General features: G+C 42.7%; 1 protein-coding gene across 1 annotated transcript; it reads right to left on the bottom strand.

The window, feature by feature from the left end:
- Window positions 1-3672: 3672 nt before the first annotated feature.
- spred1 (sprouty related EVH1 domain containing 1) lies at window positions 3673-77996 on the bottom strand. Its single transcript, XM_014193659.2, has 6 exons — window positions 77166-77996; window positions 33391-33586; window positions 19593-19761; window positions 15659-15702; window positions 8283-8447; window positions 3673-8031 (listed from the first exon to the last, which is right to left on the bottom strand). The coding sequence occupies exons 1-6, from the start codon at window positions 77195-77197 to the stop codon at window positions 7336-7338; spliced, it is 1302 nt and encodes a 433-aa protein (XP_014049134.1). The 5' UTR covers window positions 77198-77996; the 3' UTR covers window positions 3673-7335.
- Window positions 77997-121896: the final 43900 nt, after the last annotated feature.

Here is a 121896-nt window from a genome sequence, read left to right as displayed (position 1 = left end):
CGAATTTCAATACTGAAACAATTTTACAGAATCTCCATACAAATCTCCACTACTGAAAACTCATTGCTAGTCTAAAATAAATATTAGATAATGTCTAGATGCTTTTTACAGTGGAAATCAAGTTTATAAATTGTCTGGCTGGGTTGATGAGACAGTGGATTGCGCTGTGAGATGGAACAGAGTCAAATGGCATTTCAATGTCATAGCGTTCGCCGGTGGTAAATTGTGGAATAGACATCGACTGGAATGCGGTTTTAACGAATCAGCGTCCAGGATTAACCCATCCGTTGAATAGATCAAAATACAATAAACACATTAAACTACACAATAAAATACACGTTATTATACACTATAATATTCGAAAAGCAAAGCACAATCATAAAAAACAGACACATTACTCAGTAAAAAGTTTCCCTTACAACCATCTAAAATGTCCTAGAGGCACCAATTCCTCCAATTTTAAAGTAGATCATTCCACAGGTAAAGTGCAAGGAAATTAAAGACTGAAATTAAAGGCTGACAGTAGACTATAGTTCTGTCTGTCAAACAGATAGGCCTATCTTTTATTGCTTGAATAGGAAGAAATAGGCTCCAACACAAAGCACTCTTGTTGTTAGTAGCCTAAAGTCAAATTAAAACGACGTCTGTTTAAATGAATTAGGCCTTCTGGAATTAGCCTACTTTCAGCACCCATGCGCTGTCCATCTCCATGTTTGCTGTGTCATAGTAATGCAAGTTATGTAAATTACTCGAGTATGGCTTATTGTGAGGTCAATAACTCTGACAAATAGCTTCATTATGGGCAACGAAACATATTGTTTTTATTAAAAGTAATTATAGCAGTAGGAAGCTTAGAACCCCAGGAAGAACTAATGGGGATCCGGAATAAAATACCATCTTCATGCTTTCCTTTTTAAACTGAACAAGACATCAGTAGCCCAGTCCATGCACATAGATATAGCATTTTTGAACAAATCGACTTGCCTCGTGAAGTGCCACCGTATACAGCAGTGTCATTGGTTAGGCAGTACAAAGGGGTATATTTACATCAGCAAGAGCAGGGCAGGCTGGGGCTCATGATTGGGAACGCCTATCCATTGCGCTGTGTAATGCAGTTTAGCCTAGTTTAAATACACCATCCCACCAGCGCAAAAACTCTGAAAGTACATTTTCTTAGAAATATAACTTTGCCCTGTGCTTCTCTGAGCATGCTCATGCTCTTCATATAGCCTAGGCCTATAGCCTACAGGGTAATTTTATTGAGACTACACTAGGCGCATTATACTGCGAGCCCAGCAGAGAATCAGGGATGAGGGGTATCATCGGGAACACATGAAATACTATAATAAGCAACTCATTCTTAAACCCTGAGGAATATGACATTTAATCGGTTACAAATTACATGACCCTCCCCTGGACGAAAAAATATATATAATACTACTCTCCCCATGCCTGAAATTGAGAAAGCATGACCCTCTCTGGGTTACAGTTGTGTACATTTCTCTCCCTAAGGAAGAATCACATGATTCCATCCGGGTTATCAAGAAGGATCAGCAGATGAATTATACTGGTGAGCAAACATTCCATAACTGCAGGTGGCAGTAAATTGCCAACCGTGGCTTTATACCTGTTCAAACAACACTACCATTGTTAATAATGGCAGCTATTTTAGATTTAGTTTTAGTCCTCCTCACATTTAAGTAATTTCATCCTCAGTTAGTTAATTATCAGTCCACTAAAACTCTGGACAGGTTTTGTCTAGTTTTAGTCCCAGACATTTTAGTGACATAATAGTCAGTGCATTTTTTTCTATGAAATAATTCATATTTAGGCTACCTCTTACTTCCATCATGTGCACATTCAGATAGCTTTGTCCAACTAGGCCTACTAACCCCTCGTATACCTTAGCTGGCAACATTGATATTGTGGCAAATTGTAACCAATGCCAGCCAAAATTAACCATACAGGCTATAAAGCCTTGGCCACAGGTTGAACAATTTACAGCTCTGATTTTCTCCCGATCATAACCATCAATGGGGGTAAATAAGTGGTTTCTTTGAAAAGGGGAGAATTTGAGCTTAACAAAAAATGCCAGAAGTATCAATTTACTCATAATGTGCAACAAATAGCATACGTTTTTCACATAGGAAAAAAGCAACTTCAACTCGCATTTGCGAACTGCAGTGCGAGAGCAGCAACACAGCGCATATGGGAAAATAGAGCTTCTGATGTGATCAAAGCAAAAATAGCCTATACATGAAAGTAAGAGAGAGAGTATTATTATTATTTCTAGTTGAGGTTACTTAGGCTTACAAGTGAAGCGGCCTGGCTTAGCATCAGTTCAAAAGATTGTCGAGTGACTGAAGTGACCGCCTGGGAGCTGTGTGGGAGAGCCAGGCAGATCAATCCATAGAGATAGATAGAGGACTCATCTTTTTGTCTGTGCCATTATAACATCTGTGACAGCATGGGCAGTGCCCTTGAGGCTACAACCCATAGGAATCCCCACCCAGTTGACTACTTTAAAAAGGTGGAAGGATGGTGGAAGCCCCCTAGAGGCCTTTATCATTACCTATGGTTCAATCAGACCTTGCAACTGAAATATGTCAATTCTGCCAATGAGAGGATTGCATGCGATATTCTGCATGCATTCATTCTTATGATTAGGAAAAAAACTGGTGAAAAGAAGCTTCATGTCAAATTAAATGTCCATTAGTCTTGTGAAATTATCACCTCACATTTTCATAGACTAAAATGAAAAGTAAATTGTAATGGTTATTTTTTTCCAGGGCTTCTCGTCTCATTATCGTCATAGTTTTAAATAGGTTGTTGACGAGTATTTTGTCATAGTTATTGATGAAATTTAGTAGAACATTTTAGAAAATTGCCTACTTCAAAATGGAGATGCCTCAATGGCGTTGCTCATGTCCTCAGACGCCATGACGAAAAATATATAATGATGTGATGTCTAAGTATGGTTCCCGCTAATAACCTCCCGGCACAGGTTGGTGGCGCCTTAACTGGGGAGGACGGCTAGTGGTATTGGCTGGAGCGGAATGGTATCAAATACATGGTTTCCATGTGTTTGATGCCATTCCATTTACTCTGTTCCGGCCATTATTATGAGCTGTCTTCCCCTCAGGAGCCTCCACTGCCTCCCGGGTTATATTCATATCTTCCGTGGACTGAAAAAGCATAATAAAAACCCCATTCTGAAATGTTATTCTTTACCATTCAAGTATGTGAATGAAATGTGTAATTTGTGTACAGCCATGACCTACGGATAATGTTATTAATCTTCTATATAGTCTAACCATAATTATATGTCAAGTGATTCAACAGAATACTATTATAGTATATGTGACATTCACATGGGGAAAACATTCTGGGATGAATTTCACTTGGTCCTGGAGAACCTCAAATGGAAGGTGCTGTAATAAAGTCATCCTGCTGATGAGCGTCTTGATATTTGCTCAATGAAAAAATAACATTAGCACTAGATACCACTAGCTAGAGATAATACGTGAGAAATATTCCTGGAAAGTTTTTGCAACGTTACGTAGAATTTGGATGTAGATATGCAAGGTGGCGTCTCCACCATAGAAATATAATTACATTACCTGAGGTGGCAAGATAATAATAGTCTTTAAAAGAATCCCACAAGACAACAACAAGATTAAAACTCACCATTTTATTATGATAATGTTATTTGATATGTCAAATTACAAGTGTATGATGTAACATAAAAACAGTTACAAACATATGTATGCATATTTACATTATATATTTATGAAAAGTAACAAGCTACATCTGTATGAAGAAAATACAACTATGACATGAGTTATTGAACTATACATTTTACATCATATACTTGGAATTTTCAAACCATGATAGAAATACCTAGACATATATAAACCAATATAACCAGAACAAGAGCTGTTAAGTTTAAGATGGAAACTATGATGGACGTGAGGCACTTTTTCAAGGTTGTCAGGGTGTGACGCCAATGGCACTAAGAAACTGAAAGAAAAGATGCACGAGAAAGAAAATAAACAGGCAGTGTTTACAGAAGAATTAGAGTACCATTTTTACTGCAATTTTCAAAACACAAATGTTTTCCACTATTTAGAACTAATCACATAAATGTTACATCATCAAGCGCCGTAAGAAGAAAAAAGCCTACATACATCAGTGCACCAAAGCATTGGAAAATGTAAAAGTAACCACTCAACTGCTGTGAAAAGTAACCTTTTTAAGCAATACACTGAAGAAACAAGTTTATATAGGCATTTCATTTTAACCTAGACAAAGTCGAGAATGTACATTTGTATGCATTCCAAAGATATCCAAACTTTAAGATTGAAAGAAAGAATAATAAGACTAGCAGCAGTGGTTAAAAACTGAAGTCTTACATATGCAAAGTTAACCGACAGCTAAAAAAATATATTAAAGCAGACAGACATGTTGCATATATAATACAGTACATGATAGCGAGTTGCACTGTGCTGGTTAATGCAGAATGAAACAGGTTATTTCAGTATCTCTCAGCTAAACTTGTATAAATGTACATCCTACATTTTGCTTCTCAGCCAGCAAGTTTTTAAATCAGGTTCATCAAACCTTGGTTCAGCTTGCAATATGCAGGGCAATCCAAATTACAATATGGGATGAGAAAAAAAAATATTCAAAAAAATGGACAAACAAACCAAAACGGGTGAACACACGCACACACATACACCTAACAAACACTCGTGGTCATGGTTATATGCTGTCAGAGAACTAGATATTGTTTTAACAGTCTTTCAGAGCAGATTTTTCTCTCCCTCCCAACACAATAAAATTAGTGATTGTATCTAGCAGCTTTATATATAAACTTTTTAAAAATAAGTGGACTGTCACTACTTTGACATGTTAGCACTCTAGCCTTCCTTCCTCGGTACAAAACTAGAAAGAAACTCTATTCAACGCGCAATAGTCATTTCAATCATCAACGCCCTCTACTTTTCAATGTGAAATAATACTAAAAAGGTGACCTATGTACATAATGCTGTCAATTGAAGCTACAATATATGCTGACAGCAGTGATAAATACAGCTCTTCATTTCCAAAAAACTAAATGGGATTATTATCAGGTATTTAAATATAGTGTTACTTATTTACAGGCATTTGGATTTTGGTACCTGGGTAACATCTATATAGCATTATTAAAGTGTCCTGTCACTGACTCAGTGTGGAGAGAGGTCTATATGTTTCCCATGGTCAAGAGTTTGCATAGAAAGTAAAGAGTGCCCAGCATGGGGCATAAGGGTGGGATTTGGAAGAAGTTGACTGCCCCCGTCCAGTCTGGAGACAAGACCGAGTTGCCACTTCCTTTTCTCGAGGAGTGGCGGGCCGAGGGATGGGGTTCATATCTACTGGCCAAGGTACAGGGCTGTAATGACAAGCTTTTCAAATTGGGAAGGGCGATTTTCTATCAGTTTGATAGTTTTGTCTAAATGATCAAAGAAGACTCTGTTCTCACACATTATTCAGGTGCACAGGCACAAAGTCTAAAATCAACAGTTGATGCTGTTGTGAGGAATTAGCAATAACATACTGTCTTTTTGAGATGCAGTATCAAATTAATACAACTGGGGGTCTGTCTACAGTCATTCATTGGTTGTTATCGTGGCCATTGTTCTTCTGTGTGAAATATGGATTTGAACAAGGACCTTCATATCTACCAATCAGGCTTCAACAAAGTCTGTTTTGTTACAACTAGTAACTTCTACGATCACTGTGCTTGTGCAACAATCATACTCATATGCTATAATAACCTATAGCCAAACGTACTTTCTTTCTGTGACCTTTAAAACGATGCATCCATTAATTCACGACTGGGCAAATGTTAAATTATGTATTCTAGGAGTTACCGTGGACAAGCTGCAAAATGACCTAATAACAGCAGTACATTTGACTCATTCTTACAAATGCTTCAATCACAAGGGGACAGACATACAGTACTTTTGAAACGTGGAGATGGTGCTGGAACCAAAGCTTGGAGACCAGTGCTTTCAAGGTGGGTTTTTCTCACACAAAAGTTTAGTTTTAAATTGGTGATTTCTTGTTGCCGACTAATTCAAAACTTTTAGTTTTCCCCAAACTAGCCTAATGTAAGTAACTTGTTCAACAAAGGGGCACTCACTACCCCTTAGTCACCAAAATTACATGTAAAAACTTGCTGGTTGAGTAAAATTTCAACTTTATAAATTCAAAACATAAAATGAGCAAGACACAAAGACAAACACCAGTTTCACCATGAAGCAAACATTTGATTGAGTCCAAATTGAAAATCTGGTAAAGTACATGGAATTGTGAAGTATTGGTCTCATTCGTGTAAGGTGATTCAAGGAGTGTTAACATTAACTCTTGACTTAGAAGAAACGTTTTGGGGGGGATGGAGGATGGCAAAATACATTACCATGTTTTCCCTTCTGCTCATGGAATCGATCCCTTTATGTTGGAATGCAAATAAGTGGTCCAAATCGCCTTACCAAAACAAGGAAATAATTCTAACATTATCTATGGTGAATGTCAAAAGCTATGTCATACTGTACCCGTCAAAAGATAAAGGTGTTACGTTCTTTTTTTGTTCAACATTCGACTAATAGGAAAAATAAGGAAAGACGTACACATCCACCACAGCAACATCTCTGAACTGTTAAATGACTCTAAGAATGGTCGTAAGGTTAATGTACCATTAGAATTGTGTGAAGGTTACCTTTAAGGGGGGGATAAAACATTTCTAGTGCACTTTCTCTGTCTAATAATTACACTGTCGGCCAATGCTCGAGCCAAAGGGAAGGCCACTGTTAACCAATCGCAAATTCACAAAAAAGCAAGAAAATATCCCTTTTAGCATACTGGAACACTAAGTATGTTTTCTTTCCGCACAATTGTTGTTTTCTTTTTGTTGTTCTTTGTTATTCCTTCATAAAGTTACACATTACTTCTAGAGAGAGTCTGACATGGTGGCCTGCCTGTCTGTATTATGTACGAGTGTGAGTGTGTGTTTAGTAATATCACCATGTCTGTTAATCACAACGCCTTCTCCACGCGTTCAGCTCCTGAACTTAACTTCACACTCAGAGCCCGTAAAGCACGAGGTTGGTCTTCCGTTGCCCTCTGCGTCGGAGGACACAAACATCTCCAAAAGACATCCAGAGCCAGGGGTCTATAACAACATGTCACCCCCCTTTGAGAGGTGAATGGAAAAACAAGCTTCCGCTTTCCTGTGTTAGCTAGCTGTGTTGTGGGTAGGTCGTCCCGGGTGAGGGGGGTCAGAGTTCAGTCAGGTCACCCGGCGGCCTTGTGCTTGCCCCCGCAGCATCGGCAGGCCTCCCCACAGTGGTGGCAGGCTCTCAGCGGCAGGTAGCAGCACATACAGGGAGCGATGAAGGACAGCGCCACCAGGGCCAGCCAGCGCAGGCAGAACTGCTCGTCTGCCGTGTCACACGAGCACGGGTCCGAGAAGTCTCCCTCAGAGTCGGACATGCAGTGGTAGAGCATGCTCTCGGCACACAGCATGCAGCTGACTTTATAGATGCACTGCTTGATGGGGTCTGGAGCGTCCTGGCACTGCCCCCGCCGGTTGTCCTCATGGTTAAACATTTCCCGGCAGTAGATACAGCGTGAACGCTCACCATCCTCCCGCCGCCGCCGCCCTTTTTTGGACTTGAGCAGCGGCGAGGGCTGGGTCTTGATGGAGGAGTCTTTACCCAGCCCTAGGCCTGTGCCCATACCCATACTCCCAGGGCCCGAGTGGGACTCCATGCCCGGCCCCTCGGGGAAGAGGTACTCACACTTCTTGGTGTCCAGTTTGTGGAAGGAGGCGGGGAAGTCAGGGTCCTCTCGCTCCACATCATGCTTCCACATGACGGGGTGGCGGTAGTCCTCATAACCGCGGATCAGAACGTCCTTACGAGGGTTGATCCTAACGATCTCCTCTTCGTCCATGTGAAAGCGCACGTGGCGCGTTGACTTGAAGGAGACCTAGTTGAGACAGTTATTATAGTATTGTTTATTCAGTTCAGGAGGGCGCACAACAGACATTTTAGCATGTTGTCAGCATAGATTTAAGTTTAGTTTAGTATGCATCTTGACTGATCTTTACTGTTCTTCCATGTCATGTAATAAGAAATTCTTCAGAATTAGTATACTTGACTAGGTTTAATCTCCAACCGCGATAAAGGGCTAATGATACACAATAATATAGAGTGGGTCTAGAGATGTTTGATACTGACCTGAGGAGGCAGGTAGCGTCGGTTGCTGGAGGGGAACTGGTCAAAAGGCTGAGCGCGGACATAGCAGCCTCGGCAGGGCTCAGTGGACACCACACTGTGGACATTCAGGGGGGAGAAGGGCTCCTTCATTGGTGTACAGATGGAGGGTGGCTCCTCACACAGGGGCTGCAACACAACCACACACAAATGTCAGAAATTGGCCACATCTATCAACTTCTAAACTCAGCAAAAAAAGAAACGGCCCCTTTTCAGGACCCTGTCTTTCAAAAATAATTCGTAAAAATCCAAATAACTTCACAGATCTTCATTGTAATGGGTTTAAACACTGATTCCCATGCTTGTTCAATGAATCATAAACAATTCATGAACATGTAGCTGTGGAATGGTCGTTAAGACACTAACAGCTTACAGACAGTAGGCAATTAAGGTCACAGTTATGAAAACTTGGGACACTGGAGAAGCCTTTCTACTGACTCTGAAAAACACCAAAAGAAGGATGCCCAGGGTTCCTGCTCATCTGTGTGAACGTGCCTTAGGCATGCTGCAAGGAGGCATGAGGACTGCAGATGTGGCCAGGGCAATAAATTGCAATGTCCGTACTGTGAGACGCCTAAGACAGTGCTACAGGGAGACAGGACGGACAGCTGATCGTCCTCGCAGTGGCAGACCACGTGTAACAACACCTATACAGGATCGGTACATCCGAACATTACACCTGTGGGACAGGTACAGGATGGCAACAACTGCCCGAGTTACACCAGGAACGCACAATCCCTTCATCAGTGCTCAAACTGTCCGCAATAGGGCTTGTAGGCCTGTTGTAAGGCAGGTCCTCACCAGACATCACCGGCAACAATGATGCCTATGGGCACAACCCCACCGTCCCTGGACCAGACAGGACTGGCAAAAAGTGCTCTTCACTGACGAGTCGCGGTTTTGTCTCACCGGGGTGATGGTCGGATTCGCGTTTATCATCGAAGGAATGAGCATTACACCGAGGCCTGTACTCTGGAGCGGGATCGATTTGGAGGTGGATGGTCCGTCATGGTCTGGGGCGGTGTGTCACAGCATCATGGGACTGAGCTTGTTGTCATTGCAGGCAATCTCAACGCTGTGCGTTCCAGGGAAGACATCCTCCTCCCTCATGTGGTACCCTCCCTGCAGGCTCATCCTGACATGACCCACCAGCATGACAATGCCACCAGCCATACTGCTCATTCTGTGCGTGATTTCCTGCAAGACAGGAATGTGTTCTGCCATGACCAGCAAAGAGCCCGGATCTCAAACCTATTGAGCACGTCTGGGACCTGTTGGATCGGAGGGTGAGGGCTTGAGCCATTCCTCCCAGAAATGTCTGGGAACTTGCAGGTGCCATGGTGGAAGAGTGGGGTAACATCTCACAGCAAGAACTGGCAAATCTGGTGCAGTCCATGAGGAGGAGATGCACTGCAGTACTTAATGCAGCTGGTGGCCACACCAGATACTGACTGTTACTTTTGATTTTGACCCCCCCTTTGTTCAGGGACACATTATTCAATTTCTGTTAGTCACATGTCTGTGGAACTTGTTCAGTTTATGTCTCAGTTGTTGAATCTTATGTTCATACAAATATTTACACATGTTAAGTTGGCTGAAAATAAACAGTTGACAGTGAGAGGACGTTTCTTTTTTTGCTGAGTTTTTATTCAACACATCATACATTCTAACTTATACAAGGCGTCTTTATTATACTTCCAACTAAGAAGCATAACACTGACTCACATTAGCTACAGATGCCACTGATGTCCTAACTTTATGAATTCCACATGTGTCCACCAGGTGGCAGCCAGAGCTCACATTTCTCCCTGTGCTTCTGCCTGAGATGACTCAAGCCCCGTCTGTTGAGAACTCCGAGTTCCTATCAGCCTCCCATGTGTTCCCACAGGCATTTTTATTGCTGTGAGATCTACAAACATGGGCCTGATAAACACATAGCCACTTCTAACCCTGTAGCCAGTTTCGCAGTCCCGTGTGGCTCAGTAGGTAGAGCATGGCGCTTGCAACGCCAGGGATATGGGTTCAACTTCCACCGGGGACCAGTACCAAAATATATGCACTCACTACTGTAAGTCACAGTGGATAAGTGCGTCTGCTAAATTAAAATGTAAAACATTCCCTCCTCTTTAAGGCTAAATGTGTCCTCAAAGGAGTCGTTTTATTTTTATTTAAAAAACATTGTTTCAAGGTATTAACGGCATCATCCACAGACAACTCCTAGTCAACTGAAGATGACAAATACTGTTAATAACTATGTAACACACAGACCAAATACATTCATACATATATAGACCAAATACATTCATACATATAGAGAGCAAATACATTGACACACACTTGTTAGGTGACAGAGTATGAGCCCAACCCCAGCAGGAGAGGAAGAAAGGTATGGAGGAGGAGATAGGCAGCCATGACTGAGAGAGGCCTTATGGCCAGCACATTTCAGCACTCACACAAGCATGGTGCTCCCATCTGTGCACATGCCAGTACACGCACGCACACACAAATTCTCACACACATATAGTACGCAACCTTACACGCAGTCACACAAAGATACATATTCTCACACACATAAGCATACACTCCCTGGCTTCATCTCTCCCTCCCTCTTTCTCTCTCTCTCTGCGTGTGGAGGAGGCTGCTGGTTAGTCAGTGCACTGTGTAAAGTAGCCCACGCCAGTGTTTTAACGCACAGCGGAAATCTGGTTTGCGCCCAGCTGCTGTTACAGTAATTACTGTCCTGTGGTTGCTAAGAGATGCCTCTCTCTCTCAACAAAGTGTGTGCGTCTTGTTTCCTCTCTGAATGCTAAAACACTGTCACACACCCAGTGTGTTAGCCGTCTGAGCAGGAAGGACAGACTAAGAAGAGGAGTGGAAAGAATAGAAAAAACAGAACAGGATAAAATAAGTGTGTGTACGAGAGCATATGTATACGTATGTGTGTGTGTGTGTGTGTGTGCGCATGCATGCGTGTGAGACAGAGAGCACGGCCAACAAGTCTGCCGAGAGAATGTCATAAACCAGCTCCAGCTGGAGAAATGCAGCCCATAACTTAAAAAGACAGATGACAGCTGTGTGTGTGTGTGTGTGTGTGTGTGTGTGTGTGTGTGTTAGGGGAGTGAAATGGGAACCAGATTTGGGCTTCCTTTTAAAGCACTGGGCTGAGCCCCACCATTCAAAGGCATGCGTGGGGGGCAATCTGGTTCTGATCTGACCCCAGAGATGTCGAGGGGGAGATGGCGGGGAGCAACCTGGCGCAGGACCAACATCAGAGCTTCAAGCGCTTCCACCCTCCCAGGCACAAACGGGGGAAGGGGCTGGGCTGCTCCGCATTCTGGAAACCCCATAAGGCACAGGTGTGTGTAGCCCATGTTGTGGGTGTGTTGAACCAGCGACTCATAAGGAGTCACAGGTCCAGGCATCTGCATGACGACCTCTGAAATATCTGGGTCCTCTGTTCACAGTATTTCATTGTGAAACATCCCGAGCAAAAAGCATTCAGATGTGTGTTAGAGAGAGAAGCAGAGGGGGAGAGAGTGGGATTGTGTATGACGAGTTCTTCAGTGTCACAGACCATGACTCATTCCTAGTATGAATCCTCGTAAACGCTGCTCAGCCCTGCTCTACACTGATTCGACAGGGGCTTCTCTTCAGTACGCTTTCTCCTCAACCAAACTACCTTACTTGACTAAAACATGCACCGTTTGACCACCCACCACTGGGGTTTGCTTCTTTAATCTCTCTTGAACTATATCACCCCACCTCCTCTCAAATACTTGGCTGCATCAAAATCTCTGCAAACACAAACTACATCTCCCACAAGTCCTCTCTTCTACATCCATTTGAGATAAGGAAAGGCTCATCCATCCCCCTCAGCTGAGGTCATGCAGTAGATGTGGTTTTTCTTTTTCATAAATCTGTCAAATGTTGCATCTAAACAAGGTTCTGCAAAGGCTAAGTCAAGGACAGCAGCATCTTTTCAATGAAGTGTGTGAATGGCTATGAGAGTGTGTGTGGGCAGGGGGGGGGGCATTTTCACAGTATGTCAGCTTTTGACAGTGTTGACTGCGTATGTGTGTGTGTGAGAGAGAGACTGGCGGTGTGTGTGAGGTGTCGGGGTGAGGGAGGGCAGGATGTGGGCTGATGAGGGCCCTACACCACACACACAGGCACACACAAGATACAGAGCCGCGCATTACACACACACACACACACACACACACACACACACACATCTGGACCGGGGGTTAAGAGGTTCCAGATACAAAGAGACCTGGTTGGCCATTGATGTCTGCATATGCTCAGAGTTTCAGAGTATCAGGGGAAATCCAGACATCCTAAAACACTCTACATGGCAGACATGTTACAAGTCCAGTCAAGCTCATACAGAGAGTGACTAGGCTAAATCCAATAAAAGGCCAAACAAGCCTCCAAAGTGCCCTGCCTCCCGTGTCAAAGTGCCCTGCCTCCCGTGTCAAAGTGCCCTGCCTCCCGTGTCAAAGTGCCCTGCCTCCCGTGTCAAAGTGCCCTGCCTCCCGTGTCAAAGTGCCCTGCCTCCCGTGTCAAAGTGCCCTGCCTCCCGTGTCAAAGTGCCCTACCTCCCGTGTCAAAGTGCCCTACCTCCCGTGTCAAAGTGCCCTACCTCCCGTGTCAAAGTGCCCTACCTCCCGTGTCAAAGTGCCCTACCTCCCGTGTCAAAGCGCCCTACCTCCCGTGTCAAAGCGCCCCTACCTCCCGTGTCAAAGCGCCCTACCTCCCGTGTCAAAGCGCCCTACCTCCCGTGTCAAAGCGCCCTACCTCCCGTGTCAAAGCGCCCTACCTCCCGTGTCAAAGCGCCCTACCTCCCGTGTCAAAGCGCCCTACCTCCCGTGTCAAAGCGCCCTACCTCCCGTGTCAAAGTGCCCTACCTCCCGTGTCAAAGTGCCCTACCTCCCGTGTCAAAGTGCCCTACCTCCCGTGTCAAAGTGCCCTACCTCCCGTGTCAAAGCGCCCTACCTCCCGTGTCAAAGTGCCCTACCTCCCGTGTCAAAGTGCCCTACCTCCCGTGTCAAAGTGACTCATCTCATGGATCTTGGCTGGGCTACAGCACAAGGTCACTTTCAGCTAAATCAATTCATGTCAGAGTTTCGACGAAGAAATGAAACTGAACAAAACCCAACTTATTTCTATGGCCTTTTTAGTCTGCGTACACACAGTTCTCGCCGTCCGAGTTAAATTCTGGGATGGAGCACAGCACATAGTGATGGCTGAAACGTGTCCAGTTATGAAGAGGTGCAGGCTAATATCACACAATAGATATGTTTCCATTAACTAGTCCAGTGATTTATTTTCAAATTTTAAAAAGTTTGCGTAGAAAATAGATGTGACAATTGCCTGCTAGGGTGCGTTTCCATTCAACCATCTTGTGTCGATGAAAACAGCTGGACGTCATGACATCACACCTACAAAAAAAACATTTTAGGGAAAAAAATGATGACAAAACTAGTGGCAAATAAAAATGTAGTGGTTGAAGTGTTTCCATTATCCATTTAGGCAAATTGCGCATTAATAAATTGTTGAGAGCCTGTATATGCCCTCCCACCTATCTGTTTCACGTCTCAGGTAGCCCGCGAAAGCCAGCATGGATAGAATGCAATAATTGACTAATATTTGACATATTCTAATAATTCTAATGTGCCAATGTGTCGCCACGGCCGATGTCATGGTGGAACTTGCACTCCTGTAGAGCTGAAATAATTGGATGGTGAAACTTTATAGCCAACCAGAAAAGCAAGGAGAAGCAATTCAAGCATTCTTGAAAGTCAGGACAATCCTTGTCCTGCAAAGAAACTTTATTTTTATTCAAAAAAATGTTATTGCAAGCAGTAACGTGGAGTGGAGCTTTATAGTTACGCGGTGACATCTCGTGCGTACCTTCAAAATGATTCGGCAAGGATAAAAATGTTGTAGATCTTTCGAACGTTTCTCCTGTATCTGCCGTTTCCATTACACATACTGCAAAACTATTTTATTTTTTACATTGCTTTTGTCAAATAAACCTGGGTTAATGGAAACTTGCCTAGTGTGTGGTGGCATTTGAGTCGAGCGTTAGTTAGCTCCATCTCTTTGGCTGCGTGGCTTGGTGTGAGAGTGTGACTAGCCTCACAGTTTCTCGCCCGTGTAGCCCACTCCCAGGTCTCAGACCGCAACACTCTGATGCCAAATTACCATGGCGACACCCTTGGTTGCTCACTTACTGAACCCCCCCTGCTCCTCCCACCCACCCACCCACCGGCCGCCCGCCGGCTCCTTTGCTGCCTGGCAACAGCTGTCATTGGACTTCCTGTACGGCTGATTTCTTAAAGAGGAAGCTGCTCTCCACAGGAACAGATCCTCTTGTTCCTCTCACGCCCTCTGACCTTCTCTACTCCACTCTGTGAATCAGGTCAGATACTGTGGGCTCAAAGGTGATTGCAGCCCATCCACCAGGTCACTGGTGGACACAAACCCCCCCCCAGATCCTGGGAATTAAAGAGCAGCAGGGGATACTAAATCATTAGTTTAGCAGGTCATCTGAAACAATGCCTTTAGTAAAGAGGTTCAGTTTGCCATGTAATACTTTCACAAATACAACGCATTGGCCCTTCGTGTCAATCTGATAGGTTTGTCTACTTGTGGTGTTTCATAAGCAAAACTTGAGCAAGGAGCAGTGTTGTGTTTCTACAGCACACTCCATATCTAAAGCAAAACCAGCTTGGGTGTGCAGGCCTTTACCTTCACTCCCTGTTGATGAGATTGAGAAAACTTTGCTATATACACTGCCGAACAGTACCAGTAGCTTGTAAAAGTTCATACTAAGGAGGACAAAGAGAACCAACTCCTTTATCAACACACTACACCTGAGCACAGTTCAATCTATCAATAGATGAGGAAATACGAGTGGTTTCAGATAACACACAAAGACAAATTGGAGAAATGTACCATGTTGACTTTTTTTTAACGAAACTTGGTTCCCAGGTATCAGTTTTGACCGGGTGACAGATATGCACACCTAAGCCGTGGGCACACTCGACAACTCCCCAGCAATGAAAGGTAAGGCAAGACCCAGGCTGCTACAACAGACCCATATCCTAAAGACAACTGTCAGAGGAGAAGACAAAGGGCCTGAAGCAGTACTTGGATAGAGTGTTGTGTTGAGCCACTGCTCAGCTTTACCTCGGCCCTGCGTCCTTGATTCAAGCACAGGAAACATAACTGAATTAAACTAGACTGGTGAGAAGTCAGGTTAGTGCGACAGAAAACCGTAGTGCCACCAAATAAAGACATGGAGAATATACGGGGACCCTAGTCCCTGGACTCACCTGTAACCCATCCAGGGAGTCCGAGTCACCAAATGCAGGAGAGCCTGAAAAAGAGAAGATTGATTAAAGTCAGAAATTCAATAAGAATTCCAGCATGTAGCTACACAGACACAGATATGACAGACAGTTCACATAACATACATCCCCACATCACCAAGTCCCTTTAATATCAAAAGTCCCTAAAATGTTACAAGTGCCCAGACGTCACACATCCCCCACAAGCATGCCACTGGTGATAGATGGGAAGAGGGAAGCCATTGAGGGAAGTATGGTAGGCCCAGACTTACATTCACCATCACAGCTAAATGGGGAAATGAAAAGCTACTCTGTGTTAGTAAGGCACATGGCCTAATGAAATCTGCTCTCTGCTTGTATAAGTACAACTCGGGTCGGGGATAAAAATCCATGACGAGTTTGAAGAAAGTAGACTTATGATAAGAATACTACATTAAACAAAAATATAAATTGCAACATGCAACAATTTCAATTGAAATAAACTCATTCATAATCTATGGATTTCACGACTGGGAATACAGATATGCATCTGTTGGTCACAGATCCCTTCAAAAAAGGTAGGGGCGTAGATCAGAAAACCAGTCAGTATCTGGTGTGACCACCATCTGCCTCATGCAGCGCAACACATCTCCTTCACATAGAGTTGATCAGGCTGTTGATTGTGGAATGTTGTCCCACTCCTCTTCAATGGCTGTGCAAAGTTTCTGGATATTGGCGGGAACTGGAACGCTGTCGAACACGTCGACCTAGAACATCCCAAACATGCTCAACGGGTGACATGTCTGGTGACTATGCAGGCCATGGAAGAACTGGGACATTTTCAGCTTCCAGGAATTGTGTACAGATCCTTGTGACATGGGGCCGTGCATTATCATGCTGAAACATGAGGTGATGGTGGTGGATGAATGGCACAACAATGGGCCTCAGGATCTCGTCACTGTCTCTCTGTGCATTCAAATTGCCATCGATAAGATGCAATTGTTTTATGCATGCCCATACCATACCCCACCGCCATCATGGGCACTTGGTTCACAATGTTGACATCAGAAAACCACTCGCCCACACAACGCCATACACATGGTCTGCCATCTGCCCGGTACAGATGATACCGGGATTCATCCGTGAAGAGTACACTTCTACAGCGTGCCAGTGGCCATCGAAGGTGAGAATTTGTCCACTGAAGTCAGTTACAACACCTAACTGCAGTCAGGTCAAGACCCTGGTGAGGACACTGAGCATGCAGATGAGCTTCCCTGAGACAGTTTGACAGTTTGTGCAGAAATTACTTGGTTGTGCAAGCCCCACAGTTTCATCAGCTGTCAGGTTGACTGGTCTCACAAGATCCTGCAGGTGAAGAAGCCGAATGTGGAGGTCCTGGGCTGGCTTGGTTATATGTGGTCTGCAGTTTTGATGCCAGTTGGACGTACTGCCAAATTCTCTAAAGTGATGTTGGAGGCGGCTTATGGTAGAGAAATTATCATTCAATTCTCAGGCAACAGTTCTGGTGGACATACCTGCAGTCAGCATGTCAATTGCACACTCGAAACTTAAGACATTTGTGGCATTGTGTTGTGAAAAAACTGCACATTTTAGAGTGGCCTTTTATTGTCCCCAGCACAAGATACACCTGTGTAATGATCATGCTGTTTAATCAGCTTCTTGATATGCCACACCTTTCAGGTGGATGAATTATCTTGGCAAAAGATAAATGTTCAATAACAGGGATGTAAACAAATGTGTGCACAACATTTGAGGGAAATAAGCTTTTTGTGTGTACGGAACATTTCTGGGATCTTTTATTTTAGCTCATGAAACACTTTACTTGTTGCGTTTATAGATTTATTCAGTGTAAGTAATAGTACTGTTGAACTTGTACCCAACTCTTAACAACATGTCTAAAAACAAGCTTTTATTGAAATGTTGGGGGAAAGAACATTTGTCCAAAGTTAAATGTTGGCAGTAGTGTAGAAAACAGAGATTAGCTCCTTTCCACTGGGACGGACGAAGAGGAAACTGTTTGTACCTACGGCATCAAGAGGCTCTTTTAAGACTCCCAGTTCACTTAATTAGGATCACCAAGACCTCATTTAAAACAAGCCAGGCAAGCAGCAGGAGAAACCAGGCATCTGTCTGTCTCGGTCTGTCTCTCCGTCTCTAGTTTAGAGAAGAAGACTGTCGGGTGGAAACGTTGCAGAATAAAACTGCGGGAGCATTCAACAGTGTGCCTGTATCTTTCTGTGTCAGTCTCTGTGTTCATTGATAATGTTATTTTTTTCCTAACCTTTATTTTTCCAGGCACGTCTATGAGGAACAAATTCTTATTTACATTGATGGCTTGGCCAAACGTCTGTCTGTAGCACGTTGAGACAGAGACTTTCTGCAGCACGACTCTGCCAGTGCTGGGCCATGGAGCTGCCTGAACCATGTGCCCACCGTTGCCATGGCAACAGAGGACTGCAAGGTTGCCACACACACACTCAAACACACACTAAGAACACACACACACACACACACACACACACACACTAAGAACGCACACACACACAGACTTCGAAGCACACACACTGCAGTCCGGCAGCAGAGCGATGCAACAGGAATACAGAGGAACCTGCCTGTGTGGAGGAGAGGCATTACACAACACTGGAGGAATACAGAGGAAGAAAGAACACAACAGAGGATACAGGGAGGAGAGGAGCAGAGTAGAACAGGCACTGGGAGGCAGGCAGCACTCTTATTACACAGCCATTCCTGACAAGGCCAAAGGCATAGGCATGTGTGCTAATTTACAGCAATGATAATTCTGCTAATACGCTAGTATTGACTGTTACTTCTACTGGTTTATCAGTACCTAAGACATTCTGAGCTAGAGTTACATACACATTTTGGTATAGGCTAGTGCCCCCTTTTCATGTTGTTAGACCCCATCAGTTTCCTCCCCAGGTCTACAGGGCCAGGAGGTGGAGGAGGTATCCATAGCGCCCAAGCCAGGTTTTAATCTTGAGTAACACAGGCCAGGAGGCTGGATGGCAGATTGCTGAGCTGGCGCTTCTCCTGCTAATTGGATGCCTTTGCTACCTCTGGCACTACCTCTGCTGGAAACTCTTATCAGAGCCCCAAGCTGCTGTATTAACCTCAGCCCATCTCCAAACACTTAGCCCGGCCTACACTAGCCTTAGCCCATCTGTAACCAGGTTAGCCTAGCCCAGCTTCTGCCCACCAACAACCAGGTTAGCCTAGTCCAGCTCCTGCCCATTAACAACCAGGTTAATCTAGCCTAGCCCAGGTTCAGCACATCAACAACCATGGTAACCTAGCCTATCCTCAGCCCATCTCTAACAATGCAAGCCTGACTCTCAGCGGAGTCGGTAGAAAGTGGATGTTACCATTTTTTAGGGATACAGTATTTTCAACCTAACTTCTGGAAGTGGGGACTCCACTAGCCCAAACTCCACCTAGCCTATTCCAAACTCCACCTATCTTAAAGCCTAAACTCCAAATTTCACCAGACACAGACTGCCCCTATTTTGACAAATGCGTCCCTGAGCCCCTATCCTCCAACTCAACTGTCTAGGCTGCCAGTCTGTACAGGAAGTGGTACCCTTATCTCCTCCACAGCTGGCAAAGATAAGATAGGAGGGCCAATCATGGGTGAGTGAGCAGGGAGCAGGGGAAGTTGTCAGAGCTAATCACTTCTATGCATCAACCACCTGGAGAACATGTCAACCATTACACGCCACAGATATAAACCAACATACAATCACACGCAGAAATGTACGCTTGCACACACAGACACACACAAATTCATACAAACAGACATGCATAATGTCAGAGGAAAGGAGTCTACAAAAGCACGAGTTCTGTGAGGTATAACTGTACTGAACTGAGGTGAACAAAAGCTCAGGGGTTCTTCCTAACCCACCTTGGTTGATGTCCTCGATGGCCCTGCGGATCCCTCTATCAAAGGCCCTGGCATCGGCAGGACTCTGGAAGGTCAGGCCAAACTTCTTGTCGTTGATCCTCCAATGGTGGAATATGGGGTTGACCTTGTTGTAGACCAGGTCCTTCTTTAGAATACACTCCAGAACAACCTGACCAAACAGACACAGAGCGAGAGATGAAAATCTTCGTTAGTGACTTGAAGTTCCCAGATACTAAAACGTTGGTCCCACTACTTTAATGCAAAATAATATGATACAGAAACACACAGATCACAATCTAGTCTAGCTCTCTCCAGAAGCAGAAGAAAACCCCCCAAAAATGTATTCACCCAATAAGCAAAGCCATTCATGGTTAAAGGGATACTGCGAGATTCTAAGGTTTTATGCTACTGTACGGGTAGGTACATGTAGACTTTGTCATTGCGCTAACGCTAATTAGCATTGGCTCACAAAACTACCTCTACCATCACACTGCACACATAGGCAAAGAAAACAGTATCCACAAGTTCACCTGACTCTGGGTTAGTAGAAAAATATCTGAATTGCCTGAATCTTGCAGTATCTCTTCAAGTAGAAATCCATCTTGAGATGAGTGTAAAATCACTAAGTGGAAACTTCGTTATTTATCCCTGTCCGAGGGAGCCTTAGAGGAACAGACATCTATCCTCCATCTTACTCCTCACCCTAAGATGTTTAATTGTCTCGTTCAAATACAACACCGAAAAACAAAACGAGTGGAGAAAGAAAAGCCCCAACCCTGGATATGAAACCTCGGAAAAATATAAACAAGTCCAACACAATCATTTTAGCTATTTTTCCCCCCCTCCTCATAAATGTGTAAAACACATAACATAGTGGGGTTTAATTACAAATTATGATAAAGCAGTAGAGGGGGGTAAGTTTTGGAGGCAGCCACAGAAACTACAGAGCCTTCAGAAAGTATTCACAAATCTTGACATTTTTGTTTAACTTTTTTTTATGACTACCTCATCTCTGTATCCCACACATACAGATAGTTGTAAGGTCCCTCAGTCGAGCATTGAATTTCAAACACAGATTCAACCACAAAGATCAGGGAGGTTTTCCAACGCCTCACAAAGGGCGGCACCTATTGTAGATGGGTAAAAATAAAAAAGCAGACATTGAATACTCCTTTGAGCATGGTGCAGTTACTAATTACACTTCGGATGGTGTATCAATACACCCAGTCACTGCAAAGATGTAGGCGTCCTTCCTAACTCAGTTGCTAGAGAGGAAGGAAACCGCTCAGGGATTTCACCATGAGGCCAATGTTGACTTGAAAGCAGTTACAGAGTTTAATGTGATAGGAGAAAACTGAAGATGGATCAACATTGTAGTTACTCCACAATACTAACCTAAATGACAGAGTGAAAAGAAGCCTGTACAGAATAAAACATACATCCTGTTTACAATAAGTCACTAAAGTACAAAAATGTGTGAAAGAAATGTACTTTATGTCCTGAATACAAAATGTTTTTTGGGGGGCCAAATCCAACACATCACTGAGTACCACTCCTCATATTTTCAAGCATAGTGGTGGCTGCAGCATGGTATGCGTATACTTGTCATCCGGAAGTCTAGGGAGTTACATTTTTAATTTATTTCAGAATAGAGCTAAGCAGAGGCAAAATCGTAGAGCAAAACCTGGTTCAGTCTGCTTTCCAACAGACACTGGGAGACAAATTCACCTTCCAGCAGGACAATAACCAGTGTTGTAGTACTTGAGACGTGTCTCAGTCTTGTCTCTGTGTCAGATACACTTGTACTCTGTTTCAGACAGTGAGGACTCGTCATTTCTTCCAGAGACCAGAGGAGTAAAAAAAACAAATGATCAGCTTCCATTCAGAAAGCACATAAAATCACTTTGCGAGGCCAAATATATACACTCCTTTCTTGAAACATTAATAAAGTATTCTTAACAGCCTTCATATCTATTGTAAACATGTTTGCACAGTGGTGAACCTATTGGCCTTCAGTGTGTGACAGGTTAGTACAGTGGCGTACCTATGACCTTCAGTATGTGACAGGTTGGTGATTCTGAAAGGACAGCAACCATAATACCAGCACACTCATGTAGGAGAATGCACTTTTTGTAAAACACAAAGGGCCAGTGGTGTAGTGGAGGGTATATACGCAGGTATAGGCACTATACTCACTTGTTTTTCAGTGGGTATTGTGTATTTTCACTTCTTAATTCCTACTGGTGCGTATCAAAGTAGTTTAGTGGAGGTATACCACTTATTAATGATGTAGTACAAGAGAGAAATCTTACACAAAGTAGCCTACACAATCCCAAAGCATGTGAAATATATTCACGAGTGCCGCACAAATGGCCTACATTCAGCGGAATATCATCTGCTCGCAGCAAAAGTGTGCAGTTCAACTGGTTCTGGCATGGCGCGATTCACAGAAGAATGACATCGGTAGCCAGTAGGGTAGGAAAGACGTTTCAACTTATCTACCAGTAAATGATAACTAAGGCAATAATGGGTATGCAAACCAGGGACTGAAAAAGTTTAGTCTGAAGTGTTGGTTAGTAGGCTATTTGTGATGTGCAATTGTTTTTAGTTTTTTTTACATTTATTTCACCTTTATTTAACCAGGTAGTCTAGTTGAGAACAAGTTCTCATTTGCAACTGCGACCTGGCCAAGATAAACGCATAGCAATTCGACACATACAGAGTTAAACATGGAATAAACAAAACATAGTCAATAATACAGTAGAACAAAAGAAAACAAAAAGTCTATATACAGTGAGTGCAAATGAGGTAAGATAAGGGAGTTAAGGCAATAAATAGGCCATTGTGGCGAAGTAATTGCAATATAGCAATTAAACACTGGAATGGTAGAAGTGCAGAAGATGAATGTGCAAGTAGGGATACTGGGGTGCAAAGGAGCAAGATAAATAAATACAGTATGGGGATGAGGTAGGTAGATAGATGGGCTGTTTACAGATGGGCTATGTACAGGTGCAGTGATCTGTGAGCTGCTCGGACAGCTGGTGCTTAAAGCTAGTGAGGGAGACATAAGTCTCCAATTTCAGAGATTATTGCAGTTCGTTCCAGTCATTGGCAGCAGAGAACTAGAAGGAAAGACGACCAAATGAGGAATTGGCTTTTGGGGTGACCAGTGAGATATACCTGCTGGAGCGCGTGCTGCTATGGTGACCAGTGAGCTGAGAAGGCGGGGCTTTACCTAGCAGAGACTTGTAGATAACCTGTAGCCAGTGGGTTTGGCGGCGAGCATGAAGCGAGGGCCAACCAACGAGAGCGTACAGGTCGCAATGGTGGGTAGTGTATGGGGCTTTGGTGACAAAACAGATGGCACTGTGATAGACTGCATCCAATTTGTTGAGTAGAGTGTTTGAGGCTATTTTATAGATGACATCACCGAAGTCGAGGATCGGTAGGATGGTCAGTTTTACGAGGGTATGTTTGGCAGCATGAGTGAAAGATGCTTTGTTGCGATATAGGAAGCCGATTCTAGATTTAATTTTGGATTGGAGATGCTTAATGTGAGTCTGGAAGGAGAGTTTACAGTCTAACCAGACACCTAGGTATTTGTAGTTGTCCACGTATTCTAAGTCAGAGCCGTCCAGAGTAGTGATGCTGGACGGGCGAGCAGGTGCGGGCAATGATCGATTCAATAGCATACATTTCGTTTTACTTGCGTTTAAGAGCAGTTGGAGGCCACAGAAGGAGAGTTGTATGGCATTGAAGCTCGTCTGCAGGTTAGTTAACACAGTGTCCAAAGAGGGGCCAGAAGTATACAGAATGGTGTCGTCTGCGTAGAGGTGGATCAGAGAATCACCAGCAGCAAGAGCAACATCATTGATGTATACAGAGAAGAGAGTCGGCCCGAGAATTGAACCCTGTGGCACCCCCATAGAGACTGCCAGAGGTCTGGACAACAGGCCCTCCCATTTGACACACTGAACTCTATCAGAGAAGGAGTTGGTAAACCACGCGAGGCAATCATTTGAGAAACCAAGGCTGTCGAATCTGCCAATAAGAATGTGGTGATTGACAAGTCGAAAGCCTTGGCCAGGTCGTTGAATATGGCTGCACAGTAATGTCTCTTATTGATGGCGGTTATGATGTCGTTTAGGACCTTCTGCGTGGCTGAGGTGCACCCATGACCAGCTCTGAAAACAGATTGCATAGCGGAGAAGGTACGGTGGGATTCGAAATGGTCGGTAATCTGTTTGTTAACTTGGCTTTCGAAGACCTTAGAAAGACAGGTAAAGATAGATAAAGGTCTGTAGCAGTTTGGGTCTAGAGTGTCACCCCCTTTGAAGAGGAGGATGACCGCGGCAGCTTTCCAATCTTTGGGAATCTCAGACGATGCGAAAGAGGTTGAACAGGCTATTAATAGGGATTGCAACAATTTCGGCAGATAATTTTAGAAAGAGAGGGTCCAGATTGTCTAGCCTGGCTAATTTGTAGGGATCCAGATTTTGCAGCTCTTTCAGAACATCAGCTATCTGGATTTGGGCGAAGGAGAAATGGTGGGGGCTTTGGCGGGTTGCTGTGGAGGGTGCCGGGCAGTTGACCGGGGTAGGGGTAACCAGGTGGAAAGCATGACCAGCCATAGAGAAATGCTTATTGAAATTCTCAATTATAGTGGATTTATCGGTGGTAACAGTGTTTCCTAGCCTCAGAGCAATGGGCAGCTGGGAGGAGGTGCTCTTATTCTCCATGGACTTTAGTGTCCCAGAACCTTTTTGAGTTAGTGCTACAGGATGCCTGTGTATATTTGTTCCTAACTTCCCTGAAAAGTTGCATATCACGGGGGCTATTCGATGCTAATGCAGAACGCCACAGGATGTTTTTGTGCTGGTCAAAGGCAGACAGGTCTGGAGTGAACCAAGGACTATATCTATTCCTAGTTCTATTTTTTTTTAAATGGGGCATGCTTATTTAAGATGGTGAGGAAGGCACTTTTAAAGAATAGCCAGGCATCATCTACTGACCGGATGAGGTCAATGTCTTTCCAGGATACGCCGGCCAGGTCGATTAGAAAGGCCTGCACGCAGAAGTGTTTTAGAGAGCGTTTGACAGTGATGAGGGGTGGTCGTTGTCATCATGTGCTGTTTGCATCAGATGCGTAGACATGGAGAGAGGCCCATCCATTGGGGGGCCAGGCCCACCCAATCAGATGTATGTTGTTTAAGCATTGTTGTGGACTTCAAATGTTTGTCTTTTTTTGAGAGTAAAAATCTGAAACATCTATAGGAAAACTAATTTTTAAAAACATAGGAAACATAGGATTTTTCACACAGGCTGCCTTTCCTGGGCGGGCGGTTAGGGAAACCTTTTGGAAATATTTGAGTATAACCACTTCTCCAGGCATCACTACATAAGGCCAATGGAAAGACAGCAGTCTCACACAGCATGATGTTAAAGGATAAGCATTCCATGAACTCAGACATAATAAGCCAGTAGGTCCAAATCATAAGAATAAAAACACAACCATTAAGCATTTCCTAATCGAAATGTACAACTATTACTTCCCAATGCAAAAAACATTTCATGTTTAGCACACAAAGTAACCAGTGATGTAAAGTTTAAAGTGGAACTGACAGAGTTTGGACTACTTTGCAGATATGAAACAAACAGACAATCATAATATCAGTAAAAAAAATATAAAATCCCCAGTTTCCGCTACAATACCAACTTTATAAGGTTTTAAAAATGGGTTCTATTTGACTCAAAGTTCCATGACGTACACTAAGGCATTGTTGGCAGAATAGATGGATCTAGTTCAATTCATGATTAATATAATTCACCAATACATTTCTTGGTAGTCCAACACATATTGCTATCAGGTTGTAAATCACAGCTGGCATTGTTTGCTGCCTCCATTCGGGATGCGATGCACTGTTTTTAGTGACTCAATATGCTGGACAAAAACGGAAGAATATAACTAAGTCTGGGAATGCCAATACAATCTAACTAGCAAGGGCAATGATCACACGTCAGTCATAACGTGGCTAATAGGCTAGCGTTTCTATTTATGTAGCAAGCTAAAAACACAGAGCCAACTGTTATTCATTTAGCATCTCCTGCGTTCGCTAATTCACTCTGGCTATCTACTCCGATTTCAGAGCACTCTCGTCTGAGTGTGCCAGAGCGGAAAACAATTGATGAATTTACAAACGCGCAACACTTGCTGAATATGACCAGTGTCAGTAAACGTAGACAAAAAAATAATATATATAGTTAGTAAAAAACGCTCATTTGCGTCTGGAAGTAGCTAGCTAGCAAGCTAGCCAACTTTAGCCAGTTCGCTTGGTTGGGACAAGCATGCATTGGCAGGCATGCTGCAGAAGAATGAGGAGGCTACAATTCCCCATTGTTTATCAGTGCAATTTTGACGGCCAACTATCTGAAAAAGCTTGAGGGTTTATATAATGTTCCTTCGTTAGATTTTAGCTTGCTCTGGCTAGCATTAGTTGTTGATCTTGTTGTTGTTTATTTGCATAACTGAGGGAGAGAGCCTACCTTTTCATGCTTGTTAGATCAATAGGACTCTAAAGTTCCAAAATGTAAGAGGACTCTGGTGGTGTTTACATATATTGTGTTTTGTGGTTTCAAGTGATCTAAAGTCACACTGTTGCAACTGCCTGTAAACACACAGTCCAGTTCAAAGTGAATGATGGCAGGCCCATGAGGCAAATGGCTTGTTGTACAAAAGGTCTACTGTAGCTCTGATTGGCTAGACCTTGGGAAGACTACTGCTCGTCTTTGGAGCAGTGACTATGTTGGCCTTCAAGAAGGCAGAAGTTTCCATAAGTTTTTGTAAAAATGGTCCCATCCATTAAGTCAAAATGTGATTGGTTGATTCAACTGTCACTCCAAAATGTTGCCCTAATACAGTTGAACGGCAGATGCCTTTATCTAACTTCTGATGGCCTAGCCAATGGCTGACTTCACTAGCTAGATTTATCTCCCCAGAGACCAGCAAAGAAAAATCTTAAAATCTGATATTTTTTTCTCCTCTTCAGTGTTAACCATTTCCTTTCCAATAAAAACTTAAGAGACTAATTCAGAACATAATTGAAAATAATATAATTATCATTGCTATAGTATTATAATTATTATTTTATAAATTCTTAGCCCTTCTCTGAAGGTGTCGAAGGCCCATTGGTTCCCCACTGTGTTTGGGTTAGTAATAATTTGTAGAGTGGCTCTATTTTCTCTGCATTTTTTGCTGTTCTGAAATATGAGCACAGAACTAGTGGACATTTTTAACTCTTATTATGGTGGTGATTTGACAAAATTACAATCATAGTCTTGAATTGGACTCGCATTTTTCTGGTCTCGGTCTTGACTTTTCTCTGACCACTTGTCCCCCTCCCGGTCTCGACTTGGTCTCGCGCCCCCCCCTCCGGTCTTGGTCTTGACTCGGACTCGATTTGCTCCAGTCTCGGTCTTGAGTCGGTCCCGCTTTAGGTGGTCTCGAACACAACACTGACAATAACCTAAAACACAAGGCCAAATATATACTGGAGTTGCGTACCAAGACAACATTGCCTAGTTGCAGTTTTGACATAAATTGTCTGGAAAATCTATGGCAAGACTTGAAAATGGCTGTCTAGCAATGATCAACAACCAACTTGACAGAAGTTGAAGAATTTTAAAAAGACTAATGTGCAATATTGTACAATCCAGGCGTGCAAAGATCTTAGAGACTTACCCAGAAAAACTCACAGCTGGAATCACTGCCAAAGGTGATTCTAGCATGTGTTGACTCAGGGGTGTGAATACAGGGGTGTAAATGAGATATTTCTGTATTTAATTTTTCAATACAACATTTCTAAACATGTTTTCACTGTCATTATCGGGTAAGAGATAAAAATAATAAAAATAAAAAAATCCATTCAGAATTCAGTCTACCACAACATAATTTGGAATAAGTCAAGGGGTATGAAAACTTTCTGAAGGCACTGCAATTGTGTTGCAGAAAGTCGGGTGCTTCCAAAAGCCCATTATTAATCAAGCGTGCTGGACGGCCTCCAGCCCTTCCCCTAGGTCAGTTGTCGCCAATCGACTGGTCGATCTTGAAGGCATTCCTAGTCGATCACCAAACATTTCTGTAGAAACACGAACGATAAAGGCTTGCTCTGTTGGCGGTAGGTGCATTTGATTCAGAAGTCCTGCGCACCGGGTAAGAAAGGTGTTCCCATTTTTAACCATTTAATTTGTCTGAATATACAAACTCCGCCTACCCGGCGAACTGGGATATCTGTGGCTAAAACGAGTGCGCCTACTGCGCTGGCCAAATCGGATAGCTCAAATCTCCATGCATACAGAGCTTCCACAACCTGGCCACAGCAAAGTTTGATACTAGCCTATGTAAGATTGAATTAATTTTAAAACCATGATCACAGAGAGACTGACAAAGAATACAGAAAAGAGCTGCTGTTTTTACAAGTTACTTTAAGTTTTAATTCAACACTATTACAAAGCATAAAACAAGTAGCCAAGTGTAGATAGCCCTGCGTTATTATTATTAGCAGTTTGTCGTGTCTATTTTAATATCGAGGAATATTTCACTTTCTCTGGTCATAGGAACAACTTGAATTTGTGCATGAGGCAGATGCGGTGCGACTCGAGATTCGCCATCAGGTGAAAGACGGTGTTCCTTCTCTCTGGTCAGTCTCACCGGAGGAAAGGAAGTCGAGTGCAGGGACCGTGACAGACTCTGTTGCTCACTCCCTCCCTGCGTTGAGACTAATGCAGTGTTCAAAACAAACTGGAAACTCTGAAATCTCCGACAACTGGGAACTCGTAAAAAGAAACGAGATCAGACTGCACATTTTTCTTTGAACAATCATCCAACTTGGAATTTCACGTAGGAAACTCGGTCATCTTTCTAGAGCTCCAACTTTCAGACCTGAAGATCACTGACGTCATGATTAGACCTAGTCCCCCCCCAAGTTCCCAGTTGTCTTGAAAGCCCCATGTGGCATCAGATGAAGGTACCATCAGTACAGTAAAATAAGAACGCTAATTATTTACATTTATGCTCCACAGTGCCTCGCAAGTGCTACACCAACTGATTTTTATATATAATCTGGTCTGAGAAGAACAATATTGGCAGGCCAGGCATACAGCCAATATCCTGTGATAATGTATTAGGCCTACTGCACAAACCTCATTCCTACAGAAATGTTTTTATTAGGTTAATGTAACATATCTCTTAAGTATTGTTCAAAAGAAATAATCTGAGCGGTTGATCTCGGCTTGCTGGGAAAGTGATCTTGACACAGAAAAGGTTGGTGACCGCTACCCTAGGCAGATTAAATGAAATGAGAGGTAGCCATTAGTCTGAGGTTGTGCGTGAGCGTGCACAACGAAGAGGGCCGAGTGAGTGAGACGGGGCGCGCGCACCTGGGGTTGGATCAGGGAGGGAAGGACGACACTTGGTAACTTGTGCATTCTGTTTGATGTGCATGTTTGAATCCCTTATTTGGGGAATGTCTATAACATGGTAATCTGTGTTGATGGTATTTAGTAAATGAGATTAATCATTAAAACAAAAAGGTCAAATTAAATGTTCTTACCAATGCAAGAACAATACAAAAGAACCCCCTAAAACAAATCAACATTCAAAGAAAGTCAAGCCCCAATTGCACCATGACAGTCGCCATCTAAATCACTGTCAACGTGTGCACCTTTGTCTATGTTTGATCAGAGTGCATACGTGGCAGCTGTATGTGAGGGCGTGTGGATATGTAATATACCTGGTGTGTGACTGTGGTCACATGAGAAGGCTAGGAAACATATTTGGTTTGTGAGTGAGGGAGTATGACATTAGTGCATGAACACATTCACAACAGGCCTAGCAGGTGTGTTAACAGACAAGGTGTGTGTGTCTCTCTCCCAGAGAAAAAGAGGAGTAAGAAAGACAGGGGTAAGGGTTAAGCCCTTGTGTTCACAGAGCCTGCTGAGGGATAGAGGGAGGGAGAGAGAGAAGAGGGGGGCAGGGGTGTCTGCCTCTGGGGCTGATTGTGGGAGGCGAGACTGAGCGGAGCCGGAGTGGGTAAGGTGAGCGGTGGGCCCGGGAGGAGGAGGAAGCATCTCCGCTAGGAGGAAGGACGACAACGCATTCTACACAGGGAGGTAGAGCGAGAGCTAGAGAGAGAAAAAAAAATAGGAGACAGGAAGCGAGAGAGAGCGGGATCAGGAAAGACAGAGAGATAGGTAAGGAGAGAGAAGATTAATGGAATTAAGATAGTCTAAACAGATTTGGGGAGTTTAGAGTTGCACTCTGGCTTTTGTGACAGGAGGAGGGGGACTGATTCCACTCTGGGATGTTATCAAAAGGACAGGACTGTTTCTCTGTGTGAGAGCAGAGGACAAACAGACACCAAACAGCAGAGACACACCACACAGAGATGGATAGATACCACATCCATCCATTCAGTTATCCCTTTGGTAATCTACCAAGCAGCAATGCTATCTAAAATCCAATTCCAAAAACAACTTCCGATGCACAGAGTACCTGGGGCTGAGTCCTCTTAGCTCGTATGATCTATTATTTTTATTCATTTATCAGTTAAAGCTAGAGTCCTTAATTGAAACAATAATAAAGCAGTGAGTGATGGTTGCTGATAATGGACCTCTGTACGCCTATGTATATATTCCATAAAAAAAATGATTAAAAAAAATATTCATAATCAGCCGTTTCCAGCTACACTAGTCATTTACAACATTAACAATGTCTACACTGTATTTCTGATCAATTGTATGTTATTTTAAACGGACCCAAAAAAATGTGCTTTTCTTTCAAAAACAAGGACATTTCTAAGTGACCACAAATTTTTGAACGGTAGTGTATATATGGGGGCAGTGGTGTATATGTATACCCATTGATTCTTGGAGAATATAACTATACACCCAATAACATTCATTTAGAAGTCTAAGTATTAACTAAGTATTCTAGCTTTAAGAAATACGTTGGTTAAGGAAGATTGACTTTTTTTCTTTCTTAAAACACTCCAATACAAAAGTAGCCTATTAGGCAGGCTACACAAATAGTAGACAGAAATAGGAAGTTAGGTTAAATCTAGCAGTGGAGAAAGAAACGCTGTATTAAGAGTCAAAAAGCTTAAAACCCTTTACATTCGTGGGAATTGGCCTACATGGGTAGGGCTAAATTGAAATATTTCTTACAGAAGAAATATGAAAAGCATATGCATAACCATTGTAGCAAGTGAAAGGGAACAGTTTGGAGATAATGGGAAAATTATTAGACCAAAAGTTGAGTACGCAACAGTTCACTTGAATCAAAACATTACTCTGTTGATTTTAGTTATTGTACTTCTTGCAACATTTGTTGATAACGAAATCTGAAAATACTCTGGATAACATGATAAGACTATTCATGGAAAATGTGGGGTAGGTGCAACATAACATTTACAAAGGTTTGAGTGAGAGGGCTAACTGGAGTCTCCAAGTGGCACACACCTCTCCAAAATGTGCAGTTCCTAAGCAATTACACTGCACTTATGACTCACAAGAAGTCTTCAACTATAAGGTACTTTTTTGAGCTCTCCTAGCTGTGCCGCTGAGGAAGCAGAGCAAGTACACTTGTAATTGTTTCATTTAAAAACACATCCCTGCATCACCGAATTACTTTTGTAGTTTACGCAATCCAGAAATGGTCAAGTAAAAATGTCAATCTGGGTGAGGTGGGCATGATTTCACAGCTTTTAGGCTTGCACAAGGCAGTTCAGAGAAACAGACCGTAATGTTGGTGCGTATATAGAAAGGGGTCATGAGTGTATTCAGGTGCGTGTGCCGCGCCAAATTTTCTTCACAATAAACAAACATAGGCTCACTCTGTTCAGAACAACCCAGGGTTTGACAACACGTCATCTTGTAACTGTACAAACATAGTGATCATAAAGGTTGACACTGTATATGACATGGGTTTTATGATTTGGAAATGTGAAGAGCCCATTTGGACTCACGGGAGTTTGGCTTGCTCGTATGACATCAAAACGGTATTTATTATAATCCACAGCGTCTCATCTTTCAAAACCACATGGTCCTCTTATTCACAGTATTCCCCGAAAGTTGCCCAATTACAGGGAGGGAAGGTGACAACTTCTTGTCGCACATGGTCCTCAAGTTCAGAACCCATACAGCACTGAGAAGCGCACAGCCAGAGCTCTGACGCCATGCATATCATGTTACTTTACAGCCACTTTGTTCCAATTTAGGCACTTATTAGTAGCCAAATCTGCCATTTTCAACCCGTATATGGCTCAGAATGTAAAGAGTTAAAAAGAGAGAGCTGTTATAATCTGAGACCTGGTAATTCAGCAGCCAATTAAAGCTGTGTTCTTTAACACACACACAAAGAGAGAGAGAACAGAGAGAGAAGGCCCATTGGTGGCTATATCAGGAGCCAGCTGAGTCATCAGTACACTCTGTGCCGCATCACTGCACTGATAGCCAGATCCCCCTCCAACATTGCAGTCACCACCTCGTCTCCCTCTTTCCCACTCCCTCTCTTTCCGTCAAATGTTTTGTCCCACTACCTCTTCCAATTTGACTGGACATTTCGCTCTCTCATCCGTCTCTCTTTTCCCCTCCTCTCCATCTCTTTCACTGCTCCCTTCTTTCTCTTGTTCTCTGGCTCTGTCTCCAACTCTTCCCATGTTTCACCCTCTTCCTTCCCTCGATGCGTTTCTCTGTGCCCCTCTCTCTCTCTGGTGTCCTCAATCTGCTGGTGGCACAGTGGGTAATGCCAGCTGACACCCTGGCACTGGGTGGGATGCCCCAAACAGCCTACATATGGCGGGGTGTTTGTTGTGGTAGCCGGGGAAGCCATGTTTTACTACATGAGCCACCCAAACATCTGAACTGAAGACGTGCTGTAGGTCTGACTGTACAACACTCCGAGAGCACGCCCTGTCCCACCGCGTAAACACACACGGTGTGGGAACTATGAGTGTCAAGTCTGAGGCGGAAGGATTGTCTCTAGTAAAACGGCGGTTTGGACCTCCCGCTTTAACAAGCCACTGGGATGGGTGGCCACCAGAATCACTCTCCATGGTGCACAGTGGCCCAGGCTCAGAATAGACAGTTACGCGGCAGGGAGGAGCCACGTATCCACAACACTGAATTAATACAGTCATCTCTTAATTCTTGCCAAGGGAAATATATTTGTTTAACATGAAAAAAGAGACAGGAAGGGTATCAGAGTTTTAGGACAAGAGCATGAATTGAAGCAGTGCTCAGAGCATGACTATCCATCCATTCATTTCTTTCCTTCATTCCCTTCCGATATAGTTTATAGTTTTATTTCCTACATCCCTCATTCTCTTCTCCTGAGCAGTGTGTCCTTCTCTTCTCTCTGATGATGTCAGCATGCATCACACACTCAGTCAGCCCTGCTCCTATTTACAGATACCTGCCTTGCACAGTGGAAGAAAGCCAAACAACCACTTCCTCTGAGTGTGTGTGTTGATCTCATCCCACGACCCCCTCAGTGGTTGTTGCGTCAGAGGCTGAGTCGGTGCATAGTACATAGCAAACATACTTGCACTCCATTGTGAGCGGCGAGTGTTAGGTGTGAGTGAGAGTTGGAAGGTGAGGAGTGTGAGGTGTGTATAAAGAGTGCGTAACCCCTTGAGTGGAAGGTTGGTATAGTTTTATATGAATCGTAGGCTACATGTCATATATCTTAAATGGGGAGAATTGTGCTCGTTGTGTGTGTTTAGAAAGCCAGTTGGACCTTTACCGATTTGTCTTTCAGCCGCTCCCCCTTGATGAGGAAGTCTGCTGTGGTGCTGGTGTTTGGGTCTGTGGTGGTGCCCGCTGTCTGGCTGACTTTGTAGACGGTAACGCAGCTGAGGCCCCCGCCTCCCAGAGGCAGCCACCCACCGCTGGAGTCATCCCGAGTCATGACCACTGCTCTCACACGCGCATAACTGTCACTGGAGAGAGAGAGAGAGAGAGAGAGACATAGTTAGGGTGGGACTGCAACAAGACCATGGCATCAACTACCTCCGCATATAGAGAGAAATTGAACACCACAACCATGTTGCGTCATGAATATGGGGTGCCATTGCACACAGACAGAACATGGTTAGACATGATGACTGCAACACATTCCATGACCACTGCTTGAACACACACTTTATAACCGACCGCGATGTGACTCTTTCACAACTGTCAGTAAGTTAGAGGGAGAGAAAGAGAGAGAACCAGAGAGAGGAAGACAGAGAGAGAGTTTGAGGTGTCAGAGAAAGACGGGTCATAAAAACAAACGTTTGAACATCTTGGCCATGTACTGTTATAATCTCGACCCGGCACAGCCAGAAGAGGACTGGCCACGCCTCAGAACCTGGTTCCACCTCTAGGTTTCATCCTAGCTTCATGCCTTTCTAGGGAGTTTTTCCTAGCCCCTGTGCTTCTACATCTGCATTGCTTGCTGTTTGGGGTTTTAGGCTGGGTTTCTGTTTAGCACTTTGTGACAGGGCTTTATAAATACATTTGATTGATAAAAGACAACGGCAGGAGGGCCTGGGAACCCAACACACCCCAAAATCAACAGGATATTAAACTCTTGAATAACCATTTACAACCTCCGTATCCCATGAGCTTCACTGACAGATGATTTTGACAGGACTTATCCTACTGGTTAGAGTTGAACAAATGGTAATATCCAAGGATACCCAACCACTATCAATAGGTATTGGAGCCTGGACAGAAGCATAAAATGCAAATCTGTTAGAGTCTATAAAGATTCCAACTGAAAACTCAATCCCAGGTTACCATAAACTAAAACGCACTATTGCTATAACTAACTAGCACCACATTAAAAAGGCCCCTACATATGACAGAGGCAGAAAGTCAGTCTTTTGTGTGTGGTGTGCGGTATGTGTGTGTGGGGGGGGGGGTCAGTCAGTGCATATGATGTGTCCTGCCTCTTTCAGGTCAAACAGTGGGTGAGTGACCACGTGGCCAGGCTACAGTACCAGGCTCATGCTGTGGCCTCACCTTTCCCCTACAGCAGGCCAGGCAGGTAGCTACTGTAGGGACTGTTACGGCTACTGTAGTGTAGTAAATGTATCCAGCCCTCTCCCTGTGCTCTGCTCTGGCTGCAGTCTGATGGCTCTCTGATTAGATAAGAACATTCCACTGGGCCACCGGAAATGACAAAGGTCAAAGTGTGCTGAGGGTAGCACTTTACAGATCCTACTAGTAACATATTAAAGGCTGGGAGGAAGAGAGAAAGGAGGGAGTTTGACCGCGAGACGTCTTTCTCAGTGGCACGTCGCACCCTCACAGGGGTGAGTTTATTAACCAAATGATGACGCGGCCAGTATGGAGGACCAAACCTGCCATAATAAGAAATAAACAAATAATGAAAAAATGGACACAAAGAGCAAGGAAATACGAAAACTGACCAAAATTAAATGTATTTCTCTACATACCTGTATGTATTCAATTATTGATCTATTATCTAATTATTTACACTTTTCATTTCTGTATGATAATGACGGGGTGTCAAATGTCTGTGGGTGGTATCGAACACACCATTGGTTGTCACGGCGTGTTGCTAGATTGCATTTGCCTGGCTCTGATGGTCCAAAAAGTAAAACTACACATACTTGAGAGACTAACCAGTAGATAGCTACAGTAGCCCAGTTCTTCTGGCATGTAGTATGGCTGCAATAATACGAGCGGTAGCCAGAGACTTGGCGGTGCTGGCTAACGCTGCTGAAAACATTGCCTCTCCAGATTAACTGCTTTTCAGTGTGGAGGCATGCATTAAAAAAAATTGGGTCAGCTAGCTGCTACAACAGACACAAAAGTGAACACGTTAGTTCTTAACAACTTGAAGGAAGTTGCCCGAGGACTTCAGATTGTGGCTGAATGAAAGTAAATCCCTGCAGCAATGTTCCAACATCTAGTGGAAAGCCTTACCAGAAGAGTGAAGGCTGTTAGCAACAAAGAGGGGACCAACTCCATGTTAACGCCCATGATTTTTAAATGAGCTGGCCAACAAGCAGGTGCCCACACACTTTTGGTCATGTAGTCTGTTTTCTTGACAGCCTCTTATTATCATATTGGAAGAAGAAATACAGCAACAAATCATATCAATTAATACAATTAATTAGTGGGACGAATTTAAAACATTTTTTTATTGATCTATTGCTGTGCATTTACTCATCCACGTATTTATCTATTTGTGTGCATTTATTTATTTATAATTATGGCAGGTTTGATCCTCCATAGGCCAGCGCCACTGGGTTTGGTTGCAAACATGTATTTACCACCTGCTGTTAACTGTGATCAATTGTAATAGTCAGTGAGCTAGGAATGAGAGAGGAAATGCCAAATGACGCTTGATGACTGAACATTTACAAAACGTTTACAACGAGATTGCCTATTCAAGTGGTGTCAAATAGGCTAATGGTCTCCGTCACAAGACAGTTCCTGTCAGTTCCGTTTTCTCCACTCATACCAGTGTAAAGTCTCTCCACTGCAGCAACAACTCAAACAGGTGCCCTTTGCTCTGCAGCCACACTCTTGGAAAACCTTTATGCCAAGGTTATTAGTTATCAATTAATCCATTTTAGCAATCGAGCTTAAACATATTTTTTCCTCGCATCCAAACTTAGGTAGACCAACATACAAATGCTAGCCAGCCCTGGTAATAGTTGACCAAAGTTCCTTCCAGGATCGATGACCAAAGTTAATAACTCCAAAATAAATTAACTAACAAAGTAGGAAAGTTGGTTTAAGCAGCCTTGACGCCACACAGTCAATTCTGGTCCCGGTGGGGGTGGAAGGAGGGATGAGGGACGGGAGAAGGCCTACTGTATTACATCCCTTGTGCACATAATGTCATAACACACTCCTGGTCATGCTAATCAAAAGTAGCCTTCCTTCCTAGGAAGATGGATTCATACAAACATTAGGGCTTGAAACACAAACAGGAGAGATGTGAGCTAAGATTTTTTCCTGTGCGAGCATTTGGCTTGAAGAGACAATTCTATTTACATTCTTTACATGCTCGGAGAGGGTTCAAATCTAGGGGTAGAGTCGTACACTACCTACGGAGGTAGTGTACGTGACGTGAGATATGAATCAAGATTTGCTTCTTTACAATACAGTAATATTTGTATACCAGTGTTTCCATTAGCTGGTAATAAAATTGCCCCCGGCCAATTGTCCGGGAGAAGAACAAAAGACGTGCGATATATGGCACTTTAGCCTGTTCATTGACTGAAATATTTCGACGTAGCACGAGAGCTGCTGATACAGCTCAAAACAGCTGTTAGTTACTGCTGGAGTAAAATGTGCTTTAATAAGCCCAATCATTAAGTAAAACCATTCTAAAAGGCAATTGCGCATGTAAAACAATAAAATAAAAAAAAACTAATGGCCACGATTAAAAGGAGGTACTATTTTTATTTTTTTTAACTGGTAATTGAAGCCCGCTTCCCATTCGCCATTCAAGTGCATAGACAACTAGGCAGGCTTCAGCGTGTCGCACACTGCTTTGCAATGAGCTGGAGGCAGTATGCATTTTGAAAACATATACGTAATTGTTTAAAACCTGAATGTTTTACTATATATTATGATGCATGTCTTACCTTGCTTCAAAGTAGCCAAGCCAAAATCTAACCGAACGTGCAGGCAATTATTTTATAAAAATATTGAAACAAGTAGTCCCCCCCTTTATGCTGCTGCTACTCTCTGTTAGTATCTATGCATAGTCACTTTAATAACTCCACCTATATATTACCTCGACTAACCGGTGCCCCTACACATTGACTGTACTGGTACCCCCTGTATATAGCCTCGCTATTGTTATTTCACGCCTGCTCTTTAATTATTTGTTACTTCTAAATCTTTTTTTGATAGTATTTTTCTTAAAACTGCATAAGGGCATGTAAGTAAGCATTTCACTGTAAGGTGTTGTATTCGGCACGTGACAAATAAAATGTGATTTGATGTTGCAGGTTACTACTTCACAGGAGAGCCATTTGAACGTTAACTTTTTTTTGCTGTTGATCAAAATGCGTTTTTGGGCAGAAATGCCTTCTGGAACATGTGAACTTTCATGTGCCTTAACAAACATGTATGCCATTACTAGAATCGTTTTTTTATATTGACACTTTCTATTCTTGATATTGCTAGTAACCATTTCACTGTACCATTTAAACCTTCTGTAGTGACCCATTTCCCTGAACAAGATGTGGCTGGGGGTTACATAATTTCTTTCACATGACCCATCAATTTAGACAAGTGTGTCTGGGTAAGCGTCATCTAATATCTATAAAATATTTTCCTCTGGACACTTTTTGATATTGCTACTATGCAAATATGCAAGTAACCATTCAACTGTACAGTTGACACTTTCTGTATCCTGTGCATGTGACAAATACTTTGATTTGTGCTTCTTTTTTAAATACCAGAGACAGTCATGTGAACCACAACATGACCAGCACCAAAGTTAGATTAGGATATAGGCCAAGTACTAGATAGTATATTTTTACCTGGAGTTTTTCCTTTTTGCAGGCTACTACTTTTACCACTTTTAGTCTTAATCTTTGGTTGTTTACTACACTTTTCTCTCTGTTTAGCACATGGCCTCACATGTGAATCCTTAAAGAGATGGGTGGGGCTAAGGCTTAAGAGGGTGTGAATGATGCTGAATGGGTGTAGACAAAGAAAAGCTCTCCAGTAGGTGTTCCATTTTCTCAAAAGTGGGGTTACAAGTTTATCAACTATGAAAGCAGAATTACTTTCCCATTGTTCCTCAACTGCAGTCTATGATGTACCATTTTGTAGCTGAGTCTTTACTTCTATCCAATGTAAAAAACAAAAAATTGTCCAGTCACATTTTTGCAGCTCACAAATTACCTTTTGAGTTACGCCAGAAACCTGGTAACTCAATATCATTGAATAATGCAGACGGTTTCATAAACCGAAGAACGTCCATATTTCTGGAGGTATCACAATCAGGTGCTACACATGCACTCGCTCTGCCCTTCAACAGCTTACTAAAGTGTCGTTCCATTTAATTTCAATCACTTTTTGACCGCAGCCCTTTTGATTTGAACGAAACTTGCCGTACATATTTGCCCTTGGTAGAAGTAGTCAGAAAGTTACTGTTTGGACATGAATGCCAAAACATTTTAGGAGATTGAGTAGGGCTAGACGATATGGACAAAACATATCACTGCATTTTTCAAATTTTTGACAGTATTTTATGTTTTGGAATAAATTTGCTTTGATTAGTGCGTGACCCTAGGGTGGAAACAAAGTGATTTCAATGGGTCTTTCTCCATTCTGATTGGTTCATGTTGAATTGAACAGTATAAAACAAAAATATACATTTCTGCATTTCCTGCACTCATTTGAAATCATTTACACACTGGCATTGTATTTCCAAACCAATGTAATGCACTTTTGATGAAATCTTCAGCGCTCATTGACAATGCATCGAGTAGAATGCTCAGTTGGGCATCAATTAGGAATGCACAATATATCGGTGAACATATCGGAATAGGCTGATATTAGCTAAAAATGCCAACGCCGTCCTGATGTCTAGTTTAACGCCGATGTGGAAAACCGACGTCAAAGCTGACGTGCATACCTATATAACGTAGGTACATGACGTAATAACGCAACGTAAAATTTTGCACTACATAGCATTCCTAACTTAGCCCACAATGTCTGCTGTGTGGTTCGAGCAGTCAACTAGTCGAGCAGTCATTTGAAGAAGAGTAAGAAAGTTTCAGCGAGACAACTGAAAGGCGAAATCCATTAAAGCCAATCAAATGGAATTCATTGCCCTTGACAACCGTTCTGTCGTGGGTGATGTTGGCTTTCCCCGACTGGTCGAGCAACAGTACACACTACCAAGTGCGCTACTTTTCAGATGTTGCCCTACCGGAGTTACACAGTAATCGTGTCACTGCTATTAGCGTCACGACATACATACTATGGAACGCCGTTTGGGTTTTTGCGTGTCAAAAAAGATACAGTAGCACTGTCAAAGCTGTACAAAAAAGTCGGCAAACAAGCAAACACCGGCCACGAACGTTGTGTTTTCAATACCGCGTTGATAATAAAGCATCATTTGTTTGACCGCAACTTCTGGGGTAGCTAGCTTTAGCTTGGTACCTAGCTAACACCAATACAATCAACCTGAAAACAATGACCAGTATTAACTGCAGTCATTTTCATTATTCTTAGCAATGATTTAGGAATTCTTGTGAGTATTACCTTGGTTGCCACTTCTTGTTTGCCTATTGAAATTGAACTACAGTTCATGAAAATAAATATCTAGCTAGCTACTTAACCCTGTTGCCCAAAACTAACGTTATAAGCAGCCAGCTAGCTTCATGTGGCTAGTGAGGCTCAACCGGACCGGGATATGTGTTGTGAAGCTAGCCACAGTAAGGATTAGGCACAATAGTGGAATTCGCGGGTTTGCCTTCAAAATAAAGGTATGTCATTGACAGTGATGCAAATGAATACAAATAGTAGAATTATTATTTTGAAGACTAACCACAAATTCCACTATTGTGGCTAGCTTCACAGATGGGTCGGACCACCATTAATCAAATAAGAACTGTCCTATAAATTAAGGTTATTTTAGATGATGACACCAAGTGTCATTCTAAAACTGTTTGAATGGTGTCTGTGAGTATAACAGAACTCATATGGCAGGCCAAAACCTGAGAAGATTCTATTCAGGAAGTGCCCTGTCTGACAATTTGTTCTCCTACTAGGGCATCTCTATCAAAAATACAGCATCTCTGCTGTAACGAGACATTTTCTAAGGCTTCCATTGGCTCTAGGAAGGCGCCAGAAAGTGGAATGATAGCTCTCCAGTCTCTGGGCGAAAAACAGCAGGGGTTTTTGTGAGTGGTCCTTCTGAGGACAATGACACTGGTGCGCGCGTGCACGAGACGACTCCATTTTTTTCTTTCACTGTTTGAACGAATACAACGTCTCCCGGTTGGAATATTATCACTATTTTACGAGAAAAATCGCATAAAAATTTATTTTAAACAGCGTTTGACATGCTTCGAAGTACGGTAATGGAATATTTTGACATTTTTTGTCACGAAACGCGCCGGCGCGTCACCCTTCGGATAGTTACCTGAACGCATGAACAAAACGGAGCTATTGGAATATAACCATGGATTATTTCGAACCAAAACAACATTTGTTGTGTAAGTAGAAGTCCTGGGAGTGCATTCTGACAAAGAACAGCAAAGGTAATCCAATTTTTCTTATAGTAAATCTGAGTTTGGTGAGTGCCAAACTTGGTGGGTGTCAAAATAGCTAGCCGTGATATGTACTCAGAATATTGCAAAATGTGCTTTCGCCGAAAAGCTATTTTAAAATCGGACACCGCGATTGCATAAAGGAGTTCTGTATCTATAATTCTTAAAATAATTATGTATTTTGTGAACGTTAATTGTGAGTAATTTAGTAAATTCACCGGAAGTTTGCGGTGGGTATGCTAGTTCTGAGCATCACATGCTAATGTAAAAAGCTGGTTTTTGATATAAATATGAACTTGATTGAACAAAACATGCATGTATTGTATAACATAATGTCCTAGGAGTGTCATCTGATGAAGATCAAAGGTTAGTGCTGTATTTGGCTGTGGTTTTGGTTTTTGTGACATATATGCTTGCTTTGAAAATGGCTGTGTGATTATTTTTGGGAGGGTACTCTGACAATCTAATGTTTTGCTTTCGCTGTGAAGCCTTTTTGAAATCGGACAGTGTGGTTAGATTAATGAGAGTCTTATCTTTAAAATGGTGTAAAATAGTCATATGTTTGAGAAATTGAAGTTATAGCATTTTTTAGGTGTTTGTATTTCGCGCCACGCTATACTATTGGATATTGGTGAGGCGTTCCGCTAGCGGAACATCTGTCCCTAACAGGTTAACCTGTTAGGGCTAGGGGACAGTATTGACACGGCTGGATAAAAAACATACCCGATTTAATCTGGTTACCACTCCTATCCAGTAACTAGAATATGCATATACTTATTACATATGGATAGAAAACACCCTAAATTTTCTAAAACTGTTTGAATGGTGTCTGTGAGTATAACAGAACTCAAATGGCAGGTCAAAACCTGAGAGATTCCTTTACAGGAAGTGGCCTGTCTGACCATTTCTTGAACTTCTTTTCCATCTCTATCATTTACTAAGGATCTCTGCTCTAACGTGACACTTCCCACGTCGTCCATAGGCGCTCAGAGCCCGGGAAAAAACAGAATGTCGTCATTCCAGCCCCAGGCTGAAACACATTATCGCCTTTCTCAAGTGGCCGATCAAGGGACACTGGCTTATGCGCGTGACCCCGACCGCCCCCGCCTTTGGGATTTTTTCCTCTGTTTGCCGAAAAGGAGATTCCCTGTCGGAATATTATCGCTTTTCTACGAGAAAAATGTCGTAAAAATTGATTTTAAACAGCAGTTGACATGCTTCGAAGTACGGTAATGGAATATTTAGAATTTTATTGTCACGAATTGCGCCAACTTGGTGGGTGTCAAAATAGCTAGCCATGATGGCCGGGCTATCTACTCAGAATATTGCAAAATGTGCTTTCACCGAAAAGCTATTTTAAAATCGGACACCGCGATTGCATAAAGGAGTTCTGTATCTATAATTCTTAAAATAATTGTTGTGTTTTTTGTGAACGTTTATCGTGAGTAATTTAGTAAATTCACCGGAAGTGTTCGGTGGGAATGCTAGTTCTGAACGTCACATGCTAATGTAAAAAGCTGGTTTTTGATATAAATATGAACTTGATTGAACAAAACATGCATGTATTGTATAACATAATGTCCTAGGGTTGTCATCTGATGAAGATCATCAAAGGTGAGTGCTGCATTTAGCTGTCTTCTGGGTTTTGGTGACATTATATGCTGGCTTGAAAAATGGGTGTCTGATTATTTCTGGCTTGGTACTCTGCTGACATAATCTAATGTTTTGCTTTCGTTGTAAAGCCTTTTTGAAATCGGACAGTGTGGTTAGATTAACGAGAGTCTTGTCTTTAAATGGCTGTAAAATAGTCATATGTTTGAGAAATTGAAGTAATAGGATTTTTAAGGTTTTGAAAATCGCGCCACAGGCTGGCAGTGGCTGTTACGTAGGTGGGACGTCCCACCTAGCCCATAGAGCCCTACCGATTAGCATTAGCGGCTAACACGATTTAGCTAAAACTTGCTAAGAAAAGACAAACTAGCAGATTGTAGAGGCAAGAAACACAAATTAAGTGTAATTATAGAATGCTTGTGGATTTATATTAATAAGAAGCAAAGTGGAAACAGCATCATTGTTATCAACATTGTTGCATCGGCTGCATTGACCATGCAGACTGAACGCAAGTGTCTCGTAGTCAAGCAAGAACAAATGCACTTCTTGAGTGACAGGGAGCGGGGCAAAATCAATCATTTTACTTTAAACATCAATTCACTAAAAACACATCAACTCTGTTTTTCACATTGTAAGTTAGACCCTATTTGACATCTGAGGTGTGTGTGTTGTGCCTGCCATCAGTTGAGACACAGCATACTCTTGAATAAAGGTAGGTGTCATTTCAAACATTTAAATAGAATGGACATACAGTGCATTCGGAAAGTATTCAGACCCCTTCCCCCTTTCCATATTTTGTTACCTTACAGCCTTATTCTAAAATTGATTAAATAAATGTTTCCTTAATCTACACACAATACCACATAATGAAAAAGCAAAAACAGGTTTTTAGACATCTTCGCAAATTTTTATCAAAATAAAACAGAAATACCTCATTTACATAAGTATTCAGACCTTTTGCTAAGAGACGCAAATTGAGCTCAAGTGCATCCTGTTTCCATTGATCATCCTTGAGATGTTTATACAACCTGATTGGAGTCCATCTGTGGTAAATTCAATTTATTGGACATGATTTGGAAAGGCACACATTATATAAGGTCCCACAGTTGACAGTGCATGTCAGAGCAAAAACCATGCCATGAGGTTGAAGGAAAGGCCGTAGAGCTCCGAGACAGGATTGTGTCAAGGAACAGATCTGGGGAAGGGTACCAAAACATTTCTGCAGCACGGAAGGTCCCCAAGAACACATCGGCCTCCATCATTCTTAAATGGAAGAAGTTTGGAACCATCAAGAAGCATCCTAGAGCTGGCCGCCTGGCCGAACTGAGCAATCGGTGACCAAGAACCCGATGGTCACTCTGACAGAGCTCCAGAGTTCCTCTGTGGAGATGGGAGAGCCTTCCAGAAGCACAAACATCTCAGCAGCACTCCACCAATCAGGCCTTTATGGTAGAGTGGCCAGACGGAAGCCACTCCTCAGTAAAAGGCACGACAGCCCGTTTGGAGTTTGCCAAAAGGCACCTAAAGGACTCTCAGACCATGAGAAACAAGAGTCTCTGGTCTGATGAAACCAAGAGTTAACTATTTGGCTTAAATGCCAAGCTTCACGCCTGGAGGAAACCTGGCACCTTCCCTACTGTGAATCATGCTGGTGGCAGCATCATGCTGTGGGGTTGTTTTTCAGTGGCAGGGACTGGGAAACTAGTCAGGTTTGGAGGGAAAGATGAACAGAGCAAAGTACAGAGATCCTTGATAAAAATCTGCTCCAGAGCACTCAGGATCTCGGACTGGGGCAACGGTTCACCTTCCAACAGGACAACAACCCTAGCACACAGCCAAGACAATGCAGGAGTGGCTTCTCTGAATGTCCTTGAGTGGCCCAGCCAGAGCCCAGAGTTGAACCCGATCGAACATCTCTGGAGAGACCTGAAAATGTGACACATTTTTCTAAAAACCTGTTTTTGATTTGTCATTATGGGGTATTGTGTGTAGATTGATGATGGAACACATGTATTTGATCCATTTTAGAATAAGGTTGTAATTAGAGGATAACCGATTATGATTTAACGCCGATAGCGATTACTGGAGGACCAAAACAAAACCGATTAAATCGGCCAATTTTTATATATATTTTTGTAATAATGACAATTCAACAATACTGAATGAACTTTTATTTTAACTTAATATGATACATCAATAAAATCTATTTAGTCTCAAATAAGTAATGAAACATGTTGAATTTGGTTTAAAGAATGCAAAAACACAGTGTTGGAGAAGTAAAAGTGCAATATGTGCCATGTAATGAAGCTAACGTTTAAGTTCCTTGCTCAGAACATGAGAACATATGAAAGCTGGTGGTTCCTTTTAACATGAGTCTTCAATATTTCCAGTTAAGAAGTTTTAGGTTGTAGTTATTATAGGAATTATAGGACTATTTCTCTATACCATTTGTATTTCATTTACCTTTGACTATTGGATGTTCTTATAGGCACTATAGTATTGCCAGCCTAATCTCGGGAGTTGATTTGAAGTCATAAACAGCGCTGTGCTTCAAACATTGCGAAAGAGCTGCTGGCAAACGCAGGAAAGTGCTGTTTGAATGAATGCTTACGAGCCTGCTGCTGCCTACCACCGCTCAGTCAGACTGCTTTATCAAATCATAGACTTAATTATAATAAACACAGAGAAATACGAGCCGTAGGTCATTAATATGGTCAAATCCGGAAACTATCATTTCGAAAACAAAACGTTTATTCTTTCAGTGAAATAAGGAACCATTCCGTATTTTATCGAACGGGTGGCATCCCTAAGTCTAAATATTGCTGTTACATTGCACAACCTTCAATGTCATAATTATGTCAAATTAATTACGGTCTTTGTTAGGAAGAAATGTTCTTCACACAGTTCGCAACGAGCCAGGTGTCCCAAACTGCTGCATATACCCCGACTCTGCTTGCACAGAACGCAAGAGCAGTGACGCAATTTCCCTAGTTAATATTGTCTGCTAACAATTTCTTTTAACTAAATATGCAGCTTTAAAAACAATATACTTGTGTATTGGTTTTAAGAAAGGCATTTTTGTTTATGGTTAGGTACATTGGTGCAACGACAGTGCTTTTTTCGCAAATGCGCTAGTTAAATCATCACCTGTTTGGCAAAGTAGGCTGTGATTCAATGATAAATTAACAGGCACCGCATCGATTATATGCAACACAGGACAAGCTAGTTAAACTAGTAATATCATCAGCCATGTGTAGTTAACTCGTGATTATGTTAAGATTTGTTTTTTATAAGATAAGTTTAAGCTAGCTAGCAACTTACCTTGGCTCCTTGCTGCACTTCGCGTAACAGTCTCCTCGTGGAGTGCAATGTAATCGGTGACCAAAAATGCCGATTACCGATTGTTATGAAAACTTGAAATCGGCCCTAATTAAAATCAGCCATGCCGATTAATCGGTCGACCTCTAGTTGTAATGTAAGAAAATGTGGAAAAAGTCAAGGGGTTTGCATAATTTCCGAATGCACTGCATCTGAGCAAGTGCCTGTATTAACCCTTTGACGTGTAGAATAACCACACCAATTTGTTGGTACGGTTATTCTACAATGGTCCCTGCAGCGTACGCTCAAACCAATGTGATTAGAATGCTTATTCAGAACTTCCAGTTTCGATTGACCCAACAGTCAGCATTTGAGTTGGTCACCCTGTTTTTTCACAGAAACATTTTGCACAAACACAGTCTTTACAACGCTATGTCCTGAATGTGACCAGTTTATTTTTGGATGCAATGTTCAGACATTCACAGAAGTAGCGACAGCATAACACAATCCTCCAAACCGGAAAATGTAGGTTACATTAGACCTAGCGGTAATTGAGGAGAGATTGATGTAACACAAGCGATCATATTTAGCTAACTCTCAGCTGACAGAAAGCATAACCTCAATTTGTTATAAACACCTTTGGTCTGACAGACATTTACGTGACACCCAGAATACATTGTATAATGTCAACAAACATGGCGCCACACATAGCTGGCAAATATGTCCAAAGTTATTATTTGTAAGGAAAACAACAATGAAGGCAATGCGAGCGCTGGCCAGAAAATGTGCCGTGTAAAAAGTTTGTACAAGACTGAGCAAATATCTGCATACTTGATCTGGGGAAACACCGGTGAAGTGCTTGGGCTCTCATTGAAGAGATACGTTTGTCCGGCTCAGTAAAGCCTCAAACATAAAATATATATTTTTTTTGGTGCCCCCTTGTGTACTAAGCCAATAATACTGTAAATCCCAGGATGTGAGAAGGACTGTATTACAATATGAAAATCAGGATAGCGCCCAACTCTACTTCAGACCACTGCAATTTAGCTGGTACATCATTGAAATGTGCATTGAATTGAAATGTTTACTTCCAATTACTACCACAAAGATGGCCGCCAGTCCACCTACCGTCAAATGTCAACTTAAAAGGGGAATGCCTATTCTATTATATATTTTTCTATGACTTCAATAGGCTTCCTATGGAAGATTGACATGATAATTTAAAACAGCTGATATTCTCATCCAAGTCAACATTCTCTGATGTGTGGACCTCCAACCACCTTTATGCTACCATTTGAAAGTTGACATTTCAAATTGTATTTATCAGCCAAAACATGACACCCACCCTGTATTTAAGAGCATGCTGTGTCTCAACTGATGGCCGGCATAATGCAAACACCTCAGATGATGTTAAACAGGCTCTAAGCTACAACATATGCGAAAATGACGTTTTTCTTGATAATTGATGTTAAAGGTTTAAAAATGATATTATTTTGAATCCCCTTATTTTTTATTTAATTTTTAAATAGTTTTACAACACTGTTGGTCGATGATATCAAACTGAACTGTTTATCTTTTACAGCAGGGATGGGCAACTTTGATGGGGGTGGGGGCCACAAAATCTGAAATGATCATGGAGGGGACGCAGTGGCTCACGGATCTGCGTACCCACATCAATACCCACACATGCAGTCAGAGCCGGCTCTAGCATTCTGGGGGCCCTAGGCAAAAATGTGTTGCCACCCCTCTCATACCTTGTGAGCAAAACATTTAGCGGACCTTGACAGCTGAGAGAAAGTTTTAGAATTCATTTCCTGCAATTCTACACATTTTGCCATAGGGTGGAGAGAAATATTTGCAGTTTTTAATATGAGATCTGAGTCAGACTGGCTAACAAAATCAATGGGGGCCCCCTCGACAATGATTACTAAACGTTTAAATAGCTGGACGCTAGACTAACTTTTTTTTGCTGGCATGGGCTAATTGAGTGAATGTCAGTGACTGATATTAGAGAACAACTGCTGATACACAACCACATTTCAAAATTTCACCTTCTATATTCTACAACAGTAAGTTGAGACTGACTGACTCGTGGGCCTGCAAAAGTGGGTCCTGTTTTACAAGTGATGGTAGGGTATGTAAAAATGGGTAATGGGCACCTCTCCCCTTTAAATGTTTGGGCATTCAGGTCCAAAAAGTGACTCTGACCACTTCTATCATGGGCAAATATGTATAGAAAGTTTTGTTCAAAGCAAAAGGGGTGTGATCAAAAAGTGATTGAAATCAAATGGAACGGCCCTAAAGTAACCCACATCAACATCACAATGAGCAGCATTTGCCTGGAAAAATAGGCCTTGCACTATCCAGACATTAAAAGATCTACAAATGGATTAACTTCCTTTCATTCCAATTCAATTCATATTTCTCCTCTCATGCAACAACTCCTCCACCAAAAGAGAAACCCACAATCTGCTAAAAAGCGCGTGCTAAGCCTAGACACCAACTGCTCCACTGTCCTCACACACACACACACACACACACACACCCACCCCCCTCCTGTCCAGAGCGGGACGGTCTGTGGAGACAAAGGTTGGGCTCCGTGCTCCTCGCTGGGTGCACACAGTCCACTGGACATACAATGAGAGCGGAAGCAGATCAGCTGGCTCAGGCCCGCAAGGAGAGAGAGAGAGAGGAGCCCCCCATTCCAAATTTTCTGCTGGATGACTGACTTCATTTCCGACAAAAAGGAGAAGAACAAAACAGAGGGAGTGAGTGAGAAAGAGGGTGTGGATAGGGAGAGAGTCTTCAGCTCTCTTCCGGAGTTAAAACCCCTCAAGTTCATCACCAAACTAGGACATGGGACTCCTCTTCTCATGTGAGGGCATACATGTGCATTTCAGGATTATATCATCTTCCTCAATATAGGCCAGCCAAACAGGTTTGTGGAGTCAGGTCATTGAGAACGTCCGCTCAAACACCTCTCTCAAAACAATCTTGTTGGATGTGAGATTTGAAATCCAAAATAAGGTTATTTTACACCAAGGCTTGGAAACTATGTATTTGTCAACAAAAAAATGTATAACTTCAAAATATGCTGATCTCATGTACTGTCAGTAAGGCCTTACATCCATAGGTCAATTTATGAATTTAAGTGGTTACATTTCTTGAGTCTCTCAGCCAATGTTCTCTCTATTCTATTGACAGGCACAAGTGGTCAGGAGTGTTTGCACTAGGATTTTTTTTAGCAGTGGTGGCAAAGATAGCGCGGGGGGGTGGTAGCCAATGACTCAGTATCAGAAGCCACAGAGACCATTTGCTTTAAAGATTATTTTCTGCAATTCTTCGCATTTTGCCATCGGTCTAAGAGAACATTTTAAAGCTAATTTCCTGAAATTCTACACATTTTGCCATGTGGCTGAGAGCATATTTGCAGATTTAAAACCAGTTTCCTGCAATTCTACATGTTTTGCCATGGCTTATGCTGTGTTCTTATGCGATCTGAGTGACTCAAACATAAAATAAATGGTATGACATTTTCTGAATTTTTCTCCCCAATTTTGTGATATCCAAATTGGTAGTTACAGTCTGCAACTCCCGTACGGACTCGGGAGAGGCGAAGGTCAAGAGCCATGCGTCCTCCACTAACGTGTCGGAGGAAACACCGCATAATTGGCGACCGAAGTCTGAGTACATGTCCCCGGCCCACCACAAGGAGTCGCTAGAGTGCGATGGGACAAGAACATCCCAGACGGAAAACCCTCCTCTAACCCAGACGATGCTGTGCCAATTGTGCTCTGCCTCATTGGTCTCCCGGTCGCGACCGGCTGCGACACAGCCTGGGATCTCTCCCCGGGTCTGTAGTGACGCCTCTAGCACCGATTGCAGTGCCTTAGACCACTGCGCCACTCGGTAGGCCTCAAAGATGTTTTTATGTACAAATATATTGCTCCATTATATTTCTATATATTTTCTTAAATATTTGGTTTTAGTCATTTACGTTTACACTGACACCGTTAAGTCTTTTTTTATACTTTTTTTTGCATTGGTAGCCACAATTGAGCAGTTGGTGAGATCTTAGCGCAAAAGCCAGATGCAGCCGCGTGTGCTCAATTCTTCATATTCTTTGCTAGTTAATGAGTCATTAGCCCAATAATTTCTGTTCAGTAACGAGGGAATGATTGCCTCCTACAAGAGCACAATTTTTCTTCTTTTTCTAGCCATCTTTGAAAAGCGAATCAGGAAAATAGCTTTATTGGTTTTAAAGGCAGTGTTGCATTTTGAGACGGGCTTGAATAAAGTAAGAGGCCAATAGGCTGAGGTTAACATAGTTGTCTGATTCTGTTATAATCAGTCCCTTCAGGATTTCGCAGGGATTCTTTGTGATATTTGTGGCTAAAAATGCTTGATTTTGCTCCAGCAAATCTGACATTTTGCATGGGGAATATGCAATGATTTTGTTAAATATGTGGGGAAAATGCACTGACGAGGGATTTTTCTTTTTGTGTGGGTTGATTTAACCATAGTGGTAAATGTGCATTGATTTGTAGAAATTGAAAACCCTCTTTTTGTACTGCGGTGATGGGTCAGTTTTATGCAATAATTTTGCTTTGATTTGCCTGTTTTATGTGGAAATAGTGAAGTGATTGGTGAAATTTGCAAGCACTCAAATAACACAGGGAATTGTTGATTTTACTAAACAAATTGCGATCGCAGAATCCTGGAGGGACTGAATAATGGTATGGGAATAATAATTAATGTAATTTTGTAAAGTGGTTTCTTGCATCAAACAACATTTTCAGTCACCTCCATGTCTGAAGGACAAGTGGCTAAACAGGTTAATGTCAAGACCTGCATGTTTCCAGACATCTCATGGAACGTAGGCCCACATTGAACACCACACATTGGCTGCTACTGTAGGCTGTATCATAGAACAGCCATTTCAATAGCTATTTCCATGTTAAAAAGTTATGGTATGCATTTTCTCCATTGTTTTTGGTGGTAGGCCACTCAGGTAGGCCTACATTATGATAAAATAGCCACCTTGGCCACTGTTAAAATTGTAACTTAAAGCGGGTACAGCCAGTGTTCACAGTAAATGTGTGCCAGAAGTTGCACTGAATTTTCACAATGTAAAAGTGTGCTCAGCAGACCTGAAATTTGCTCAGGGCTGAAAGAAATTTGAGGGAACATTGCTTTCAGCATCTCTCATTTTTATAGTAAAGTGGTGGGACTACACTTTGGCTAAAAACTGAATTAAGGACTGTGTCTAACTAAGCAAGTAGACAACATACAGCATTACTGGAGAAGCAACAGAAAAATATTTATAAATAACTAAATTATAGAACTGTCTAAATGACCTAATAAGTTTTGGTGAAATAAACAGAATAAAAGACTTTCAATCACATACATTTTGATACCACAACTGCTTGACTGTGATTTCATACCTAAACCAGCACAATTTCCCCAAACTAGGCTATACATATACCATCACAGTGCAAGCCATCCAAAACACACAGCCAGCACACAGCAGCACCAGCAACATGAAGGTCTGTAGGCTAGGGCTGTACTTGAAAGCACGTGCTGGCCAGGCCTGCGCCCAGAGGGCCTGGCTGCTTCAGTGTGTGGTGGAGAAGGGGGATCCTGGGACAGCCATTTCCTGGCCTGACAAAGTGTCCGTTTGTCTGTGGCCCCGGCCCGTGGCTCACAGAGCTCCAGCATGCCATCATGCTTTGCTTCTGCCTCAGCCCTCTGGCTTCCCAGCCCCTGAGGGGAGGGGGGGGGTGAAAGAAAGACAGGAGAGGGAGAGTGGCGGAAGAGTGGGGGAGGAGGAGAGGGACGATGTGGCCTGAGCCCTGGGTGCTCGCCAAGTCACCATCCCCTCCCACCCCTATCCATCACCCTCCCCGGCTGCCTCGCTCTACACAATGGCCGCTTCTCTGCTGAAATTTCACGTTATTGGATCCCGGGCCTGAAGTTTTGTACTCTCACAATGTCCAGGCAGTGGAGCATGCTGCAGGAGAGACACACTCTGCAAGCTAAAGGCGGAAAACCGTTCCTCTTTTCATTAGCATCAGAAAAGGGGAGAGAGGTCCCTCCCCAAATTGCCCCTTTTCTACCTCCCTTGTGCCCAAACCGGAGGAAGGCCGTCAAGCTTCAGCAGTCCACTTTGGGTAAAATAAAAATAATAATTTGCAAAATAAACACAAGCTACTTACCCCAATCGGATTCTATAGATTAACCTTCTGCAGAGTGAGAAACGAACCACTAGCAAAAGAAAAGGGAAAAAAAAGACTTTTTTTTTTGCTTTTCACTAACAGTGACTCATTATTTTTTGTGGCTGAATAGTCTACCTTCTTCCGCGCAAGCCGAGCAACTGTTAAAAGGACAAATATATATCACACATCTTTATGCTTCCAAAAGACAAACCTAGCCTACTGTTTACATTTTGTTTACAAATAGGCTACACAACAGGCATGCAGACCCAAAACAAAACACAAACACAACCCTTTGGATGTTGGACAAATTACCGAATTCTACCATGACCTTTTAAACTAAGGGTTCTATTTAGAGTTAATATCAAATAGGCCTACACACATCTATGTACAGCAAGTATCAGGTTAGTTAGCAATGCGCCTAAATATCCTAAAAAAAGGGTAATGAAAGATGTGTCCTATCCACATATTCTCTCAACATGGTAGCTAGCTACCTCAACATGGTGCTAGTGGTGACTCATCTCCGTCACTCCAACACTCTGCTTAGCAAACACAGAAAAACACAACGTGCCTTCCGCACAAGAGGAAATCTACCCATCAAGGTGACTATAAATAGGCTAGAAGAGTAACAAGGAAAGAGAGACTGGTTGAAGGCCACCCTTTGTTTACCCCTAATCACAGAAAAACAGCTAAAAAATGTAAAAAGAAACTAGAGCGTCATGTTAAACTACACAGGCAACGTTTTTTTGTAACATTGATTTTCTGCCTTGCGCCAACGCTAACCAACCTTTCATTGCAGGATTGGGACTGTAACCCCAACAACAATGTTCTGGGTACCGCAGCGCCAGGGTAGCGTAATAAATCAAAAATAATCCCACATGTGTATCAAAAGCCCCAAAACTATTTGTCAAACATCAATCAAAGCCCCACATATTGAGATGATCTTAATTCGAACCGCAAGCATTTGGAAAATTAAAACCTTGCACTCACCATTACAAAAAAAAAAAAAGAGGCACCGCAAATTTGGACTGCTGCGGCGTCTCCGGGGCGGCTTTGATGTGAAAGTAGTCTCTGGAGACCCTGCTTCTAATCGTCATAGTTACAGTCTGAAACTCAAGACTGGGGACTGCTGGGAAAGAGTACCAGGATAAGGCTGAGAAGAAGCCATCATTACAAGGAATCCACCATGCTGTAAAGAAGCCATCAACCATCCACCATGGCTGTAAAAATCACAGAAATGTAGCATTTAAACTATCTAGGTTGTAAACTATCCCTGTAATCCAGACTGTTCCAGCCATTCGCTCCACCCTCAACTTCCGGACTTGTCTCTGTGCTGTTGTGCGGTTTGTTGCTACTTGGCTAACTGCCAAACTTTTCTAATTTAACTTTTAATACTACTGTAAGTCGCTCTGGATAAGAGCGTCTGCTAAATGACTAAAATGTAAATACATTTACCAACGTTTTAGTTTTTTCATCGCTCGATTTCATTCAACTTTTTCACCCCAGACACTTTATCTGGACATGGTTCTACAGGACCTCCACCAGCCAAAAAAGCTAGGTTGTAACATTAACATTATGCCATCTAATTGCAGTCCCTGTATTCATAATATACAGGAGAACTATCACCTTATGGTGAGGATAGCCGTGTTGCAAGCCCAGCTTCAGATGCAATTGTTAGGCAAGGGTAATGTACGTGTAGGAAAGGATGAAACCGTGTCTGTGACACCTGTAAGTACAGATAGTAGTTTAAATCCCCCCGCACAGTCCCCGCAGCCGGAACATTTTCTCAAGGCTTCGGGAAAGAAATGCTGTCAGCATGCTCAACCGGTGTCGCTCATTCAGTCGACAGAAACTTTCAACCGGTTTTCCCCATTATGCAACGAGTCGGAGTCAGAGGCCAAGCCTTCTCTGGTCTCTCCTCCTCCCGTTACGTGGTCTGACCAGCCGAAGCCTCCCACCATTAGCTCTGACAAATTGAAAATCCTAGTCATTGGTGACTCCTTTACCCGCAGTATTGGACTTAAGGCGATTCATCCAGCGATCATACACTGTTTACCAGGGGGCAGGGCTACCGACGTTAAGGCTAATCTAAAGATGGTGCTGGCTAAAGCTAAAACTGGCGAGTGTAGAGAGTATAGAGATATTGTTATCCATGTCGGCACCAACGATGTTAGGATGAAACAGTCAGAGGTCACCAAGCGCAACATAGCTTCAGCGTGTAAATCAGCTAGAAAGATGTGTCGGCATTGAGTAATTGTCTCTGGCCCCCACCCAGTTAGGGGGAGTGATGAGCTCTACAGCAGACTCTCACAACTCAATCGCTGGTTGAAAACTGTTTTCTGCCCCTCCCAAAAGATAGAAGTTGTGGATAATTGGCCCTCTTTCTGGGACTCACCCACAAACAGGACCAAGCCTGGCCTGTTGAGGAGTGACGGACTCCATCCTAGCTGGAGGGGTACTCTCATCTTATCTATGAACATAGACAGGGCTCGAACTCTTCTAGCTCCACAATGATAGGGTGCAGGCCAGGAAGAAGGCTGTTAGCCAGCCTGCCAGCTTAGTGGAGTCTGCCACTGATCATAATCTTGATGTGATTGGCCTGACAAACATGGCCCAAGCCTGATGAATTTACTGTGTTAAATGAGGCCTCTCCTCCTGGTTACACTAGTGACCATATCCCCCGTGCATCCCGCAAAGACGGAGGTGTTGCTAACATTTATGACAGCACATTTTTATTTACAATTTGAGCTTTTAGTCATGAACTCTATGTAGCCTACTCAATCACTTTTTATAGCTACTGTTTACAGGCCTCCTGGGCCGTATACAGCGTTCCTCACCGAGTTCCCTGAATTCCTATCGGAATTGTCCTTACAACAAGGCACTACAAGTCCTTACACCATGGCAACCCTGCCTCCCTACAAGCTATGGGTATTGATCATGTTCCGGCCTCAATTAGAAAAGGGGACCGTCTTAAACAGCTAAACCAAAGGGAAAGTTTTGAGATTTACAAACTACAGGCCACTAAATATCCTGGTTTAAATGAAGATATGGATTTCTCAGCTTTCCTGTAGGGTCGCAAGAGGTCCATTTCCTGTCATCTTGTGGACTTTTTGCTCTATTGCCCTCAGCTATGTTTAGACAGTTGTGGTCCATGTTTGCTGTGTTCTAGTGTACATTAAAAGAGATGGCGCCCCTATTCTTAGCACTTTTCCCAGTCATATTCAAATCAAATGTATTTATAAAGCCCTTCTTACATCAGCTGATATCTCAAATTTCTGTACAGAAACCCAGCCTAAAACCCCAAACAGCAAGCAATGCAAAAGCACAGTGGCTAGGAAAAACTCCCTAGAAAGGTCAGAACCTAGGAAGAAACCTAGAGAGGAACCAGGCTATGAGGGGTGGCCAGTCCTCTTCTGGCTGTGGCAGGTGTAGATTATAACAGAACATGGCCAAGATATTCAAATGTTCATAGATGACCAGCAGGGTCAAATAATAATCACAGTGGTTGTCGAGGGTGCAACAGGTCAGTACCTCAGGAGTAAATATTCAAGGTTAGAACTACCTTTATATGGATTCTGATGCTTCTAGCCTTGAGTTGCATTTTTATAACATATCTACAGTATTTCACTTTTGAATGTGTATAGTATTGCTGACTAGGTATTGTCAAATGAATTCTGTAACCACCCCCTCTTCAAATCAGGGTTGATGAGAAATCTGTTCAAAAGAGGACATTGTATTATCACATCTTTGTACTCCCTGACGAAGGCCATGCAGCCGAAACGTGTCAGAGTTTTAAATCTTTGTTTCCATTAAAATACAAATAAAGGCATTTTGATTAAATATATGAAGAGTGCCCTGGTCCTCCTTTCTTTTTGAGGACCTTGTAGTCATGGCAGATAATATTCACTTTTTTTTTTTACTTTAATATTCACTTGGAAAAGTCAACAGACCCACTCCAAAAGGCTTTCGGAACCATCATTGACTCAGTGGGTTTTGTCCAACATGTCTCCGGACCTACTCATTGCCACAGTCATACCCTGGATCTAGTTTTGTCCCGTGGAATAAATATTGTGGATCTAAATGTTTAAGGAAGTGGAGGGCGGCAAATGTTTTAAACTCAGACAAAACAGAGATGCTAGTTCTAAGTCCCAAGAAACAAAGAGATCTGGTGTTGAATCTGACAACTAATCTCGATGGTTGTACAGTCGTCTCAAATAAACTGCGAAGGACCTCTGCATTACTCCGGACCCTGATCTCTTTTGACCAACATTCAGTATCAAGAATATTTCAAGGACAGCTTTTTTCCATCTTGGTAACATTGCAAAAATCTGAAAATTTTTGTAAAAAAAAATGGATGCAGAAAAGCTAATCCATGCGTTTATCACTTCTAGATTAGACTACTGCAATGCTCTACTCTCTGGCTACCCGGATAAAGCACTAAATCAACTTCAGTTAGTCCCAAACAAGGCTGCTAGAATCCTGACTAGAACCAAAAAATGTGATCATATTACTCCAGTGCTAGCCTCTCTACATTGGTTTCCTGTTAAGTTTAGGTATGATTTCAAGGTTTTACTGCTAACCTACAAAGCATTACATGGGATTGCTCCTACCCATCTCTCCGATTTGGTACTGCCGTACATACCTACACTACGCTCACAAGACACAGGCCTCCTTGTCCCTAGAATTTCTAAGCAAACAGCTGGAGGCAGGGCTTTCTCCTATAGAGCTCAATTTTTATGAAATGATCTGCCTATCCATGTGAGAGAGGCAAACTCGGTCTCAACCTTTAAGTCTTTCCTGAAGACTCATCTCTTTAGTAGGTCCTACGATAAAGTGTAGTCTGGCCCAGGGGTGCGAAGGTGAAAGGCACTGGAGCGACGAACTGCCCTTGCTGTCTCTGCCTGGCCGGCTCTCCACTGGGATTCTCTGCCTCTGACGGGGGCTAAGTCACTGGCTTACTAGTGCTCTTCCATGCCGTCCCTAGGAGGGGTGCATCACTTGAGTGGGTTAAGTCACAGACATGATCTTCCTGTCCGGTTTTGCGCCCCCTCAGTGACTGCTCTTGCAGTGAAGGAGATCTTCGTGGGCTATACTCAACCTTGTCTCAGGGTAGTAAGTTGGTGGTCAGTTGATACCCCTCTAGTGGTGTGAGGGCTGTGCTTTGGCAAAGTGGGTGGGGTTATATCCTGCCTGGTTGGCCCTGTCCGGAGGTATTGTCAGACGGGGCCACAGTGTCCCCCGACCCACCCCTGTCTGTCTCCAGTATGTATGCTGCAATAGTCTATGTGCCGGGGGGCTAGGGTCAGTCTGTTACATATGGTTTAATTCTCCTGTCTTATCTGGTGTCCTGTGTAAACTTAAGTATGCTCCCTCTAATTCCCTTTCTCCCTCCCATCCCAGATCATGCCTCAGGACTACCTGGCCTGATGACTCCTGGCTGTCCCAAGTCCACCTGGTCGTGCTGCTGTTCCTGTTTCAACTGTTCTGCCTGCGGCTAGAGAACCCTGACCTGTTCACCAGACGTGCTACCTTGTCCCGGACCTACTGTTTTTGACTCGCTCTCCCTCTTGCACCTGCTGTCTCGACCTCTGAATGCTTCGCCACTGAAAAGCCTACTGACATTTACTCCTGAGGTGCTGACCTGTTGCACCATCTACAACCACTGTGATTATTATTTGACCCTGCTGGTCATCTATGAATATTTGTTCTTCAAGATGTTCAATCTAGCCTTAAATTGCCATGTACTCTTATAATCTCCACCCAACACAGCCAGAAGAGGACTGGCCACCCCTCAGAGCCTGGTTCCCCTCTAGGTTTCTTCCTAGATTCCTGTCTATCTAGGTAGTTTTTCCTAGCCACCATGCTTCTACATCTGCATTGCTTGCTGTTTGGGGTTTTAGGCTTGGTTTCGGTATAGCATTTTGTGACATCTGCTGAAGTAAAATTGTAGACAAATTCTTTGTTTTATTGAAAACGTATGGCCGAATTCTCTTTTTTGTTTTAAGTACTATCGGTCTAAAATCAAATACAATTTTAATGGTCGTATACACATTTATCAGATGTTATTGCAGGTGTAGAGACATGCTTGTGTTCCTAGTGCAATAATATTGAACAATTCACAACAATACACAAATCTAAAAGTAAAAGAATGGAATTAAGAAATATATAAATATTAGGATGACCAATGTCAGAGCATGTATGTATGTATGTATGTATGTATGTATGTATGTATGTATGTATGTATGTATGTATGTATTAGTGCATTCAAAAAAGTATTCAGACCCCTGGACTTTTTCCACATTTTGTTACGTTACAGCATTGTTCTAAAATGTATTAAATAGCTTTTTTTATCCTCAATCTACACACAATACCACATAATGGACAGGGAAAAAAATAGGTTTTTAGAAATGTACATAAGTATTCAGACCCCTTACTCAGTACTTTGTTGAAACACATTGGCAGCGATTACAGCTTCTTTTTGGGTATGACGCTACAAGTGTGGCACACCTGTATTTGGGGAGTTTCTCCCATACTTCTCTGCAGATCCTCTCAAGCTCTGTCAGGTTGGATGAGGAGCGTCCCTGCACAGCTATTTTCAGGTCTCTCCAGAGATGTTCGATCGGGTTCAAATCCAGGCTCTGGCTGGGCCACTCAAGGACATTGAGACTCGTCTTGAAGCCACGCCGGCATTGTTTTGGCTGTGTGCTTAGGGTTGTTGTCCTGTTGGAAGGTGAACCTTCGCCCCAGTCCGAGGTCCTGAGCGCTCTGGAGCATGTTTTCATCAAGGATCTCACTGTATTTTTCTCCGGTCATTTTACCCTCGATCTTGACTAGTCTCCCAGTTCCTGCCGTTGAAAAACATCCCCACAGCATGATGCAGCCACCAGCTTGCTTCACTGTGGGGATGGTGCCAGGTTTCCTCCAGGTGTGAGGCATTGAGGCCAAAGAGTTCAATCTTGGTTTCATCAGACCAGAGAATCTTGTTTCCCATTGTCTGAGAGTCCTTTAGGTGCCTTTTGGCAAACTCCAAGCGGGATGTCATGTGCCTTTTACTGAGGAGTGGCTTACGTCTGGCCACTCTACCATAAAGGCCTGATTGGTGGAGTGCTGCAAAGATAGTTGTCCTTCTGGAAGGTTCACTCCTCTCCACTGAGGAACTCTGGAGCTCTGTCAGGTCACCTCCCTGACCAAGGCCCTTCACCCCCGATTGCTAGGTTTGGCCGTGCGACCAGCTCTAGAAAGAGTCTTTGTGGTTCCAAAGTTCTTCCATTTTAGAATGATGAAGGCTACTGTGTTCTTGGGGACCTTCAATGCTGCAGAAACGTTTTGGTACCCTTACCCAGATCTGTGACTCGACACAATCCTGTCCTGGAGCCTTATAGACAATTCCTTCGACATCATGGCATGGTTTTTGCTCTGACATTACCGGTGTGCCCAAATACCGGTATGCCAGGCTTGTAGTGTCACACCCAAGAAGACTCAAGGTTGTAGTCGCTGCTAAAGGTGCTTCAACAAAGGACTGAGTAAAGGGTCTGAATACTTATGTAAATGTGATATTTCATATATATATATATATATATATATATATATATATATAAAAAAACACACACACACTTCTAAAACCCTTTTTTGCTTTGTCATTATGGGTTATTGTGTGTAGATTGATGAGGGGGGAAAAACGATTTAATACATTTTTGAATAAGGCTGTAAAGTAACAAAATGTGGAAAGAGTCATGGGGTCTGAATACTTTCCGAATGCACTGTACATATGAATGAGTAAAACAGTATGTAATATTATTAAAGTGACCAGTGATTCCATGTCTATGTACATAGGGCAGCAACCTCAAAAGTGCAGGGTTGAGTAACCGAGTGGTAGCCGGCTAGTGACAGTGACTAAGTTCATGGCAGGGTACTGGGTGGAGGCTGGCTAGTGATGGCTATATAACAGTCTGATGCCCTTGAGATAGAAGCAGTTTTTCAGTCTCTCAGTCCCAGCTTTGATGCACCTGTACTGACCTCGCCTTCTGGATGATAGCGGGGTGAACAGGCCGTGGCTCGGGTGGTTGATGTCCTTGATTATCCTTTTGGTCTTCCTGTGACATCGGGTGCTGTAAGTGTCCTGGAGGGCAGGCAGTGACGTCAGTGATGCGTTGTGCAGACCGCACCACCCTCTGGAGAGCCCTGCGGTTGCGGTCGGTGCAGTTGCCATTCCAGGATGCTCTCAATAGCGCATCTGTAAAAGTTTGTGAGGGTCTCCGGGGGCAAAGCCACATTTTTTCAGCCTCCTGATATTGAAGAGGCACTGCTGCGCGTTCTTCACCACACTGTCTGTGTGGGTGGACCATTTCAGATTGTCAGTGATATGTTTGCCGAGGAACTTAAAGCTTTTCACCTTATCCACTGCGGCCACGTCAATGTGGATGGGGGCGTGCTCCCTCTGCTGTCTCCTGAAGTCCACGATCAGCTCCTTCGTTTTGTTTACGTTGAGAGACATTATTTTCCTGGCACCACTCCGCCAGGGCCCTCACCTCCTCCCTGTAGGTTGTCTTGCCATTGCTAGTAATCAGGCCTACAACTGTTGTCGTCTGCAAACTTGATGATTGAGTTGGAGTCATGGATGAACGGGGAGTACTGGAGGGGGCAGAGCACGCACCCTTGTGGGGCCCCTGTGTTGAGGATCAGTGCAGTGGAGCTGTTGTTTCCTACCTTCACCACCTGGGGGCGGCTCATCAGGAAGTCCAGGACCAAGTTGCACAGGGCGGGGTTCAGACTCAGGGCCCCGAGCTTAATGATGAGCATGGAGGGTACTATGGTGTTGAAGGCTGAGCTGTGGTCAATGACCAGCATTCTGACATAGGTATTCCACTTGTCCAGATGTGATAGGGCAGTGTGATGGCAATTGCATCGTCTGTGGATCTATTGGGGTGGTAAGCAAATTAAAGTGGGTCTAGGGTGTCGGGTAAGGTGGAGGTGATATGATCATTAACTAGCCTCTCAAAGCACTTCATGGTGACAGAAGTGAGTGCTACAGGGCAATAGTAATTTAGTTTAGTTACCTTTTAGATTTCACAGTTTCTCAATAAACAGGGTTCATACACAAACTTCCATGACCAACAGTATGCAGTACCAGTCAAACGTTTGGACACACCTACTCATTCAAGGTTTTTCCTAATTTCTACATTGTAGAATAATAGTGAAGACATCAAAACTATGAAATAACACATATGGAATCATGTAGTGACCCAAAAAAGTGTTAAATCAAAATATATTTCATATTTGAGATTCTTAAAAGTAGCCACCTTTTGCCTTGATGAACATAGCTAGCCTATACTCCAAATTAAACAAATTCAAGTAATCGCCTTTTGAGTATGGACCGGTTACCTTATGCTATGCTCCAAAATGTCTATCCAGGAGTCTGGGAGAAAATGTACAGCCCTAGGCGATTAAGTTGGTTGTGCAGGAAGATTTTGAATAGCCTAGTAATAGGGAAGGTTTTATATTTTCATAATTAAATTGGGTGACACATCCTTTATTCCTTTCTGGAGCTGGCAGAGGGGCTTGTCAACAGTTGAGTGAAATATGTTTCGTTGCAAAAACCTTTTACTATCGATGTTCCCGAACAGATTTCACTTGGTTTCGTAAATTAAGCACTAGGCAGCTGCAGGAACAGGGTTGGAGAGCCCATGGCATACATAGCTTGGGCATAATATCACCTGTCGCTCAGCGAGAGAATGCTCCTCAAACAGTAGTTGATGGGTCGAGTAAAATAAGTGTTCTGATAATTATTTTTCAGCTGCTTATATTAAGTGCATGCTCTGCTATAAAACCAAAGTAGCCTACTGGCATCATTGAAAAATGGACTGGCGGGAAAGCGCGCAGATTCAATTCGCTATTGGAGTGCATACAGATGACATGTCTTTTTTTCCCCTGCCAATTTGATAATGTGCCATTCTAAATGGAAACTAATTTGACATATTAATAAAGACGAGATTAAATTGAGAATAGTCTGATGGGTGAAAATATGATCACTTGAGAGAACAGCTGTGCAGCCTGAGGCAACTACCAGAGCGCAAGCTTTTTTTCCTACTTTCTCAAATCAATAGCTTATAGTCGCATCATGCAGCCCATATACGTTTTGATTTGTAAGACATTCTACAGTTTGTATCATTCACAACTAAAAAGTTGCCAAATAACTCCAAATATAGCTTATAGGACCTGTTTGAAATGATCACTTTTACGCTCAACATAGCCACTTCATATGCACACTCGCTCCGGAATGGGAAACATATCCTTTCTATTTTATTCAGGTAAGTTCAATTATATTATTCTTACTATAAAATCATATAATGTAAGGGCACGGGATTTATAACCATATATTGTCTGCTAAATGAACTAGCCTACAGCCTATGGCATGGAGCATAGTAAGATAACATACAGTCCGCTAAATGAACTAGCCTACAGCCTATGGCATGGAGCATAGTAAGATAACATACAGTCGCCCAACTCATTCTATTCTTCATATTATGTTTCTTTGGACCTGACTAAATAAATCATGGATTTATTCAGATGGTGTATATTTCATTGATTTATTAGACCTTTAAAATGTAGATGTTGCAAAGGTACGCATCAGCAGCTTGTATGCGGAGGCCTAGAGATATTGTACTAAATGTGTTTATATTAACTAATGGTCAATTACCGTGAGACCGTCTTTTGAATGACACTAACCGGCTGACAACATTTCATGACCACCAAAGCCATAGTTGAGAGACAATAGACATTTTGTCACCTAACATTGTAGAATAGAATATCCCCAAAACATTGTGATATATAAACATAGGCTATATAATGTTTTGGGCTAATGTGAAAGCATAAACCAACTAAAATGGCCCGTTCATTGAGGTTTATGATATGCGATCATTACATAAAGTAAAGTTTAGCAACTTACTCGTTAGATAAGTGTCCATTTGGCCCAGCTAGAAGAGGGGTGCATCTCCAATTAGTTTTACGGATTCCTGTAAAACGAACTGCTCATCATTACGTTCTTCCATTTCTGTAAAACGAACTGCTCATCATTACGTTCTTCCATTTCTGTAAAACGAACTGCTCATCATTACGTTCTTCCATTTCTGTAAAACTAACTGCTCATCATTACGTTCTTCCATTTCTGTAATACTAACTGCTCATCATTACGTTCTTCCATTTCTGTAAGAACTGTAGTCACGTACTCAAATTATCTGCAGCAAAAACATTCCTCATTCATGGCATTGGAGTGCAATTGCCACAACTGCACCACCAGTCTGTGTTGATCCTGGCGATGGGTTGGGGCTGTTATCCAGCTACTAGAGGTCTGCACGGATCTACCTGTTTCCAGAATACCTCAGACGTTATCCGGGACTTCTCTCTACCTCTCCCTTTATCAGCTACGGTTAATAAAGTAGATTTTTAAAAAATATCATTTTCTGCTGCTTCTCTCACTCGGATTGGGTCTAGTTGTCCTAGGATCTGTTCAGAACGGGTCTCTATATTAAAAGAAAATGTATTTATGCATATCGGGTACAGGTTGAAAAGCCCCAGGTCCATTTTGGACCCGTGAAGGCCTTTATTAGCTACTGCTGCGGTCGGTGATCCAAAGCTTAATTTTCCTCAATTCTTTGTTTGAATACTCCGGCTCAAATAAATATGTTTGATGACACAATGGGCTCCCCTCCCCTTGTTTTCTTCATGACTCTTGAATTTGTCGTCAAACATATTTGTAGGTTGTTGTTTACTGTAAAATAATGTGTAAAGTTGTCTTCACTTCTCTGAAGAAAACTAGCATCTATGAATAATGGCATAACGTGCAGTTTCTATGTAGTAGGGATTACCCCAAGAGCGCACATGCGCAGTTGTTAACCATCTTCGCTGCTGTAATCGCAAATGTTTTAGGTGGAAGAGTACACATTTCCTGACTCAAAACTGATCCTACTTTGATCAAAATAGCTAATTCGTCCATATGCTTTCAATAAAAACCAATGTCCACACTTCGCAGATTTCTGAATCATGGATTCACTGGCAACAGAGCAGAGCGAGGACTGCGTCCAGCAACGTCACCAGTCACGTGACCAGTTTTTGCAGCTGTTTCAGTACAACACTACAGAGAGAGAGGGTGAGAGGGCAAACTCCACTGAACTAGTTTCAATGTATGGAATCACTTGGGAGTTTCTGAATTTTGGGTCAACGTTTCCTTTAATAGGCTACATACCCTGTTAAGAGTTTGGTTCATAAAAGATTCCTTTTATAAGATGAAGTTGTGTTTGCTTAAATGCCCTCATCTAGCCTATACCTACTTATCTTTATAGACAAACACACTTACATACATAGTTGAACACACACACGAACACAGGCCTACACAAACCCATACACAGGCCCCAACCCCTTCCTGTTTCAAAGAGTTTGGTAACTCAAAGACAGGGATTTAGGTCTGTGGCCTCGTAGGAAAGAACCGTCGTAACCCAGCTGCAGCACCATCCAACAAGGCTTAGCCTTCATGCTCCTGCATGCAGCAGTACAACTGAAAACAATATGTACAATTCAGACATTATACTGCTCAAAGCAATTCTTAGAAGCACTGAGATATGGCCAGGGCATATTAGAGAGAGACGGGCTCCTTGAAAAAATACATAATGTAGGCCAGGGATATAAAAAAAGCAATGCACACACACACCAATAAAGCACTTAAAATGTGCTAAAAGTAATTAAGAAAGAAGTGGAGGGCACTCAACCAACAAAAGTTGAGGAGCAAACCAAAAAAGTGCTAATTGAAAAGAAAAAGGCTCAACCCTCATTCACCATTTTAACTATTAAAAGCTTCTTAAAAATAACTTTAAAAACTAAGCGCCTCAATATTAACGCTATGATATGTCAAATCATCTAATGCCAAATTCCAGGAAAGTGTCATTTTGGAACTGAACGTAAGATTTTTGCAGGATTTTTTGCAGATATTTTATTAAGGTTCAGAATTGATGAAAGAGCCAGTCTAAATTAATAACGGCCCAGATGTGGCCAGTAGGCCGCTAGTTGAATAGCCCTGATCTAGGCCTAACAAAAAAAATGAGGATTTTTTAGTGTACGACACAACATAGCCTAATCAGTAGCATTTTCAAAAGGCAAAATGGGCATTTCATGTGTTACCTATAATTTGTCTTCAATGTTGTGACCTTCAACTAAATAGACTAAAACATATTTCACTGCACAATTTTATTTGAAAGAAAACTTGTTTTACTGTGCTTTAAGAAAAGAAAAATCCTCCAAATACACTGGAAGACATTTACAAGTTTAGTAATAGGTCTGCTGCTAAAATACTTTTAAGAGGAAATGAGAATTACAAGAGGGAAGTGGCTCAGGTTTAAAATATACTGCATTACAACTCTGGCCATCGGAAGAGAACAGCCAGACCAGACTACATTTATACTGTACAGGGCCTGCTCAGTTACACAGTAACACACGGTCAGTAACAAACCATCCCATTTGCCAGATAAGAGTTAGATTAATTGTCATTAATCATGCAAACAACTCAACATCCTCTAAAAGAACAAACAAACTAACCCATAAATGGCCTGTACATGGGTTAATTTCACAGATTATGAAACTGCTCATCCTCCATAACCATATGTTAAGAATTGGTAAAGAACGAAGGATGGTATTGTGGTAGGAAAGACTGACAAAATGTTGACATTTGACAAAAGAGATCTTGAGATACAGTTGAAGTCGGAAGTTTACATACACCTTAACCAAATACATTTAAACTCAGTTTTTCACAATTCCTGACATTTAATCCTTGTAAAAAATCCCCTGTCTTCAGTCAGCTGGGATCACCAATTTATTTTAAGAATGTGAAATGTCAGAATAATAGTAGAGAGAATGATTTATTTCAGCATTAATTTCTTTCATCACGTTCCCAGGGGGTCAGACATTTACATACACTTAATTAGCACTTGGTAGCATTGCCTTTAAATTGTTTAACTTGGGTCAAACGTTTTGGGTAGCCTTCCACAACCTTCCCACAATAAGTTGGGTGAATTTTGGCCCATTCCTCCTGACAGAGCTGGTGTAACTGAGTCAGGTTTGCAGGCCTCCTTGCTCACACGCGCTTTTTTCAGTTCTGCCCACACATTTTCTATAGGATTGAGGTTAGGGCTAAGTGATGGCCACTCCAATAGCTTGACTTTGTTGTCCTTAAGCCATTTTGCCACAACTTTGGAAGTATGCTTGGGGTCATTTTCCACTTGGAAGACCCATTTGCAACCAACCTTTAACTTCCTGACTGATGTCTTGAGATGTTGCTTCAATATAGCCAAGTAATAATTACCTACCTCATGATGCCATCTATTTTATGAAGTGCACCAGTCCCTCATGCAGCAGAGCACCCCCACAACATGATGCTGCCACCCCCATGCTTCACGGTTGGGATGGTGTTCTTTTACTTGCAAGCCTCCCCCTTTTTCCATTATGGCCAAACAGCTCTATTTTTGTTTCATCAGACCAGAGAATATTTCTCCAAAAAGTACGATCTTTGTCCCCATGTGCAGTTGCAAACCGTAGTCTGGCCGGATAAAAAACGTACCCGATTTAATCTGATTATTACTCCTGCCCAGAAACTAGAATATGCATATAATTATTAGCTTTGGATAGAAAACACTCCAAAGTTTCTAAAACTGTTTGAACGGTGTCTGTGAGTATAACAGAACTCATTTGGCAGGCCAAAACCTGAGAAGATTCCAAACAGGAAGCGCCCTCTCTGACCATTTCTTGGCCTTCTTGATCATCTCTATCCAAAACAGGGGATCTCTGCTGTAACGTGACATTTTCTAACGCTCCCATAGGCTCTCAGAAGGCTGAAAAACAGTAGCGCATTTGGTAAGTGGTCGATCTGAGAACAATGAGACTGGCGCGCGCGTGCACGAGACGACTCCATGTTTTTATTTTCAGTCTTTGAACGAAAACAGGGTTTCCCGGTCGGAATATTATCGCTTTTTTACGAGAAAAATCGCATAAAAATTGATTTTAAACAGCGTTTGACATGCTTCGAAGTACAGTAATGGAATATTTTGAATTTGTTTGTCACGAAACGCGCCGGGCGCGTCACCCTTCTTTACCCTTCGGATAGTGTCTTGAACGCACAACAAAACGCCGCTATTTGGATATAACTATGGATTATTTGGAACCAAACCAACATTTGTTATTGAAGTAGAAGTCCTGGGAGTGCATTCTGACGAAGACAGCAAAGGTAATAACATTTTTCTTATAGTAAATCTGAGTTTGGTGAGTACCAAACTCGGTGGGTGTCAAAATAGCTAGCCATGATGGCCGGGCTATCTACTCAGAATATTGCAAAATGTGCTTTCACCGAAAAGCTATTTTAAAATCGGACACCGCGATTGCATAAAGGAGTTCTGTATCTATAATTCTTAAAATAATTGTTATGTTTTTTGTGAACGTTTATCGTGAGTAATTTAGTAAATTCACCGGAAGTGTTCGGTGGGAATGCTAGTTCTGAACGTCACATGCTAATGTAAAAAGCTGGTTTTTGATATAAATATGAACTTGATTGAACAAAACATGCATGTATTGTATAACAATGTCCTAGGAGTGTCATCTGATGAAGATCAAAGGTTAGTGCTGCATTTAGCTGTGGTTTTGTTTTTTGTGACATTATATGCTAGCTTGAAAAATGGGTGTCTGATTATTTCTGGCTGGGTACTCTGCTGACATAATCTAATGTTTTGCTTTCGTTGTAAAGCCTTTTTGAAATCGGACAGTGTGGTTAGATAAAGGAGAGTCTTGTCTTTAAAATGGTGTAAAATAGTCATATGTTTGAAAAATTGAAGTTTTCGGATTTTCGAGGAGTTTGTATTTCGCGCCACGCCTATCATTGGATATTGGAGCAGGTGTTCCGCTAGCGGAACGTCTAGATGTAAGAGGTTAATCAAATTTTTATCTAAATTGCGATATTGACATGCGCAATATCCATATCGCAAGAGGCATTGACATTTTCAAATGCCACTTAGCCGTCTGTAAAGCCTGTTTTGTTTGTTTTTTACTATTAATTTATTGCTCGAGTTGACAGAGTTCTCTCTCAGTCCATCTTTTTGTCCGCTTCGTAGTCCTACACAGACACCAAGCCCCGCCACTCAAGCAGACAGTTCCTAGTGCTCAACATTCTCTTTGCATTTTTATTTTACCTTTATTTAACTCGGCGAGTCAGATTAAGAACACATTCTTATTTTCAATGAAGGCCTAGGAACGGGGGTTAACTGCCTTGTTCAGGGGGGGATTCGTCATTGCATCCTTTTTTTTGTCATTTAGTAGACGCTCTTATCCAGAGCGACTTACAGTAGTGCGTGCATACATTTTCATATTTGTCCATACTGGTCCCCCGTGGGAATCGAACCCACAACCCTGGCCTTGCAAGTGCCATGCTCTACCAACTGAGCCACACATTACTAGTCCAACGCTCTAACCACCTGCCTTACATTGCACTCCACGAGGAGCCTGCATGGCAGGCTGACTACCTGTTACGCGAGGGCAGCAAGGAGCCAAGATAAGTTGCTAGCTAGCAGTAAACTTATCTTATAAAAAAAACGATCAATCTTAACATAATCACTAGTTAACTACACATGGTTGATTATATTACTAGTTTATCTAACGTGTCCTGCGTTGCATATAATCGGTGCAGTGCCTGTTAATTTTTCATCGAATCACAGCCTCCTTCGACAAACGGGTGATGATTTAACAAGCGCATTTGCGAGAAAAAGAATCACTGTCGTTGCACCAATGTACCTAACCATAAACATCAATGCCTTTCTTTAAAATCAATACACAAGTATATATTTTTAAACCTGCATATTTAGTTACTATTGCCTGCTAACATGAAATTGTGTCACTGCTCTTGCGTTCATTGCCTGGCTCGTTGCGAACTAATTTGCCAGAATTTTACGTAATTATGACATACCATTGAAGGTTGTGCAATGTAACAGGAATATTTAGACTTAGGGATGCCACCCGTTAGATAAAATACGGACCGGTTCTGTATTTCACTGAAAGAAAAAAAACATTTTGTTTTCGAGATGATAGTTTCCGGATTCGAACATATTAATGACCTAAGGCTCGTATTTCTGTGTGTTTATTATATTATAATTATGTCTATGATTTGATATTTGATAGAGCAGTCTGACTGAGCAGTGGTAGGCACCAGCAGGCTCGTAAGCATTCATTCAAACAGCACTTTCGTGCGTTTTGCCAGCAGCTTTCGCAATGCATTGCGCTGTTTATGACTTCAAGCCTGTCAACTCCCAAGATTAGGCTGGTGTAACCGATGTGAAATGGCTAGCTAGTTAGCGGGTGTGCGCAAATAGCATTTCAAACGTCACTCGCTCTGAGACTTGGGAGTGGTTGTTCCCCTTGCTCTGCATGGGTAACGCTGCTTCGAGGGTGGCTGTTGTCGATGTGTTCCTGGTTCGAGCCCAGGTAGGAGCGAGGAGAGGGACGGAAGCTATACTGTTACACTGGCAATACTAAAGTGCCTATAAGAACATCCAATAGTCAAAGGTATATGAAATACAAATCATAGAGAAATAGTCCTATAATTCCTATAATAACTACAACCTAAAACTTCTTACCTGGTCATGTTAAAAGAAACCACCAGCTTTCATATGTTCCCATGTTCTGAGCAAGGAACTTAAACGTTAGCTTTCTTACATTGCACATATTGCACTTTTACTTTCTTCTCCAACACTTTGTTTTTGCATTATTTAAACCAAATTGAACATGTTTCATTATTTATTTGAGGCTAAGTTGATTTCATTGATGTATTATATTAAGTTAAAATAAGTGTTCATTCAGTATTGTTGTAATTGTCATTATTACAAATAAATAAAAAAATAAAAACAAAGTCGGCCGATTAACCGGTATCGTCTTTTTTTGGCCCTCCAATAATCGGTATCGGCGTTGAAAAATCGTAATCGGTCGACCTCTAGTCCACATACTCTAAGTCAGAACCGTCCAGAGTAGTGATGCTTGGCGGGCGGGTGCAGCGATCGGTTGAAGAGCATGCACTTAGTTTTACTAGCGTTTAAGAGCAGTTGGAGGCCATGGAAGGAGTGTTGTATGGAGTTGAAGCTCATTTGGAGATTTGTTAGAACAGTGTCCAAAGAAGGGCTAGATGTATACAGAATGGTGTCGTCTGCGTAGAGGTGGATCAAAGAATCACCCGCAGCAGGAGTGACATCATTGATATATACAGAGAAAAGAGTTGGACCGAGAATTGAACCCTGTGGCACCCCCATAGAGACTGCCAGAGGTCCGGCCAATAGGCCCTCCAATTTGACACACTGAAATCTATCTGAGAAGTAGTTAGTGAACCAGGCGAGGCAGTCATTAGAGAAACCAAGGCTGTTGAGTCTGCCGATAAGAATACGGTGATTGACAGAGTCGAAAGCCTTGGCCAGGTCGATGAAGATGGCTGCACAGTACTGTTTTTTATCAATAGTATTTATGATATCGTTTAGGATCTTGAGCGTGGCTGAGATGCACCCATGACCAGCTCGGAAACCAGATTGCATAGCGGAGAAGGTATGGTGGGATTCGAGATGGTCGATGATCTGTTTGTTCACTTGGCTTTCGAAGACTTTAGAAAGGCAGGGCAGGATGGATATACGTCTGTAAAAGTTTGGATCTAGAGTGTCTCCCCCTTTGAAGAGTGGGATTACCGCATGCATGGACCAAACAGCACGCAGTCAACAGAACGACACAGCTTTTCACTTTGCTTGTTAATACAAATCCACGTTTTCTATATTATACGATTAGTTTGTGTAACTTGCTCTCTGCAAAATGCTAGTTAGTCGCTCTTAAGCTCTAAATGTGCCTAAAAAGTGTTAGCTAGCAATTAGCATTAGGGGCTAACAAGCTATCTAAATCCACTGAGCTAGGGCAAATATTGCTAGCAAACCTTTGCTTTAATACAGGCCGGTACCAGTGGAAGTATATCAGCACTGTTTGTCCCACAGCTTGTTCTTAATCAGAGAGGAAAATATGAATGTACTATTTAAAATATATTTCAATCATTTCTTTAAACCTAATTAGCGTCCCATGGGAAACACTGACCAACACTTTGCTTCATACTGTCACAAACATCTCCTCCCTTACTTTTCCATTCGTTGTCACGCTAAACAAAACTACATTCCAAGTGTCCACTGTATTCTAACCATAAAATTAGAATGATCATTTTATTTATTCCATCAGTTTACTCAAGTGTTCTGATCTATAAATCGCAAGATAAAACGCAATATATAGTACAAAAATCACAATTTGATTTTTTGGATCATATTGTGCAGCCCTAGGTAGTATCAGTGATCGTTTGACAATCTACTAGGTCAGCCAGCTGACAATGTTACAAAAGAACAATTCGCTCTGACTGAATCCAAAGTGAAGTCGTTACGTAAGACCAAAACTTCCTTTCCACATTGTTTGCACAGATAAGTTCCAATTCAGTCAATACAGGGTAGTGGCTAGAAGCATTCTAAAGACTACTTCCCAAAAAGATTACAGAAGCAAAACTACAAACAACTGAGAACCTCTACTGAGCCTGACCACTACACACCAATGGTTATTAGGCCTTGCTACACCATGGCTATAGAACTAAAGGTGGTGTTATGTAGGCTATCCCAAAAATGTAGTTACATATCGCAATATTATTTTGGGACGATATTATATTGTTTTTGCTACTGTAGGTAGCATTAGTCGGCTGTAAGTGAGAAAACATTTTCAGGACTTTTATTTCCCTGACTGATCTAAACTCGTTCTCATGCTCTCTAGTGAGAAATGTGTTTGCAACATCAAATAGCATTACAATTGCAGTATCGAATTGCAATACATATAGAATTGTGAGAATCGCAATACATATTGTATGAGCAACTTAAATACTAGCCTAAAAAGATAAGCATTATTTCACAGAGCAATTAACACAACCAGAAACTACTTGCCAAACAGTTGAAGTAGCTATGCGCTGTTGTCAAGGCAGGATGCTCACATTCAAATCAGTGGCTGTTTGGGTCGAATGTGTTTTGGAAAGCCTGAAAGTGGAATAGAGTGAGGGGCAGAACAGACCCCCAGGTGATAAGATCACAACAACCCACATTGACAGACAAACGCTGAGCTGTCAAATAAATCACCTGATAGAAAGAAGGCTGAGGAATCACTTGACTGGCAAACAACTACACTAAACAATCAATATATTAGACTAACTCGAATCATTCAATGACTTTACCAATACCAGACATAAAAAAAAAAGCATCAAATGGCTAAACTTAGTAAAATATTTTGGCTAACTAAACAGTAAATTTACAGTTTGTAGGTGTATAGCCTATAAGCCTATTTATTGAGTTACAGTTGTTAAAAAAAGGAAAATAACTTCGTGAATGAATGTTCAGCACAATAGTACACAGACCTAGATGCTCCCTCATAAGGATATGAATGAATGTTGTTGTGTCTACTTCTATAGGAGACAACGGCATACATGCGACCTACTTTTTGTGTGTATGTACAAGTCTGTGCAACTGATAAAAGCAAACACACACTACATGTTAAGGTTTTTAAATGTACGTAAATTGTAAAGTCTTGTCTGTAATGTCTTGGACTCCAGTAAGACTAGCTGTCGCCATTGCATCGGCTAATGGGATCCTAATAAAATCAAAGAAATATAATCAAGTCCAAGACAGCTAGACACACCCTGATTCATGTCCTTCTCTTTGTTTGATTAAATTTTGCGTTTTTGGATAACTAGGCTACCTTCTTCAACCACACGTTATAACTAGTCCTTCCTCTTTTCAGCATAACATGCAGACCGGATATTTAACACGGTGGTATGTATTTCACATGCTCAGAAAAAAAAGCTATTAATCCTTAAGAGTCGATTGACACACCCCAGTTATAGCGCTGTTTGTCAGACCAAGGAGACATCCCGAAAATCAGTCTTCTCACAAAAAGCATCTGAACGGTTTGGTGTAAAAGATGAGACTCCCGTGAACACAGTGGCCTTGGCCTTTTCCATGTTGCTCTACGACCCCCACGGGACTGAAGGTAGCCCAGTACCATTTAACTTTTTATTTATTTATTTTTTAAAGTATGGAAGTAGTTTTGTACCCACAAAAAGGGGGTTAAATGTGTCTAAAACATATATACACTGAACAAAAATATAAACGTAACATGTAAAGTGCTGGTCCCATGTTTCATGAGCTGAAATGTTCTGTATGAAAAAAAAAAGCTTATTTTTCTCACAAATTTGTTTACCTCCCTGATGGTAAGCATTTCTCCTTTGTCAAGATAATCCATCCACCTGACAGATGTGACATATCAAGAAGCTGATTAAACAGCATGATCATTACACAGGCGCACCTTGTGCTGGGGACAATAAAAGGCCACAAGTTGAGGGTGCGTGCAATTGTCATGATGACTGCAGGAATGTCCACCAGAACGGTTGCCAGGGAATTAAATTTGTCTACCATAAACTTCCAACGTCGTTTTAGAGAATTTGACAGTATGTCCAACCGGCCTCACAACCACAGACCACGCCAGTCAAGGACCCCCACGTCAAGCTTCTTTGAAATTGTTGCATTTATATTTTTGCTCAGTATATATATTTCCCGAGTGTTCTTATATCTTCTAGATATACGACAGACACTTTAAAACCTTATTACTTAAGATATATTTTTGGACGGTCTGTTCTGCCATTTCTGAATGAGTTATTCAATGAGTTTCTATGGGCAACAGTAGTAAAGCCCAAACTCAATATTTTATGCCTACATTTTGTTAAATATATTTTTTATACCTACAAGGGTCCTGAAAATCTAAATCAAATAACTAAAATGATCCATGGTATGACCATCTTAAACCCCAACGGTTTAGACTTTTAGGGAGTAATAACCTGTACGAGTGAGTCTTTGCAGGTGTCGGTGAGTAGCGCACATATTCCTATTCAACCACATGTTTTTCATCAGACAGCTTTGTGCAATTTTGATGAAGGAAAAAGCTGTGGAACTTTATACATTTGCTATGCGAAATAAAAGCATATTCATCACACTTGACCCATGATGCTAACAGAAGTGTCCAGAAACTTCCAACAAAACGACAATGTAACCTATTGAGCAGCCCATTGTTTTTATACATATACAACAATACATCTGTGGTTTAATGTCCTACTCCACAGTTCCCCAACTGGCCGCTCTAGGGCCAAAAATGGCCCATGGGTGATTTTATTTGGCCCCCTAATTTTTCACAGCAAAATAATGTATATATATTTTGTTGTTGGACAGAAGACAAAAAAAACCCAGCAAATCAGCTCCAAGTGATTTACATTTTGTAAATCTATTATTTCAAAGTATTCCCACATGTAATAGAGATATGTGATCGCATACAAATGTAAACAATGTTTGAAATTATTATGTTTCAGTCAAATGTTATATCTGTTTGGGCTTCTTGCTGTCAATTTGCAGTACACAAATTATTTGAAAATGATGTTCTGGCCCCCTGACCATCCTTTAAAGAAAGAAAATATATCGTCCCGAGGCTGAATGCAGTTGATGATCCCTGTCCGACTCATTGACATGGTTTACTATAATGCTACTGTGAGGAGAAACAGTAAGGTATGCATGCTTATAAAATTTTGCATCCAAAATTCTCCCCATCCTCTCAATTCAAACAAAACACCACTAATAGAAAACAAACTGTAAAATATGAAAATGCGGACAAATATCAAAATTGGACTGTCAGTTTGTGGGAAGATGTGTGAATAGACTGATCAGATCAATAACAGATCACATCAATGGGAAACAATATATAGGGTTAGGGTTCCCACGCGGAAAACAGACGTTAGACAGAGGTGTACCTGTGCTAACTAGCCATCTGTGTCTCTGAACACCTGTGCGTAAACAAAAGACGGGCGCCACAAACGTGTTGCCACTGAAAAATACTGGTCGGCTGGAACTGTGTTAAAAGCAATTAAAACAGTTTACAGTAAGTGTAGATTTAGCATTTGTGTTTTTATTTTTAATATATGAAAGTAGTACCGCAATTGAAAATCAATACACGGTTTGATGGAGTATTTGGCCGTTTTAGCTGCCAGAGCCAATTCGCCTCTACACAGAACATGGACTATAAGGAACAACATTAGGTTCCTGGCGGGTAGGAGCATTGGGCCAGTAACCGAAAGGTTGCTGGATCGAATCCCTGAGCTGACAAGGTAAAAAAAATCTGTCGTTCTGCCCCTGAGCAAGGCAGTTAACCCACTGTTCACCGGGCGCCGAAGACGTGGATGATGATTAAGGCAGCCTGCCACACCTCTCTGATTCAGAGGGGTTGGGTTAAATGCGGAAGACACATTTCAGTTGAATACATTCAGTTGTACAACTGACTAGGTATCCCCCTTTCCCTTTCCTTTAGTCCATTGTTGGGCTCGACTGATGGCTAATTCCAGCCAGCATGAATATAAAAAGGGATCAGGCGGGGCTTACTGTTCTGTTCCCACCATCTTCCTTTATGTTCAATGAATAATTACCAAATACATTGGATCATATGTTGGCCATCTTATGCGCTGTGCTGCTGATGTCACTAGGAAGAACACACACACAGAACCACATACATCATGGTCTTTGCTTATGTAATATATTGAATATGAAACAACATATGCCAAGTTCAAGGACAAAGCCTCCCTGCAATATATCAATCAACCCGATGTGTGCGAGGCAGATGGATTGAATGGAGAACATCGGAGTTTTGGGGCACAAAACTGTGGAAATGTCAGCGTATGAACGCATTTCAACCGTCTAGAATAAGAAATATGGACGCCATTCTTTTGAGAGCAATGGAAGACTGCAATAAGAGCGAAGCATCCTTGCATTATCTATTTGTTTTTAAATTACTGACTATCTGTCATGTCTACATCTGGATTAAGCTGATCCCAAAAACAGATAAAATGTTTGTGTAATCGCCAGTGCGTTGCAAGACACTGTACTGCACATCGTACTGTGAATGGGCACCCAGGTACTTTATGAATGGAAGTGGTCACATGACCGCACCACCTCCCGACCAGATATTTCTCACTGACTGTCAACAAGCGCACGCAAGCGATCAGTCCATTAAAACAATACGGATTTACAGCGATAAATTATTTTTATGTACACAAATTACCTTATTTCAAGTTCACAATCACATAAATACTGCTTTCCGGGTTCAGGCCCGTGCATTTGGAACGCATTACGTCCATTAAAAAAATATATATATGAATGAGATTGTAATATGCAAATGAGTGTGATTGAGAAAAAAATATGGCGTCTTCTGCTTTTGGATTCTGACATTGCAGCAACCAGTTTACAGCCACATTAACATTGAATAATTATAATATTGAGGGAATATTTTTTTTCAACCACATTACTATTTTATGATACTCTCTTAGTTCATGTAGAGGAGCTAACGTTAACATGTTATCAAATGCCAAGAAAACACTATCGTATATAATATTGAATCTTATGACAAGATCATTTTAAAGCTGATAAGCACAGAGTCTTAAATCCTACGTACAAACAAATCATCTCGCCACAGTGACTGTGTGACTACATCGTGTAATTTATTACAATCTGAAATAGCAACAGATATTATCCAATTGCAGTCAAATCATAAAGGTATTCTTCAAAGACAATATCGATGAAACAACTACCATATATTGCATTAATTATGAGGCTATTGTTATATAGTGGACTGTATACCATTTTCTGTACAGTTGTCAAAATTACATTTAGCATCTCTCGTTGCATAATATAATATATTGGCCTCTATTTCTATTAAATCCAGGCCCAAAACACATTGGTTTATTTTATATTATCACAACAAACTAAATAGACGTTTATGTCTTTTGTATTACTTCAATAGTAATCTAATTTAAATATGAAAGTGTGTAGAACCAATGTGTAGAAGCAATGATCCATGTGGAACAGAGTAGTCATTCAAATCCTGCAAATCATTGCAATGAAGATTAGACACATGAAGGACATCGTTGCATTCTAGAATGTGGGGTAAAATGTACTCACTCGTTGTTTGGATTTGTCGAATCTTCGCTCATCTTTTCTCAAGGGGATCCAAATCCTGGCAATAGCATCGAGGACGCAGTGACGGCGGGGAAATAAACCGCAAATATCACCATTTTCTTTTGCATAAAACACCCAGATATTGGATAAAAGTAAATGGTCTTACAGTGGTGCATGCATAAGTGAGCTTTATTTCGGAAAACCAAGTAGCCTAGCTAGCTGTAACTAAATTGTCAGGAGGAATGACAACCGATGATTCATTTTATCTTCCCTGGAAGTAAAATCCAACCAGAATAAAATACACAGCTTCGTCATCCTCTTCGCCAACACGAAATCCAATGCGTTCAGATGCTAAAATGTTTACAAAATAAACCCGACATTTGGCACGTTATTCGTGTTTAGCTATCGAGCGTTCCCTCGCCAACTTCGGGTCCAGGACAACACTTGAAAAGCGCTGCAGCGTTGATCCGTCAATGTGTCGGTGTACGTTGAATTATAACCTCCACAATTGGGGGGGGGAAGACAGGTCTACAAACTAATTTCAATGATGAAATTGAAGTACATTAGGCAAAAACGGCGAGTAAAAATGTCTCGAAGAAGTTGTTGGACATCTGCTTTAATCGAATTCCATTTTCAACTCGGGCAATGAACATCGGAAAACTGGGCGGAAGCGTCGACCCAGCTCGAGAATGAAATCCTTCCGCGTGGCCGCAAAAAAACATATATGTCAAAGGAATCTCAACTATCAATCCAATTGCTTACATCTACTCGAACCATGTTTCACTCGTTTTCATGTTCAAATATGCCTGTGTCATTTGGCATATACATTGATGATTTATATCCAAAGTTGACCTAAAGTAGTCCCTGCACTTCCCGAACGAAGTTTCCTTTCAATCACGCATTGATACACAGAAAAGGGAAGCGTGTGTGTGATAGCACGCAAAATAGAAAATAATATGTAGGAAGGATTGTGTGTGTGACTGTGTGATAGCACCGCCAATATCAAGTGTAGATTCTGTTCATTTGGGTTGCATTTCGCGCATTTAATATCACATAAAACAACCACTTTCATACTGGATGACTAGTGCTATAAAATGGAGGAGATAGTTTAGACATACAGTATGAGCCGAATACATGGTGCAGCACGTGGAATTACATCAGATTCCCTTCATGATTTCAAATAACAGAGAAGGAAGGCTATAGTTGTATTCTTCAATCTGCTTCTCATTTATTGGCTGTAGGCTTGATCTCAAGTTTAGGTCTGATGCCCGATATGTGAATGGGGATTCGTGTAATTTGTTTGACTTTGAATTGTATACAATTATTGTATTATGTTGAAATCCCAAATAACATTGTATCTGCAGCGACCTCATGGCCAGGCCAGGAAAATTATCATGAGTATATTTACTGGGACCAGAATATAATTTTCTCAAAACGGTTACCTTTTTTCTTGGATGTAAAAGGTGATAATAATACACAATAATATTATTTTTTTATCTAAATTATACTTGAAGACAGGTAATAATGTTAGCCAGGTATTTAAGCCCTTCACAGCAATAGCTTTCGAAAATAATAGATTCTTGAATGAAATTCCATTAACCAGCAAGTGCAGGCCTTTGAAAAAACCTATTCCACTCAGCATGTTTACAGATCTTTAACTTTATTATAATTATTGTATTGTTCTAGCTACGTGTTTCTCCAAAAGATAGTGTGAATGTAGCATAATGTGCTATTACATTGGCATTCCGCGGACAACCATTGGAAATTGGGAAATATCTCTGAGCTCTCCTTGTTGGATTTAATTTATGTATTTTGTGAGATAAAGACAGCTAGAAAACAAATGCAATACTAATTGACAAGTTAACTGCAAATCCATATGGTATGAATTCATCTTATTCACTAGACTAGTTGAAGATTTGTCATATGCAACCAATGGGGTGGTTATATAAGTCTTTATGCTATTGGATTTCTGTGCTGTGTGGAATGGCAAGAGATCAGGCTAAAGGATTCTACCCGGTTGTCATAGTGACAGTATGTTGTGTGAGAAGTTTCTTTGTATTTCACTGGCTCCCATACAGCTTGTGCTACGGCCTATGTAGCAGCTGTATAAAACAGCCCCAATCAGTAGATACAGTACATTGCTCTATCTAATGAGATGCATAGTTAACGCATATTGAACTGCTCTCAGGTGTTTGAAAATATTTCCTATCTGTCATGACAATGGGGGGTGGAGCTTATCAGTGTGACACAATGGTCTGATTTGGTGGGTAGCTGCTGATATTCTTAGAAAAAAGGTTGAGTTTTTTTGTTCAGGTTAATTTTCCAACAATATGGTGCAGTCTCGATGGCCAAATTATTTACTGTCTCATACGCATGTTTATGTTATCTAACAGATGTTGGTGGCAATGGATTCATAAAATGAACTCATTTTAAAAAGTCGGCTACAGTAGTGCACTTTTCACCCCTCCGTTCTTAAATAGAATCAAGCATCCTCATGCTTAGGCTTACGTCCACATGCCCAAATAAAGTGTCATTTGAGAAGAAAAACAATGACCATCTTTGAATTTTCCCACTAGCATGCCTCTATCCTTTGGAGTGTTCAGAGTTCAGGAAGTCAGTTTGTTTTCTCATCTCACAAATATGAATTGCCTATATTGCATTTCCTGTGTTGTTCACTCAACACAGTGTACTGAGCAAAAGGGCAACAGGATGTTTAGCTCACAGAGAGAAGCCTTAGTGCACTACTTCCCTCACAACGAGCAATAAGGGTCAACTGTTGAAGGAGATATATAACATAATGAATCAATAAGATGTTCAATGGTGACCTACTTACAGTACCTGAAGATTAGATATATAACAGGGTTATCTACTCAAGTCTTAACCCAATGAGTCCCACCATAACGGTGCTTATAGGATTCTAACCCCTTTTAAACAAGTTTCAAGTTTCAAGTTTCAATGTCACATGCACAATCACAGTGAAATGTCTTTCTAAACATTGTGTGTTTGAGCTACAGACTTCTGGGTTGTACCTTTGGATTTGTCTATTTCTTCTGCATCCGTAGATACCATTAGTCTGTATGTTTATTAACAGGGGTTGAGCTAGAGTGGTGTTTGTGAGACAAGGGTGGATCCCGAAGGTGCCCGTGGGGGCGGGTCTTTTTCCAAAAACGTCTGTAGAGTCTGAATGGTTTGAGCTACAAACTATTGAAAGCTAAGACTCTCACACTCACAAGCTACACACAAGTAATTAGAAGGTAAGGTGTTCTTCTACATAGAAGATCATAGGAAATCCCAGGACATAGTGCCTATACTACTGTAATAAGCTCACGTAGTTGATGTCAAACACAGTTGCCAATTCCCAGTGAGCAAACGATTTCTGTACAGCATTCATATAAATTCATTTTTATCCGGTTTTTGCTTTGGCGGACCTTGTTTTTGTTATTGGCATTTCAATAAACTCATGAATAAAACTGTTTATGTCAAATTGTTTTGTGTTCTACTTGTAGCCCTGGTTGTTCTGAAAAGAAAATGGTACAACACTTCATTGTGAGTCTAAATATAAAGGCTGGACATGCAGATAAATTAAAATCAGATAAATTAAAAGCCAATTTTTTTCTGGTGTCTCAGGACTGATGGGGTTAAGGGAGTAACAACTCATGACAACGCATTTCATAGATGTAACAAGATGTAACAACACATTTTAGATGCAGTAGATCTCTGTTAGACAAATAATTCACTCACACTGCAAAAATGCCCACCAAAATTCAACATTCCAAGGAAAGTGAGTTATGACACACATTGAATCACAGTCTAGGGACACAACGTGGCTACTGAAGGAAGATGCTCAAGGCGAAACATGTCCAAAGCTGCATTCTATTCAAAGCAGTAGCAGCACCAGTTTCTAGCTCTCATGTATGACCACAATTAGGTGACGACCTCAAACTCAGGTGATCACAGGTGATCGCTAGAATAAGCAGTAGAGTAGACAGACAACCTCTGGTCACAAAGGTCCCTCTTTGTATGAACATTATGGAGAGAACTGGATGTGTGTACATCATCAGACGTTCAGTCTGTGGAGACCTCCTGGAGGCCGTAGAGAGTAGATGATAAACGACAAATCTTAAAGACAATAATCTAAGGATCCTGTACCTTTTTTATATACATTGTGTCCCTCTCTTTCTTGTTTATTTGGTTTAAACCACAACGGGTTGGGTTCCCTTTATGTTCCTGTTGACTTCAATTTGCCATCTAACCAGACAATGTACTAGCCTAGTCTACGGACTGGGACCCAACTCAACAGAGGTGGGGCTTTGAACAAGAGGTACTGTTTAAAGGGTTGCCAGCTGAACACAACAATGCATACCTATGATTAGTGCGGGTCCAGCCTCGGAAGCTTGTGGCTGTCAGGCACACTAATTGCTGGGTGTCGAGCGGAAAAGGTGTAGCTGCTCCAAGGAGAGGAAGTGTTAGGGCCTTCAGGCATATTTGACTACTGCATATGTATGTAGACCTATGACTTCCTGTGGGACTTCTTCACCAGAACGTGACTAAAACTGGTTTAGAGTAGACATAGACAACACTGCATGGTAATAGTGAAGTACTTTTGAGGTAGCGACATGTGACTATGAGTCCATGTGTTGGACCTGTTGTTGACCCACCAAAGGAGAGTGTACTTATCTAGGAAATTGGACAGTTAGAGAATCTGGCTAAATGGATGGGTAAAGTGTGTCATGCTTAGAGAGTTGAGGGATGTGCTTGACCAGATTGAAATAGCTCCTGTTTAGTTCAATAACATACTGCACTGTGGGCTTAAAATTGATACTTGGACTGTTTGTTTTCGTTTTAACTTACAATGGGCCTTTTCTAATAATTTCAGACTAGTTTCTGTGGTTGTATGTTAGTGTTATTTAAACCTGATCCTGTTAAAGCAGGGAACTGTGTTTTGGGTGAGGTAGACAGGCCTTTGTTGCTTGGGGGTGGGGGTGTTGGGGTGGGGGGGTGGTGTATTTGGGCAGCGTCAGTTGAATTGGCTTCCCTGTAATCATCCGACCCCACAGGATAAAAGGGATTAATGAACACGTTGGAAAGGAAGTTACAGATGACTGTTTACCATTCTCATGGGGATGTTACAAAGAGCAGAGAACGAGAAGGACAGACAGACAGACAGACAGACAGACAGACAGACAGACAGACAGACAGACAGACAGACAGACAGACAGACAGACAGACAGACAGACAGACAGACAGACAGACAGACAGACAGACAGACAGACAGACAGAGGCACATAGAGGTTTAAAGGTTACCCTCATTGTATTGATAAAGCCCCCCTTATTGATTATCTATGTGAATATTCAGTGTATATACTCCTACAATGTACTCAGCGGATTGACCCATTGTCGTCTCACAACTCTCACTGTGTATGTGGTTTTCACACAGTCAGACAGCCAATATGACAAATGAATTGACAAACACTGCAGAGATGAATCTGAAATGAGTTATGAATGTGGTGTGTTTCTGTGAAAACTGTTTTAAATTTCAGTCCCCCATTGCCTAACCAGGCCCGGAGACTTTTCCAGTCTCCCTCAAACCCGGAGGAGGAATCACTGATGGAAAGCTCTGAGTCACACATGACTCCCCATCTTACTCTTTGCAAGAATATTTGAATATTTTTTCTCCCGTTGAGCATCCCCCAACACTCACCCAGACACCCACCCACACAACCAGTGACAATATGGTCCCTACTCCCTCCCGGCTTCAGCTGTGTGACCCCCCCCTTCCTCCCCTTAATCCTTCCCGCTTTATCTGGGAACCACCAGTACCCCCTCCATAAAGAGGAGCATTGTGCCCAGATTATTTGATTGTTTTCAGATGTCAGAGCTTTTCCTACACAAAAGAGGAAGAACAGGGGCCTGTCCAGAAAAGCCTCTCGGGGCTGCTTAGCCCCCGAGGGGTGGGTGGGGTGGGGATGGTGGGGGTGACACAGGGGGATCGGCGGCGGGCTAGGGGAGCGGACACACGACTCAGGAAGTGACCCCTGCGATGCAAGATTACACACAATGTGCTCTCACACAACTTCTTCTAGTCCCTTCGCTCGGAACGTACCAAGTGCCGAGGCAGCCAGAGGGGTGGCACGGGAAGAACGAAGGAAGGAATCCTCCTGGCTGCTCTCTTCAACATCCATTCAGAAAGGCTTGATGCTGGGTGGGGGCAGCACTTCAGAGATGAAAAGTAGCCGTATGGAAATGGATGAGTATTAGGCAGGGGTGAGAGGTGAGGGTTGGGGATGAGGTGGGTGTTGGCCCGCTCTACCAGCAGATGTGAACAGGGATGGAGGGATGGAAGGAGGGGAGGGGTGGAAGAAGAGGGGAAGGTGTGGGGAGATGCAGGAATAGGGGGAAGCAAGCGGAACCACGAAGGGGAAGGTATAGTCCACTATGCTAGGGAATAATGGGTGTGATTCAGGGCTTTTTAAGCATGGAGTCCCAAGCCTATCAAATAGCATGTAACCAGCAGCTTTTCTTTCTCTGTGTGTGTGTGATGGTCGAGTAGTGTGGAGGGGAAGCAGCTCGCTAACGCTGAATAGCGCTTTTGTTCCGGGGTCGTTGTGTTTTTTTTTACATTCGACCGAGACTGCAGATACAACTGTCTTTGCATGAGAGGAGCAATAAAACGTCCATCCCCCCTCTCTCCCCTTCACCCTTTCTACCTGTCCCCCTCACCCTTGAGAAGAGGCTAGTGTCATTGGGCTCTTCAGAGTGCGGCTGTGTTTGTCCAGTGAGAAAAGAAGGAGGGATTTGTGAAAATATTGAGGAGAGGAGAGGAAGTACATATCAGGCCTTTGCCTTATGATTCCTGCAGAGCTCAGAGATGGAGGGAGAAAACCTGATGATGAGAGAGCAAATGAAAAAAGGACCCGGATGATGGTGCCACACACACACACACACACACACACACACACACACACACACACACACACACACACACACACACACACACACACACACACACACACACACACACACACACTCCACCCCCATCCGCACTGTCCATGTGTGACTCAGAGCGCAACGGCAGCAGCACCGTGAGAACGTGAAGCTGGCTGTACATTCACAGTGTATTCAAACCCTGCTCTAAATAGCTGTGCCTCCTCTGAACAGAAAAATCCATGCATTCGAAATGACTGAACCATACATTAATTAAATATACTTTTTCACACAGCTCTCAAAGGAGCGCTGCACAGACAATGGCAGTTTGTCTCTCCCTTGCCTACATACCATATGTGTATGACTCATTCATGGGAATGAGTCAGACTGTATGTGTGCAACTAATCATGTATGTATGTATGTATGTATGTATGTATGTATGTATGTATGTATGTATGTATGTATGTATGTATGTATGTATGTATAGTCCGTATGTATGTATGTACAGTATGTATGTATGTGGATGTACTTAAATGTGTTTTACATGATATTGTGTGTATGATGTGTATACTGTATAATACAGAGTTGAATGATCATGGATATTGTCATACCGACCAAGTGCAATAATATTTCTGTTTGAAAAAAAAAGGATGTACTATTTGTATTTGGAGTCATATGTGTATGTTCACCAATAGATGTTTGCACATGGGGTGGGAATAAGCATGTATGTCATGTTTTATGTGTGATTGAGCATGAATGTGAACATGTGTGTTTGTGGGGTGGTCTCTGTGTGTTTGTTTGTTTGGGGGATGTTCTGTGTGTGTGTGTGTGTGTGTGTGTGCGTGTGCATGTGTGCGTGCGTGCTTGTGCATACATGCATGTGTGTTTGCATGTGTGTGTTCTGGCCCCCTCCTCACAGAGCAGAATGCACCTGGCCTGACAGGCAGGCGGTGGAATGCTGCTGGCCTGTCTCTCACCCAGGGAGGCTAGGCTGGAATGTGGCCCAGGCCCTCTCTCTTTCTTTACACTGAACAGAGCTCCAGGTTGAGGTACACCCACCCACACCCGCACACACACAAACACGGTTACACTCACTTCTATCAGATCTCATAGTCCTTAGGCCAGGGTCAGCCTGCAGCCAAGGGCTCTACATGCACCTGTGTGTGTGTGTGTGTGTGTGTGTGTGTGTGTGTGTGTGTGTGTGTGTGTGTGTGTGTGTGTGTGTGTGTGTGTGTGTGTGTGTGTGTGTGTGTGTGTGTGTGTGTGTGTGTGAGAGAGAGAAAGAGAAAGAGAAAGAAACTGGGTGTGTCTGATCGAATGTGCCTGCGTGCCTGCCTGTGCGTCTGTTTGCTCGGATGAACAAATGTATCTGGAGTGCAACCTGAGAGCAATGAATTTTTCCTTTGGAGCAGAAGCTGTGTAATTTTTATTGCTTCACGCATTGTTATTAAATCGTTCCATGGTGCTGCAAATTCCAACCAACAAAGTGAGCTTACAGTTTCTCTTAGAAACTGCCAGATCTCTCTCCCTGGTCCTTCAACCTCAATCCCCACTCCACTTACCCTCAGCCTCTACTTTCTAGTCCTGGTAGTTGTGTGTGTGTGTCTGTGTGCGTGCACGCACTAAGTGTAACAGAATATACATTCTTAGAATAAAAGGTGCTATCTAGAACCTAAAAGTGTCATGGTTCCTCCTGGCACCAGAGGGCGGCAGACTCCGCCCTAGAGACTTTTATTGGACTCAGGTGTGTCTTATGATTTCATGATTGTGTCCCTGTTAAAAAAAGGTGTATTTTCTGTTGTCCTTTGCAGAGGCTTGAATTGTTTACCGTGTGCTGTCGGTTCCTGAGTTAGTTTTCTCGACTTAGTGTTTGTTGTTTTTTCACGTGTACTGTGATCCTGCGACTACCGTTTCTCAGTAAAGTATTATGTTTATCCTTAGCCACTGATTCCTCGTCTGGTCTCTTCTCTGCACCTGGTTCCAACCTTACCACGTCACAGCAAGCTTCTGCCACAACATGGACCCAGCAGAGATCACCCAGATCCGGAATGTAGTAGCCCACCAAGGAGCACTGTTAGGACGGCAGCAAGAACAGCTCTCCCAAATCTCCGGGACCTTTCGGGCACTTGCCGAGTCCCTCCAACCACGACACACCACCAACCCAGAAGGAGCCAATGCCCAGGTCTCATCGCCCAGTGCTACAGTCATCGTTGTTGTTCCTCCAGGGAGCGGTACGCTGGCCACCCGGGAGGATGCAAAGGGTTCCTCACTCTGTGTTCTCTGGTGTTCAATCTACAGTCCTCGTTCCACACCAATCAGGCCATGATCACCTACATCATCTTGACTCTCGGGCAAGGCCCTGGCGTGGGCAACGGTGGTGTGGCAACAGCAGCCACCATCTTGCAGATCCATAGTAGCTGCTGTGACGAGTCTTCGACCACCCAGTCGGCGGACGAGAAGCGACCAGCCGACTGTTCAACCTCCTCCGAGGGGCCAGACCAGTGGCTGACTTTGCCATTGAGTCCCGCACCCTCACCGCCGAGAGTGGGTGGAATACGGAGGTACTGGTTATTGCTTTCCACCAGGGTCTGTCTAACTCTATTAAAGATGAAGTGGCCGCTCGGGAACTGGGAGAGGACCTTGAGTCCCTGATAATGCTGGCAATCAGGCTTGACAACCGCATCCGGAAACGGGTGAAAAAGCGCCCTTTTGACACCACTCCAGCATTCCGGTTTCCTGAGCATCCAAAGCCCACCAAGCCCAGCATGGAGGATCCCATGCAGCTGGGTTGGACACGTCTGAGCCCGCAGGAGCGTGACAGGCGAATGCGCGAAGGCTGCTGCCTCTACGGCGGAGATCTCGGCCATCTCTGTGCTTCCTGCCCAGAGCCGACGGGAAACGCCAGGGCTCGCCACAACAGAGGGAGACCCTGACGAGCTCCCAGCTACCCAGTCACCATCTGTTACTACCCACAACCCTCCACTGGGACAACCGTCAGCACCAGTTTCAAGCCTTTCTGTCATGGTTCCTCCTGGCACCAGAGGGCGGCAGACTCCGCCCTAGAGACTTTTATTGGACTCTGGTGGGTGTGTCTTATGATTTCATGATTGTGTCCCTGTCCCTGTTAAAAGAGGTGTATTTTCTTTGGTCCTTTGCAGAAGCTTGAATTGTTTACCGTATGCGTTTGATTCCTGAATGAGTTTTCGAGACTTAGTGTTTGTTGTTTTTTCAAGTGTACTGGGATCCTGAGGCTACCGTTTCTCAGTAAAGTATTATGTTTATCCTTAACCACTGATTCCTCGTCTGGTCTCTTCTCTGGACCTGGGTTCAACCTTACCATGTCACAAAAATGGCTCTTCAGCTGTCCCTATATGAGAACCCTTTTTGGTTCCAGCTAGAAACCTTTTGGTTGCAAGAAGGCATGAGGACTGCAGATGTGGCCAGGGCAATAATTTGCGAAGTTCGTACTGTGAGACACCTAAGACAGGGAGACAGGACGGACAGCTGATCTTCCTCACAGTGGCAGACCACATGTAACAACACCTGCACAGGATCGGTACATCTGAACATCACACCTGCGGGACCAGTACAGGATGGCAACAACAACTGCCAGAGTTACACCAGGAACACACAATCCCTCCATCAGTGTTCAGACTGTCCGCAATACGCTGAGAGAGGCTGGACTGAGGGCTTGTAGGCCTGTTGTTAGGCAGGTCCTCACCAGATATCACCGGCAACAACGTCGCCTATGGGCACAAACCCACCGTCGCTGGACCAGACAGGACTGGCAAAAAGTGCTCTTCACTGACGAGTCACAGTTTTGTCTCACCAGGGGTGATGGTCGGATTCATGTTTATCGTTGAAGGAATGAGCGTTACACCGAGGCCTGTACTCTGGAGCGGGATCGATTTGGAGGTTTCATCATGGTCTGGGGCAGTGTGTCGGACTGAGCTTGTTGTCACAGCATCATCGGACTGAGCTTGTTGTCATTGCAGGCAGTCTCAACACTGTGTGTTATAGGGAAGGCATCCTCCTGCCTCATGTGGTACCCTTCCTGCAGGCTCATCCTGACATGACCCTCCAGCATGACAATGCCACCAGCCATACTGCTCATGAGTGATTTCCTGCCATGGCCAGCGAAGTGCCTGGATCTCAATCCCATTGAGCATGTCTGGGACATGTTGGATTGGAGGGTGAGGGCTAGGGCCATTCCACCCCCAGAAATGTCCAGGAACTTACAGGTGCCTTGGTGGAAGAGTGAGGTAACATCTCACAGCAAGAACTGGCAAATCTGGTGCAGTCTATGAGGAGGAGATGCACAGCAGTACTTAATGCAGCTGGTGGCCACACCAGATACTGACTGTTACTTTTAATTCCCCCCCCCCCTTTGTTTAGGGACACCTTATTCCATTTATTTTAGTCACATGTCTGTGGAACTTGTTCAGTTTATGTCTCAGTTGTTGAATATTGTTATGTTCATACAAATATTTACACATGTTAAGTTTGCTGAAAATAAAGCAGTTGACAGTGAGAGGCCGTTTCTTTTTTTGCTGAGTTTAGAACCCTTAGCCATAGAACACTTTTTTTCTAAGTGTATAGGCTACTCAATGTGACTGATATGTGAATGTACTACAGTATATGACCTTAGTAAACATATTCCAGCATTACAACCATACGGTAAAATCTATTCATGTCCTGGATGTGTGTTTTAGTCCCTGTTGTACTTTAACCATACCCATGGTAGAGTTTAATATACCATCTCCATTTGGGCAGAGAGCGTATAATTTACCATCTCCACTATGGGGCAGACATGGGCAGTATTTGAAATACGTATTTTAATTACGTCTGAGTATTTTTGTACTGTATTTTTTTATTTTCTAAAAACTTTTCTATACCAATTTTTTTTATTTAGTGGTTCACATTTTGTGGCACCCCTTTTCACCCTGCATTGGTATCAGAAGTTTGATAGCACTATGGTGTAATAAGATCGTCTGCTTAACTAACTAAATATCAATGTACAGTTGAAGTCGGAAGTTTACATACACCTTAGCCAAATACATTTAAACTCAGTTTTTCACAATTCCTGACATTTAATCCTAGTAAAAATTCTCTCTCTTAGGTCAGTTAGGATCACCACTTTATTTTATGAATGTGAAATGTCAGAATAATAGAGAGAATGATTTATTTCAGCTTTCATCACATTCCCAGTGGGTCAGAAGTTTACATACACTCAATTAGTATTTGGTAGCATTCCCTTAAACAATTGAAACTTGGGTCAAACACTTTGGGTAGCCTTCCACAACCTTTCCACAATAAGTTGGGTGAATTTTGGCCCATTCTTCCTGACAGAGCTGGTGTAACTGAGTCAGGTTTGTTGGCCTCCTTGCTCGCTCACACTTTTTCAGTTCTGCCCACAAATTTTCTATTGGATTGAGGTCAGGGCTTTGTGATGGCCACTCCAATACCTTGACTTTGTTGTCCTTAAGCCATTTTGCCACAACTTTGGAAGTATATTTGGGGTCATTGTCCATTTGGAAGACCCATTTGCGACCAAGCTTTAGCTTCCTGACTGATGTCTTGAGATGTTAATTCAACATATCCACATAATTGCCATTCCTCATGATGCCATCTATTTTGTGAAGTGCACCAGTCCCTCCTGCAGCAAAGCACCCCCACAACATGATGCTGCCACCCCTATGCTTCACGGTTGGGATTGTGTTCTTCGGCTTGCAAGCCTCCCCATTTTTTCTCCAAACATAACGATGGTCCTTATGGCCAAACAGTTCTATTTTTGTTCCATCAGACCAGAGGACATTTCTCCAAAAAGTACGATCTTTGTCCCCATGTGCAGTTGCAAACTGCAGTCTGGCTTTTTAATGGCAGTTTTGGAGCAGTGGCTTCTTCCTTGCTGAGCGGCCATTCAGGTTATGTCGATATAGGACTTGTTTTACTGTGGATATAGATACTTTTGTATCTGTTTCCTCCAGCATCTTCACAAGGTCCTTTGCTGTTGTTCTGGGATTGATTTGCACTTTTCGCACCAAAGTACGTTCACCTCTAGGAGACAGAACGCGTCTCCTTCCAGAGCGGTATGACGGCTGCGTGGTCCCATGGTGTTTATACTTGCATACTAATGTTTGTACAGATGAATGTGGTACCTTCAGGCATTTGGAAATTACTCCCAAGGATGAACCAGACTTGTGGAGGTCTCCAATTTGTTTTCTGAGGTCTTGGCAGATTTCTTTTGATTTTCCCATGATGTCAAGCAAAGAGGCACTGAGTTTGAACGTAGGCCTTGAAATACATCCACAGGTACATCTCCAATTGACTCAAATTATGTCAATTAGCTTAACAGAGGCTTCTAAAGCCATGACATTTTCTGGAATTTTCCAAGCTGTTTAAAGGCACAGTCAACTTAGTGTATGTAAACTTCTGACCCACTGGAATTGTGATACAGTGAATTATAAGTGAAATAATCTGTCTGCAAACAATTGTTGGAAAAATTACTTGTGACATGCACAAAGTAGATGTCCTAAATGACTTGCCAAAACTATAGTTCGTTAACAAGAAATTTGTTGAGTGGTAGAAAAATGTGTTTTAATGACTCCAACCTAAGTGTATTTAAACTTCCGACTTCAACTGTATATGTAAAAATGTTGATACTTTATTGATGGGAAAATGTACTTGATACAATTGTGATATTTTGGTCTCACCTAGCTGTCTAAATCACTCTGGATAAGACTAAAACTTAAATGTGACCAGTTTCAGGAAACTAGGCGTATGTCGCAGGAGAGCCGTTTTGTACAAACAAAAATCAAAATGCGTTTTGGGCAGAAATGCTTTCTCGAACATGTGAACTTTCATGTGCTTTAATAAGAAACTTGTATGCCATCTGTAAATATGAATAAAATTGTTATTTTACGAGCCTAGCTGTTTTAGCCTAAAAAAAGTCAGCAACCTTCCTGCTAGCCATGATTGTCTGAGATTATGAGTGGGCTGGACATGCTGAGAGATGAGTTTGGATTGGTCTGCCATATAGCACGCTTCTGTCTATTTGAACTGGTCAGTATGTCTGGGTAATCTTGTCTAACGCAGCTTTAAATTGTTTTATTGTGTATTAAAACTGCACAAGTGTTGCTCTCCACTTTCTGGAGGACTGAGTTTTGAAATCAGTGGAATTCGAGTATGATAGCTGAGGAGATGGAGAAAACACCAGTCTCCGGATTGCATCTTCAAACTAAGGGCAACCATGGCATCCGACAGGAGACACGTCCAACCATGAATAATGTACACTGGTAAGATAGTCTAGCTAGCTACAGTTTCAAATATGACATGTTTCATGTTTCTATTTTGACAGAAAGAGCCATTTGCTTGGCTAGCTATAGCCTAAAGTTAGTTAGCTAACATTGAACCTGGTTGGTTAGTTACCTGCAGATTCATGCAGGGTTGTAACGTCATGAGCTGTGATTATGGTTAATTGTTTACCTAGCTAGCTAACGTTAGCTGGCTGGCTCACTAGCTAACGTTATGTGTATGACCTTATAGTTTGTATCTCAGAACTATTTGCTTGGCTAGCTATAGCCTAATGTTAGCAAGATAACATTGAACCTGGTTGGTTAGCTACATGCAAATTCATCAGGTTAGTAACATCATGAGTTGTGATTATGGTTCATTGTTTACCTAGCTAGCTAACGTTAATATAAAAATTAACAATTGAGCTCTGGCCCATAACAAGGACAATAATAATACCCAATGTTCATTTTCACATATACATTTAGGACATTTAGCAGATGTATTTTAATAAAATACATTCAGTGTACTTAGTACACTGAACAGAAATACAAACGCAACATGGAACAATTTGAAAGATATTACTGAGTTACAGTTCATATAAGGAAACCAGTCAATTTAAATAAATTCACTATGCCCTACTCTATGGATTTCACATGACTTGGAATACAGAATACTGTTGGTCACATATACCTTAAAGAAAAGGTAGGGGCGTAGATCAGAAAACCAGTCAATATCTGGTGTGACCACCATTTGCCTCATATAGTGTGACACATCACCTTCGCATATAGTTGATCAGGCTGTTGATTGTGGCCTGTGGAATGTTGTCCCTCTGCTCTTCAATGGCTGTGTGAAGTTGCTGGATATTGGCCAGAACTGGAACACGCTGTTGTACACATTGATACAGAGCATCCCAAACATGCTCAATGGGTCACATGTCTGATGTGTATGCAGGCCATGGAAGAACCGGGACGTTTTCAGCTTCCAGGAATTGTGTACAGATCCTTGTGACATGGGGCCGTGCATTATCACGCTGGTGAGGTGATGGCGGCAGACAAAGGGATGTAAAACACATTTGCGCACAACATTTGAGACAAATAAGCTTTTATTTCAGCTCATGAAAAATCGGACCAACACTTTACGTTGCAATTATATTTTTGTCCAGTATAGTTTATTTTGATACAATTTACCATAAAGATCAATGTATCTGTGTTTTGTAATTTGTAATTTGTGTCCATATCTGCACTCGGGGTGTGAGGCTAGTCCCCTTGCCGAAGATCTATTTTGAAGACTTTTTGAGGATGTCAGAGTTTCCCCTTTGTTCCTCTGGTGTGCTGGTGGGAGGCTGCGTGAACACACCCCTGTGAGCCCCCTCCAGTCCATGCTTACAACACAGCAGCAGGATCAAAGTTGGGGAAAGTTGTCCCTCACTAGTTTATGTGGCTGTCTCCCATGAGCATGCACAAAAACATAGGCCTCTTAATTGATTAGGAGTAATTTGTCTGTTTTCTTCAGTGCGGATGGGGGAGGAGGGGGTGAGAGGAGGGGCGGAGAGGGAGTTTCAGGGTCCTGACAAATTTGATTATCTCCAAAAAAGTTCAGCTCTTCTTGGAAGAACTCATTGCATTCCAGGGACCAAAACTCTGGGAATATGTTTGGTTGCACATATAGAAATGAAGAATCTGATTGTTATTCATACTTGTAATGGTTAAGGTTAGGTTTGGGAGTTGGGTAATCTGACCCTAGATCTGTGGTATTTGGACAAATTCTACCTAAATGTACACTTTGTTTTGTCATTTTAGGATGTGGATATTGGATGTGGCAAATAAGATAGCACAAATAGCACCAGACAATATTCTGCTTCGAATGAAGAGTCCATCCATCCACATGATTCAAATGCATTTCAGTAAAGACCTTCTGAACTCTGTTCTTCCCTCCTAAAATATTAGTTTTATTTTTTGAAGAGAGGAGCTATAAAAAGAAAGCCTTCACATAGTGCTGTCTTTCAGGGGCAATTTGCTGCATGGCAGTCTTGAGACTTGCAGAGCCAATTGATTTTTGTGTTGCTTTTTGATCTCTTGCACAGCATCAGGATTTCAGGATTTGTTTTCTCAAACGGGACAAATAAGCAGGGGCTGTCTGATTATTTGGGATGGCAAAAGAGGGAGGAAGGGGGAGGAAAGGGTAAGGGGGGGCAACCTGAGGGGAACTCCATTCTTGGGCCTGTTGCATTGACTCTGACCGTGGCTAGAAAGCAAACTCAAAGCATATCCTTTCACATTTAAAGTGGCTTTATGTGGGCTGACAGTAGCGCTGGGCTGACTGACAGAAGCTTGGTGTCACACAGAACCAGCTCAGACCCAACACAGCCCCCAGCTCCCCCAGTGCTGGAGCCTAGTGAGGCTCATTCTCTCAATTCAGGTTTCAGAAGGGAAATAGCAGATTTCGCTGTTTAGTCAAATGTAGTCAGTGTGTGGGCAGAGATATTTACACACATGTTAGGTGTGCCTGTGCTTGTTTGTATGTGTTTTTGATGAATTGCTTTTGCATGTGAAAGGGGATCACGTGTGCCGATACAGTGGCTAGATAGGTAGGTGTGTAGATGAACAACCAGTAGCACTATTGCTAGGTTAAATATTAACCATTTTGTTGTATACTTATGGTCTCTCCTGTCACCTAGTGTACAGAGAACGTAAGTGCAGTAACATTTTTGAATCGGCAAAATCCTTGCCCATAGACTGTATAAAATAAGAATGATGTAGGTTACTTATGACCTTTTGTCCATTTGCTTTTTAAAATATCCTTAGAATTTGGGAAGATGGCTTTTAATTATTGTACAGAGGGGTGATATACTGAGGACATTGTTCCTAAAGAGGGTTCTCTGGATCTCCATAACAATTTGATTGTGTAAGAAGGTATAGATATTATCAACGACCATACTAAAGGCTTATGATCAAACTGAATGCTTAATATTGAGTGTGTAAACTATACCAAATTCATGCAGTAGTCGTGGCCTTGATGAGTCACCGTGCAGTGGCTTGCACTGCATATAATATCCAATAGAGGTCGCTAATTCACCCAGTCAGTGCCAGACATGTTACAGTGATAAAGAGAACCGTCATTGGCTCTTGCAACCTTACTCTAATCCCCTGATCATTAAAACCCACTTCCTGATCTGAATGCACCATTCAGCGTTTTTCATGAGAAGCCACTGACCAGATTATTATGTTATCATCCTTTTATCTTGTATCCAGTTAATATTGTTCTACCAATGTTAAGGGCCTTGAGTATTTCCTGACCACATGACTGTGTATAGGGATCTACCATGCTCTGTGTATGAATCCTATGTACTGTATGTAATGGTTATCATAGCATTAATCATCAATCTGAATACCACTTCACAGAGTGCAGGGGGTACCTCTGTCTTGGCACTGTGGGTCTGCTCCAGACCTTTTGACTTGGTGTGTGTGTGTGTGTGTGTGTGTGTGTGTGTGTGTGTGTGTGTGTGTGTGTGTGTGTGTGTGTGTGTGTGTGTGTGTGTGTGTGTGTGTGTGTGTGTGTGTGTTAAGAGTGAGTGGGTAGATGTATGCATGTGCATGCATGAGTGTGTGTATGTGTGTCCGGTGCATGCATACATTCCGGTTACTGCTCACTGCTTTGGGCCTTGGGTGTGAAGGACTAGGCGCGAGGTACCAAGCAGGAGCAGGCATGCTTATGTCCCAGACAAGCAGACGATCCAGGCACACTCACGTGCTGTTGGGGTTGAGGTTAGGGTTACACACGACATTCTGACTTCCCTGTGCCTGTAGACATCACAGGTACGTCACGAGAGAGAGAAAGCCTGCTGCAGCTACATGATCCTGACCCAGTCTAGCCAGAAGACGGTGCCAAAGATACCCTTTTTTATCATATCACACAATTTAGGAGAAATCTCACCAGAAATAAGAGGCAGGCATACCATCTCTGCATCTCCACACAAATGCCATACATGACGACAGTAACACTTTACTTGACACCCAGCATCATAACAGCTCACGTAACTTGTCATAACCTGTTATAATATGGTCATAACACTGTCATGACATATATTAAGACCTGTTGTGACATCAATTGTGTTATTATATGGCTGGTTATGACACCTAAATAAGAGTATACAAACCCACAAAACCTACCACTGTAGTTATTTTATGGCTGGTTATGACACCTACATAAGAGTGCCAAAACCAACAAAACCTACCACACCAGGCAAAACATTGCATTACACCATAGCCTACACCATAGCCTACAAAATAGAATGTGTCATAAGATGGTTATAATTCTTCTTGAGCGTAATAAAGTGTATTTTCTACAAGTTATTTAAAATGATGGGGAAAAAAACATGACTGTAACGAATTCATTACAACAACAACAAAGGTTTTAAGAAAAAAACTTTAAAACTGAAGGAAAGTTCTTGGAAGGGAAAAAACTAATTTGAATAAATGTGGGTTTTGACACGCTTCTGTAGGTGTCATAACCAGCCATAAAATAACGCAATATATGTCACAGCAGGTGTAATTATATGGGTTATTACAGTGTTATGACCATATTATGACAGGTTATTACATGTTATGTCAGTTGTTATGACATGGTTATGACTGTGGGTGTCAAGTAGTGTTACCCACAATACTTGAATTTGAAGTGGACAGTGCACACACACACGTTAGGTGTGGCTGTGTGTGTTTGTGATTCATTATTTTTGCACACAATACTTTAATTTAAACCTTTATTTAACCAAGTCAAAAGACAACTTTCACAAGGGAGACCTGGCATTATACAGGCACTATAATCCTTCTCAAAGATGTAGCCTATAAAATTAGGTTAGGTAGGCTACATCACAAACAACACACAAGGCGTTGCACAATCAACAGACAAAGACACCTGGCATGTGTTTCCTCCTGTCTTGTAGATCTGTCAGTCAGTCAGGTTTCCTTCCCCTCCAGCCTCAGAGGATGAGGTGTGAGGGCGTTGACTCTTCACACTGAAACCACCAAACCACAACGCTTACACTACAACGTTTCACACATAGCTCCTCAGATCTCAGCGCACAGAGATCCTGTCACGTCCTGGCCAGTATAAGGTTAATTGGTATTGTAGTTTGGTCAGGACGTGGCAGAGGGTATTCGTTTTATGTGGTTCGGGGTGGTGTGTTTGTTGAAGGGGCATTTGATTTAAGTATTCTGGGGTTTTTGGGCACTGTTTGGTTTTCATGTATTCTATGTTTAGTCTAGTATGTCTGTTTCTATGTTTGGTTAATTGGGGTTGGGACTCTCAGTTGAAGGCAGGTGTTGTCTATTTGCCTTTGATTGAGAGTCCCATATATTAGGGTGTGTTTGTGTTTGTTATTTGTGGGTGATTGTTCTGTGTTGAGCCTTATGCTTTGCCAGACTGTTTGTTGTTGTTGTTGTTGTTGTTGTTGTTGTTGTTGTTGTTGTTGTTGTTGTTGTTGTTGTTGTTGTTCGTTCGTTCTAGTGTTTTGTTATTTTGGCATTCATTTTGAAAATAAATAAACGTCAAGATGAGCCTGCACTTACCTGCTGCGTTTTGGTCCTCCTTCACCGACGACAACCGTGACAGATCCTATAAATCTGAATATAATTCTGAGTTTCATGTGGTTTCATCTCCCAGCACACCTGAAAATATGCAAATAAGGAGAGTGTGTCAAACATTAGGGTTTGGCATGGGCAGTGATGGTGATGTAGCATGTCAAATATGGTGGTATATACACTAAGCATGCACAAATTGATCGTGTTTGACTGTTTTGTGCGGGAAATTTTGAGTAGCATCGACCAAAACAACCATAACATGAAAGGTTGGCTTTAAACATTTCTGTCCTGTAAAAATGCAATCTTTTTATTTAGAACTATTGATAAACAATGTTTTAGATCAAGATTATCACGTAAAACGCAGAGTTTTGTAATCTACCTAATCATCCAAGGCTCAGAAATGATGGCCATTGCTAGCAACAGTAAGCTAGCTAGCTGCGTCGTTACCTAAAATACTGAAATTGCTTTCTATCGGCCCAAACCATTTGTGAAAATGAAACTCTGGGAGAATCTAATGTGGTTTTGTTCAACTCCTGCATCCTCTCTCCTCTGTTCTCTCTTGTCTCCTTTTGAAAAAGGCCAAAGGTAATTGAGGAAAGGCGGCGATGAGAGGGAACATGGATGAAAATGGCTTTCATGAAATGAGACTCTACTTCTACACTCACGTGACATCAGGCAATTGACATTTACAAGCTTGGAATCCCAAAATAAATGTGTAATGTGATAAAAACAAAATTAGCTAGATGTGCAAGACATTTTATAGATTAAAAGTGTTATGTCTCCTGGGTTTCATAACCACGTTGTTTTAAAAATGCAATAATGATTAGACGGGAGACAGGAATTAGTTCAAACATTTATCTAGAAAGTGGGTGTCTTATACACAACATTACCCATGATGCCCTGTGCATACAACTACGGTAAGAGGAGGTACAAAAGGTACCACCTTAATATATAACATTTCCTCCACTCTTACATGAATTGTCCCCATTATGAAACAACAGTGATGGACATAATGGGGACACACTTTTTTCATGTTCTTTTCACAGCTTTTTCAATAACCCACATGAAATAAACAACATTTTAATGTTTAACTTTTCAAGATGTATTTTCTTTCTTTTTATGTTCAACCATAACTCAACCTTGGGAATGATAGTAGACTATCTCAAACCTGGACTATACCCATGGGGATTATTCTGCCCCAGATGAAAGGGTTAGTCTGTTTACTCACAAGTTCAAGCACCTCGGTGTCCGCCTATCGCTCGTAGGGTAATGGCGGTCAACTTGACTCTCAACAATGTCTCTAGGCTGTGGTATTGACACAGGTGTAAAAATGTGAGTTGCCTCACATTCTTGAGGGATGTGTCTAGTCACACACTTGAGTGGATGCGACTGAGACAGTATCCTGAGAAGGTGAGTCCCTAGGTGAGCGCCAGTAACAGTTCTGAACAACCCACGATTGGTGGTTCTGTAGGCGTTGCTTTACTCAACAGTAACTGGTGCAGTGTCCCTTGACCCTAAGACACTTTTATGGCATGTTTCATGGTCTGTACGAACCTCTCCACCAGCCCTTTGGTAGATGGATAATACGGGGCGGACCTGATGTGCTGTACGCCATTCACCTGTAGGAAGGTGGCCATTTCTTGGAACACTAGCTGCGGTCTGTTGTTGCTAATGACTTGGAGTGGCGATCCGAACCGACTAAACACTTCCCCAAGCTTCGCAATGGTCTTCTCTACAGTAGTAGACCTCATGGCATCCTCTGGACCTGCGAAGTTCATGTGTATGTGTTGCGTATGTGTTGCCACGCCTCCTCCAGCCAATCCCACGGATGAAGAGGTGCAAGTTCTGGTACGTTGTGAACCTTCTGGCATGAGGACTGTTCTTGCTTTCTCTTCAATGCTTCCATCCAATCCAGGCTGCCAGAAGTAGCTTTGTGCGACTTCTTTCATGCAAATCATTCCACAATGACCTGAGCGTAGCTGGTGCAAGACTCGTTCCCTCAGTGAAGGTGGAATGATAACTCTCTTCCCCCACAGCAGACAATCAGACTGTTCTGACAGCCCAGTTCTCCTTGAAAGGTAAGGTTTCAGTTCCGGAGCATCTCCTGCGCATTTAGGCTTGGGCGGTATCTAGATTGTCATACCTTCATACTGACCATGTGCCATACTGGGATATTCAGTAATACCGGCACTAAAAACAAGGGGCTCTATGTTCACACCCCACAGCCTAACCCGAAGGTTAGCAATGCTAACAAGTACATGTAAATCCCATAGAGAATTCTAACTAAATGCTAATGAGCGCATTACAAACACTTTATTTAGTCTCTGACCTCAATTATTTCCAGGATAGACATCCCAGCTCATAAAGTTATACAAGTAACTCAACAATGCTCTATTCACAGTTTGCTGCACGCACAAAACAAATATTAGACAGCAAGGCTCTTCATGCAGGAGGAGATTCTCTGCTGTTACCAAGCGAAGATTGATTACCAACTAGCTACCAAATTAGCAATGTGCTAAACTGCAGAGCATTTAGCACATTTTGGACAGTTAACTATGTAGTTATAAGATATCTGTCACGTTCTGACCAGTAAGGGGTTATTTGTTATTGTAGTTTGGTCAGGACGTGACAGGGGGGTATTTGTTTCATGTGGTTCGGGGTGTGTTAGAGTATGTGTTTATTTAGAGGGGTGTTTGATTAGATTAGTCCGGGGTTTTTGGTTAGGTTCTATGTTGTGTATTTCTATGTCTGTTCTAGGGTGTTTAGTTCTATGTTTAGTTAATTGGGATTGGGGCCTTCAATTGGAGGCAGCTGTTTCTCGTTGCCTCTGATTGAAGGGCCTATAATTTGGGGTGTGTTTTTTTTATGGGAATTGTGGGAGGTTGTTTGTGCACTGCTTTGTTTAGCCTGCATTACTGTTTATCTGTCGTTTGATTTTTAGTTTTTGTATAGTGTGCGTCATAAAATAAAGATGAGCATTCACGTACCCGCTGCATTTTGGTCTACTTCCTACGACGGCCGTTACAATATCTAGCTGGCAAACCCTTAATTGTAAATTCCATACTGTAACTAGATCACTTGGCACGTGCTGCACAACAGTGAGTGACTCACAAGGCTCTGGTCTCTCTTTGTTGTGTGCTTGTAAACAAACACCACATGACTGGGGACTACCGGTAAGCTTTATTACAGTATGTGACAGGTGAAATGAAGAACGAGATCTTCTTTATCTCCTAACGTATTGCACATGTTGACTGAAGGTATTTACTTAAAAAGTAGCTACAAATATTCAAATTCAAAGAAATAGTTTCAACGGTATTGACGGTATTGAAAAACCATCCCGTGGCTATTTCCAAATATATACAGCCCAAGCCTGGCGGTTTACCATTGATGATGATGTCCATCACTTCAGATAACACTGGGTCATTTCAAGGTGCTTCTCCACACTTGTGTTGATGTGACTGGTGCGTTCTCCACTTATCTGAAGTAGAAGATGTCCACTTGGTGTGACTTCGGCTTGACCACAGGTATGGCAACGTGGAAAGTTCACCTACATTGCAGTGCAGTTCTGAGTTGCGGTACTTGATGTCATCGGTGTGTGCCCACCTTTGCATTCAACAAAGCCCACCTTTGCATTCTGATTGCAGCAAGTGACGGAATCCCAGTATGCGGTCCAAAGATGACCAGTAAGAAGGGTGAATTTCCTTCCATACAGATACTGGTGAAACGTACGCACTCCAAAAATTAGGCTTAAGGCTTCCCGCTCTATACGTGCATAGTTACTTCCTGCTTTGTTCAATGTACTTGATGTGAAAGTGATCGGCTCATCTTCCCTGGAAGGCATACAGGACACGACTACTGCCACACCATAGGGACCATAGGGACTAGCGTCATAAGCTAGTTGGATCGGCAATGATCAGTCAGTGTCAGTGCCTCAGATTTCAGGACTGTTTCCTTAGTTTTTATGAATGCTTCCTTGGATTGTTTCATCATTTGAATGTTTTGTCCTGACAAAGCAACTAATGTAGTAGCTCCAGCTTCATTGCTAGACTCAGCATAAAGCGTCCATAGTAATTCAGTAACCCCAGAAAAGAGGAGCTGGAGAATCCAAGATAGCCTTGACCTTGGACGGAGCTTTGTGGCGTCAATGACGTGTCCGAGATATTGAATCAATGATTGGAAGAATGTACATTTGTCCTTACGAACTCGCAATCCGTAGTCCTTCAATCACTGTAAGGTTGCGTCCATGTTCTGGAGGTCCTTTTCGTCAGCCTTCTTAAGGACTGGTAAAATGAGTGTTGCCCATTCACTCACTCTAACCGGCTCCAGCACTTTGTTCTTGACTGGAGGGTCCAAGTCAACCTTGACTTTTGATCTGATAGCATAAGGTACGAGTCGTGCTTTCAGAAACTTTAGTTTGCTGTCTGGCTTAATGTATTTCATGCTACCCAGCTCTCCATTAAAGACTTAAACAAAATACTTAGTTTGTTTAAGATGGCGGGTAGGCCTGTGTCTCCATGTGTCATTGTACGCACTAATGGCCAGTCCAGTGTGAATTTCTACAGCCACGAACGCCCCAGTACTTATTGTGATTGAGTGGCTACATCTGCTGGCCAGGAGAGAGGGTGGCCCGGAATGGTAAGAGCCTAATTACACACACCTGAATATAATTCGCTTGGAGGTTGGGTGGTGGATGTTTTAACCTGGCTTTGGCCAGATCTGTTTTTTTTGGTCTGGAGCAGAGCCCGTCAACACTGGAAGGGATATCGAACCCAACTGGACAGGAACCTACCGGATGTTACTTGGCCGTGGACCTGACTCCAGTAAGGACAAGCCTGTTGTATTTCTGTTTTCTTGTGTTACTTCACACCTCTCGTCACTTGTTGTCCAGCCCCCTCAGCCAGTGGACCCAACCCGGGAAGGTTCCTGTTGAAAATGACAGAGGCGGATGACGTGGAGTCCTACCTCGTAACCTTTGAGAGAACTGCAATATGGGAGGGTTGGCCCGAGGGCACCTGCGCTGGGCTGCTTGGACCCTTCCTGGCTTTAGAAGCCCAACGGGTCTACAAAACTCAGCAAAAAAAGAAAAGTCCCTTTTTCAGGAACCTGTCTTTCAAAGATAATTAGTAAAAATCTAAACTTCACAGATCTTCATTGTAAAGGGTTTAAACATGGTTTCCCATGCTTGTTCAATGAACCATAAACAATTCATGAACATGCACCCGTGGAACGATTGTTAAGACACTAACAGCTTACGGACAGTAGGCAATTAAGGTCACAGTTATGAAAACTTAGGACACTGACTCTGAAAAACACCAAAAGAAAGATCCCCAGGGTCCCTGCTCATCTGCGTGAATGCATGCTGCAAGGAGGCATGAGGACTGCAGATGTGGCCAGGGCAATAAATTACAATGTCCGTACTGTGAGACACCTAAGACAGCGCTACAGGGAGACAGGTTATCGTCCTCGCAGTGGCAGACCACGTTTAACAGCACCTGCACAGGATCGGTACATCCGAACATCACACCTGCGGGACAGGTACAGGATGGCAACAACAACTGCCCAAGTTACACCAGGAACGCACAATCCCTCCATCAGTGCTCAGACTGTCCGCAATAGGCTGAGAGAGGCTGGACTGAGGGCTTGCAGGCCTGTTGTAAGGCAGGTCCTCACCAGACATCACCATCACCAGTCGCCTATGGGCACAAACCCACTGTCGCTGGACCAGATAGGACTGTCATAAAGTGCTCTTCACTGACGAGTCGCGGTTTTGTCTCACCAGGGGTGATGGTCGGATTCGCGTTTATCGTCGAAATAATGAGCGTTACACCGAGGCCTGTACTCTGGAGCGGGATCGATTTGGAGGTGGAGGGTCCGTCATGGTCTGGGGTGGTGTGTCACTGCATCATCAGACTGAGTTTGCTGTTATTGCAGGCAATCTCAACACAGTGCGTTACAGGGAAGACATCCTCCTCCCTCATGTGGTACCCTTCCTGCAGGCTCATCCTGACATGACCCTCCAGCATGACATTGCCACCTGCCATACTGTTCGTTCTGTGCATGATTTCCTGCAAGACAGGAACGTCAGTGTTCTACCATGGCCAGCCAAGAGCCCGGATCTTAATCCCATTGAGCACGTCTGGGACCTGTTGGATTGGAGGGTGAGGGCTAGGGCCATTCCCCCCAGAAATGTCCAGGAACTTGCAGGTGCCTTGGTGGAAGAGTGGGGTAACATCTCACAGCAAGAACTGACAAATCTGGTGCACTCCATGAGGAGGAGATGCACAGCAGTACTTAATGCAGCTGGTGGCCACACTGTTACTTTTGATTTTGACCCACCCTTTGATCAGGGACACATTATTCAATTTATGTTAGTCACGTCTGTGGAACTTGTTCAGTTTATGTCTCAGGTGTTGAATCTTATTATGTTCATACAAATATTTACACATGTTAAGATTGCTGAAAATAAACACAGTTGACAGTGAGAGGACGTTTCTTTTTTGCTGAGTTTATGACCTATCAGATGACCAGGCGAAAGACTACAAGCTGGTTAAGGCAGCGGTTCTGGCCCAGTATGGCTACACATTAATGACCTGGTCCTTGAAGTTCCAGGAATGGATCTTTGTTCCCGCCCAGTCAGTTAGGGCCCAGATGCACGACCTTATCCGGCTGGCGAAGACCTGGTTGCAGAGTGACCCCGCAGGGCCCATCGTGGTGGAGAGAGTGGTAAATGTACCACTTCCTACGGCCCCTTCCCTATGATGGCAAGAAGGTGGCCAGCCAGTGCAATCCACAGTCCGTGGACCAACTAGTCCTCTTAGTGGAGAGCCACCAGACTACAATGGATCTGCTGAAGTCTGTTAAGATGGGCAAGACAGAGAGTAAGCTAAGGAAACAACCAGAGAAACTCCTGCCATCTGAGAGGTCTAGCAAATTCCCCGTGGTGGAACCACCTTTATTTAACCAGGTAGGTTAGTTGGGAACAAGTTCTCATTCACAACTGCAACCTGGCCAAGATAAAGAAAAGCAGTCCGACACAAACAACAACACAGAGTTACACATGGAATAAACAAACATACAGTCAATAACACAATAGAAAAAGTCTATATACAGTGTGTGCAAATGAAGTAAGATAAGGGAGGTAAGGCAATAAATAGGCCATAGTGGCGAAATAATTACAATTTAGCAATTAAACACTGGAGTGATAGATGTGCAGAAGATGTAGAGATACTGGGTTGCAAAGGAGCAAAAATAAAAAATTAAAAAATAACAGTATGGGGATGAGGTAGTTGGATGGGCTATTTACAGATGGGCTATGTACAGGTGCAGGGATCTGTGAGCTGCTCTGACAGCTGGTGCTTAAAGCATTGAGGGAGATATGAGTCTCCAGCTTCAGTGATTTTTGCAATTTGTTCCAGTCATTGGCAGCAGAGAACTGGAAGGAAAGGCGGCCAAAGGAGCAATTGGCTTTGGGGGTGACCAGTGAAATATACCTGCTGGAGCGCGTGCTACGGGTGGGTGCTGCTATGGTGACCAGTGAGCTGAGATAAGGCGGGGCTTTACCTAGCAAAGACTTATAGATGGCCTGGAGCCAGTGGGTTTGGCGACGAATATGAGGTGAGGGCCAGCCAACGAGTGCATACAGGTCGCAGTGGTGGGTAGTATATGGGGCTTTGGTGACAAAACGGATGGCACTATGATCCCCATTAGCTGTTGCAAAAGCAGCAGCTACTCTTCCTGGGGTCCACACAAAACATGAAACATAATACAGAATGACATAATACAGAACATCATTAGACAAGAACAGCTCAAGGACAGAACTACATACATTTTTAAAAAGGCACACGTAGCCTACATATCAATGCATACACACAAACTATCTAGTCAAATAAGGGAGAGGCGTTGTGCCGCGAGGTGTTGCTTTATCTGTTTTTTGAAACCAGATTTGCTGTTTATTTGAGCAATATGAGATGGAAGGAAGTTCCATGCAATAAGGGCTCTATATAGTGCTGTACATTTTCTTGAATTTTCTTGTTCTGGATTTGGGGACTATGAAAAGACCCCTGGTGGCATGTCTGTTGGGATAAGTGTGTGTGTCAGAGCTGTGTGTAAGTTGACTATGCAAACAATTAATGTTTCTTATAAAAAGAAGAAGTAATGCAGTCAGTCTCTCCTCAACTCTTAGCCAAGAGAGACTGGCATGCAGAGTATTAATATTAGCCCTCTGATTACAATTAAGAGCAAAACGTGCCGCTCTGATCTAGGCCAGCTGCAGCTTAACCAGGTCTTTCCTTGCAGCACTGGACCACACGACTGGACAATAATCAAGATTAAACAAAACTAGAGCCTGCAGAACTTGGTGTACCACCCTGTAGTGGAAATTCTAACCAAAATGAAGAGAGAGACTGTACATTCCTCAGAAAGCTATTTTATTATAAGATTTGCAAAAATGGAGCAATCAACAATCACTCAAATAGTGCAGGGTTAAAAGCCCAATGAACATAGTTGGGTCTCAGCTTTTATAGAAAAAGTACAAATGTTTTTTGTCTAGGTCGCAGTTAGCAGATGTGTGGAAACAGTGGCGGAACATAGTGTGTAAAAGGAGATTGGTTTGTCTGTGCAGATTAAGATAGTCCAAGGTTGATAGCACGAGGGCTCAACCCCATAACTGCGTTTATCACAGTTCACACTATAATGTGCTCCTTCCTGCAAGTTTCCATACCGCTGACTTCCTGCACCCAAACGGATCTTAGCTATACGCCCAGTCTTATGACTAAGTCACACAAAGACAAGTTTGTATCAGGTTAGAAAAAAACACTAACATATAACAAGAGACAATTCTTTAAGCAATAAAACACGGGGTAGCATAAGTAATTTTGTAATTTCCCCCCACAACCCTCAGACAGATGGGCCCGTTGAAAGATTTAATAAAACCTTAAAGAGCATTCTCCGTAAGATAGTAGACCAGGATGGAAGGAACTGGGACCAGTTGTTGCCATATTTTCTCTTTTCCATAAGGGAGGTACCCCAGGCGTCAACTGGATTCTCCCCGTTCAAGCTCCTTTATGGACGACAACCACGGGGCCTCCTGGACATTGCAAAGGAGACCTGGGAGACTGAGTCAAGCCCACATCCCATTCTCATTGACCATGTGGCTGAAATGGGTGATCAGATGCAGAAGTTGTGGCCAATGGTAAGAGATCATATGGCCCAAGCCCAAGAAAAGCAGAGGAGGGTCTACAATTGGGGAGCTCAAACCAGAGAATTCCAGAAATCAAATCAAATCAAATGTATTTATATAGCCCTTCGTACATCAGCTGATATCTGAAAGTGCTGTACAGAAACCCAGCCTAAAACCCCAAACAGCAAGCAATGCATGTGAAAGAAGCACGGTGGCTAGGAAAAACTCCCTAGGAAAAACTCCCTAGAAAGGCCAAAACCTAGGAAGAAACCTAGAGAGGAACCAGGCTATGAGGGGTGGCCAGTCCTCTTCTGGCTGTGCCGGGTGGATATTATAACAGAACATGGTCAAGATGTTAAAATGTTCATAAATGACCAGCATGGTCAAATAATAATAATCATAGTAGTTGTCGAAGGTGCAACAAGTCAGCAAATCAAGAGAAAGTGTCAGTTGGCTTTTTCATAGCCGATCTTTGAGAGTATCTCTACCGCTCCTGCTGTCTCTAGAGAGTTGAGAACAGCAGGTCTGGGACAGGTAGCACGTCCGGTGAACAGGTCAGGGTTCCATAGCCGCAGGCAGAACAGTTGAAACTGGAGCAGCAGCACGGCCAGGTGGACTGGGGACAGCAAGGAGTCATCATGCCAGGTAGTCCTGAGGCATGGTCCTAGGGCTCAGGTCCTCCGAGAGAAAGAAAGAAAGAAAGAGAGAAAGAGAGAATTAGAGAGAGCATATTTAAATTCACACAGGACACCGGATAAGACAAGAGAAATACTCCAGATGTAACAGACTGACCCTAGCCCCCCGACACATAAACTACTGCAGCATAAATACTGGAGGCTGAGACAGGAGGGATCAGAAGACACTGTGGCCCCATCCGATGATACCCCCGGACAGGGCCAAACAGGCAAGATATAACCCCACCCACTTTGCCAAAGCACAGCCCCCACACCACTAGAGGGATGTCTCCAACCACCAACTTACCGTCCTAAGACAAGGCCGAGTATAGCCCACAAAGATCTCCGCCACGGCACAACCCAAGGGGGGGGGGCCAACCCAGACAGGAAGACCACGTCAGTGACTCAACCCACTCAAGTGACGCACCCCTCCCATGGACGGCATGGAAGAACACCAGTAAGCCAGTGACTCAGCCCCTGTAATAGGGTTAGAGGCAGAGAATGCCAGTGGAGAGAGGGGAACCGGCAAGGCAGAGACAGCAAGGGTGGTTCGTTGCTCCAGCCTTTCCGTTCACCTTCCGTTCACACTCCTGCGCCAGAATATACTTAATCATAGGACCTACTGAAGAGATAAGTCTTCAGTAAAGACTTAAAGGTTGAGACTGAGTCTGCGTCTCTCACACGGGTAGGCAGACCATTCCATAAAAATGGAGCTCTATAGGAGAAAGCCCTACCTCCAGCCGTTTGCTTAGAAATTCTAGGGACAATTAGGAGGCCTGCGTCTTGTGACCGTAGCGTACGTGTAGGTATGTACGGCAGGACCAAATGGAAAGATAGGTAGGAGCAAGTCCATGTAATGCTTTGTAGGTTAGCAGTAAAACCTTGAAATCAGCCCTTGCCTTAACAGGAAGCCAGTGTAGGGAGGCTAGCACTGGAGTAATATGATCAAATTTTTTGGTTCTAGTCAGGATTCTAGCAGCCGTATTTAGCACTAACTGAAGTTTGTTTAGTGCTTTATCCGGGTAGCCGGAAAGTAGAGCATTTCAGTAGTCCAGCCTAGAAGTAACAAAAGCATGGATACATTTTTCTGCATCATTTTTGGACAGAAAGTTTCTGATTTTTGCAATGTTACGTAGATGGAAAAAAGCTGTCCTTGAAACAGTCTTGATATGTTCTTCAAAACTGAGATCAGGGTCCAGAGTAGTCCTTCACAGTTTTATTTGAGACGACTGTACAACCATCCAGATTAATTGTCAGATTCAACAGAAGATCTCTTTGTTTCTTGGGACCTAGAACAAGCATCTCTGTTTTGTCTGAGTTTAAAGTAGAAAGTTTGCAGCCATCCACCTCTTTATGTCTGAAACACAGGCTTCTAGCGAGGGCAATTTTGGGGCTTCACCATGTTTCATTGAAATGTAGAGCTGTGTGTCGTCCGCATAGCAGTGAAATTTAACATTATGTTTTCGAATGACATCCCCAAGAGGTAAAATATATAGTGAAAACAATAGTGGTCTTAAAACGGAACCTTGAGGAACACCGAAATTTATAATTGATTTGTCAGAGGACAAACCATTCACAGAGACAAACTGATATCTTTCCGACAGATAAGATCTAAACCAGGCCAGAACTTGTCCATGTAGACCAATTTGGGTTTCCAATCTCTCCAAAAGAATGTGGTGATCGATGGTATCAAAAGCAGCACTAAGATCTAGGAGCACGAGGACAGATGCAGAGCCTCGGTCTGACGTCATTAAAAGGTAATTTACCACCTTCACAAGTGCAGTCTCAGTGCTATGATGGGGTCTAAAACCAGACTGAAACGTTTCGTATACATTGTTTGTCTTCAGGAAGGCAGTGAGTTGCTGCGCAACAGCTTTTTCTAAAATGTTTGAGAGGAATGGAAGATTCGATATAGGCCGATAGTTTTTTATAATTTCTGGGTCAAGATTCGGCTTTTTCAAGAGAGGCTTTATTACTGCCACTTTTAGTGAGCTTGGTACACATCCGGTGGATAGAGAGCCGTTTATTATGTTCAACATAGGAGGGCCAAGCACAGGAAGCAGCTCTTTCAGTAGTTTAGTTGGAATAGGGTCCAGTATGGAGCTTGAAGGTTTAGAGTGCATGATTATTTTCATCATTGTGTCAAGAGATATAGTACTAAAACACTTTAGTATCTCCCTTGATCCTAGGTCCTGGCAGAGTTGTGCAGACTCAGGACAATGGAGCTTTGGAGGAATACGCAGATTTAAAGAGGAGTCTGTAATTTGCTTTCTAATGATCATGATCTTTTCCTCAAAGAAGTTCATAAATGTATTACTGCTGAAGTGAAAGCCATCCTCCATTTGCGAATGCTGCTTTTTAGTTAGCTTTGCGACAGTATCAATTTTTTTTCTTCGGATTGTTCTTATTTGTTCTTATTGTTCTTACTTATTGTTCTTACTTATAGGATGATCGAGCAGCAGTGAGGGCTCTTCGATTCTGCACGGTACTGTCTTTCCAAGCTAGTCGGAAGACTTCCAGTTTGGTGTGGCGCCATTTCCGTTCCAATTTTCTGGAAGCTTGCTTCAGAGCTCGTGTATTTTCTGTATAGCAGGGAGCTAGTTTCTTATGACAGATGTTTTTAGTTTTTAGGGGTGCAACTGCATCTAGGGTATTGCGCAAGGTTAAATTGAGTTCCTCGGTTAGGTGGTTAACTGATTTTTGTCCTCTGACGTCCTTGGGTAGGCAGAGGGAGTCTTGAAGGGCATCAAGGAATCTTTGGATTGTCTGAGAATTTATAGCACAACTTTTAATGCTCCTTGGTTGGGGTCTGAGCAGATTATTTGTTGCAATTGCAAACGCAATAAAATGGTGGTCCGATAATCCAGGATTATGAGGAAAAACATTAAGATCCACAACATTTATTCCATGGGACAAAACTAGGTCCAGAGTATGACTGTGGCAGTGAGTAGGTCCAGAGACATGTTGGACAAAACCCACTGAGTCGATGATGGCTCCGAAAGCCTTTTGGAGTGGGTCTGTGGACTTTTCCATGTGAATGTTAAAGTCACCAAAAATTTGAATATTATCTGCTATGACTACAAGATCCGATAGGAATTCAGGGAACTCAGTGAGGAACACTGCATATGACCCAGGAGGCCTGTAAACAGTAGCTATAAAAAGTGATTGAGTAGGCTGCATAGATTTCATGACTAGAAGCTCAAAAGACGAAAACGTCATTGTTTTTTTTTTTGTAAATTTAAATTTGCTATCATAAATGTTAGCAACACCTCCGCCTTTGCGGGATGCGCGGGGGATATGGTCACTAGTGTAACCAGGAGGTGAGGCCTCATTTAACACAGTAAATTCATCAGGCTTAAGCCATGTTTCAGTCAGGCCAATCACATCAAGATTATGATCAGTGATTAGTTCATTGACTATAACTGCCTTGGAAGTGAGGGATCTAACATTAAGTAACCCAATTTTGAGATGTGAGGTGTCACACTCTCTTTCAATAATGGCAGGAATGGAGGAGGTCTTTATACTAGTGAGATTGCTAAAGCGAACACCGCCATCTTTAATTTTGCCCAACCTAGATCGAGGCACAGACACGGTCTCAATGGGGAAAGCTGAGCTGACTACACTGACTGTGCTAGTGGCAGACTCCACTAAGCTGGCAGGCTGGCTAACAGCCTGCTGCCTGGCCTGCACCCTATTTCATTGTGGAGCTGGAGGAGTTAGAGCCCTGTCTATGTTCGTAGATAAGATGAGAGCACCCCTCCAGCTAGGATGGAGTCCGTCACTCCTCAACAGGCCAGGCTTGGTCCTGTTTGTGGGTGAGTCCCAGAAAGAGGGCCAATTATCTACAAATTCTATCTTTTGGGAGGGGCAGAACACAGTTTTCAACCAGCGATTGTGTTGTGAGACTCTGCTGTAGAGCTCATCACTCCCCCTAACTGGGAGGGGGCCAGAGACAATTAATCGATGCCGACACATCTTTCTAGTTGATTTACACGCAGAATGGGGAGATAGTTCTGGTACAGGTGCCCACAACAGAGAATATGCTCCTGGTCACTTGGAATGGGCCATACAAGATCGTGGAGAAGGTGAATCCAGTGAACTACAAAGTTTGTCAGCCAGGGCGCCGGAAACCGGTGCAAATATACCACATTAACCTTCTCAAAATGTGGCATGTCCGAGAGGCATTGCGTGAGGTTGCTCTGTCCCCTGTTCCCACAGAAGCGGCTCGAGGAGGTTTCCATCAGCACCCCGCTTACAAAACTACAGCGGCAAGAGATGGAGGAACTAGCGGACCAGAGCAGGGACGTCTTCTCTAGCCCTCCCAGGTCGCACAACCTTAATGCACCACCATATCCGCACAAAACCGGGGAAATAAGGTAACATTACGGCCTTATAGGATCCCATCAAAAAGAGGACCAGATGCTGAAGATGGGGATTATTAATTTGACACTTATCCTTTGACCCATGTAGATGAGCTGATTGACCATCTGGGTAATGCCCGGTATATCAGCACCCTGGATCTAAGGGGTACTGGCAGGTTCCCCTGGCTCCAGAGGTGAGGGAGAAGATAGCCTTTGCCACGCCTACAGGGCTGTACCATTACACGGTTCTAACCTTTGGCTTGCATGGAGCTCCGCCTACTTTTCAGAGGCTAATGGATAGGGTCCTGAGACTCCACAGTGAGTACATGGCAGCATATTTGTATGACGTGATTGTGTACAACCATAACTGGGAATCTTACCTGAAGCAGCTCAACAATGTCTTGGAGGCTCTTCACAGAGCAGGTCTAAACACAAATGCAAAAAAATGCAGACTAAGACTTGAGGAAGCAGTGTCCCTGGGCTTACCATCGGGAGGAGCAATGTCAAACTGCAAGAGAAGAAAGTTCAAGCCAAGTCTCAGGTAAAGAGGTTCATTCCTAACTATGCAACTGTAGCTTGTCCTCTCACAGACCTGACCAAAAAGACCCAGCCAAACGAGGTCAAAGCGGAAGAAGCTTTCCAGAATCTGAAGGAGGCCCTGTGCTCTGGACAGGTCTTGGTGATGCCGGACTTTGGGAGAGAGATGGTGGTCCAGACTGATGCCTCTGACACAAGGGTGGGAGCGGTCTTGTCCACAGAAATACGAGGGGAGGAGCATCCCATCCTATATATCAGCCGGAAGCTGTTGCCCCGAGAAATCAAAAACTCAACATTGGAGAAAGAGTACCTAGGCAGTGGGCATTGAAGATGTTAAAGTACTACCTCCTGGGACAACACTTCACTCTGGTCACGGACCATGCTCCTCTAGTCTGGATGTCCAGGAACAAGGAGACCAACGATAGAGTGATGCTGGTTTCTCTCACTCCAACAGTATTTTTTCTGTTGTCCACAGGTCCAGGTTGAAACATGGAAATGCAGATGCCTTGTCCCCCCGCAATGCTCTGTCGATGATGGCCGCCCTGCTCGGAGCTGAGGAGGGGTGTGTGTGATGGAGTGAGATTGTGTGATGGAGTGAGAGGGTGGGTGTGTGAAGGCCTGTATATTACTGCTCGTTGGCTACATCTGCTGGCCAGGAGAGAGGGTGGCTCGGAAGGGTAAGAGCCTAATTAAACACACCTGAATATAATTAGCTTGGAGGTTAGGTGGTGGCTGTTTTAGCCTGGCTTTGGCCAGATCTGGACAGCAAGAGCTGACATGCAGAGCCCTCCAACGCTGGAAGGGATTTCGAACCAAACTAGACAGGAACCTACCGGACGCGATTTGGCCGTAGACCTGACCCCATTAAGGACAAGCCTGTTGGATTTATGTTTTAATTTGTTGGCTACGCCGCTAAACAGCTTAGCTGTCCGGTAGCAGAGCGGGACCGGAAGACCCATGTAGAAAGGCTCAAAGACAAGTTTGGTTTTGGTTTGGTTTTATTGTTACCCAGCACTGTGGCGCATTCTGTTTCTTTCCCTGAATAAAAGTCCTGGGTCGGTTCCCTGGAGAAAGGTCAGTTTTGGTCTACGCTTGTATTACTTCACACTCTCGTCATGGCGACAAATTCACCTGTCTTAAACATAATGTGGGCTGGCTGACGTGGAAGGCATTTCAATGTCTTTGTGTAAACTATGTCTGACACGAGATACAGCTGCCTCTGTGTCAATCTCCATTTGCACAGGCTGCCCCTCCAGCAAGGGAGAGACATAGTAGCCATGCGGCCCCCCAGCAATTTTCAGTATTTTCAGTGTGACTTTGTCTGTCACTCACCTCTGTGTTCGCTTGCTCAACAGCGTGAACATGTCTCTTTTGTTGGAATGTCTCGTTCTTGTTTTCAGTGAAATCTTCTGAGCTCTTTTTGTTTCTGCAGGCTGTGCAATATGCCCCTTTTAACCAAAGTCTCTGCAATCCATGTCCTTCCTCCAGCATGTAGACGCAGAAGCATTTGCCTTGATTTCTCTCTCTGATTTTCAGTTGCCACTTCCTGAAACTCATCTGCTCAGCTTCTTTATCAGTTAGTTCCATAGACACACTGATTTCAATAGCCTTTGCCAAGGTCAGAATACTTTCAATTAACAGTCAATTCTGTGTAGCTTCACTCTGTAGCCCACATACTAGTCTGTCTCTAATCATTAACACATCATTAAACACAGTGCTCTGATCATTTCTTTAAAGATATGCTCCAGAACTTTGGCGACTAGTAAGTCTTTTTTTAAAACCTGCAGCTTTTGGCTGGATGTATCAATGTGTAGTTCATACATGCGCAATCTATGAGCAGAATTACTGTCTTCCCTCAATTAGCCGTGCTGCGTCATTTTCTCCCCATGGGCCAGCCCCCTAGCAATTCAAATTCCAGCCAATGTGCTTTAGCACCTCGCCATTTGAGTGACAGCTAGCAAGATGAACACACAGCAGAGTGAGAGAGAGGGATAAATAAAGTACTGCACATATGTGACGTAGTGCCTCATTTTTGGGGACCACTTTTGGCTCGTGAGTACTACTTTCAAAACTACTGGCTAAAAAGTTTACAAAATTACCAGAGAATCTCCTTAATGCAACAACAAACATTGTAAACGATTTCTTCTGTGGAACCTTTCAGCAATAACCAGTGGTTTTCACAGAAAGTGTCCTTTCAGTATTTCCACAATATCCCTCTTATCACCTGGCCTGTCTGGCTGTAGCAAGCTGATTAGTAAATTAAATGTATTTGGCCCCATTACACAAAATTTGGGCACAATTTGTCCTCATTTGCAAAAACATTTTTTTTATACCCCTTCTGTATATGAGCTCCACTGCTCAGCACTTTCATCAAACTGCCTGGTGTTTCCAATAATTCCAGCCATTTTTCATTTCTCAATAAGCTGCTGATTGTCTTCAACCACAGCAATGTTCTCCTGTGCCACGCAGGGTTGACATGTCTGTGGTTTTCCTGGGTGAAAACGTATCTGTCGTGGGTTTTTGAACTACTTCTAAATTGTGCCACCATGGCATTTAAGAAAATCTATTTCAATGTGATCTGTTGCTGCTGACTGTCAGGCAGTGAGGCAGGCTGTTTCTGAGTGAGTGAGTGGTTGGAAGGGGGAGGACTGAAGCCTTCTAGCCATGACCGGAGAGGTCCGGAGGGGTGTGGTGTTGAGAGAGCGCTGCAGAAGGCAGCTGAGTCATGTGAGAGAGAGAGGAGACAGAGAAGCACGTGCGCACCTCATGACAACTTTTTACCAGTTGTAGGTAGGATATTTAAATTGTCATTATGGAGACACCTATGTCCAGGGCCGGCCCGCTCATTAGGTAGGATTAGGTGGCTGCCTGTGACAAATTGACGAGGGCGGCATTTTCTGAACTAAACTGACCAAAACGCACCTCCAGCAACACATAAAACCTCATATAATTCTTCCCCAAAACAATGACAATTTCTCTCAACGAGTGGCATATGGACTTTTTAGGTGAGCAGTGATGTCGCCCTGTGATAAGCAGTGCCCACTCTGTCAAAGGCAGGGAAGCAAAATATTTCTTGTCCATTCCCAGTACGCCTTTCCAGGGTGCTGTTGAAGAGACTCAGTGCTGCGGAGCTCCACTAACGTTCCCTCCAAAAAATCATCTAACATAAATAATGTAGCAGATATAGAATGGTATCCTTTTCTGTAGCCTACAGGCTGGAGATAAAATGTATGACAATGTAATGAGACAGAGCTAAATGGTTCCCAATCAAATAACAAACGAGCTGACATGGTTAACAAACAACATATCCTAAAAACAGTACAGGTCAAGTAAAATGAACAATATGGAATGGACAATCAGATTACTCACAACTGCTGCCCAGGAGATTTATCCCGTGGGCTAAATTGTAATGATCTGTGGTTTCAAGTTTGAATCCGTACATTTTTGACGAGCTGATTATAGCGAAAAAAGAAAATACTTCTGCATTTCCCGCTATGTAAACACATTGCAAATAGGCTTGTGATAACTCCTCCTGATAAAGTTGGGTAGCTGATATTCAGAGCTTAAATAGCCAAATCACAGGAATCAGGATTAAAAAGACAATGCCTGTTTTACAAATGGTGGGCAAATTCCATTGCAGGCCACCATTTATTTATTTAACTAGGCAAGTCAGTTAAGAACAAATTCTCACCATGGTAGGCTACACCCCAGTAAGCACGGACTAGCTGTCTTTTTTGTGTGTTTTACAAACAGTCGGCCTGCCACATAGGTGGGCCTTCCTAAAATTAAATTTCAGGTGCCACTGTAGGCCATACTGCAGTAAGCACGGTCCGACGCCAACGCCTTTTGGATGTCTTTTTTTGGATGACCGGCCTCGATTTCCACGTCCAGGACATTGGTTTTTATAACGTTGGAAAAAACATAATTTAGACGTCTTTTCAAGTCATTTTGCTTACTGGGACTATTCTAGTTTTTTTTGTCTCACCTAGGGCAGAGGAATAGCCAGGACTGACCCTGCCTATTTCCAAAAAACATATCAACTCGACAAAGCACTGGAAAACGACTTTAGGTACACTGGAGCACATTAGATAAATTCGCTTGGTGGTTGTTTAGACTGCATTGTAATGTCAACTTTCTTATGGAAAATCGTATCAAGTGATGGGTTTTATATGGGTTTTGAGCATGCTCTGTACTTGGATCTCGAGTGCTGCGCAGGTGGAAATTTGAAATGGAAATTGGAACTCCCTCACATGTTTCTATTATGGGGAAAATCCACAATGAAACTGGCATGATTTGAATGATACATTTGCATCTGTTGGTCATCAATTAGTCTATTCATTTCTATGCCATTGTAGGCTACCATTTGATACAATAAATATGTTGAAATGATGATATCACTGGAGTCATTGCAAATCAATTTGTGCCAGTTGTGTAGCCTACATGGAGATGGCAAACATATTTAATAAATAGCCTATAACTTGTGTTATGGGCTCCCGAGTGGCACAGCAGTCTAAGGCACTGCATCTCAGTGTAAAAGGTGTCACTGCAGTCCCTGGTACAAATCCAGGCTGCATCACATCCGGCCGTAGTCCCATAGGGCAGCACACAATTGTCCCAGTGTCGTCCGGATTTTGCTGGGGTAGGCCGTCATTGTAAATAAGAATTTGTTCTTAACTGACTTACCTAGTTAAATAAAGGTTACATATTTATTATGCAATTATTAATGGAAATGTTCATTCAATTGTCAGGGATCAATTTTGATCACGGTCACAGCTCTATCACAGTTGCTAGCTGTTGTTAGAAAGCATTAGATTGATAGTAACAGTCAGTCAAATTAGGCTAAAGGTAAAAATAAAAAAAACTGTCCGTTGTTGACAAGCATATTCAAATGGTATTAGTCACATGCGCCGAATACAGCAGGTGTAGACCTTACAATTAAATGCTTACTTACAAGCCCCTAACCACCAATGCAGTTTTAAAAAATACGGATAAGAATAAGAAATAAAAGTAACAAGTAATTAAAGAGCAGCAGCAAAATAACAATAGGGAGATTATTTACAGGGGGGTACCGGTACAGAATCAATGTGCAGGGGCACCGGTTAGTTGAGGTAATCATGTAGGTAGAGTTATTAAAGTGACTATGCATAGGTGATAACAGAGAGTAGCAGTGGTGTAAAGGCGGGGGGGGGGGGCATTTGATTAGCTGTTCAGGAGTCTTATGGCTTGGGGGTACAAGCTGTTTAGAAGCCTCTTGGACCTGGACTTGGCACTCCGGTACTGCTTGCCATGCGATAGCAGAGAGAACAGTCTATGACTAGGGTGGCTGGAGTCTTTGACAATTTGTAGGGCCTTCCTCTGACACGCCTGGTATAGAGGTCCTGGATGGCAGGAAGCTTGGCCCCAGTGATGTACTGGGCAGTTCGCACTACCCTCTGTAGTGCCTTGCGGTCGGAGGCCGAGCAGTTGCCATACCAGGCAGTGATGCAACCAGTCATGTTGCTCTCGATGGTGCAGCTGTAGAACCTTTTGAGGATCTGAGGACCCATGCCAAATCTTTTCAGTCTCCTGAGGGGGAATAGGTTTTGTCATGTCCTCTTCACGACTGTCTTGGTGTGTTTGGACCATGTTAGTTTGTTGGTGATGTGGACACCAAGGAACTTGAAGCTCTCAACCTGTTCCATTACAGCCCCGTCGATGAGAATGGGGGCGTGCTCGGTCTTCCCTTTCCTGTAGTCCACAATCATCTCCTTTGTCTTGATCACGTTGAGGGAGAGGTTGCTGTCCTGGCACCACACGACCAGGTCTCTGACCTCCTCCCTATAGGCTGTCTCATCGTTGTCTGTGATCAGGCCTACCACTGTTGTGTTATCGGCAAACTTGATGATGGTGTTGGAGTCGTGCCTGGCCATACAGTCATGAGTGAACAGGAAGTACAGGAGGGGACTGAGCACGCACCCCTGAGGGGCCCCCATGTTGAGGATCAGCGTGGCGGATGTGTTGTTCCTTACCCTTACCACCTGGGGGCGGCCCATCAGGAAGTCCAGGATCCAGTTGCAGAGGGAGTTATTTAGTCCCAGAGTCCTTAGCTTAGTGATGAACTATGAGGGCACTATGGTGTTAAATGCTGAGCTGTAGTCAATGAGTAGCATTCTCACATAGGTGTTCCTTTTGTCCGGTTGGGAAAGGGCAGTGTTGAGTGCAATAGAGATTGCATCATCTGTGGATCTGTTGCAAATTGGAGTGGGTCTAGGGTTTCTGGGATAATGGTGTTGATGTGAGCCATGACCAGCCTTTCAAAGCACTTCATGGCTACAGACGTGAGTGCTACGGGTTGGTAGTCATTTAGGCAGGTTACCTTAGTGTTATTGGGACTTTGGTGTTCTGCTTGAAACATGTTGGTATTACAGACTCAGTCAGAGACAGGTTGAAAATGTCAATGAAGACACTTGCCAGTTGGTCAGCGCATGCTCGGAGTACACGTCCTTGTAATCCATCTGGCCCGGTGGCCTTGTGAATGTTGACCTGTTTAAAGGTCTTACTCACATCGGCAATGGAGAGCGTGATCACACAGTCGTCCGGAACAGCTGGTGCTCTCATGCATGTTTCAGTGTTACTTGCCTCGAAGCGAGCGTAGAAGTCATTTAGCTCGTCTGGTGGGTTTGTGTCACTGGGCAGCTCGAGGCTGTGCTTCCTTTGTAGTCTGTAATAGTTTGCAAGCCCTGCCACATCCGACGAGCGTCGGAGCTGGTGTTGTACGATGCTTTGTAGTATTTTGATTTTAGTAACACATTTATGAATATTGAAAAATATTAACAAGAATATTGAAAATGTACAATTTTTGTTTCTATATATTGTTGAACATAATGTACTCTAAGTGCATATGGCCCATTTTATACAGAGAAATTGCCATAGTAGGCAATTTAACCAATCACAGCCATACTTTTACTTTGCACATCCTGCAAATCACCAGCAGAGGGCAACCATTTTAATTCCATTTTCACATTGTCTGTTGGTAATGCTTACAAACTGGATCATAACTCTGAAAGTAGCAGAGATCCTACTCTGGAACTTTGATATACCTGTAGAGTATATTATGTTCAACAATATATTGAAAAATGTGCCAATTTCTCTAAAAATATTTTCTATATTAATGTTTATAGCTTTCAATATTCATAAATGTTTGTAAGAAATGTTATTTAAATTAAAATACTACTCATTTTACAAAGCAAGCGGTAAAGCTTTATATGACGCCAACTTTGCTTTGTAGCGCCATGCAGATGAAACATTATGGAGTCGTAAAGGAAGCCTGAGTAAGGCCAAAATGTCACAAATATTCCAACTTGAATTAATTATTTCTCAATTAGGCTTTAAGATATAAATGTCATTTATTTCAACAAACCTTCTTCCAAAGGACCCTTCAACAGATTACATTTCTTGAAAACCCCCCCAAACATGGTCTCGTTTTGTTCTAGTTTCATGAGAAATCACCCACAGATGCAAAAAACATGGACTGTAGCTAAATGTATTGTTGAATAGGAATTCGCCTACTCATTTGCTGACCTTAGAAAAGCAGGAGTGTTACTGAATTTCTTACATATGTATATTCAGCCATTCTACCATATTTGTGTTATGTTGTGCCTGCCACTCAAATCTGATAATATTCTATATGTAGGCTAATTCTACGCTTCAGCTTCGATAAGTGGCAGAATCTGCCTCAGAAGCTAGGCTAAAGTCAATTTGTTTCATAAGCATGACTGAAGCCTTCTCTTTTTGTAGGATAGTTGTCATGTGCTTTAAACTCTGGTGGTGCTTTGATTATGCTTTTTCTCAATTTCTATTATGAGGTTTGGAAAAATTTGGTTTAGAATATTCAGACCACAATAAGGTTGGAACTTATTCTATTAGAGCACAGAGCTCCCGTCTTTAAACTCTGGTTGAGTTCAACCAGGTAGGCTAAACATGGTGCAATGGAATGAGAGAGATTTTAAAATTCCAACATTAACCTCAACGTTAAGTCAAACTGCTCCAAAAGCCATGTGTCTTCCATCAAATAGGCCTAGATACTGTACATTTTGACAGTCGACACATGATTGGCACAGCTTTCTGATTGAGCCAGAGACAGATATAACCTAATGCGTGAGGAGGATACCCTTGATTGTTATCTGGCGCTACCATGCGGTTGGTAGTATGGTGATGAACTTCACAGTAGTCATAAGCTATTGCTTCACTGTCATGCGTCTCCTCAAGGTTTCCATGTCACCGTCTCTCTTCTTTGATCATTCTGATCTTTTCATCCTGTTAGGATAAATAGAAGGAACATGTGTCATCGTCATTTAACACACCACCCCTGATAATATGGGTGTTAATGAGAGCTGAGCTCGCTGTTCTAAGACATGTTATAAAACACACACGCGCACACTCACACACACACACACACACACCTGTAGGCGTCACCCATAATGACACTAAACGTCTGCATAACATATCTGTATGTTAACGCGTTAACCTTGGTGATTGATTAATGCTAAACAGATCTGAACCTGGTTGATATATCTCTGTATTTGGGAGGGCCTGTAGCAACTCGCAGGCAGGGTGCAGACAATTGTTGCCATTCAGCAGGAAGACAAAAAAAGGAAAGAACCGAAGCAGAAGGCCTATTTATAGAGAAGGTGCAGCTGGAAGTGTTAAGTATTGGTTGTGTTTTTCTGATTTGACTTTGATGTGTGACTCATAATGTTCTAATGTCCTTCTGTTTCCATGCCCCAGTCCTCTATTAAAGTTCTCTTTGTTTGCTGTAGAGAGCAGATAAAAACTGAGGTTGTTGCTCTCTTGGACGCCACAACTCCTCTGTCTTCTACTGGTGGTGTATCATACCGTCTGGGCTTTCCCCTCTTTGCATCTGTGATAAGGATAAGGTCTCTCTCTCCATTATCTCTTTTCATTTTGCATTTGTTGTATCTCTCGCTATTTCTCTTCTCTCATCATCTCTTCTCACCTCTTCTTTCATCCCCTCATCTCTTGTGTTCTAATGACAGTATTTATCTTTTCTTACTAGCAGATATTGCATCATAATGTATGATGCAGTACAATTATGTCTTACTAGCTGATGTGTGATTATTTATACAAATCCCAAAAAGTATCTTTGTCTCATCTGACATTTGACAGCAGTAATGCCAAATCTCCACTAGAGGCTGCCATTGGACAGGCCAGGGGCTTACAACGCTTATTTGGGTTGTACATAAAGCTGGTACTATTCATCACTAAGTTATATGGAGAACATTTTCGGACAGTCCTTCTCTCAACTGATGAATATGAATACTAATCTGTGGGGATGGATATTTGGAAAACTATCAGAATACATAAGATCTAGACAAATTCAGTAACATTGGTTGTCAGTATCAAACGTTATCCAATTCATAACTTTTAACCTTCAGGGAAGATTTTATATGAAACATCAGTTGTGCTCTCTGCCACTGGTTAAGTGAATAAAATATAACCCAGGTGAAATCAGAGGGCTGCATATTCCATAATCCTGTAAGTGACACAGTAGAGAGGAGTATACATGTAGGCCTATATAGGACAGTTATCAACAAGAGAGCAGATACATGTATAACTGATATCCTAAGCCTTCCTCAATAACTGTGCTGCAATTACATAGGGACATGAACCCCAGTTTCCACAAAGAACAGAAAAAGCTCTTTCTCTGTGACTCTGAGATACAGCCTGCTCATGCTGCTCTCTGAACTCTGTATCTCACCTTCAACAGCAGGAAGGAGGAGGAGGGAAAAGAAAGAGTGCCACATGAAAAGAGGAGCTTCCTCTTCTGATAAACACATATCTACACATCCCACCGGACCCTTAGTCTGAGAGCAGCAGCCCCGCTAAACGCGCACTTGTCTGCACGGCACTACAAGGAGAGACACCGGGCGGAATTCGTGTTTTGTCCCTAGGTTGTTCGTTTGAGAGCGTTAGAAGATTTTTAGCACGCCTCTTTTGACTGTTTCTGTACTCCCACAGTTTTCATTAAAACAGCTCTCCAGATGCAAAGCCACCACGCTTCACAGAAGACATGCATAATATCGGTGAAAAGGGGGGATGAAAAAGAGAGAAAGATGTGTAAAGCAGCATATACATATGGCACTTGATATTGTTCCCTTTCAGGTATTCTTATGGGTGTTTTGGTTGGGG

This window comes from Salmo salar, chromosome ssa01 (assembly GCF_905237065.1).
Source record: "Salmo salar chromosome ssa01, Ssal_v3.1, whole genome shotgun sequence".
Classification (NCBI taxonomy): Eukaryota; Metazoa; Chordata; class Actinopteri; order Salmoniformes; family Salmonidae; genus Salmo; species Salmo salar.
This window is presented reverse-complemented; position numbering and strand designations above follow the sequence as displayed.

What these genes read in the sequence shown, in the direction of transcription:
- spred1 (XM_014193659.2), bottom strand. Translation starts at nt 77,197, where the DNA reads ATGAGCGAAGATTCGACAAATCCAAACAACGA. An exon ending in ACTCCCTGGATGGGTTACAG is followed by an intron (nt 8,448 to 15,658) that starts GTGAGTCCAGGG and finishes GTTGTGTTGCAG; the next exon opens with CCCCTGTGTGAGGAGCCACC. An exon ending in GACGCTACCTGCCTCCTCAG is followed by an intron (nt 8,032 to 8,282) that starts GTCAGTATCAAA and finishes TGTCTCAACTAG; the next exon opens with GTCTCCTTCAAGTCAACGCG.